Source organism: Tachysurus vachellii, chromosome 5 (assembly GCF_030014155.1).
Source record: "Tachysurus vachellii isolate PV-2020 chromosome 5, HZAU_Pvac_v1, whole genome shotgun sequence".
Classification (NCBI taxonomy): domain Eukaryota; kingdom Metazoa; phylum Chordata; class Actinopteri; order Siluriformes; family Bagridae; genus Tachysurus; species Tachysurus vachellii.
The window spans coordinates 27,063,222-27,206,792 of record NC_083464.1 but is presented as its reverse complement, the minus strand read 5'-3'; the positions used below and the strand labels follow the sequence as shown (position 1 = coordinate 27,206,792).

The 143,571-nt window shown below is 38.1% G+C and overlaps 11 protein-coding genes across 20 annotated transcripts; 1 reads left to right on the top strand and 10 right to left on the bottom strand.

Moving 5' to 3' along the window:
- Positions 1–15,611: 15,611 nt before the first annotated feature.
- tyrobp (transmembrane immune signaling adaptor TYROBP) lies at positions 15,612–19,585 on the bottom strand. Of its 3 annotated transcripts, none has more exons than XM_060870881.1 (6): positions 19,278–19,585; positions 19,048–19,068; positions 18,785–18,943; positions 18,632–18,699; positions 18,417–18,482; positions 15,612–15,834 (listed from the first exon to the last, which is right to left on the bottom strand). In XM_060870881.1, exons 1-5 carry the CDS (start codon positions 19,321–19,323, stop codon positions 18,426–18,428), a joined length of 351 nt encoding a protein of 116 aa, XP_060726864.1. In that variant the 5' UTR covers positions 19,324–19,585; the 3' UTR covers positions 15,612–15,834; positions 18,417–18,425. The 3 variants fall into 3 exon arrangements, with proteins under 3 accessions (XP_060726864.1, XP_060726865.1, XP_060726863.1); XM_060870882.1 differs by having other exon boundaries at positions 15,612–15,818; XM_060870880.1 differs by lacking the exon at positions 15,612–15,834 and having other exon boundaries at positions 18,094–18,482.
- A 3,007-nt stretch (positions 19,586–22,592) lies between these two features.
- hcst (hematopoietic cell signal transducer) lies at positions 22,593–25,464 on the bottom strand. The gene is made up of 5 exons (XM_060870883.1): positions 25,404–25,464; positions 24,832–24,902; positions 24,096–24,119; positions 23,841–23,972; positions 22,593–23,741 (listed from the first exon to the last, which is right to left on the bottom strand). Exons 2-5 carry the CDS (start codon positions 24,875–24,877, stop codon positions 23,698–23,700), a joined length of 246 nt encoding a protein of 81 aa, XP_060726866.1. The 5' UTR covers positions 24,878–24,902; positions 25,404–25,464; the 3' UTR covers positions 22,593–23,697.
- A 3,437-nt stretch (positions 25,465–28,901) lies between these two features.
- Positions 28,902–36,624, bottom strand: wu:fe05a04 (zinc finger and BTB domain-containing protein 17). The gene is made up of 3 exons (XM_060870879.1): positions 35,664–36,624; positions 32,770–33,740; positions 28,902–30,462 (listed from the first exon to the last, which is right to left on the bottom strand). Exons 1-3 carry the CDS (start codon positions 36,316–36,318, stop codon positions 29,398–29,400), a joined length of 2,691 nt encoding a protein of 896 aa, XP_060726862.1. The 5' UTR covers positions 36,319–36,624; the 3' UTR covers positions 28,902–29,397.
- Positions 36,625–37,472: 848 nt separating this feature from the next.
- On the bottom strand, positions 37,473–44,571 carry LOC132846249 (zinc finger protein 43-like). Of its 2 annotated transcripts, none has more exons than XM_060870876.1 (5): positions 44,436–44,571; positions 43,131–43,310; positions 42,116–42,231; positions 41,487–41,630; positions 37,473–39,507 (listed from the first exon to the last, which is right to left on the bottom strand). In XM_060870876.1, the coding sequence occupies exons 2-5, from the start codon at positions 43,276–43,278 to the stop codon at positions 38,695–38,697; spliced, it is 1,221 nt and encodes a 406-aa protein (XP_060726859.1). In that variant the 5' UTR covers positions 43,279–43,310; positions 44,436–44,571; the 3' UTR covers positions 37,473–38,694. The 2 variants fall into 2 exon arrangements, with proteins under 2 accessions (XP_060726859.1, XP_060726861.1); XM_060870878.1 differs by having other exon boundaries at positions 43,131–43,279.
- A 1,606-nt stretch (positions 44,572–46,177) lies between these two features.
- LOC132846248 (uncharacterized) lies at positions 46,178–59,953 on the bottom strand. Of its 3 annotated transcripts, none has more exons than XM_060870873.1 (10): positions 59,876–59,953; positions 58,659–59,247; positions 57,982–58,506; positions 52,014–55,639; positions 51,655–51,883; positions 51,349–51,531; positions 51,163–51,252; positions 49,581–49,782; positions 49,284–49,491; positions 46,178–47,756 (listed from the first exon to the last, which is right to left on the bottom strand). In XM_060870873.1, the coding sequence occupies exons 2-10, from the start codon at positions 59,218–59,220 to the stop codon at positions 46,554–46,556; spliced, it is 6,828 nt and encodes a 2,275-aa protein (XP_060726856.1). In that variant the 5' UTR covers positions 59,221–59,247; positions 59,876–59,953; the 3' UTR covers positions 46,178–46,553. The 3 variants fall into 3 exon arrangements, with proteins under 3 accessions (XP_060726856.1, XP_060726857.1, XP_060726858.1); XM_060870874.1 differs by having other exon boundaries at positions 59,872–59,892; XM_060870875.1 differs by lacking the exon at positions 59,876–59,953 and having other exon boundaries at positions 47,317–47,447; positions 47,606–47,756; positions 58,659–59,366.
- Positions 59,954–66,094: 6,141 nt separating this feature from the next.
- LOC132846245 (trypsin-like) lies at positions 66,095–69,181 on the bottom strand. Its single transcript, XM_060870872.1, has 5 exons — positions 69,037–69,181; positions 68,738–68,900; positions 68,385–68,644; positions 67,203–67,339; positions 66,095–66,322 (listed from the first exon to the last, which is right to left on the bottom strand). Exons 1-5 carry the CDS (start codon positions 69,107–69,109, stop codon positions 66,173–66,175), a joined length of 783 nt encoding a protein of 260 aa, XP_060726855.1. The 5' UTR covers positions 69,110–69,181; the 3' UTR covers positions 66,095–66,172.
- Positions 69,182–72,666: 3,485 nt separating this feature from the next.
- On the bottom strand, positions 72,667–80,712 carry si:ch211-261d7.6 (zinc finger protein 845). 3 transcript variants are annotated; one of them, XR_009648476.1, is made up of 4 exons: positions 80,249–80,712; positions 74,904–79,087; positions 73,993–74,035; positions 72,667–73,344 (listed from the first exon to the last, which is right to left on the bottom strand). XR_009648476.1 is itself a non-coding variant. In XM_060870871.1 (3 exons), the coding sequence occupies exons 1-2, from the start codon at positions 80,583–80,585 to the stop codon at positions 74,928–74,930; spliced, it is 4,497 nt and encodes a 1,498-aa protein (XP_060726854.1). In that variant the 5' UTR covers positions 80,586–80,712; the 3' UTR covers positions 72,667–73,344; positions 74,904–74,927. The 3 variants fall into 3 exon arrangements, 2 of the variants coding, with proteins under 2 accessions (XP_060726854.1, XP_060726853.1); XM_060870871.1 differs by lacking the exon at positions 73,993–74,035; XM_060870870.1 differs by lacking the exons at positions 72,667–73,344; positions 73,993–74,035 and having other exon boundaries at positions 74,547–79,087.
- A 4,926-nt stretch (positions 80,713–85,638) lies between these two features.
- zgc:66448 (uncharacterized protein LOC327401 homolog) lies at positions 85,639–96,438 on the bottom strand. Its single transcript, XM_060870869.1, has 2 exons — positions 96,025–96,438; positions 85,639–90,831 (listed from the first exon to the last, which is right to left on the bottom strand). Exons 1-2 carry the CDS (start codon positions 96,401–96,403, stop codon positions 87,176–87,178), a joined length of 4,035 nt encoding a protein of 1,344 aa, XP_060726852.1. The 5' UTR covers positions 96,404–96,438; the 3' UTR covers positions 85,639–87,175.
- Positions 96,439–99,775: 3,337 nt separating this feature from the next.
- Positions 99,776–110,744, bottom strand: si:ch211-261d7.3 (uncharacterized). Of its 3 annotated transcripts, XM_060870866.1 has the most exons (4): positions 110,602–110,744; positions 109,648–110,302; positions 104,180–104,602; positions 99,776–103,695 (listed from the first exon to the last, which is right to left on the bottom strand). In XM_060870866.1, exons 2-4 carry the CDS (start codon positions 109,886–109,888, stop codon positions 102,908–102,910), a joined length of 1,452 nt encoding a protein of 483 aa, XP_060726849.1. In that variant the 5' UTR covers positions 109,889–110,302; positions 110,602–110,744; the 3' UTR covers positions 99,776–102,907. The 3 variants fall into 3 exon arrangements, with proteins under 3 accessions (XP_060726849.1, XP_060726850.1, XP_060726847.1); XM_060870867.1 differs by having other exon boundaries at positions 99,776–103,689; positions 109,648–110,716; XM_060870864.1 differs by having other exon boundaries at positions 109,648–110,714.
- Positions 110,745–111,873: 1,129 nt separating this feature from the next.
- On the top strand, positions 111,874–113,877 carry prss1 (serine protease 1). The gene is made up of 5 exons (XM_060870868.1): positions 111,874–111,971; positions 112,143–112,302; positions 112,621–112,874; positions 113,089–113,225; positions 113,478–113,877. Exons 1-5 carry the CDS (start codon positions 111,932–111,934, stop codon positions 113,625–113,627), a joined length of 741 nt encoding a protein of 246 aa, XP_060726851.1. The 5' UTR covers positions 111,874–111,931; the 3' UTR covers positions 113,628–113,877.
- A 141-nt stretch (positions 113,878–114,018) lies between these two features.
- si:dkeyp-84f3.9 (zinc finger protein 184) lies at positions 114,019–121,077 on the bottom strand. The gene is made up of 2 exons (XM_060870863.1): positions 120,840–121,077; positions 114,019–117,550 (listed from the first exon to the last, which is right to left on the bottom strand). The coding sequence occupies exon 2, from the start codon at positions 117,310–117,312 to the stop codon at positions 114,565–114,567; it is 2,748 nt and encodes a 915-aa protein (XP_060726846.1). The 5' UTR covers positions 117,313–117,550; positions 120,840–121,077; the 3' UTR covers positions 114,019–114,564.
- Positions 121,078–143,571: the final 22,494 nt, after the last annotated feature.

The following is a 143,571-nucleotide window of genomic DNA, read 5'->3' as shown; positions in this document are numbered from 1 at the left end:
TTAGTTGTACATCAGCAATGTATTTCTGGTATGATAGAGATTTTACTGAATAATGTTGTAAGACACTGTTAATCCTAAACCCCTTGTACTCCAAAATAACATTCTGTTCCTGTAAACATTGTTATCAGGGGAGGTGTAGCTTCCAGGATTTCCTTGGCCGACAGAACTCCAACTGCAACACATCAGAGTTTTTTGACTCCTAACAAAATCATCGACAGTCTCTTTTAAACACTCTGCAGTAGTTTTCCTGCATTGCTGTATTATCGGAATAGACGATTTTGCCCACACAACCTACCTAAAACAGACTGAAGTTCTAATGACCTATAAAACACGACTCACAAAATGCTTGTTTATCATGTACAAAAACACTGACCTAACCTAAATTGAAACTGTAATTACAGCACTGTATAAAAAACCTTTGTAGAGGAACATGATGTTTACATTCCAGGATTGAGGAGCAATGTCTGCTTCCCTCATAATAAATGTTCCGTCTTTTAAGGGTTTAATGTGTGTAATAATATTCCACAGACAATCTCTTTATCATCAAGATAACGGTCATACTGGTCATAGAGAACCTGGAGCCTATCCATGCTCAAGGCAGGGTACACCCTGGACTGGACAATCACACACAACACATGCTACGGACAATTTAGAGATGCCAATCAGATTACAGCACATGATTTGGACTTGGGAGGAAACCAGAGTACTTAGGGGAATCCCCTGAGGCACAGGGAGAACATGCAAACTCCATACACACATGGCAGGTCGACTGGTTCCACCATCTCTCAGGGTAAGAGGCAAGTATACTACAAGACTCTTTTCTGTTCTGGCACTAAAGGTAGTGGAATGAACTTCCCCTAGGGGTCCAGACAGCTGAGTCACTGGCTATTTTCAAACAACGGTTGAAGACCTACGTATTCATGATGCACTTCCTTTCCTGTTTGTTGCATATATGTTGATAAAACCAAAAAACCAAAAAAAAAAAAAAAAAAAAAAAAAAAAACTTTGTACAATGTTTTAGATTCATGGTATCTTAAGTATGTGACCAACCAGAGTTAATGTATCCAATGACAGAGATTTAAGCACTTCTGTACGTTGCTTTGGATAAGGGCTTCTGCCAAATGCTGTAAATGTAAATGTAAATGGCAGAGGTGGGAATCAAGCCAACAACCCGGGAGGTGTAAAGGAAATGTGCTAACCACCATGTCTGATGGTCAGCTTAGCTAAAAACATTGGACTCATTCATAACTGAGCAATCACTGTATTTTATTTGATTGAGATAATCAAATAAAAATATATTTGCTCTGACAATATCAGCAAGATGAGATGTCATTTAAACATAGCCATCTGGAAGAAAACTCCTTAGCAAATCATTCTTCTGCCACCGAGGAAACCCAGTCTGCAGTACTGATCATTCACACTAGTGACTATTTGAAGATAGACCTACATAACCTTTACAAATGAAGCACATACCCTAAATTTCAGGAAGACATCTTTCTCATGTGAAAAACAGGTGAAGTGCTGGGATTTAAACTGACAACCTTATGATCCGTAGCGCAGCACCTTAACCACTAAGCCATCACTGCTTTGAACTGGTAGACATTGTTTTAGTATCCACTAAAGTCTTAGCAAAATGTAGCAGAGTCAATATCACACTTTCCTCACAAGCTCATACATAAGGCAACAGAAAATGAAACACAAAAAATACACATCAAACAACTACGTCTTCAATCCACCAGCATGTGGCATTTGGCATTTGGTATGTGTGCAGGGTTTACATCATACTGTGTCTTTAGGCGAAAAACATTGCTTGTGCCATCCACACTGTTCTCACGCATCGAAGGGACTCTTTTTAAATCCATCCTTCTTTTTTCTTTCCAAGACACATGTCTCATGCTTTTGTGTCAGACCCCAAACCTCCTCTAATCCTTTTTCACATCTCAGCACCCCGTGTTTCCCAACTGTCTAACTGCTACATAGATGCTGATGGCCTTTCATGATATGGCGCATTGAGCGATGCATATCAAGTACATACAGGTGTAATCTATATGGAAATAATACACATGCACTCCTTTTTGCACTGCTGGGCCCTAATATATTCATTCATTCATTCATTCATCTTCTACCGCTTATCCGAACTACCTCGAGTCACGGGGAGGTCATTGGGCATCAAGGCAGGATATACCCTGGACGGAGTGCCAACCCATCACAGGGCACACACACTCTCATTCACTCACACAATCACACACTACTGACAATTTTCCAGAGATGCCAATCAACCTACCATGCATGTCTTTGGACCGGGGGAGGAAACCGGAGTACCCGGAGGAAACCCCCGAGGCACGGGGAGAACATGCAAACTCCACACACACAAGGCGGAGGCAGGAATCGAACCCCCAACCCTGGAGGTGTGAGGTGAACATGCTAACCACTAGAGATGAGACGGATACTCGGCTGAAACAAGTATCCGGTACGGATAAAGCACTTCTGCCGAGTACGATTATTATACAAGTAATATGAGTCAATATCTGTGCTCGGATTGAATGAAAATCATCATTGGGTAGCTGATAGTGTCAGCGTTCTGTGATAGGCTAGTCACAGCGCCCCTCCCCTACACACATACAGATGTATTGTGTTGCTGTGTCTCGCTCTGCTCACTCACAGTCACACACAGAACAGCTCTCTGTCTCTCCCTCAGTCACTCGGGTTTGCGGGTCTTTTCCGTTAACGTTTAGGGTTTCTTCAGCTTTTTACTTCGGGTTGTAATGTTAATAATACGTACTTACTAACCAGTAGAGTTCTGGTAAACGTGGGTTCGTTCAGACGTGGTGCTTGCTTGGTAGAATGCGACTCGCATTGCGTCTCTGCCTGTCGGAGATTTTTTTTCTTTTTTAAACCTTCAGCTGTCTCTAACCAGTAACCAGACACTGAGTGTCTGACACGTTTTTGCTGTATTTCATAAAAACATAAAGGTAGTAAGCTAGTGTTATAAATATTACAAATTAATTATTACCAGTTAAATCCCCGCCCATTTCAAGACAAGTCCCGCCTACTTCCGGGTTAGGCCCCACCCACTCCGAGTACGGATACAGATAATTCATATGGTTAACAGATACGGATACAGATACAGATAATGCTGTACTCGCTCATCCATACTAACCACTAAGCCACCGTGCCCCCCCCCCCCAATATATTCAATTCAATTCAATTCAGTTTTATTTGTCTAGTGCTTTTAACAATGGACATTGTCTCAAAGTGGCTTTAAAGAACATAAGAAATATAGTATAAAAAGTGTGAAATTATAGAAAAGTTTAATTTTAGACTTACACTTTAATGTGTTTGTATTTATCTCTAATGAACAAGCCTAAGGCAAATGAGATGACTGTGGTGAGGAAAAACTCCCTTAGATGGAAGAGGAAGTAACCTTGAGAGGAACCAGACTCAAAAGGGAACCTCATCCTCATTTGGGTGACTCTGGAGGGGACTCTGGAGGGGTGACTATAAATTGTTATAAACATCAGAGAATGTTCTTTTTACAGTCAGATACAGTCTGACAGTTGTGTACTGATTAGCAGAGATGGGGGACTCTAGTCATATGACTTGACTCGAGTCAGACTTAAGGCGCAAATTTGAGACTTGAGACTTGCTTGACAAATATTAAAAAAGACTCAACTTGACTTTGAGTTGACATTCATGACTTGAGACTTACTTGAGACTTACTTGTGACTTGCACATGTGTGACTTACTCCCACCTCTGCTGATTAGAAGGTTGTTGTCCTCAAAGAACACATGAAGTTGACATCTCTTAGAATGTTTGGAATCTTCATGAGGCAGAATCCAGCTGGAGCTGGTACATCTGTACATTACATGCCTTAGGATCCTCACAGGATTGGCCTCTTCTCATTGAAGGTCCCAATCTTCATGAAGCGGAACACAGCTGGAGCTGGTACAATCGCTGGATGCCTCAGGATAGATAGAAAAGAGAAGCAAGTGGCGAGGAATTAGCGTAAATATATCTCTAATTAGTTTCTAGTTTAATTAGCGAAGTGTGCTATGACTGTAAACTGTGTACCTCGGGTCACAGGGAGCCTGTGCATATCTCAGGCGTCATCGGGCATCAAGGCAAGATACACCCTGGACGGAGTTTGATGAATATTAAATAAATAATATTTACAGCTGACGCACGATTTTGCATAGATACATTTTCCAAGTCATACCTTTGAATGTATTTATTTATTTTATGTTTAATTTTTGTATTTAAATGTAGTAGTTGAAAATGCTCATCTGAAAGAGCTTCATTGGTTTATTACCTTCATGAAATTAGTGCAAAATGACGTAGCACCTTAAGAAGAGACGATTAGCCTAGGAACTCAAACTGCGCACTGGGAGCTCGGAAGTGGCATATATAGCTTGACAGAGAGAGAGAGAGAGAGAGAGAGAGAGAGAGAGAGAGAGGGAGGAGAAAATTGTTAGGTATGATTTAGGGATGAGCGAGTACAGCATTATCTGTATCTGTATCCGTATCTGTTAACCATATGAATTATCTGTATCTGTATCCGTACTCGGAGTGGGTGGGGCCTAACCCGGAAGTAGGCGGGGTTTGTCTTGAAATGGGCGGGGATTTGACCGGTAATAATTAATTTGTAATATTTATAACACTAGCTTATTACCTTTATGTTTTTATGAAATACAGCAAAAATGTGTCAGACACTCAGTGTCTGGTTACTGGTTAGAGACAGCTGAAGGTTTAAAAAAGAAAAAAATCTCCGACAGGCAGAGACGCAATGCGAGTCGCATTCTACCAAGCAAGCACCACGTCTGAACGAACCCACGTTTACCAGAACTCTACTGGTTAGTAAGTACGTATTATTAACTTTACAACCCGAAGTAAAAAGTTGAAGAAACCCAAAACGTTAACGGAAAAGACCCGCGAACCCGAGTGAGTGAGGGAGAGACAGAGAGCTGTTCTGTGTGTGACTGTGAGTGAGCAGAGCGAGACACAGCAACACAATACATCTGTATGTGTGTAGGGGAGGGGCGCTGTGATTAGCCTATCACAGAACGCTGACACTATCAGCTACCCAATGATGATTTTCATTCAATTCGAGCACAGATATTGACTCGTATTACTCGTATAATACTCGTACTCGGCAGAAGTGCTTTATCCGTACTGGATACTCGTTTCAGCCGAGTATCCGGTTCATCTCTAGTATGATTGTAATCAGGTGATGGACAATGTAAATTATGTGCAAAGTGCAAACTGGCAAGACAGCATAACTAAAAGGCTAGAGCCAGAAGGTGAGACACACATGAGGGCTTCCTGGGATGTAAGGCGTCCCACCACTCCACAGTCTGCAAACCTGAGTGACTTGCGATGGTGGTAAGCCGACAACATCCAGACATCCCAGTTTACCAAACACTCTATGCTCATGAACTTTCCAGATCTGCTCCTTTACCTAAGAAATGCTTTTCATAAAAAGCTAAACAAATGTGTTTGTAGCCTGGACTTAAACACTAAGACTGTGTCTGAGTCCCGAACACTAATTAAAAGTCTGTTCCATAACTGTGGGGCTCTGTAAGAAAAAGCTCTGCCCCCTGGTGTAGCCTTGACTGGAAGCCAATGCAATGAGGATAAGATAAGGGTGATATGTTCATATCTTCTGGTTCTATTCAGAACTCTAGCTGCCTTGTTCTGGACTAACTGGAGCTTGTTTATGCTCCTACTGGAACCTCCAGACAGTAAAGCATTACAATAATCAAACCTAGAGGTAACAAATGCATGAACTAGTGTTTCTGCATAATGTAATGACATCATATTTCTTATCTTAGCAATGTTTTTGAGATCAAAGAAGGCTACCCTTGTGATATTATTTATGTGAGCTTCAAATGAGAGACCGGTATCAATAATCACACCAAAGTCTTTTACTGCTGCACATGATGTAATAAAAAGACCAACCAGAGTTACTCTGTAATCAGAAAGCTTACTTCTGCCTGTAGTAAAAGCTACCTAGTAAAAGCACTTATGTCTTGTCAGAGTTAAGCAGGAGGAAGTTAGTAAGCAGCCACTGTCTGATATCCTTCACACAATCTTCAATCTTATTAAGCTCGTGACTCACTTCTGACTTAGCTGAAACATATAGCTGTGTGTCTTCAGCATAACAGTGGAAGCCTTTGGATTATTTTTGTTATAATATTCTTTAATTAAGCTGGAGAAATACACCGGTCTAGCAGCACTAAGAGATTTTTTGTAGCTATGAAGGCTTTCCTTCCTCTATGCTAATCGAAATACTGATAATTTAGTATTATATATTTGCATTTTACTAAGTCCTTAGCCCTGTCTTTGTTTTATGTAGCACAATGATCCTGGAAAAACGTTGTCTCATTTCACTGTGTACTCACAATAAAAGCTTCTTGACTTGACTTGATTTCTTTCTCTTTGCTGCTGTAACAGAGAAATTTCCCCATTGTGGGATGAATAAAGGTATATCTTATCTTATCTTAGCATCAGGAACATTTGGAAATCTCACCCCAGGTTAGTTCCTGTTATCACTAACATTTTCCTCAGAAAAATACTTGGCATGATACACTGAGAAACTGCAAAGCATGAACTCCTATGAACTGAAAGATCATGTGGAAATACTGGATACTGGATTCTCCTTCCTTAAAAACTAAATAAACATCTCCTTACAGATGATGTGGAGTGTCTACTATACAGGTCCCTGTGAATGAGTCGATCTTGTGAAAATGCTAATGTACTGATTACTGTACTGTACTAAGCTGCTGTTATAGAGATTGAATTAAGACTCTTAATTAGTGTGTGGTGCAACATAAAATATAGGAAACAAACCGATTTGAAGATATTCACCAAAAAAGCTAAGAGAAATGACAGTGTTGATCTCCAGAGTAGATCTACAAGCTCTCAGTTCTACTAGATTCTGACAGGATAAGGAACCGCGTTACCGACTTCTGCTCAGCTCAGGATCATCGATGTGACACAGATTAGACTTGCTCCCTTTGATTGACCCTGTAGTACACTGTGTGTGTGTGTGTGTGTGTGTGTGTGTGTGTGTGTGTGTGTGTGTGTGTGTGTGAGTGTGTGTGTGTGAGTGTGTGTGTGTGTGTGTGTGTGTGTGTGAGTGTGTGTGTGTGAGAGTGTGTGTGTGTGTGTGTGTGTGTGCGTGTATACTTTCATGCCATTTCATAGACCTCCACAAAACTGACCCATAACTCCAGAACTCTTCTAATTTTTCTTTAATCGACTTGTATAATAATAAATTCTCTTGGGAGTTTCTCTTTTCATTAGCTTTGTTGTTTTTTGCTGTTTTTCACATCGTTCGCTGTGTCTAACCCTCCAAAAATGAACCTGAACAAAATCAGTAGTGAAATGTGTCAAGACAAAAGTGGGAAAGAAATCTAGGTGGTTGGAAAAATCTGTTGACATTTTTAAAGGAAAAGGAAACCAGGACAGTTTTTGGCCAGCAGTGGACTTCATTTCCGAACCTGGTCAGTAGAATGGACAGGTCAAAGTAATTGCTATGTGTAGAATCTAAAATGACAAAAACCTGCATTTATCTGTTGGCTCCATTGAGCTGAAATGTTGTTGGAAATATTTTCTCTGTGTTGATTAGGATGGGGTTTCCTTCAGTTCTAACATTTGGCTGGTTCTCATCAGAAAAGATGAATTTTATCAAGATTCTGTTTTGTTTGCTAGGGTTAAGGTAAGGTGGACTTAAACATCTAGGCTTTTATGTTTTTATAGGAATGATTATGTTAATTGTTTGCTTCTTTGTTTTTAGACATTTTTAGCCACAAGCCATAAACCTTCTTTTTTTTGCAAGCATTAACAACAAAATGACATCATAACCTCATGTGGATAGTTTGTGATGCTGCAAAATCATGCAGTAATACCACTGAATGTACAAGATACATAGCAATCTGGTACATCCCTCAAAGCGAGAACAGACATTTTGCATCAAAACTACAAAATACAGCTCAGATCCTGAACAAAGCCTTACCCCAAGCACAACAAACAATTGTAAACATGACAAATAAAACTAATGTTCCGTATAAACAGAGGTGTATTAATCCAGTTTAAGTTCAGATACTGATTTCATACATTTTATATATATATATATATATATATATATATACGTATACGTATACGTATGTATGTATATATATATATATATATATATATATATATATATATATATATATATATATATATATATATATATATATATACGTATACGTATGTATGTATATATATATATATATATATATATATATATATATATATATATATATACATACACAGATATAGCTTGGGAGCAGAGAGAGAGAGAGGAGAGAGAGAGAGGAGAGAGAGAGAGAGAGAGAGAGAGAGAGAGAGAGAGAGAGAGACTCATAGCACTCCACACTATTAGAGGGGTTTACTGTTCCTGCTTAACTCCAGCAATTATTAACTTGCTCTGCTTATCATACTCATACTCTTGTTCTAAAAAAATACCATGGACTCTGGACCTTTTTTGCAGTCCAGATTTCTAGATGCTTTGAAACTCCTTTCTTGCATTCTAGATTTCTACAAAGTATTGTTAATTATGCCACTTAGATATAAAACATAATCATTATCATTAACATAAATTAGTAAAGAAAGCTCTCCGTAATGCCTCTGTGTGTGTGTGTGTGTGTGTGTGTGTGTGTGTGTGCCATTTTCAGCATCAGAAAGTGGTTTAATATTTTTTATGGATGTTACGGATGTAAAGGAGGAAGCAGTTACACACAGGGGGAATAATTAAATTGTTTAGTCACTTGTTAACCAGTATCAGTTTCCTAAAACCATTAAAGGCCCTGGAATGTGATCTGCCTGAGGGCTCAAGCGGAAACAGGTAATTATGATGTTTTTCTCCCAATTAGTCATTATGACAATTAGGCCGAGTGTGTATGATGATAAAATAAAGCGTTTGATGTCTCGCCTCGATATAACCAACCAGCTGTAGTCCGAGACTTCATTTGACACAACCTGCTGTCCATTAAATATCACTGTAATCAGTGAATACATATCCAAATTATCCTGCTAGATGTAAAGAGTAAGTCTACATAAACACTGATATTACACGTCCATTAAAAAAAAAAAAGGTCTGTTCTTTATTCTGGTTGTTTTATTCTAAGAAGGCTTTTGCATAAATAGAGCAAGCAAGCCAACAAAAAAGCAAGTCCCTGAAATCCTCTTAGGACCAACCTGATGTAAGATTATTAAAAGATTAGCTTCACCTAGTTTTATCTCAGTACTCTGTTTGTACCTCAGTGTTGCAAACAAAGAGCCTTTAAACAACAAGTACTGAGAATTTATCCACTGACCCTGGCCCCAATATGTCATGCTTGTGAAGTTGGAAATGAAGTTAGAGTTAATCGGTTAAAACAGTATTGCTTTATCTTTCAATTATAATACACAAACACCAAATAGACACACAAACACCGAACACCAAATAGACATAGCATTAAAACCACTGACAGATGAAGTGAATAAAATGATTATCTGATTGCAGTGGCACCTGACAAGGGGTGGGATAGATTACACAGCAAGATATGACAAGTATAAGGATCCTGAGTTACTCTGACAAATTGTGATGGCTAGAAAACAGAGTCAGTGTATTTCCAAAACAGCAGGTCCAAGTATGGACAACTCACAGGGTCATGAGTTTATTGAGGTATAAGTGTAATAACGGCTAGGCAGTTTAGTCGGATGCCACTGAAGAGCTAGCTCAAATTGCTGATTAATGGTAGCTGTGACAGAAAGGGGTCTAGAAAATGTCTACAATCAGAACATCAGAGCATTAGAATTGGTTCATGGAGCTATTGAAGAAGATTGTCTGGTCTGATGAATCATATTTTCTTTTACATCATGGATGGCCTGGTGCATGCGCATTTTTATATGGGGAGGAGATGGGAAGAAACTATGGGAAGAAATCAAGCTGTGATGCTTTGGGCAGTGTTCTGTGGGGAACCTTGGGTCCTGACATTCATATGGATGTTACTTTGACACGTTTCATCTACCTAAACATTGCAGCAGACCAGGTACTCCCCTTCATGTTAACAGTATTTCCTAATTGCAGTGGCCTCATTCAGTAGGATATTCAGCTTCCTTAATCAGCTCCCTGCCATTCAAGGTGTTGACAAGGCTGCCAAATCCCCCAGATCTCAATCCAAATCACGCATCTGTAGGATGTGCTGGACAAACATGTCCTATCCACGGTGGCCTCATCTCTCATCTCGGTGCCAAATTCAGCAGCACACCTTCAGAGGTCTTATGGAGTCCATTCTTCGCTGGCTAAGAGTTGTTTTGGCTGCACAAAGGTGACCTACACAATGTTAGGCAGGAGGTTTTAATGTTATATGTCTATAAATGTGTATAGATTATGTTCAGATCTCGTATACTTTATATCGTATACACACAGTGACATCATATTTCTCTGCTTTTTGGGCTACAATATATCTGAAAACATGGGATATTTTAATATACAGAATTATGGATACGTTCAATAACAGAACAATTGCTATATAAAATAAACAGCAAAATTACTTTCATAAATCCACTCTGCAGGTCACTAGGGTGCTAAAAGGATTCACTGTGCTCTAAGCCACAGAAACATTACTTAAAAAATCAGCATGCTGTAATGGCCATCTTGTCTACAGGCTTAGATACAGTCATGATAAATCTCTCCAGATTAATTCCGCTCTCAACAGTTACTCATCTTGAAGCATTTTCTTAAATAATCACAGAAAATTATTATGTGACTAAAGGGGTTAAAGAATTGTGTGATGTAAATGCATGTAACATCACTAACTATGACTGAAAACTAATCTAACATTCAATTAAATGCAGCTCAATTCTATTATATTTTATTTAATAGTTTTTTGTAACATCTCTGGAAAATTGTCTGTAGTGTGTGATTGCATGAGTGAATGTTTGTGTGTGTATGTGCCCTGCGATGGGTTGTCACTCCGTCCAGGGTGTATCCTGCCTTGATGCCCGATGACGCCTGAGATGAGACCCCGTGACCGAAGGTAGTTCGGATAAGTGGCAGAAAATGAATGAGTGAGAGAGTTTTTTGTAACAATGGACAATGTCTTAAAGAAGCTTTAGAGAAATATTAAAATATAATGAAAAAGTTATTAATGCTTAATGTTCAGTGGCAGGAAAAAAACTCCTTGAGATGATATGAGCAAGAAACCTTGAGAGGAACCAGACTCAGAAGGAAACCAATCTTCATCTGGGTGACACCGGAGAGTGGAGTTGAGAGTGCAAACAAAAGTTCATGAAACTAAAAAACACAAAAAAGAGCTCAGGAGTAACTTGACTTGCTGGTAGTACCTCAAGTACAAAAGGCTACACCAGGGGGCAGAACTTTTTCTCACAGATCCCCACAGTTATGAAACAGCCTTCCAATTAGTGTGTTTAGTCTAGCTTTTTATGTATAGCTTTTCTTAGGTAAAAGAGCAGATCTGTAAGGTTTCATGAGCATAGAATGTTTGGTGAACAGGGATGTCTGGATGCTGTCGGCTTACCCCCCTCGCACCCTCCTTAGGTTTGCAGACTGTGGAGTGGTGGGACGCTTTACATCACAGGAAGCCCTCATGTGTGTCTCACCTTCTGGCTCTAGTCTTTCAGTTATGCTGTTATAGTTAGTCTTGCAGGAGTCCCTGTCTGCACTTTGCATATAATTTACATTGTACATAACCTGATTACAATCATACCTAACAATTCTCTCTCTCTCTCTCTCTCTCTCTCTCTCTCTCTCTCTCTGTCTCTCTGTCTCTCTCTCCCTCTCTCTCTCTCTCTCTCTCTCTCTCTCTCTGTCTCTCTCTCCCTCTCCCTCTCTCTCTCTCACTCTCTCTCTCTCTCTCTCTCTCTCTCTCTCTCTGCTCCCAAGCTATATATGCCCCCCCCAACCTCCCAGTTCTCCGAGTTCCTAGTCTGATCGTCTCCTCTTACGCAGCTACTTCATCAATCCTGATGTTTTACCCCTGGTTGGAGTCTCATCGCCCGGTAGTCTCATTGGGTTTGTTGTGGATGGATACCCGGAGACTGTCATTCCTTCTTTGATCCAATGTTATGTCAGTCAGCTGTATGGTTTGGTCTTCATCAGCAATCTTTTGAAGACTTTGACAGGAAGAAATTAGTGTTGAGTCTGTGCTGAACTTATTATTAATGGTGCTTGCAAAGCAACATTATTGCTATTGTGCTGGACAAAACTTCGGCGCATAACTTGTCCCGCAGCTTTTGTCCTAGACCCATGAATGACGTGTCAAATCGACTGGCTCATTGAGGAGAGGTGTGCTATGACTTTTATAAGCGATCCGAGTACCGGTACTTCTGGTACCGGGTCTCAAAGTGGCCTTTTTCCCCATAGACTCCCATTATAAACTTTGGAGGTTTATAACTCGGCAAGCTTTCGAACTATCTACACCAAACTCGACCAGCTCCTTTAGGGTGATACTCTGAACAAACTTTTAAATTGGTGTACCGACTGGCCTTCCGGTTGTGCCGCAGCCCCGCCCCCAATATATGCAAAATCAAAAAACTTTTTACAACATGGGCATGTGACATATCAAAACACTCAGAACAACGAGGGGAACCTCCTCACATGTATTTTGATGACGTCACGTGATGTCACGTGTAGCCCCGCCCCCAAAATAAGCGAAATCAAAAAGTTAGCACAACATGGACGTCATATATTAAAACACTCAGCACGATGAGGGGGACTTGCCACGTGCAAGAACCATTCACATTTTCTTCAGGAAATGTACATTCTAGTTATTATTATTATACATTTTTTTTACTTTCTTTCTTTCTTCTGTTTCTATACTTCTGTAAAGCTGCTTTGAAACAATGGGAATTGTTAAAAGCGCTATGCAAATAAATTGAATTTGAAAATTGAATTTGAAAAGTGGAAATTTCATACGGTTAAAAACATCAATGTTCAGCAGGGTTATAAACAGTAAAAGGCTATCTTATGCATTGCTTGCCTATGGAATCTGCTTTACCTTCTTTCGTTTGAATTTTCTCTTCTTTTCTTTCTGAATTAAGGTGGCTTTTAACTCAGCAGTGCTGCAGTGCTTGATTAAGCTCTTTGTAAGCACTGCATCATTTGGTGTATGTAAACAAGTGATTTTCCTTCAAAACATGTTAACATGGTTCAGTTCTTTTTTATTTTTTCACTTCTTCATTCTCAGGGAGGGAAACACACTTTGCTTTTAATGTACGGAATATAATATTTAACAGGATGAAATATACTTGTGTCATTAATATCCCTGGTGCACCATTCATGCTTTACCCATTAATGGAAAACATTGTAACTTACTAGGCATCATTTCTCTGAGCTGTGCACTGAGACAACTCAAAAGAGCAGCTATGGATCATCTATTTTTCCTACATCTTAGTCTCCTTGCTGGTGCAGCAGAAGCAGGGCAACAGAAAACTGCACAGAAAGTTTAAACTGAACAAGTCATTGTTACTTTCACAGCATTTGGGAGACACCATTATCCAGATGAACTTACATTTATCTTATTCATACAAGTGAGCATTTAAGGGTTAAGGGCCTTTCTCAAGGGCCCAGCAGTGGCAGCTTGGTGGTCCTGAGATTCAAACTTTATGAGCAGTGGTGGATCAATAGTTGTTGAATCATAGCTGTGCTTGCACTCCAACCCTAACCTCCTAAGTTATGATAGGAAAAGAATTCTGCTGTAATGTATATGTGGCAATAATAAAGGATTTTATGCCCCCAATTTCTATTTCATTTCAACTCACTTCCATTAGGTACCACTGCCCTGGTAATTTGCTCTATGCCATGAAACAACTACTAATGACAAAGTGCATGTTCTTTATAAGCAAAAAATACACTCTTAAGTATTCGGTTTCTTAAGGTGTAATTTTTGTCAATTATAAACCTTTCACACATTCTGTTTTTGTTCATGCCGTGTCATATTTACATTTGGTTAAATATTGTACAACATACTCAACAGTCTATGTATATACGTAATGCTGAAATAGTACAAACAATTCTTCCACTAGTTCCTTATGCATTGAGGAACAGACCTCATCTGGATGTTTAGAATCATACAGTATATATGACGAAATCTCAAATTCCCACGGCCTCCAACTGAACTCATAAACATAAAACCTTCTTCCTGACCTTCTAAACCTGCAGTGGTGTTACACTGAACTTCCTATTTTTGGAAGATCTCATATTGCACAAAGCAGTAACCAGATTAGTCAACTTTATTATTATTATTATTATTATTATTATTATTATTATTATTATTATTATTATTGTTTGTTTGTTTGTTATTCAATTTTAAATCTTGTATATTTAATGTGGTAAAATAATTAATTATTAAATTTAAATATTTGTATAATTGCATTTTCTTATCATACAGCTCATAAAATATGTTTTTATGTACAGAAATGTTTTGTAGTTAACAGCATAATGTTGATGTCTGGCTCTCAGTATCAGACAAGATATTAATTTAAAAAAAATGAATGAATAAATAAATAAATAAATAAATAACCAGGTTTCTATACTGGTAACAACTGTCCAAATATCCGAACAAATGCACTTTGCAGACTTTTTATGAGTGAACTGTATGTTATTTGTTAGATAATGAGAAATGTCCAAACATTTTATAACACAGAGAGCAGGGATTTTTAGGGAGCGCATCACTTGATAGTTTACCTGAGGTGCAACTTCCATCTGTCCCAGGACATTTCTTCAGGTTGTCAACTAATTCAGTTGTTGAGAATTGAACCGGATTTTTACAGATTTCCAAGACTCGTGTCTCCCTCATGTGGTGAAATCGCCTTGTACAGTAAGTCCTGAAGTGTTGGAATCCCTCAGTTCAAATGATTGAGGTTCTTTATTCTTACATTGCAACCAGAAAATCAAATGCAAGAAAACAGACTTTTGAGGACGTTTTTTTTTATACCATATATGATACAATCAGCTACATTAATGAGAATAATGAAAACTAAGTAATGATAAATAATCAAAATATAATGAAGAAATGTTTGGTCCATATCACCTGCTAATGTGGGAGTCAAGGGTGTCAAGTCCTGTCCTAATGACTGTATACAAACAGACCATATAAACCAACCAATTTTTTGCTGTATTAATTTGTTACGTTTAAAAATGTAGCTTTCGAATCATAATTCAATTTTAAAATACTGCTCTCAAGTGATTTACATTTACATTTATGGCATTTGGCAGACACGCTTATCCAGAGCGACTTACATTTGTCTCATGTATACAGCTGAGCAATTGAGGCTTAACACAGCATGTAACACTGCTCAGTTTGACCCATCATCCCTCAGCACTCTGCTTTGTCCTGGTACCCAGCGGGTAAAACGAACGTCCCTGGCTGTCTGAATAGCTTTAGACATAGCCTGTCGTCAACTGAAGCCTGAAGACCTACCTCTTCACTAAACAAACAAAAAACAGCTACTGTTAAATAAATCCTAAACATAACAAAACAATTTATAAAGAATCGATGTGTTTTCTTACATAAATAAAACAAATAATGAAACAGTTCCTAAGCTTAGGTTACTGTTTGTGTGAAGCATCTGTTCTTCGTTTCCTCAGGGTTCTCTGGTTTCCTCCCAACTCTCAGAAACATTCTAGTAGGTTGACTGCTTTTAAACTGCACCTTGGTGTGTGAAAATATGTGTTCATTGTATGCAGCAATGAACTGGTGTCCCATTCCGAGTGTTTCTCCTCCTTGTGCCCAACATTCCTTTGATACGTTCCAGATCCACCATAACCCTGGATAGAGTAGTGACTGAAAATGAATGATTCAATGAATTTGGTGTTTTTAAACTCTGAGCTATTTAGCATGAGGATGAAGATATGTTTTGATTGAGAATATAAAGCACTTCTCAAAGAAAGGACATTATTATGTTGGCTTTGTAGAAGCCAACATTCTGTTTTCCCATTTAAGCTTAGACAAAAATTTATCAAGAGTAACTCCTCCTAGGGCTTTCGAGTCACATGCACCAAATTCGGATATGTTGTAGATGCTGGTCTGAAGTTTGTTGCTATTACTTTTATAAGCGATCTGAGTACCAGTACTTCTGGTACCGGGTCTCAAAATGGCCTTTTTCCCCATAGACTCCCATTATAATGGAGGTTTATTTGGAGGTACATTTGGAGGTTTATAACTCAGCAGGCTTTTGAACTATCTACACCAAACTCAGCCAGCTCCTTTAGGGTGATACTCTGAACAAAGTTTTATATTGGTGTACCGACTGGCCTTTCGGTTGTGCCGCAGCCCCGCCCAAAATATATGCAAAATCAAAAAACTTTTTACAACATGGACATGTGACATATCAAAACACTCAGAACAATGAGGGGAACTTCCTCACATGTATTCTGATGACGTCACGTGATGTCACGTGAAAATTAAAAATTAGCACAACATGGACTTGTGACATATCAAAACACTCAGCCCAATGTGGGGAACTTCCTCAAGAGTATTTGGATGACGTCACATGCTCGTCTCCACTACCGAGCTTTCTGTCAACTTGCTTCCAAAAGTAACACTGTCCCTTATGTCCACTCGCCTCCAAAAAGCACCAGCCTTTGGGAATACTTCCATCGTCAAAGCCAACATCAAAGTTTGTCACGACGAACTTTACAAATCTAGTTTACATTTACATTACTTCCTGTCCAGTGTCACCCAAATGAGGCTGAGGCTCCTTTCTGGGTCTATTTCATCTCAAGGTTTCTTTCTCATATCATCTATGGGACTTTTCTTTGTCACCGTCACCTCAGGCTTGTCATTAGGGATAAATAGTAACTTAATGTTTCTGTGCTAAAGCTGCTTTGAGACCATGTTTACTATTAAATTTACATTACATTTACAACATTTAACAGACACCCTTATCCAGAGTGACTTTTTTTTTATCTCATTTTATACAACTGAGCAATTGAGGGTTAAGGGCCTTGCTCAGGGGCCCAGCAGTGGCAGCTAGGTGGACGTAGGAATCGAACTCACAACCTTCTGATTGGCAGCCCAACACCTTAAACACTAGGCTACCACATCTCTAACGTGCTGTACAAATAAATCAAATTGAATTGAACTCTCAAACACACACCGAATAAGTAAATCTGCTAAACATAAACGTATTCTAAATATAAACGTAAATGTATAATGTAAAAAAACAACCCAGCAGTCGAATAGTAGCCAGACTCTTACTCGCTACGTTTCATTTCTGCTTCATGTCAATTCATTAAAAGTGAAAGAGAAAAATAGAGAAGCAACCCAACATTCTGATATATTTTTATCACCACAGCTGAGTGATACTCCAAATACTTGACATATTGTGATATAGTTTTCGATTGAGTTTCTCAATGTTTTTCTTAAAAATGTGTGCTTAGTTCAGACTAATCATTCATTTCATTTGTAAAGCTGTTTCAACAACTGATGTTCTCTCAAAACAGATTTACAGAAGTATAGAAACAGAATAAAAATGTTAAAGTTTAAAATTAAGTTGTTATTCATCCCAAACATCTATCCCTAATGATCAGGCCTGAGGTGACGGTGGCAAGGAAAAACTCCCTGAGATGATATGAGGAAGAAACCTTGAGAGGAACCAGACACAGAAGTGAACCTCATCCTCATTTAAATGACACTAGACAGGAAATAATGTCAATGTAAATAATGTCCTTTCCAAAGCAGTTTGTAGTCGAGTGAAAATGTAATAGAGTGGAATTGGGCTTAATATTTTTTGCGCTGTCACTTTTGTTTAAATTTTCTAATTTCCCTTCGCAGTTAATTTTCTTTCCTTTTTCAGGTGGCGAGCACTTTAATATTCAAGTCAAAAAAGGTACATAATCATTGAGTATAGCAAAGATACTTTGTACGGTGTGTGTAAGTGGCCGGACGTTTAGTAGTTTAGAACCTTGACTCATAAGCATGTGCAATTTTGTGTACTGTGACAAAATTGTTCTTGTTAGGGAAGTACAAGTTTAGCTCTGTGTATGATTTATCACGCTGTTTCTTTTAGAAAAATTCACACTTTGTTTTTCTTCATCTTTTGCATAGATAATTTATACAAACATTGATACACAGGTCTATACATGCGATACATATTTGGTGTTATAACACATAAAGGTTATTATTAGATGAACATAAGCATTATTAATATTAAAAAAAAAAAAAGAAAAGAAAAGCCTATAGAAGGCATCTTTAGGATGGATATCCAGGCTTTCTTGCCCAATTACACAATAGTCTCAGGGACACAGAGACAAAACATTTTCCTGTCATGGAAAGTCAAAGTTACAGACAAATTGAAAGACCAGTAATGGTCTTGTGAGTTTATAAAATGTCGTTGTTACTGTAGGTGAGAGAGATCTTTTCACCTGTAGAAATTATTTCCGATACTGGTGAAGATCACTGTATATATCTGACTGTACTCCATATAGTTCCTGTTCCAAAACAAACAAAACAAAGACATATGTTTTACATAAATGTGTATGGGATTTCATTACAAGTTTACAGTTTCCTTCTACTTACTGTAATTATTGTCATTTATCTGACTTGATTTTTATTCAATCTTTGCGTGTAGACATTTTACCTGATAGGGTGACTCTGTAATTTCCACCTCCTTTGGTCTGCTCGATGACTGCCGAAATTTGCCTTTCTCTTGCAACGAGAAGAAGCATCAAATTCGTTTAAGTTTACATCTGATTCTTTTTCTCTTAGACAAACACAAGAAACAAACACTTACCTGTCTCAATGGATTTCTTCCGTGTATGCAAGCTGTTCTTCTTTTTTTCCCATGATGCAAAACAATAGACTGAGATTACAATAAGAACTGTGAGAATTATATCACAAACAATGATACCAATAACAATCTCCATGTTTAGCTGATAGCATGTGCCACAGTCTGGAAGAGAAAAAGAGAGACAGCTCAATTTTTGTACAAAATTACGATCAGAAATAAATTACATTAGCAGGTTTCCAGCAAGCTCAATATTTATCGACTTTTACCTTGAGTTGCTGCCACATAACCTGAGAAAATAGAAACATTAGAGATCAGAAACTTGATTTTAATTAAAAAATTTCACATGCTATTTATATCCAACTGTTTATATATTTCATCACACATGAGTTTGATTATCAATCAACACTATTAGACATCCTACAAACACTTAAAGGTAAAACCCTGAAGCTATTAATAACCTGTTTTAAAAGATAAAAAAAATGACAAACAAACTCACCAATGAGTCCACTGAGAAGAGCCATGAAGTGCAGAATCCAGCCCATGATGACTACACACAAATATTTAGCCTCTGTTTAAACCGGACTTTTGTGTACAGAAGCCCACAAGGTTCTTGTAGTTAACTGAAACCTAAAGAAGGACAGTGTGGTGAGGGACTGAGTGAAGACTTGTCATCGTGATACTAGGAGGAGTCATGAGTTGTTGTTTTTTTTTGTTTTTTTTAACATGGACACTAACACATTCCTCTTTAGCCTTTCATTACAATGCAGTGCTAATCAGAAGAGAAAAAAAGTACAGGCTATAAACTCAAACACTAACTAAAAGAATTCATCGTGAGTAAGAATGAGAACATTTTTGCCAGTGTTTGACTGTATAAATTGTCAAGATTTCAATTAAAGCCTTTGTCCAAGGTGAAATCAATGGCATCTTCCCTCAAAATGAATGAAGAATGAATATTTCGAACCTATTTATAAGCTTTTCAGATGTGACTTGGCATTAAGGTGTTGTAGAAAAAGTGTTCCGTGTTTGTAGTCACCTCATTTCCGTACTCAGACCAGGCCAGATCTTTTTTCTTTCAGCCTGTGGTTTAGTTTAAGAGTTGTGGCTCTACACTTTCATATGTCAGCTATGTCTATACTGATAGGTGGTGTGGTTTATCAGTAAAAACATGCACATCCTGACATATCAGGCATTCTCACAGCCTTCGCTAACAGAGGATGCGCTTCCAAACATGATTATATTACTGTTCATGTTGCAGAAACATCAACACTACATCAGGTATTCTGTTTGAGTGAAACTGGTTATGTGGTTTTTTTCATGAAAATTAAAATTTAGTTCGGTGTAGTCAGTAAATAAAACCACAGTGAAAGAGGAAATTACAGAGGAGGTTTTAAAAAAAGGAGGTTTTCACTTTAAATTAGACACAATTTGTATGGAAGAAGAGCCACAAGATATAAAATAGATATGAAACTTTTTGAAATGTAACACAGTCCCAGTTACACAAACACAACAAATCTTTGGAGATATGATATTAATCAATTCTCTGTAACTAACACACACACACACACACACACACACACACACGCACACACGCACACACGCATACACACGCTTTTTTGATCTGTGGGGTTTTCCACCGTCAGTAGTAAAACTTGATAATTCTATACTTTTTTATTTAGATGAGAATTTCATCACAGGAATATTTGATGCTTACAAATGACCTTAAGTGAACATAGAGATAAATCCTGTGAACCTGGGCAGGCCCTCCTTTTTTAACCTGAGGGCTGACAATCCACCAAAATGACACATCTATTTACATTTTATCTATTTGAGTAGCGTCAGTGATCCACAGTCTTTACTGGCTGCTTTCTTACTTCCTACCTCACACTTCAACTTTCCACCAAATCATCTTCTCACATATTCTGCCACCGCATGCAGCTGTGATCATGTTGACCCTTTGGCATATTTTATCACAACTCATTTCTGAACATTCTCTGGCTTCTCTTTCTTTGTAAGTGTTTTTTTTTTTCTTCAGTGAGACACATGGTGTAGCTTATGCTTATCCATGTTTTTTAATCCATGTAACTAGCCCCAGTAAAACAGGGCATGGCATTGGTTACAAATTCAGACCCAAACTCCAATATTATTCCCAACATGTTCTCACCACCGTGGCCCGGGTTCGTTTCCCGGGCAGGGAACCGACCCAGCCACTGACGATTTAACTCTCAGTGACGGTCCTAAGTTGGATAAAATGGAAGGATGGTGTCAGGACCAACATCCAGCGTAAAACCTGCGAAGACTTAAACGTGGACGTGGTTTGCTGTTGCGAGCCCAAACAGGGAGCAGCTAAAGGACAACAACAATGAAAACTTTCCCAACTTTATTTCAGATTCTATAGCATTCCATTCATACATTCTTTTCAAACAGCATAATCATTTTTAAAGCACTTAATATATATGATTGATAAGGGCCCAATAGTGGCCAAGGCCCCTGTAATTCAAGTCAGTATTCTGTCTCTTTAACACAATTACATCTCAGGTACATAGAAAACAAACAATATGTCCTTTCCATCTCCAGCGCTTTTTTTAAGGTCACCCTTTAAAATCATATACATACTTTCTTGTAAAACAGAAACTAATGAGAAATTATTTCTAATAATATCACTGAACACTGACGTCTGTGGGGAATGTCGTTTCTATGATTATAATGCTCACATCCTCGCAGCTATAAATAAAATAGCTGTAGCAACTTCCACTCCATCCTTGACAAACCATGTCTTTGGGAAGTTTGCTTTGTGCACAAGGATCAATGTCACGCTGGAACAGGTTTAATCCTGAGTACCAGTGAAGTCAAATTATAATACTAAAGCATACAAAGATAGTGCACATAATTTATACTGCTTTGTTAAGCTGATATCTCGTCTAATCTGAATTACACTGCCGACTTTGCTAAATACACAGGATTTGTTAAAACAAGTGTTGTTCTGTGGTTAGTTATCAGGATGAAAGATAAAGTGACCTCTTAGCTTTAGACGGTCACCGGATGCACAGAGGCATGAACACATTTTACTAAGAACCAAAAAAAATCACAAAATTAAGCAAGTACTGATAGGATGAGAGATTAGTGAGAAGTCTCACAGTGTTATAATCAGATTAGCTTTATTTTGTTTTATCAGGGAAATAATGTACAAGATCAGTTCAACCTGCACAATATAATTTGCTTCTGTATGTACATGTTGATTGTGTGCTTTAAGATGAGTAACGAAATAAAATATAGCTATAAGCAGTTAATCCCCAACCTGTTTTAAACAGTAATTTACATTTTTCATTCAATCATCTTCTACCACTTATCCAAACTACCTCGGGTCACGGGGAGCCTGTGCCTATCTCAGGTGTCATCGGGCATCAAGGCAGGATACACTCTGGACGGAGTGCCAACCCATCGCAGGTCACACACACACTCATTCACACTCTACAGACAATTTTCCAGAGATGCCAATCAACCTACCATGCACATCTTTGGACCGGGGGAGGAAACGGGAGTACCCAGAGGAAACCCCCGAGGCTCGGGGAGAAAATGCAAACTACACACACAAGGCAGAGGCAGGAATCAAACCCCGACCCTGGAGGTGGGAGGCGAACGTGCTAACCACTAAGCCACCGTGCCCCCTCAATTTACATTTTACAAAATGTAATTCTTGCATTGTTGTTGTAATGTTACATACTTTAAACAGATACAGTGAATTTTTTGGTAAAAGATGACATTGGCTTATCACACCGTACTACGGATAAAAAAAACAGTCCAACAAACAAAATGTGATTGAAATACATTTATTCATGAGCGTAAAATGATTCACATGATGCAAATGTACAGAAGCTTTAAGTTATTTAAACTGTGTTGTTTTAAGTGATTAACACCCTGTATGAGGTGTACATAATTATCAGGTGGCATCTTTACACCAGGAAAATAGACAGGCAAACTTTGTATACTTATGTACAAAAACTTGTGGAGTAGAAAGGGTGCAAGTTGACTGCAAAAGACTGTACATTGAATAAAAAGAATCTGATAGTCTCTCCGACACCACCATATTTCAGACCTACAAGCTTCCAGGAGTGTCCAGAAGTTCAAGGTGTCAAGAGTGAAACTTGACCACCTATACATGAAGTCTGATTTCTTAAAGGTTTTACTGACAGATAAAATGAGAGAGAATTAAGATAGACCAGGTGTTTGGGCCACAGCTAGTTGGACTTTTTGATTGCCAGGTTCTAAAAAACACTTTCTTCAGCAACCTTTAAGAAAGGCCATGATCTTTATGCTTTATCACTGCTTTATCACATCTAGCACCACTGAGAGAGGACAATTAAGCTCTGGGAAAAGAGCATTTACAAAGCCGTGGTGGTTCCGTAGTTAAATAAACGTTCGTAAACAGATCAAGATTCATAAGGTTCATGACGGTTATTGAAGAGTTTTGTATAGTTTTGTATGATGCAAACTATTGTTGTTAATAAACAAACTGAAAACAAATTAGATAAATAAGATTGAAGAATAAGTGAGAATTTTTAAAAAAAAAAAAATTTTAGTTGCCTAAGAGATTCCGCTGAAATCTCTTTTCTTTCTTTATTAAACATGAGGTGTGCATTAAACATTTAGCTTAACACAGACCAATAGAATTGAATAAAATTAAGATAAAAATTCCTTTTAACTAATAATTGGGACTGAGAATCACTCAAAGCATTGGGTAACATTTAATACATATAAATAACACAAAGGCATCTAGATACTATAATTGTAGAACATTTTGCTAAACAGATTCATACAGCCCAAATAAATATCTTACGGTGTAAAAAGTAAAAGAGTGTGAACACACAAGCTGTTTTATGGCAGAGTTGATTTCAGTTCTTCATCCTCTTCAATTCCTTTTAGTTCTTGCAGTTGGCTCTGACATTCATGTAGACTTTATCAGCTGTGTAAGCATGTGTATACATGTTAACGTCACTAGAAATAGACAACATACAGAACTGGGAATACAGAACAAAATGAGAAGCAGCATGTGAGGATTTACCCTTTTCCTTTTTGATTCTGCGCTTACTAGCACAGTAATATGTAGCAGAGACAATCAGTATTGTAAGTGTGATGTCACCAATCACCACACCAGCGAGCGCTCCAGTAGCTATCCGGTAGCATGAACCCCTTTCTAGGGAAAAAAAAAGTATTAAAACATCACCTTATCTAATAAAATAAAGTGTTCAAAATGAACACTTTGCCATCGATGCTGTTGTTGGACGTTTAGTAACTTTAGTTACAAGCTAATGCTTACCTGTTTCTTCCGCACTGATCATGGCTTAAGACAGAAAGGATGGAAAGATTGTGGTTGGGAGACACAAACAAATTATGAGGTTCAGATGTAAACAGATAAAGAAAGAAAAAGGTTTCTTAATAGTCAATACAGTCAATTCTTGAGATTCAGTCCTAGGATTAGTTATTAGTGATTAGTTACTTATTAATCAATACTGGGATTACTTTTTTAGAGATCAGTGTCAGGGTTCGATTCTTAGTACAGGATAGATTTCTGAGGCTCAGGAATCAACATTTCCCCCACACACATATAGAGCTACACATGTTTATATGTATTCATATTGTCAAGGCTTTAAGTATCCAGGGTTACACACACACACACACACATGCACACACACACTGCAAACACAGTAAAATAGGTTAGTGAACTGCTTTTAAGATGAAAAGTTAGTGACATTTAACAGGAAACCCTGGATGACAAAAGAAATAAGTTTGTTTTTACTACAGCATTGTTTGTACTGTATGACTCGAGACAAATATCTATTAATGCACACAAATATACATGGTTTTAAACAACCACAATGTGACATTAATAACCTCTCTGTGCGTTATGTGGAACAAGTAACTCGGCTCATAAAGTGGAAAGAGAACGTGATGGCGCAGGAAATCAGTAGACCACACAAACACATCTCTGGTGGTCTCATTTCATATGCGAGCACAAGTACAGGCTGAGGTGTGAAGAAAAGCAATGCACTTACCTAAGAAAGAAAGGAATAGATACAAAAGAAAGGCTTGATGTGTCATTTCCTGTACTGGGTTTTTTTTTCACCTGCAAAGCAAACAACAGCTTATAAAACTTTGAAACACAACAGCCTAACGCTTATATGTCTTATATGAGTCAAACATCTTTAAACTAACAACATTACCACAATATCTTTGTGATGTTTTGATCTGATGTCATTTCTGGGATCCAGATTTGAATTCTCATGATCTAGGACATTTCAAATCACCTAAAGACACTGGTGTGTGTTTGACCCAATCTTGGTTCATGTTAGATTCAATTTCATTCAAAATATTAGTCATTCATGTGCTAGTCAATAAAAATCAGATAATTTGCTGCTATTTGTACTAAACCAGCTCGTCTTATCACTCGATCCTTCATACCCGTGTATCTACAATTCCTTAAAACCCCAGACAAAATGACGTTTGCTCCCATGATATGTTCTGTTAAGACATTTAACATTTCTCTGATAAGAAAGCTATATTTGGCTAATACTGTATAACCCTAACCTATCGCGCGGCTGCCAGTGACAAAATAAATAACGCTTACCGAAAAGAGGAACTCTTTGTTTAAAGATCAGTCAGCACGATGAGAAGCAGCAGTTCTGCAAGATACTGTTGGAGGAGGGTGTTAATATATGGAACAACCCTGCGAAACATTTTCATTACTGATCATCTTAAGTTCAAAGGAAATTCCCCTAATTTCAGATGCAGTTATTATTGTGCAGTCAGTTATTATGAAACAATTTGATTAAATAAAATAATCACAGGCACATGATGGTGAGCGGTTCATGCAAATTTGTCTAGTTTCTTTAAAGTAAATGAAAGTAAATGAAATAAAATGATATGATTCATTTCAGTACATTATTCCTGCTGCTTTACCTTACTTTATCTCTCACTCCCTGTTTTCAGTTCTCTGACTTTTTCTATTCTCTTTTCTTGCCTTATGAGAAATTAAGACGAATTAACGAAGGATTTTTACCGTTGTATATTAAATCACATCCAAAAGCACATACAACGTTAAACAAAAGGTTATATAGTGATGTACATTTGCTGTCAATATAGACGTGTCGATATATTCGGTAAAGTGGTTAAGTTAATAATCTACTGAAAATATCTAGAATAATCTATTAAATAAAATATTTTTTTTTAGATTAAAAGAGTATTTTCAATATGCAAGTACAAAGTATGCAAGTACAAAGTAAATCAGGGCAGATCCACAATCTCTGTCTTGTAAACTCAATATACATATTTTGTTACATCCTTAAACTGTGATCATATATATATATACATATATATATAAATAAAATTATAATAAAATCACAAAACACCTTCATTTGTAGTAAAACATGGAGCCGATTATCAAAGGATGTTAAATAAAAACAAGAAGAAGATCTAAAATATCTTTTAACACTAGAAACTTTTGTTTTTTTTTTTAACTTTTTTTTATCATCACTATGCTAATAATATAAAAAATAATTCGAAAAGTCTAGTTTGTACTTTCACATAGTAAGTTATTAGTGTTTATTCACATTGGTTATTAATGTCACAGCTTAAAACCATTTTCCTTGCTAAAGGTTTCAGCAGAAAGTCTGTCATAGTTCTTTTCCATTGTAATTTAAATGTTCTGAACTATTCAGATGTTCCATTCGACCGCCGCGAGCAAGTTTTGCAGAGCATGCATGCAGAATATATGGTTATGAATGAGTAGGGATTTTTCCATCACTACATATTTCAGAATAAACCATAGAAAAACAGTTTAGACGTTGAGAAGTGTGCTCACTAAACATACTAACTTTTTTACAACGACATAGATTTAATGAATATTCTTATCGAGCAGTTACGCCAAAAATAAAAAATAACCGCTCACCTCTCTTTTGTGTGTCCAGTAGACCATCTGTTCTCCTTTTTTAGATCTGATCTCACAAAACTAGACAGAAACTAGTCTTTCTTCTGAAGTAGAAAGTACATTGAGTACAAACTGAAAGTTGTTCTGAAACATTAGCCCCCAAGAGTTTATCCCACTCAGACAGAGACGTTTGGAAGCAGAACCAGGATTTGAGGGAAGCCTAACCCCTGTGATATTGTCATCAGAAATCACTGCTCTGATCAAGTCGCTGCCCCATGAGCAATGTTGCAGGCTCCACAGGACTCTTTAGTGTTTAGAGTACAACTTCTAAGAACCCAAGCTCATGACCATCCATTCAGTTCTTGCACAAGACCTATTTAGTTTCCGAGTCAATGATCCAGGCTGGAAGTATTTAAAGGTACTACACAGGCTGGACTTTTGAGCACATACAGTAACCTAGGTAGGTTCCTCAGGGTTGAGCTACACATCAGATCGATGATAGAATGGTGGTTGGTCTCCTACTAGGATGTTTATTCGCCAACACCAAAGAAAGGTCAATAGCTGCAGGGCTCTTCTAACTTGGACCGTAGTCAATATTACTTATTACTTCTATTGCTCAAAGCCTCACATGAGGTCTGACATTTACAACAGTACATAACCATATCTACAATATACGGCCACTTGTCTCAAAATTGTCTTTTCTGCTAGACGCACACTATCCAATTTATTAGAGACTTATCTTTTATCAATGAATTATCCAAGCAGCCAATCACGCAGCAGCAGCACAAGGCATATGAACAAGCTGATACAGATCAAGAGCTCTGGTAAACGTTCACATTAAACATCAGTACGTTATCTCTGTGACATTCCCATGGCATGGTTGCTGCTGACAGATAAGCTGAGTCAAGTATTTCAGAAACTCCTGGAAGTTTCACAAACAGCTGTGAATGTCTTTAGAGTTTACGATGAACAGAAAGAAAATCAAAACATCCAGTGAGCCGCAACGCTGTGGTCGGAAATGCCTCGTTGACGGATTGAGTGAAACTCGATTTGAAAAACATTGACAGACATCATCACACTCACAGCTTGTGTTATGCACTGGTTTGTCACGAACCTGGACAACATAGTAGCAACTTACTGGTTCATAATAAGATTTCATACATTTGGAAATGGCCAAAAGTTTGAGAACAGCCAAACAGAGCAGTCAGTTTGGCTCTCTAGGCTCCCAGCCATTGTTAGCTGTAGAATCGTCAAGCTGGGGATCTCAGGAAAACAGGGTGAAAAGATTTCTGTTGTCTGGAAAACTCTGAGTCTCGTATAAACAGACATACGTCCAAATACCAACTCAAGATAGTCCCCCTTTGTTGCTATAATAACCTCCACTCTTGGAGGTGGAGAATGACTGTGGTGATTTGTGATTCTACATGAGCTTTAGTGAGATCAGACACTGATGTTGGGGTGAAGTCAGTGTTCCAGTTCATCCCAAAGGTGTTACAGTGAAGAGAAATCGTAACGCAAAAGACACTCTATACAACTCTGTGTGAAGAGTTTATCGTAAGGACACACATGGGTAAGAATTTTATGTCTCCACATGAATTTGGCCATATATATATATATATATATATATATATATATATATATATATATATATATATATATATGTATATATATACACACAGTACTGTGCAAAAGTTTTAGGCAGGTGTGAAAAAATGCTGTAAACAAAGAATGTGTTCAATGGAAGTGTTAAACATTTATTTTCATAAATGAACAAAAGAGAAATCTAAATCAAATCAAATCAAGGAACTCAAGTCAAGGATGTAGGCTTTCTCACATCCTTCTGTCTCTTCATGTAATCCCAGACACACTCGATGATGTTGAGATCAGGGCTCTGTGGGGGTCGTGCCATCACTTCATGCTGGTTTGAAGGCAAAAGGTAGTGACACCAAATATTGATTTGATTTAGATATTTCTTTTGTTTGTTCACTTTGCAAATTTTGTAAATTGACAGAAATAAACACTCATTATTTATATTTCTGAAAGCATTCTTTGTTTACAGCATTTTTTCACACCTGCCTAAAACTTTTGCACAGTACTGTGTGTGTTTATATATATTATATACACACACACACACACCACTACAGAAAAAAAAAGAGGGCAAAACTAGAATATTTGACTGCATTTTTATTTCTGCTCCCAAACAGAAGATCCAAATCATAACTGAAACCATAAACCTCTAATCATAAACTCCACCCTTGCTTGTGTTGATATACTGAAAAAAACCCCCCAAAAGGTTAAAAGAAAATTAAACAGAAAATCAGTTCATTTTGGTTTGAATCTGCAGATAATTATCTATTTAATGGAAGATAGATGACTTATTGAATACAATGTCCTGATCTTCGTACCCAGCAACATTAAGGAAAATAGTTTTATTTGTGCAAATCACCTGCATAGTCAGTAAACAGTTCTATAATATTCAGTGTTTGATTCATTTGAATATGAATACACACAGCCTATTATTGTTTTCTCCAGAAATAGTGGATTTAATAGAAAGGTTTCCTGTGTTTTAAATTAAAAGGAAGGCAGAATGGAAGGAAGGAAGATTCTGAAAGCTTTTCAGTGTCATCTACGTTTATAAAAAATGTTACAGTAAAATGAACTCGTACCATTTAATAATGTTTACAAAATCCAGGGCTTAGGATGTGGTGAGAACATTGGAGACTGAATGCTTCATGGTGTGTTGGACCAAGTCTTTTTCTAAAATCAGCTTCCCACAAGTTTCACACTGTACGACATCTGATTCGTCACCTAACTCCATGGCTGCGATGTCCAGGTCCGAGTTTTCCTCGTCAGAGTTATTGTCTGTATTTTGTACACAGTTTTCTGATGATAACTCGGTCGACGCTTTTGGGATTTGATCCTCTTCAGGCTGCCTTTTTAGGGGTAAACTCTCACACATATCTGCTGAAGAATCAAAGTCAGGACACTGAGGCTCGGTGTTTACGGCACCGAGAATCTCTCTCCCTGTTTTTGTTGTTAATTCGCAATCGCTGCTCTGTTCAAGTGAAGTGTTCCTGGTTTCCAGACTCGACCTTTTCTGCGTTCCGTCATCTGCCGCCATCCCGGCGCTCTCTGAGCTTGATAGAGTTTCTTTTTTCTGATCACCAGTTTTCTTCAGGATGTTTAAGATTTGTAGGATCTCCAAGTTTGACAAAACTCTCTTTTTCTGCATGGAGACGGAGTCGGCGGCAGTCGCTTGTTTACTTTCCTCTCTCACTACGTATATTTTAGTGACTGGTCCAGATGCGCTTGGACCCTGTAATAGCGTCCATCCTGTTTTTGTGTTCTTCATGGATATCAGAATGTTTGAAGCAGGCTTAAGGCTAGTCAGGTCTTTCACCACTGCTGTTTTCACAGACTCTTTATGTACAGAGCTGTTATTAGATTGTAATGGAATATGAATGACCGGTGGAGCTGAAACACATTTCTTTGAGACATCTGATGTAAGCTTTGCAGGATTGGGGATGCTGTTGGATGCGGATGTGGAGGGAACGGGCAAAAGCATAAACAGGGGTAAAGAAGAAAGAGGCTTTTTATTCACACTGACTGTGGTCAGACTGTCAGCAGGATTTGTTTGGCTGCTTACTACCGTGGGTGGATGTGATGGCGCATGCTTCGGCAGAATTTGAACTTCTTTGCTTTTTGCACTGGTGACAACATCCTTCTTCGTTGAATTTGGCTTCTGTTTCTTTACGGCAATCTGTAAACACAGTGTTATAAAGGTGTGTTTAGTTGTAGAGTGCATTTTGTCAATGATTACACATGACATCTGGGATCAGAAATAAAATTTGTGTTACATTTACAGCATTTGGCAGACACTCTTATGCATGCTTCCATATCTGCTCATATATTGATAGCTCCTCATATTATTTTCATGAAGTGAAACCAGCACGTTGCTTCTATCTGTAACATTTATACAGCTATTGGGTATGAAAGCGGTTGGTTGACGGCTGTTTGGCATTTTTCTTTTTTTTGATCTTTTTATACATATTAAACATGGGGTCTGGTTGTCAGGCTGCTGTTTCTTGGTGGTTGTAACTAATCAAAAGCTAATTTTTGATACTGCTGACAAAACCAGTGTACTTTTGATGGGGAAAGTACTCTTGAAGGCCTTCCTCATCAAAGATATTTATAGTACAAAAGCAGAACACAAAAAAATCTTTCACAACTTTAATCAACGTATCAGTGTAATATAGATGAGCTCAAACGTCACCCGAATCCACTGCTTCAAATAAATTTAAAGTAACCGTAATTTTGTCTAAATAAGATCTCCTCACCCGATCGTCACATTACAGTCATACTAATTCTTAGTTTTCAGCATGATGATGTGGTCAATGGATGGTTCTTTAACAGCACATTCAGTAAAGTTAGAGTGATCTGCACCAGACATAATACACTGGACGGATGCTGCATTTAAATGTTAGTTAATTGATTAATTAATGAAATCAAAAGGTTCTTCTTTGGCCAGATTAAGCTAGATTTTATTAATAGCATAAACACAGGTTTTACTCCCTTTCAGACTTTCTATCAACGTTTAGAACCTTCGTTTCCTATATTTATGCTTCTTCTCTATTATTACTATGCACCAACACACCAAGACAACTTCCTGTACATGTAAACCCTGCAATACCTGTAATAAACCTGATTCTGAACTTCCCGAACAGGCGAGTTATTTTTCCCAATAACTTGTTGCTTATAGGCTACAGAACACACCATATATTTACAGCCCTACGACAAAAACGGTTTCAATTTAGCCTAAACGGCAACTATGTTAATGGCCTTGTCTTATTTGGCGGAAACAGAATAGCATCGACTGTGTCGGGATTCCGTCGTGTCTCTAAATCACGGCCTGCTGCTCTAAAGGCGCGTTCGCTCGCACGGCTTGTTGCAGGAATGCACAAGATTCTCCTAGCAAGCCGCTGCAGGTGTGGGAATCGATCTTGTCTCTTCCGGAAAGAAAGCAACTTTTCTGCTGATCTTTAGAGTACGTAGTAGATGAGTCATTACTGACTCATCAATAATTTTTTATTCGCAGTGCCAGTGAGTATAACTACTCATTTGATCAGAATGACTACAATCGTGTGCAGAGTCGACATGTAACATGTAAATGTGACACACGTCAACTTTATCAGCTCATCGTTCAGACAAGATGGACCATAACAATCTGACCTGAACACTGGACACCTCATTAACTCTAAAACATGGCAGATTATCATTTCTTGTTAATTTACTATCTACAAAAAGTAAATCTAATATGGATGAACATTTGGATCATCTGCATTTCAAATGAAATCTTATAACCTGAGGTTGCCTTACAAGACAACCTTTACACTAATGAGTAGTGGATACTAGACCATTTCCGATGATTGTTTATTTAGCAATATGCATATTAACCATGCAGATGAGGCTGGCATTAGGTCCCAGGTGAATCACGCCTACTCCCTAAATCCTGCTTACTCAGGAAAATAAACAGGAGAGCCGTCGATGTCTATCAATCTGCAGAGTTTTTACAAAAAAACAGGAGGGAAGGAAATAACATTGTGAAGGATTATTAGTGTTGTGGGCAGCAGGAACTGTTCTGTAAAGGAAATAATCTATCTGTAAAGATGTTTGCATGTTAACTGGGAATTGAGTCCGAATCGTTTCGCTCGTCATCCGAGCGGCTTCTTGTCTGCTTCTGCTGAAATGTTTGGAGCTAACAGAAAGCAGTCCAGTTGATTTGTCTCGTCTCCCAGATTAGCGCACCAGGAAGACTCTTGATATTGTGTTTCTGCCACATGAGCAGTAGATTAAGAAATATACCGCTTTACTTTAAATTATACAAATGTAACAGACACATTTCAATTAGATTTAGAAATGAAACTGCTGAAATACGCTAAATAAAATAATGACGATAAATATGATAGATCAAGATTATACTAATGTAAAATCAATTATTTAAACATTCCAATAAAATAAAATGTGCAATATATATACACACACATTAATATTGTAGAAATGTAATTACCTCTGCTGCATTCACAAGGCCACAGGTTTTAAGGTGACTGTCATAAGCCTGTTGATGACAGAAGCCCAGGCCGCACTCTTTACAGAGACATGGCCGCTGAGCCACATGGCCGCCCATGTGCGACATGAGCATGATGGAGGAGCGGAAACCCATCCCGCACTCTGAGCACCTCATGACCCTCTGATGTGTCCCGGCGTGCTTCTTTAGTTCCTCTGAACTGTCGAAGACTTGCCCGCACTCCATACAGCGGATGTCTTGATTTGTCTTGGTGCTGAGAGCCGTTTGATGACCCCAGCAACCTGTGTCCTTCTTGTGCTTCAGGAAGTCCTCTTGACTCTGAAAGGTGACGAGACATGCGACGCATTGCAAGTGCTCCGGTTTGCACTCGTGCTTCAAGTACAGAGATGCCAAACGGAAGTGCCGCTTGCATCGTATGCACGTGTAGGGCAAAAGGCCCAGGTGATGAAAGCTGTGGCGCAGGAGGACGCCTTTTGTCGAGAAGGCCAGGCCGCAGTCGGTACAGAGGAATACACCTTTATTGTGTCGCTTGAGATGGTACAGCATGGAGCTGTGATGGCGGAAGCTGTGTTCGCACTTTGGGCACGGGAAACGTTTCGCGCGCTGCTGGTGTGTGTGCACGTGCCTCTTGCACTCTGCCATGCTGGTGAAAATGCGCTTGCAGAGATCACACTGATAGAACTTTTCTTCAAAATGGTTTGTGTCCAGATGCTGCTGCAGGTCGTCCTGTGTCGCAAACTGGGCTGTGCAAATGACACACTGGATAACGGACGCTTGCGCGTGCGAGCGCAGGTGCTTACGATAGTTGACTAAATGGCAGAACTGCTTGCCACATTCAGCACAGCGGTAGAGACGCACACCGTTATGCACGTGCATATGCTCGTGTAGGAGGAAAGATGTGGGAAATGTGAGACTGCACACTTGGCAGAGATGCTCTTCTGAACTATTTGCATCTGCGGAGAAATAACAGCGAGCGTTTTTATGTTTCGGTTTCGTACAATGTGCTGCGTAACAACATTAGTAAACAATCAGACAGTAATATTACCCAAATAAGAGACTATGTGACGTGTGTATCGTTTGAGTTGTTTAGCTCAGGCTGTACATTGCAGACAGCTGGTCCAATCCAAAAAAATGGTAAAGCCAGCGTAAAAACAGCTTAGCCTAAGCATTTTTTAATCACTTCTGTTTCTTTATGTATTTTAATAGATTTGGTACAGGAGGGAGTTTGCTTTATTTATTTATTTATTTTTGTTTGTTTATTTATTTTTTAACTTTTTTAGTAACAGTGGATTTGCATGTCAGTCATATAAATATTGAGAATAATAATAATAATAATAATAATAATAATAATAATAATAATAATACGTACATTTAAAAATCACCCCACGTTACAAATGCAGGCCATAAAATGGCTGTATACGTCTGCGCACACATTTACTAATACAATATATTAAGCACATTAATACAGCCATCAGAATTTTTGGGTCAGAATCTACCAACTTGGAAATGTTATTCCATTCTTCCTGGCTAAAGTATTACAGACCTGTGGAACAGTTAGGGATGTCCTACAGTCATTCCCCAGGTTGTTTAGGTAGGGTTTAGATCTGAGCTCTGACTGGGCCACACCACAACACTGATCCCTTAATCCTGAACAGTGTGGGTTTGGTGTTGTTTGTGTGATAAACAACGCCCTACAACGTTCTACCTTGGTCTCATCATCTCATCTATCATTTCCATGTGGAAATGCAAGCAGAGAGACATTTGTAAGTGGTATAAAAGCGGTTGCTAAATGAATAAATTTAAAATGATCTTTCCACCATATTCCACGGCCCAGAAATGAAGAATATTAGAGATTGTCGTGACATGCAGGGAGAGACCGCTACTTAGACCAGACACACATTCCTGCACCTCCTTTAGTTTTGTTATAGATCTTTTTTTTTTTTTTACGAGATCAATCTTGTTCTTGTTAATGTCACTGTGATGCTCCATTTTCTCTCTCATGTTTTTGATGGCCTTCACATTGTTCCTCTCTATACAAGTAATGCTTAGGAAATTCTTTGCACCCCTGTCCTGACTGATACGTCTGCAGAAAGGGATCCTCTTCATAAGCTGTAAGCTCTTTCCAAAAACGTTTGGCTTATAGAAATCTGGATGTAACCAGGACAATAAAAAGAATCCTACAGAAACTTTATTTGGGATTAATCAGAATTACTTCAATCATTGATGTCAACCAGATAATCGTTACTTCTGGGCATGAGTGTGAATATGACCGGGCAATTACTAAAATATTTCTAATTGGTTTTCACTTGAATGCTGTTGGTTACTGTAAAGCATAAAAGGTAGAAAAAGGTCTAACGAGAATTATCTTGGTTTTCGTTTTGTTTGCGTCACAAAAACCCTGCAGTTTTATTGGGGGTCTGTAGACCTTCTGTAGGTAACGTAGGTAATGTAAACAACGCGATGTGTGATCACAGATTGGTCTGACGCAGTGTACCAGAGCATTCAACCTCAACAAGCATCTAAACAAAGCCACATTTCAGCTACTGTCATGGACCTGCTAGTATTATTATTATTCTAATCATTATTATTAATATCAAGTTAATACATTTACTCAGTCCTACTTAAACAGGACACATTTCTGCCATTTTTTAAAATACCTTTTTTTTAATGTTTTATATCTTACATATTAAATTATTCACAGATTTGACCTTATGATCAAATTCGGTTGCCGAATTCCCTGTTAGTTCAAATTAGGGCTGTCAGTAAACGCAGCTAATGAGTTTAAAAGTATTTCACAATGTAATATATTGTGTGTCTATGTACAGATCATCTACACTGTACGTTCAAACGCTGTCTATTATAACACACCCACGTACCTGAAGACAAATCATCATCGCATTCCTCCTCATCCGTCAAGTTGTTCTCGTCATCGTCTTCTTCGTCAGCATCATCTTCGTCATCCTCCTCCTCCTCCTCTTCATTTTCTTCTTCTTCTACTTCTTCTTCTCCGGAAACATCAGAAACACTCTCAAGCATCCTCTGAGCTCCTCTTTTCTCATTTTTCCTTTGGTGTGTGTGCGTTTTTTTCTTTTTATCCTCCTTAACTTGCTCGTCTGTGTTTTCGTCGTACCACGAACGCTTTCTTCGTTTCTCTCTTTTTTCACAAACAGTTTTGCTGCTTTCGCCTGTTCTGGTTTCTGTGGAATCGACATGAACTAAACTGGCATCATGTTTGGGGATATGAGGAACAGACTGGGAAGAGACACCAGGAGCAGGATGAGCCTCATCTGGCTCTTCATCCGGTTCCTCATCAGGTTCCTCAGCCGGTTCCTCATCCACAAGGATTTCCACTGGCATTGGACACGCCGTTGCTGGTGGTGGTGCTGTTAAGGATGAAGATGATGAAGATGATGATGAAGCATATTCCAGGTCTGAAGTCTGGTGCGTGTCTTTCTGTTTTAAAACCTGAAAATCCCAGCTAGAGAAGCCCAGCTCTGTTAGCTGGATGTCAATAGTAAACTCTGAAGACATGTCTGGAGAAATACAAAAGGAACACACTGACTTTTTTTTTTTTTTAAAGATGATTAGTAACTGTGGGATTTATCGAGTTACCAAAACAAAGCAGTTTTAGCATTTCTGCTACACCTGCACGCGCATCTCACTTCTCTGCTTTCACCGTCACAAACGACCCGTTCAGTAGAAGTCCGACATTTCATTTAACCAAGGTGAAGAACTATTTACAAGTAAATAAAATAAAACCCAGAAAACCCTTAAATAAAAGATAAAAGGTGATGTATCTGTGTGTGCTCGAGATCCTTCCTCCTCCCTTCTTCTATTTCTTCCTTGACGTCTTTGGAGGTTAGTAGACCAGACTAAGGTGTAGCAGCGCCACCTACTGGACTGGAGTAAGGAGCCCATTAAAAATACAACCAAACACACAAAACTCAATATTCTAAAATATCATATATATATATTATTTAATTTGGAACTGGTGTGTATTTTCACATTAATACCTAACTATGTTCGACTGGAACATATCCGTTAGCTATTCAGAGCGGTGGAATATACGACTGAATTATTGGTCTAATTGTGCTGGCTTAGTCTCGCTGAGAGAAGGCATCACGTCACCGGCCTCAGCTGGGGTTCAGGAGTATGTTCTCAGGTCCATCTGTAGTCACAGGTTGAAAATAAGCGTTTAGCAACAACATGCATCATCAGATGTATAAAGCTGACTGGGGAATAACGATGATCGTAGCAGTTCGGCAGTACTACACCTTTTTCTGCAATAATTCCGAGAGTATGAAGAATTTCGTTAGACTTATTTTTTTTTTGTTGTTGACAGTAAAAATTTTATTTAGATTTCATTTTTTTGTCCCAACGTACACTGCAATATTGTATAATCAACCCATTTGGAATGACAAAAAAACAACAACATATTAGTCATTGATTGTCATGACACCACTAAATGATCAAAGACAGAAAATATTAGCATTGTCCAAAATGTCAAACGTAACGCCTTGATCTGAGCTGTCTGTTTCCACCACGTGCCTGTAAGAACACCTGGGTTTCTAAACTTTAAATGACTTCTGAACAAGTGAATCAGATTTACAATAAAAAAAAAAAAAAAGGAAGTAAAAGAAAAGAGAATGAAGAAATTACTGGACCATGAAACATTTGCACACTGATTCCATAGCAGCTCCTTAAGATAGCGTTCTTTAATTTGAAACCGTTACGACAACATGGGGAAAATTACACTGAAGACACAGCAGGATACATTTTTACCCTCCCAGAGGGCTACAGTGGTCAAAGTTTATGCATTACTATAGTTTTAAAAAATAACAATAATAAATCAAAACATTTGAGCCACTGTGCATGTACTCATTCATCTTGAGAGGACAGATGAATTTGTACTTGCTTCTTAACACACATACTTCATAATTCAACTTAGAACAATATTGCAGCTGTGAACCAACCGTACTGCTGTATTTAAGAGTGTGAACATGTATCTGCATTACTATGATAAAAAGAGAGGTATAAAAAGTTCACATTGAACAATCCTCATCAAGTAATCACAGTAATATAATTGCTGGTTAAAGTTTTAATGACATACAGAGAACATGTGCACCGTTAAAAAGTTAGCCGATACAAATCTTCTCAAAACAAGTAGCTGAAAAGAGACGGAATTCACTTCTACAGAGCAACGGGTTCTGTACATTTTGTTTTGCTGTGTCGTGATTAGGAACCACAGATTAGACAAATACAATTAGAAATTTCTCTTTTTTTTTAAAAAACTTGGATAACATGGGTAATCATCTTTTATTACAATTCAGAATTTTTAGTCACAGGTAACAAATTTAAAAGTAACCTTGTGGTGCAACAGGAAATTAAATAATCTGCTAATTCTCTAGTTGATGCTCACCATCAGAACAAACTAATTTCATTTAAAGATACCTTTCTTCCCAAACTACTAAAAAAAATAATGTAAAAACAATTCACTCATGTTTATAAAAAAAAAAAAAAAAAAAAAAAATCACATTAAAATATTTGAATAAAAGCCAAATGCAAAGCCTTTCACTACGAGTGGACATTTTTTGTTTTAATCATCAGGTTGATGCCCCTACAATCCTGGCATAAGTGAGACATGGGGTCGATGCTATACATTTTAAAATGTGGCCCAAACCTTATACTATGCCACAGCTATAAAAACATTTGAAAATGAAATGAGGAAGTCATACGGGACTTGTGGGTTTCCAGTTTCCACATAAAACTGAACAGTTTCAGGAGCCTGTCTCCAACCTACAAACCAAAAACATGTTTTTCTTGTCTTCTCCCACTACAGTCCGCTTTAAACCTGCTTAAAACCCTAACCCCTTGTTGTCAAAGCCTCATTCCTCTCTCATGCTCAGCTTATCTCTTGCCGCACACAGCAGACTTCTCATCCTCCTGCCCATGGCTCTGCTGGTGGGCTTTAAGATTGCTCTCTCGGCCAAAGCTTTTGCCACATGTTGAGCAGGAGTAACGGCCAGCCTTGTGTGCACGAGCCATGTGGGCCTCCAGCTGCTCGGCACGGTTAAAGCTCTCCTCGCATTCTTGGCATGGATGTGCCTTGCGCTGTGTGTGCTTCTCTTTCTTGTGAGCTCGGAGCTGAGCTGGTGCAGAGAAAACGAGGTCACACTCTGGGCACGGGATCTGGCGAGCTGTCGGAGAAACCGCCTTTGTTTTCTTTCTGTTGGATTTGTTATCTTCAGCTTTGGGTTCCTGCGATGCAGATTTTGGTGGCCGTCCTCGCCTTCCCCCTGTTTTGGGTTTTGCCTCAGCCGCTGCTTCCACTGCAGCCTCTGCTGCTGCTGCCGGAGGCGTGTCTTCTGACTTCTCTGCCGTTTCATTTTCGCTCAGTTTTTGTTTCTTCTCTACAGTTGCTGAGCTTGTTTCAGCTTTAGGAGGCCGGCCACGCCTCTTGACAGGGCCGCTGCCATTGCAGTGCTCGCTTGCAGCATGGTTCTCTTGATGATGCAGCAGCTCAGATTCTTCTTCAAATCCCCTGCCACACTTACCACAGCGGTGGGTTTTGCTGGGATTATCAGAGTCATCTCCATCGGGGCGAGCAGGGTGCTGGGCCAGACGGTGGGCACGGAGAAGTGTTGATCTCCGGAACGTCTCGTTACATCCTTTACATACAAACTGCCTTTCCGGACACACCTGCCTCCGGTGTGTGGTCAACTAGGGACATGAGAAGACAAAAACTTACCAATTAAACAGTGCTGATAATCACATGAGCTTTTAGGTTATACTTGTAAACATCAGCCTTAAATAGGGTGTCCCCAGGTCGATAGCAGACACATTAAATCATCTTATGTTGGTGCTGGATTGGGAATCATCACATTTGTGTAGTGATATTAAAACACCCTGTCCACCTTTATATTTTAACCCGGCATTAATTAGCGTTATCACGGTCTTCCATGCGAGGACATCAGCTTCTTCCACATCAGTCTCACTTCCTAAACATCACTCGCAATGTTTAACACAAACCTGGCTATCGTGCCTCGTTTGACTGACCGTTGTTCCCCGTTACAATTGTGTGAAGATAACATTTGATCAGTTGTGGCATCAGTTAAAACTCATTTTCATAAACGGTCATTTAAACATTTGAAAAAAATCTAAATAAACAAAGCGTAAACATTACTATTGGCTTTGTTGGAGCAGGTGCAGGTGCTTCAAGAACAATGTGAAGATTGAGCTTTGATTACTGTTGTTTAGGCATTTATCTATTTTACTCAGTGTTGTAATGTAACGAAGTAAAAATACTTCGTTACTGTACTTAAGTAGAAATTTCACGTATCTGTACTTTACTTCGCTATTTAAATTTGTCAACTTTCACTTTTACTCCACTACATTTTCTAGATAAAATGTATACTTTTACTCTGCTATATTTCCAATAAGCATCTTCATTACTCGTTACTACAAAATAAAATTAAAAAAATAAAATAAATAAAAAAATATAATAAAATTGCGACTGCAATAAGGGAGGTTTGGCGAATCACTGCTCCTAGATTGCATTACGCAGCTCTGCACGCTCCATTTCAGCGTAATGTTGCCAAAAGGAGGCAGAAGCACAACTGAACCTGAGCCACAACAGAGCCACATTTTTTACTGTGTTACCACAAAGAGCCACATTATACACATGGGCACACATGATCATCACCTTTTTTAGCTGCCATTTTGAGAGCGAACTTGACACAAATTGTTTACTCAAATGATCTTGCTCCCACTGGGAAACTTTGAGGTATTTTCATCCCACTCACATGCGCGTTTGACGAAAATACCGTATTTAACTCAAGCGAAGCCGAACACGCACAATAAAAAGACACACAAACTTCGATATGAACGTAAGAACCGCATGAAACTGGGCAAAGAGCCGCATGCGGCCCGGGAGCCGCGGTTTAGCCACCTCTGTCGTAGACGACCACCCCGACGATAGTGGTGAACAGGGTGCAAGAAGATAACGTTATACACCCGAGGCCGTATTTGCAAGAAATGTTTCTGTAAATTGGAATGAAAGATTCTTCCTACCGGATGAAGTGTCTCTTATGCCTACAGAAAATCACTGAAATTTTACTTACTTTTACTTCAAATACTTAAGTACATTAAATATCAGAAAATGAATTTTGATACTCAAGTACAGTAAATATCAGATACTTTAAGACTTTTACTTGAGTAATATTCTAAAAGGTGACTTTCACTTATACCAAAGTCTTTTTCTAGTACGATACTTGTACTTTTACTCAAGTATTGCTTTCTAGTACTTTATACAACACTGATTTTACTGCAGTAGATATGATATTCAATGTGTGAGGCAATTGCAGGCTTTTTCTTTTAGACTGATTGTTTTTACCACTGTGTTAATATTAGACTTGCTCCCTATTTAAAAAACAAACAAACAAAAAAACTGGGTATACTGTCATCACCACTGGATCTATCTAAACTAGGCAAGTAAACCTAAAGCAAATTACATCTTTTTTTTGTGCCATTTCACCAAAATTAAGCCATATTAACATGCAACAGGCTCCTGCAGACTGCTGCACATTCGTGAGGTCTGAATGTCACAAAACGACAAGCTGCTGGAGTGAAAGATCTTTCGCTTCAAAGACAACAGACATGAATGAAAAATAATTAATAAAAGCATCGTAATCTCCCTTCACCTCTGAGAAGGTACGGAAGCTCTCTCTGCAATGGGCACACTTGAAGGGCTTGTCTTCCTTGTTGTGAGTAGACTGATGCCGTGTTAGCTCCTCAGAAGATGGAAATGTGCGATCACACATATAACAAGTGAAGAGTGTGTCACACTATAAAAAACAAAGCAAACAAAATGTTCTCCATCATTTTAGAACTCAGACAAAAGGGCATTTTAACCAGACACAAAGCAAAAGGTTTTAGGTCACTGTACTATACTTAAAGAGAAAAAAGAAAAGAAACTCAAAGAAATCAATACTAAGACTAATTATGTGTGGCTTTTCATTTTTTTCTTGTTTTGTCTGCAGTCAGTGACCAAAAAAAATAAACATTGTAGTATCTCTTCCTGATATTTGCACAGATCAATTTGTTTTCTTTGCTGTCTTTAACAAATAAGTGATCTGGGTGATTTTCTTGATTATTGTTTGTTCACTGCAATGGCAATGATGACAGAATCCAGGGGAACATCTGAAGTTTTAGATATTAAATGAGTAGATAAACAGGGTGACAGACTAATACTGGTATTGGTATTAATACATCCTCAAAAAGGAAACTTTTTTTTTTGAAAAGGTATTAAGAGCCCTAATTCAAATATTACCTGCTGCAGCTGCTGTTTGTATTCTTCACGATGACTCTTCTTCATATGCCTTTCCTTGGCTTTAGAGTTACAGAAGGTTATAAAACACTGGAAACACTGCAAGCTCTCATGCTGGTCTGTAAATTAAGCCAAAAGCAAAATTTTAAACACATACAATATGAATGTCTAATGCCCCTTTTCCACCAAGGCAGTTTGAGTGAGCCGGAGCCAAATTTAGAACCAGTTCTTTCTTATTCGAACCAGGAAAAGTGGTTCTTAAGTAGCACCAAAACGTTGCTGGTCTAAACTTAAGAACCGCTTGTGTCAGGGGCTGTGAGCGGGGCTACTGTTAGCGCACATTTAATACACTTTTACTTTACCACAATATGATCAATTATCAGCACACATGATAGTAGGTTGCTACATGCGAAGGCTACCTTTTTTCTGTGTTAATGATAAAATAACGTTATGTACTTTCTCGATTACAACATCCGTTTATACAGATTACATGGAGCTGCACAAGCACAAACACTGCACAAATTTGCCGTGTTTGGATGCCAATGTAGGTTCACAAAGCCATTAACCGTAAAGCAACACCCACCATTGTTGTTGTGTTTGCCGCTGCTGCGCTAACGTTGCTGGGAAACGTGACATGTATACAGTGACTTCAGACTCAGCTCTGTGATGCTCTCTAACCGATGGGAAGGCAAACCGGTTCTTAGAAGGTTCGCCAGTGGAACCAACTTTGAACCAGCACCAGCACTAGCTCTGAACCAGCACCCGGTTCTTTTTGGTGGAAAAGGGGCATAAATGGCCAAGATTGTAGAAATAATTTCTGATTATTACAGTAACACAAATAAAAAAAAAACTTTTTATCACAAATACAATTCTGATTTTTGTATGAACGGGAAAGGTTATACCTTTTAAGTAGGATTATTTATTACGGCTAAATCTGTGTTTTACCGTTTGTATTCTATGTGTAAATTATGATTAATAATATCTTAAGCCTCTTGTGGGCAAACAGAAGCGTTCTTACAAGCCTGAATGACGGGTGGCGGAGAAGGATCCTGGATGATGACCGTGGTGTACGGCTTCCCGGTCTCCTCAGTGTTCACATCAGCAGAATGAATGGTCTCCCCTCCACCCATCACAATTTCCTCTATCTTCAGTATATCAGAATCCATTCTGAAGAGTGGGAATATATGTAGATGCACCACTGAAAAGTAAAACGTGCATATTTACAAACCTACATGAATATATGTAACCATAAAGACCATAATGCTAATAATAAACTCTCACATCAATATGCATATTCGATATGTCAAAAAAAAAAAATGAGTCATCAAGTTTTCTAGTGACACCCAGAAGAGGATGTGATCCTTTTGAAGTTTGTGGGGTTTTTTTTTTGCAGTCAACCACCTCTGGCTTTATCATTAAGTGTCAGAATAAACACACACAGCTGAATTTTTACAAAATATGTAAGAAGCTTTATGATGATAATATATAGTTAAATATAGCGCCCTATAAATAAAACTGAATTAATTCTACATTTAAAATGAGAGACGTAAAGACTAATTCACTGAACGAACACACACAGGAAGTAAAATACGGGGTGCTTCAGAATTAATAGTAGATGGTAAAAGTTAAGAGCTGCACATAAAATGACCGATCAAACCTTTTTCCTAATTCCCTGACTGCTTATAGCAAACTTTCTCAGCACCATCGAGCTCCACTTCAGTGTTGTTTCAGGCTTCTTCAATCCCCTTACATGTAAATTCTGCCTTGAGTTAAACTGTCTGCACGGCTAGCTAACGAATTAGCCAGTTAGCTTCCAAAGCTAACGAGTCAAATGTAAATGATTGATTTTCCTGAACGCGTGGAAAGTTACATTTCCTTTTTGTTTTTTTTTTCACCTGAAGAATCAAATAAAGCACAACTTTCCACGTCTTAGAAAGTTGGTAATAAACTACACAACAGTTAAACGTTAGCTTACCGAGCTAACAAACCAGGGCCTAACTGACACGGCCTTGTTCCTGCCGCATGAAAACAGCCCCCAGGTCAAGACAGCTGGCTCTGGGATCAGCAAGAAACCGCGACGAAGTAGTGTGATACCGATCAAGTTATTACTTGGTACCTGAGAAAGCTAACTTTATAAGTGCAAACCTGTCCAAACAAACCGTCGTATATGAGCAGCTAATCTGTTAGCGAGCTAAGCTACAACACACTCAGAATTTAAACTAGCCTGTGCTAGTTAGCCACTTAGCTGCTAAACAACCAGTTCGTGTACAAAGTACAAATATAATACAAAGTAAGCTGCAAATAAAGAAAGCAACATGCTTACCTTGTATAGCTGCACCTTTTTAATGGAGGGAAAACACCAGCACGAACTACTCATGCAAACGATGTAAAGGGGGCGCAAGTGCGTCGAAGATGTTATTGTAGCCCGGTTAGCTGCAGGCGCGAGATAATGGGCCGATAGCTGGGAAACTGCGCATGCGCGGACAATGATTCAGTATTAGTATCCGATTCTTTTTAGTGAGTCAAATCACGTGGTTTAAGGCAACACATAAGATCCGACTCTTTCGACCACCAAACGGCTCACTGGCGTTTTTCTACTAGGACAAAAGCTTGGAAAATGGTTGTTTTTACACTGTTTTTTTTTTTTAATAAACAAATTAGCCTTATTTTGCATTTCAGTTCACAAAGTATATTTAAACAATTACAACCGATCGCCTCATTTAATACAAAATAGTGCATAATAATAATAGTGATAATAGTAATAATAACTGTGTAAATGCAATAAACATGCATTTATATAATATAAATAATGTATTGTTATACTCTCTCTTCTCTCTCTCTCTCTCTCACACACACACAGCATTTCACATTAAAAAAAGTTCTGTAAAATGTGATATAACCAAGTCAGTTCACGTTACCCTTTTTTAACCATAAGACACATTGCATCCAGCCACAGCACACTTATTATACTTACTCAACTATACTAAATTTTCCTTATCAACAGGTTTAACCCTTTAATTTGTGTGTTTATTTTTCAAGAATATCTGCAGTATAATACTTAACATAATATGTAATGTTTATTGCAGTTTTTGAAACATAAGACTAACAGCTATATTACTAATTCATGTAACTTAATAATAGAATTAGCAAACAATAAATGATTTGTATAAATGAAATGTTTGCAATTTCTTACAGCAAATTTGGGTAGCATTTGGGTAACTGCATGTGCTTCACCTTTAAATTATCCTTCAACAATATATATTTAGTTCATGCTACTTAACCTATTTAAATAGCAATGGTATAGTTTATGGTTAATAGTTTATTTTTAAAATACACAGTCGTTTCTATAATTTCTGTTGAAGACATTGGACAAATTAATTGTTTATATTGCACATACTATCACATTTGCAGGAAATAATACATGAACATAATACTACAGTCCCATAAACAATAAACAAAAAACACATTTATTTAGCAATTAATTACAAAAATAAAATAGACAGAACATACATAATTTAAATAAATTTACATTAAAAGCCAAAATTAACACATTCTTTACTAACATCTACCATATATTAAAAAAAAAAAAAAACATCTTGAATCTGGAACTTCATTCCGTACAATCGTCTATGAAATTATTACATATTATGGACCCGTGTATATACTCTTACCTGGAGTTTTCGAAACCATTATACACATGGTTTAAATAAACAAAAACAGTTGTCTCAATTAATTTACTAAACGTTATACATAAAATTAAATAAACCAAAAATCTAACAGCAATGAGTTTGCCTTCATTAAGCCAACATAAATAAGGTCTCCAAAGTAAAATCTAAAAAATATATTTTCAAAAACATAAATTATTACATTATTTCAATAAATCAACTCTGGGGTAAACATTTGATGATCTAGAACATATGGTTCTTATAGCCAGGAAGGTGCTGTGAAAATTATTTCGAAACAATATTTTAAAATCTGTTTAAATTATCACTAGAAGAAATGTACTAGCAACCCTCCTCCCCCCAACACAAAGATCTTTAGTTCAAATACAGGAGGGAAAAAAAAAAATGGCGGAAGATTATTAGATACATGGTGGCAATAATAATTCATAAATCCACTCGTTCATGCTAAATACTTACATGTACCAAGGATAGGCTACAACTGTTAAAGCAGAGGGATGGATGTGCTTAGTAACACTTGTGCCAGTCCCCTTCGCAGAAGTAGAAACTTCAGTTATATTCAACCAAGTCTTGGAATAAAGTATTACAATTCTACTGCAAACAAGATGAGCAAATGGAAGTTTTTTTTTGTAAACAATCATAAAGCAAACTATTACTTACACCAGATAAACTGTCCTACACCAGTTAACACTAAATAACAAATCTTGGTGATAAATATGAATAAAACTCGTTGGTTTAATATGGCCGTAAAAAGAGCAGATTCATGTAGTTCCTTGACTGTGAAACTTAATGAAGCAGTTGTGATGACGAGAAATACAAAGAAAAACACAGCATTTGAGACACCTTACTCTAGACATTTGCTGGCAACCTCCAAATCTACACCTAGACTCTTCACCCTCAGAAAGTTGTTCTGGCCAGTGGCCCAAACCATCATATCGAGTGGCTGCATCAGGTAAAGGGGTCTCAATGACATCTGAATGTCCCGTGGATGCATTTGATCCAGGCCGTACTGGTGGTGGAAGATAAGGGGGTGAGGAGTCTTGCACAGCAATATTGCTGGATCTAATTAAAGCTTTGGAAACTTCCAATCGGAATGCCATAAGTGATAATGGCTCTGATTGATGGGTTTGTTCTTGCTTGTACTGTAGCCAAGAATTAACTAATGTCAGATCAATAAGGTCCCAAAGTACAGACTGAGGCCAGGCACTGGGTGATGAGCTTGTGCATGGTGTACGATAAAGGCTTCTCAAATCTCTGTTCAGGTTCGCTGCTTTGATTGCCCTCTCAAAACCACTGACGAGCGATGTCGAGCGAGACCTTTCCTTTGTTACTGCTGAGAGGATAAAGCCATGATGGCATCTGAACAGTTTTAGTTTCCCATCAGAAGTGACAAACTCGTCACCTATTTGTCCCCTAGCACCACCAACCTTGCCAGCACTGCGCACTCCAGCCTCTAGGAGATGCTCCAACATGGAAGGTGTCGATAGCTCTGGCTTGCAAAGAAAAACCACTCCTTGATTATCACTTTTATCCCGAGAAACCATTTTCTCAACGATTTCCTCTGTGTTACAGTCACCGACACGCAAATTAAAGTCCATGACCAATCCAGCAGCATTTATCATGACTGTGTGATGTAATGAGTGTGTTGGGTTTCTCTGAAAAGGAAGGAGATACTGATCAACTCCATAATTTCCGTTCCGTTTAAGTGCTTGACACCCTTCTCGAACTCTGTTCACTATTGCCTGAACCTTCCAAAGGGGATCTTTCTTTGATACCAAAATATCTGTGCAATTATGTGCATTTTGATCCTTACATGCATCCTGTCCGTTCCAGTTTGGCCTGTCCCCTCTAAGACTGGCCAATCTTAGATTAGATGCAAGTTCAGAAAACATGGCTGCAGACATGGCATCAGCAATCAATGGCACTCGGGTGAAATCATCCCAGTACAGCTTCATACATGGAAACTGAGGGTTAATTAGAAAGAAAGAAAAAGATGTAGATCAGCTTATTCACCACAAACATTCAAAAAAATAAAAAATAAAATAAAAACTAAAAATTTAAATTAAATCAATTTATATTACACATTTTGACACCAATTTCATACTATTATGTAGCAGCAGCTACAGAATTATTGGCACGTTTGGTTAAGATGAATTAGTTTAATTAATTTGATTGTGACCCTGCATTTAATACTTTGTAAAATCTCCCATACCAATAACAGCACTGATTTTACCACAGATTTACAATTGGACATTTATCTTAAAACTTGAGTCTGTAGCCATTTTCATGGATTTAGACATGTTTTGGATCCTTGTCCAGTTAGAAGATCCAACTATGACATAGTAGCCCAAATTTCATTTAAAGGTGGGGTCTCCGTTGTTTAAGAAATACTTTAGAAAATTGCGTTGGGCCGCCAAACAAAACAAATACAAAACTAATGTGTAGCCAATGAGCAGAAAGGGGCGTGTCTTGTCAATATGGGCGGAGAGAGTGTTCAGTGCGCATGTGTGACATTAGCAGAAAGCGGTTTTAACATTGACATGGAGGATAAAAACAAAGAAAGAAAGCGAAGAAAGGCTTACGATAAGGTAAGAAGTAGGACGTGTTAATATAGGATCAGCTTTCCAGTGCTGGAGAGAACTGAAGGAGCGGGAAGGCCTGCGATGGGACGCCGAGGTTGCTTTTTTCATTCTCGATAGGTAAGTAACGTTGGTTTTGCTTTGTTACACAGAACTAATATATGCCGTCCTTTGAATGATTATGCTTGTGTGTCATTTTGGCTTGTTTGTTTATCTGCAATCGTATTGTTCTTCCATTCTGCTATGATAAAGACATTTCTTTCCATTAGTTGCCTGGGTTATGCATGTATGTGTGGGCGGAGCTATCAATAGAGAGGTGGGACCCATTTGGGTTAGGGGTGTGTTTGTTTTGGTGATTTTATATGTCAACATTGGCTTTCAAACAACAGAGACCATACCTTTAATATCTTGTATTAATTCTAGGAGGCCATACCAATTACTCCAGCAAAGGTCCCAGGCTCTTTATAGGGCCACACCACCACCTCCACCATCCAGATACTCTATCATTATAAACATAAAGTAAACTAACCTGGAGTATTTCTTGCCAAGAATCTGTATGTTTGTTTCATTTGATCAAATAACCCAATTCCAGTTGTGTCTAGTGAACTCTAGCAATCATTACCATTTACACCAATAATTCTGGAAATGGTTGTACACACACATTCACTTATGGAAATAATCCTTGGAGAAACTCCTAAAAACAGCTTAAGGAAAGGGATTGTCAAAGGATGATCACAGAACAATAAAGAGATCATTTATTTATCCGTCTTCAGTAACCACTTTATTCTTATCAGGTTCATATCAGGGTGTATCAGTAGCCCAACCCAGGGAACACCGGGCATGAAAGAATACACTGTGGATGGTTCATACACAATCACACACTCATGCACACATAGGGGCGTTTTTACTCACCTTTAGGGTTCCCATTGCAATGTGGATTCCTACAAATTGAGCCACCTCCTTTTCAGTAACAGGCTTTGGCGATTTTGACACTTGCTGCGTGCAAGCTGCAATATCTTTCCATAGACTCCAACTAAAATACTGAACGAAGTAGTCTATGGGTTCACAACGTCCTTTACAGCCTGTCGGTTGGTCGTTTGCTTCAGGACAACCTGCATTTCTATTGAAAAAAGACAATAGATGGTACACACAAGACAAATTTAGGGCACTTTTCAAAAAAATGTAATTATTTATGGCACCAAATCTTACTTAGGCATTTTTGCATGCTGCTCCAGGCTTGCCGTTTCACACTGTAGCACTATTCCTTTGGAATAGACACCATGGTAACAAGACAAGATATGAGTTTCAGCTTCTGGCTCAGAATTGACACTATCGGTGTCCTCCATATCTGACGTGTGGGAAAGGAATTCTAGAACGTCTTCTGTACTCTGTTGCTCAGCTCCAACACTGCCTGCACAGGACACAGTTGTGCAGTCTTAGAACACAAAGTATAAATAAACTAAACGTGCAAAATATAAGGATTTAATGGTCTTTGCATGATATTACACTGCCACGATATCCAGAAATCTAATCATATCACCAAACCTGCTAACCTTTAATCATTTTGCATAGAGGTTCTGCAATCCCACAGCGGAGTACAGTAATACCCCTTTTCCACCGAGGCAGTTTGAGTGCTGGTTCGGAGCCAGAGCCTAATTTAGAACCAGTTCTTTCTTTTCCGACAGCCAAAGCACCGGCTCTGAACCAGGAAAAGTGGTTCTTAAGTAGCACCAAAACGTTGCTGATCTAGACTTAAGAACCGCTTGTGTCAGGAGCTGTGGGCGGGGCTACTGTTAGTGCATTTGATAATGTACCTTAAGTATACTAATGTTTAATACACTTTTACTTTACCGCAATATGATCAATTATCAGCACACATGATAGTAGGTAGCTACATGCTAAGGCTAACTTTTTTCTGTGTAATGATAAAATAATGTTATGTACTTTCTCGATTACAACCTCCATTTATACAGATTACATGGAGCTGCACGTACACGTTGGATTCGTCGTGTTTGGATGCCAATGTAGGTTCACAAAGCCATGAGCATTAACAGTAAAGCAACATCCACCATTGTTGTCGTGTTTGCCGCTGCTGCGCTAAACGTGGGAAACGTGACACGTATACAGTGACATCAGACTCGGCTCTGTGATGGCTCTCTAACTGATGGAAAGGCAAACCGGTTCTTAGAAGGTTCGCCAGTGGAACCAGCACCTGGTTCTTTTTGGTGGAAAAGGGCTATAATAGGAGCCATTATATGCCATAACACAACAGAATTTCAGCAATATTCCCAACTCCATCAAGGCAAAAAATAACACATGAATCAGGATCAAATAAAATGAATACGAATGATCAATATGAACAATATGTATATGCATAAGAATTGTACAACATAAAATCTCTCCACATACATTTGACTTAGATAACACTAGACAACTGTATAACAAATAGTTAAATATATTAAGGAGGGCACTAAACATTAAAAAAGGGCTAATTTTTTTTCTTAAATAAATGTCAAATCTAGCATTTACATTTGATGGTAAAAGTGAATATATTAGTCTTGTGTGCCAGCACTCAGGAATGTTTATACACTTTGACGTTCATTAGCCATGTGAACATCACTCATTTTGTAAAATGGTTATTGTGAAAATTAGAGTTTATCTATTGTCTTATGTTCTACTGTTTACCGCCTCACAGTAAAAAAAATGCCCCAGCCAGTTTTTTCCTAAAAATCCTTTAGTTAGAACAAAACATTTTAATGAAATATACAGCTATAACTATACTGTTACTCACTCTCTTCAGTACTGGAGAATAAATTATGGTGCATTTCCATTTGTGCGCATCCTATCCTGATCTCAGACTCTTCTAATCCAGGTGCACCCCCTACATATAGGTAAAAAGGACACATTAGTAAGATGTTGTACAGAAAGTCACTTCCAAACTCTTGTTTACCCCAAAATTTTTTTTTATTGCTCTTACATGGTCCTGTCCTATCTTCCAACACTTCTGAACCTGAGGTCCCTTGGTTATTAACTTGAGGCTCCACCAACATCTCCCTCTCTTCCTCCTTTACAGGGTAGAAAATACAGTGCTTGGCAGTAGACTGAGAGACTGTAGGAGAACCAGAAGAAATTCCAAATGTGGAACGGTCCGGGTGTTTTTCTGTAGTGTGTGATGAGAAAAGGTATTCAAAAAATAAACAACAGCTTAAAAAAAAAAAAAAAAAGCCAAAGAAATTGCAAACCAAGTAGATTTGTTTATTTTAAATAAAAATTCAATGCTTACCTAGACATGCATTGAGATGAATTTGCATAGCTTCATCTTCCTGTAAAATCTGGGGATCGTTTGAAATTTGCTGATCCTCTGCTTTGACCAAAATCATCTGGACTCCTTGTAAAAGATCTACATCATTAGCCTGGACATCATGAGGTGTGAGAACAGATGGACTGGCTTCTATTTTCACAACAGTTGAGGTGCCAGCAGAAGATAATCCATTATCTGACTGTAGATTGCCCTTCAAAGATATACAAAACAAAATTAATCTCAAAATATTTTCATATAGAGAAAATGTTCTGCCTGAAATCCAAACTATTCTTATTAAATCTAATTTAAAAGTCTATATTAGATGTTCATTAGAAACATACCTGTCCGCTCATTCCACCCACAGAGATTCTCTCCTTCCTTAAGCTACTTGAGCTACTGTTCTTGTCATGTTCTTCAGACGTTTGCGTTAGGGAACCATTTTCTGATGTCATCAGCTCCGAATCGTTTGCAGTTACCGGTTGTGGTAACATGTATACGTCCGGAACTTGTGAAGAGTCCTTCGTGACTGGGAGTACGGAAGCTGCGGTGGCATTAACGGCTTTTCTGTTTTTGAGTATTTCTTCTTTCTTTTCCTCATTGCTATCTGTGAGTGAATAAAGCTCAAAGACAACCTGACAGTCTTCTTCATTGGCTGCCGTCTCTTCTGTATGTCTGTTTTCAGCAGAACGCCTTTTTCCGAATTGTCTCTTTCCCCTACCTTTGCTTCCTCGTCCTCTTTTACCTTTTGTCATTGAAGTGTTCGTTTGGCTTGCTACTGTCTGAACAACTATCTCATCTGCCTCTTGCTTAATATCGGTCTGTTTTCTTTCGGAAGCTCCAGCAGTGTAAGTGGATGCTGGATTCACAGGTTTTGTAGGCAGCTGGTTCTGAACACATGATGGACTGGGACTGAGTGTGTTGTGGCTTGTTTCCCCTTCGTGTGGATCAGAGACATTGTGGGAGCTACATGACTTTGTGGGTAATTGGGAACTTTCTCCATTTTGCTCCTCAATCCTGACTAAATTCACAGCTGAGGGCAATGCCTCTTTCTCTTCCATGATTTTCTTCGGTTCAGACAACGAGACTGGTGGAAAGGAGTGTACATCCTGTTCTGTGACCTTCGATTCAGTTGTTTCTACATGACAGGCAGAATTTTTACCAACTGCCTTTTTATGTCCAAGCAAAGAATCTTGACCTAGAATGTCAACCTGTTTACCCCCTTCTTCAACAAAAGTTGTTGTCGTTGGAAAAGAAGGGGAAGGATTGAGGGCTGGGAATGAAAGCCTGTGCTCATTCCCGTGTTTATCCCCCAAACCAATCTCTCTCATTTCCGACTCCACATCCCAGTCTGTTGGTACATTTATTTCAAAGCCACTTGAGTGGACTGCATTTGTCAGCATTATTTCATTCGGTCTTAGGCGAACTGTTGGCATTTCAACATCGCAGGGTACAACAGCCCGGTGGGCTCCGTTTTCAGAATGCATCGATGCCATGTGCTCTTGTAAAGCTGACACCTCAGAATAGCTCTTTCCACAATCGTGACATCCGATTATGATCCGAGAAAACGGAGGGCTCAATGCAATTTCTTGATCTATTTTTGCAGAAGCTTTACGCTTTCTCGCAACTTTTTGTTTTACACCAGATGGGATGTCACCTTTAATAGATGTTTGCAACGGAGAAGATTGCTTTGAACCTAATTTGGATTTCTTTCCCAGTGTTTTTTCTTTTTTTTTTCTTTGACTAGGTGCTTGCAGTGGTTCATTTTGTATCTCCACCTTTGCTTGATCCACTGTAGTCTCATGACCATGGATTTCTTTGGTTTGACATTTATGTATTAGTTGGTGGTCTAATCCTGTGGTCTTAGCATCTAGTTTGTGCACCTTAAGCTGTGGCTGCTTATGACCTTTCAGCAAAAGCAAGGCCTGTTGCTTTATTTGATCTATGACCGGGGTGTCGGACACATTTTTCTCGTTCTCCCTTTGTTTTGCTAACTTCTTGTGGCTTTTCTTATTTACTTTATTCACTATGATGTTATCCTTTGCTTTTTTTGGGGAAGTTGCTCCAGTAATTTTGCCTGGCTTTTTCTTTTTTGGCACAGAAGTCTCCTCTTGCTGGGTCTCCTGAGTACACTTTCCTTTCTTTACCAAATCTCTTTGGTTTTCAAACTTTCTTTTCTGAGGTTTCCCTCGATCTGCTTGTTGTGACACTTTCATTTTATTTTCACCGGGGAGTTTAAGGGCCTGGATGATTCCAGGAGACTTTTCAGCTTTCCTTCCTTTTTTACATTTCTGCTTCAACTTTTCAATGTTATTGTGGGACACAATTTCTGGATCAGTGTCTTGTTGATCATTATATAGACTGGCTTTGGATATATTTAACAGTTTTTTCTTTGAATATTTTTTCTTATTTTGTTTAGATCCAAAACGCTTCTTTGTCTTCTCTTGTTTTTTTGGTGTCTTTGATCCAGTTCTGATTTTTTTATTAGGTGTTATGGGCAACGCACTTTTTGCAACTTCATCCTGATTTTCTAAGTACTGGGATTTAGGTTTCACCTGTTTTTTGGAACTTTTTTTCTTTATTGGCAGTTTTTTCTGAATGTACAGGAAGTCTTCTCCCAAATCAGTCTGGCCTTGGGGATCCACTCTGCTCTGCTGTACACTGGATTCACTATAGGGTCCATGCTCCGAGTGAGAAATGTCTTGATCATGCTGTCCATTGCAAAGAGATGGTTTACTCGCCTTTATTACTTGATCTTCTGATGACAGAATTTCACTCAAATGCCGTTGCTCTATCTGAGCTTCAATCTCTCGAGCATTATCAAGATAAGGATTTTGCTCGTTTTTTGGTTGAGGTTCTAATACTGAATCGGTTGCCTCCATTTCCTTTTGACATTGGGACTCTGCATCGTCACTGGTCTTCACTGGCTGATCAAACTGATCTAAATTCTCCTTCCCAGTTTGTGGCTCAGGTTCTACTGATGAACATAGTCCCTCAGATGCCTTTAGAGTCAGAGGATCTGCACTGGTGTTGGTCATATCAGGCCTAACTACATTCCCCTGAACAGTTTGGGTCTCAGGTTCTATTAATGAATCTACACCCTCGGAGGCCATTTGACTTGGCTCTGAATTTGTGGTGACATTCTCGAACACTGTGATATCTGTTGCCTTCTTACTTGTTACTCTACTTTCAAAATCAGCTATCAAAGTCAAACAGGAATCATTCCCCGTTTCAGGAGTTTTTACATCTATTGCTTGTTGACACTGTTGCTCCTCTGTTGTATGACTGGCCTCCAACTGAGGACGTAAAATGTCCTGTCCAGTTAGTTCTGGCAGAGGTTCATACTGAACATCGTTTTCCTGTTCTCCTGTACGGTTTGATTCAACAACTGTCACCTGTTTCTCTGGACACTCTGCAGAAACAGTTGGCTCACCCTGGACCTCAGTTTTATTTTGTTCAACAGCAACGTCAACCTCTAATGATTTCAATAATGTTTCTTGCTCATTTATAGCTGATGTTGTTCCTTCATGTCCTGTCCTGTCAAATACTGGCTGTAGTACAGTTTGTTGAACTGTTGGCTGTGTGAAGTCAAAATGCAACGGTTGCATGAGTCCTTGTGGTGGTTGTATTCCAGCATTTTGTGACTGTAAAGATAACTGATCGAGACCAAGAATGACCAGCTGATTTACTTTTTGGACGTTTCCCATTTTTTCTATCAGTCTTTTAATCTGTTCAACTTCAAGTGTGCTTATTTGCTGTGCTGCTTGTCCATTGGTGCCCAAATGTGGTAAAGGGAGTTGAACTACTTCAGTCAGAGTGGCAACACATGGGCTTCCTGCTGCCACAGCACTGTTGGATGGTGTAACGGACAAGCACTGTGAGTGCTTTGTCTTATTGTGGTGCACCATTGATTTGGCAGTCTTGAAATATTCACTGCATTGTAGACATGCATATTTCCTAGTGGATGAACCTGGAACAGTAAATAGTAAAACGTGCATTTAAATATCACATAAATCATGACAAACATGATACATTCCCAATGAATGTATTTTGCATGCAGAAAGTTTCCACCATGCCTTTGGATAGGCTGTAAAATATATTCAATCACTGAATATTTTACAATTAATTTATGTAACCTTAGCAGTCCAATAACATACAAAAAAAAGCATGTGAAGTATATAGAACAACAGTGAGATAAACCCAGAAAAAAAATGCTTATTATATATTAATACACATCACCGCTAGTTTTGATGTGTATTAAAAGGTCATGCATTTGCTAGAAAGATTATGTTAATTAGTAAGCGTAGCCAGAGATTAACTATTTTAACAGACAGAGACAAATCAGTTGACATGATTTTATGAACCACAGATAACTGTCATGACAGAGTATAACACCTGGATACCTCCTTGTAAAGTATGACAAAATTTGCACTAAATACTGCAGTTATTCAGCAAACACTACCTATAACTCACCTGTGTACATCAACAATTTAAACAATTAATAGCTCTAAAGGTCTACTTTTGGTTTGCATCAACGTATTGAAATTAAAAAAGGAGCCATAATCTCAAATAAGAGATATGCAAATTAAGATTTTTCAATATACACTATACCCCCAAAGGTTTTGGGACTCCTCTTAACCGTCCAAGAACAGTTTGGTGAGGAACAATGCCTTTTCCAGCATGATGGAGCACCTTATCATAAGGCAAAAGTGATAACTAAGTGTCTCAGGAAAAAAACAGCAAAATTGGGTCCATGGCCAAGAAACTCCCCAGACCTTAAACCTATTGATAACTTCTAGTCAATCCTCAAGAGGCAGGTGGACAAGCAAAAACCCACAAATTCTGACAAACTCCAAGCACTGATTATGTAAGAATGGGCTGCAATCAGTCAGGATGCCAAAATAAATTGTAGAGGTCTTGAAAAAGAAGGATATTAAATAAAAGTAAAGTAAATATTAAAGATCAAATATTGACACTCTGTACCAAACAGTGCAGGGGATGGTTATTAACTTGTGTATCATTTGGAGCATTTATTGCTTACTGCTGAACATTTACATTTACAGCATTTGGCAGACGCCCTTATCCAGAGCGACGTACATAAATGCTTAAATCTCTAACAGTGAATACATTAATGCTGGCTCATTAAGTTACATACTTAAGATACCATGAGTTTAAAACATTTGTTCAAAGTTACAATGAAAAAGTGTCAAAAGGTGTTTTTGGTTTTTTTTTTGGAACATGGCCCCATATGGACAGCCTGGAGATACATGGTACAATACACCCCAAAACCATAAAGATGGCAATAGCCATAAACAGTTTTGAACTCAAGACTCCATCAGTGAATAGCTGATAACTTCAACAAGATAAACTTCACTGATGGATTGCAATTTTGACCATATAGTACACAATTATAAAAGAGATATTAAACACAATATCTGGTGTCTTCCCTTTTGGGGCTGGTTCCTTTCAAGAATTCTTCCTAATATCTTCTCAGCAAGTTTTTTCTTACCAGCCATCTCTTGACAACAATGCCTTTTGTTAAAAGCACTATACAAATAGCATTGCATATTTATTGCAAATACTACAGTGCACATCAAAATATGATACTATATGCACACAAGGAGGTATCCAGGTGTAACACACTGCCTCTGGTGATTAGTAGGGGTAAAACAGAACCAACCATTTATACTTACTGTCAACACACAGGTCAGCACTGGTTTACTTACTATTTTTTTTTTTTACAAAACATATGAAGGATTATCTTTTTTCAGAAGTTGTATCATAGCAAATCAATGCAAAGAAGTACATTTACATTAAATGCAAACATGCAATTAGATAAAACCTGGGTAAAACAGCTTAGGATGGGACTAGGACTACAATGGCTGCTAATAACGGCTCAATTGTGAAAACAAAGACTTTTGAGACTCAAAAAGACTCAAAAAATGCTGTTGGTTATCTGCTTAAAAGATGGAAAGATCATTTTTTTGAATTCTATAATTCGTTATTATGATCTACAGAGTAATAATTTTCTCCATTAACTACCAAAGTGGATTTTTGACATGGATGTATAAAAAGAAGGTTTAGCTATTTATGATCAACTTTGTCACAAAAAGAGACAGATTACATGTGAAAGCATTCTGATATACTAGCAGTAGACCAATATACAAATTTCACCCAACGTAAAACAGTACTATGATTCAATTTCATGTCAGCAAATGCTATGTCCATGGAAGGCTCCTGCAGTACGAAAACAATGTGCCATGCTAAATAACTGACCATAACAGTTATACTGACAGACATAGTAATACTTACCCATACTCCTCTTTATTCTTGTTTTGCATTTAGCAGTAGTCAGGTTTTCTACACCTTCAAGCTCCTCCTTTTCATGTGCTTCCAGGTGCTTCTGGAGAGATTTGGGCATAGTAAATCTCTTTCCACACTCTTTATGTAGGCAAACGTATGGCCTTTCTCCAGTATGTACACGTTGGTGGTACTTAAGCAAAGTAAGGGTTTTGAAGTGCTTGCCGCAGTCCGAGCAGGTATAACCCTGTTTATTATAGTGTACCTTCTTATGGCTTGTAAGCTCAGATGATCGGCTGAAGGCTTCTCCACAAATGGGGCACTTAAAGGGCTGCTTCTCCGTGTGAGCACGCTGATGTGCCAGGAGCTCCGTTGAGCAGGTAAAATGTCGATCACACACATAGCATGCAAACAATGCATCTCCAAGCATGCACTGCTCATACTCAGTTGGGTGGTTCATTTTGAGGTGACGTCGTTTACTCTTGTCGTCGCTGAAGATGATGTGACACTCCAGACATTGAAGTGAGAACTGAGATGCTGTAAGTGGATCATAAACATTTAACTTCTCAACATACTACAAGTTCAAGTCAGTTTCAATACAGGTAGAGAAAAACAGACAAAGACAACATGACAATACTTAACAGCTATGCCTTTCATACATATTCAACGTAAAGGTCAGGTAAACTTACAGGTGAGCGGGATCACTGTAGGCTTCGACATATCCATTTTTAGTGGGTCCATTCTGTCCTTCTTGGGTGGGATAAATTTTCTGACACTTGTATATTTTTTAGAGATTCCTGTCTCTCCAGGAGCTGTAGGGGCAGATGTCAGGTCTCCAAGGGACAGGTCACATGATGGAGAAATAGCTATCCTGGCTGCTGAATCCTCTGTTGCTTCACTAGGATTTGAGTCTGATATTGAACTGCTGACTAACTCATTTGGCAGAACTGGATCCGATGAAACGTTTGACTGATAAGGATGATTAGTCATTGAATTTTCTGTCGACTCGTATGTTGAAATTACAAGTGCACTTTCTTCTGGTATTATCTCTGCTGGGGATATTGGTTCAATTATCGCTTCTGATGGGACATAAAGGTCCAGTTTCTCCTCTCCAAGACCAATGATCTGTTCTGTGATGTCCTGTACCGTGTGATCTAATGCTGTTTCTGCAGGAGCCACATGCTCCAAAGTTAGAGACAAATCTCCTTTAGAAACAAACAGATCGTTGACCGACTGACCGTCAAGCTCCATGATCCTCAGCTTCGGAATGAATCCAATCTAAAAAGATTTAGTTTTTAGATTTAACATCCTGAAAACGCAAACAATACATTCGAAACAAATAAAAACAAAACGATTTAGACAGAAGCATTTAACAAGATGTAAATACTTCAAATCACACCGTTTAAGGACAGCGGTATACGGATGGAAACAAACAATAGAGAACAGATCTAGCTGAAGGACTGGATGTTTTCCAACTGGAAAAACTGAAATTTTTTTTACCCAAAATACCCAGAATGACCAAACCCTACACAAATGACCAGTAGTGCTCATTACCCAGTGATGAACAGTGGCTACAGTCAGTCAGAATGTGCACCATTACAAATTTTATAGCACAAACATGAGGCGAATATTTAAAAATATATATTCATATATATATTATAACATATATATTATATGTATACATATATAATTCGCTAATACTAGCTGCTTAACAGTAGCAAACCCGACGTTTCATCGAGCTAGCTGAGGCTGAAGCTGAGGCTGAGGTAGAAGCTAACTATGAAAGCTTAAGCTAAGCTACTTCTGCCTTATTTAATCTTCTGGCTCTAACTCGGTCCTATTGATACACGTCATCAAAAAAAAAACCCACACACGCTACGATACGACGATATAATATGTTACCTACGTTAATGCACGAAAGGTTACCAAAGCGTTGTTATGTTGTCGCGTTCAGTCCAACCTGCATTGTTTCTTCTTTGCAAGCATCACTAGCTACCACTTCAATATGAAAGCAGGGTGTGTGACGTCACAAAGCGACATCTGGTGCTCTTGGACGTTGTAGTCTTGGACAAGTTTTGTGTCAACAATAAAATTAAGGAGGTGATTTACAAAATTCTACATAGAATTTATCCTGTTAAACATGTTTTGGAAAGATTTAAGCTTAATATTTCATATGTTTGCGAATTTTGTGGTCAGGAAAAAGAAACAATTTTGCATCTGTTTTATCATCGTATCTACTCAAGACTTTTTTTTGGAAAGATGTGGAAAATTATATTAGTAGAAATTGGTGTATTTGATGTATTTTTTTATTTTGAGAGAGATCATTTGGAAAGAAATGAACAATATATTATACAGCTATTTATTGTATTAGGAAAGTGCCATATACACAAAACAAAGTGGGCTCTTTGTAAACCAAATCTCTCACTCATTCTCTCATCTTCTTCCGCTTATCCGAACTACCTCGGGTCACGGGGAGCCTGTGCCTATCTCAGGCGTCAACGGGCATCAAGGCAGGATACACCCTGGACGGAGTGCCAACCCATCGCAGGGCACACACACACTCTCATTCACTCACACAATCACACACTACGGGCAATTTTCCAGAGATGCCAATCAACCTACCATGCATGTCTTTGGACCGGGGGAGGAAACCGGAGTACCCAGAGGAAACTCCCGAGGCACGGGGAGAACCAAATCTGTCCCATTTTATAAATGATTTCAAGTTATACAGTACTCCTTTGGAAAAAGTAAAAAACAAAAAAGCTCAGAAAACATGTAATATTTTAAAAGAATTAATTTTTTTGTCATTTTTTTCTTCTTCTCTGGTAACCTATGTGACTGATACCTCTTGTTCATGTGGCATTGAAAAAAATGTGTATTGTGTGTTTGATGTCGTTATACAAAAAAAAAAGACGTTCTAGTCCTTTAGACCAATCAGCAGTTTTCCTGTTTATTTCTGTTCAGTGCGTCTGAAAGAGTATTAAAAATGTTCATTTCAACAAAATTCATTTTGTTTTTTCATTTTTTTTTTTTTTGCGTCTCCCCTGGAGTTCTTAGTCGAGCCTGACACTTTATCAGCCAATCAAAAAAAAAAGAGGCTACACAATAGCCAAACAGAAAATAGCACTATTGTATATGGGTAGGATTTAATGCAACAACCAATGAAAAAAAAAAGCGTATCCTGGAATTGTTCAGCATCATCCTCGTTCACCCACAGAGAAAACCACTGGAGCTGCAAGCATCACTTTGAGCACAGAGTAAGTCATGATCTCCTGTTGTAATGTTACAACAAATTCACAACTTTTTTGTTTTAAAAGTTTTACAGCCGGTTCACTGACAACACCTGCTCAGAACAAGTAGTCTAGGCCAATGGCTCTCAAACTGGGGACCCTGAGATGGTGCCAGGGGACCCCCGGTTCACTGACAACACTTGCTCAGAGCAAGTAGTCTAGTGCCAGTGGTTCTCAAACTGGGGGCCCTGAGATGGTGCCAGGGGGCCCCGGTTCACTGAAAACACCTGCTCAGAACAAGCAGCCTTGGTTTTAGTGCTTCCACATTGTAATGCTGATGCTGAGAGGGTATTTTCGATGGTCGGTTTGAACAAAACCTCAACACGAAACAGCTTGTCTCTGGACTGCACATTGTCCTCAATCAGGACACTAAAAATGGCTGGCCTTGAGCAGAATTGTTTTAAATGGGAGCAACATTACAAATGATAAAGGAGTCCAAAAAGGCAACAAACACTTACAATAAACAACACCAGTCATAATCTCTCTCTCTCTCTCTCTCTCTCTCTCTCTCACACACACACACACACACACACACACCTACAGTACACACACACACACACACGGTGGAGATGTCACTCTTGCCTGTCTTCAAAACTTGAGAGCCCTGTCAACACCACATGAAAAAAAGGTTGTCATGATTCAGGCTTTAATTTGTTTGGGGTAAAAGGCTAGAGCCAGTCTTGTTATTAAATCAACACACTGGTAGAGTGAGCCCTCCTGGTGCATGACAATGTGTGTAGGCAGTTTCTGGATGACAAATGCCAACAATGGCTTTCACGTTCTCTCAAGCGAGAACTTCAGGGAGGTTATGTACTGTATCAGTGCAGCCAAAGCCACCAAGTAGCACCACAGACTGTCCAAGAGCTCACTGATGCTCTGATAAAGGTCTGGAAGCATATCCCCAGGACACCATCCTCCATCTCATCAGGGGCATGGCCAGACATTTTCACTGGGAGTGAATACAGGCACATAGGAGCCATACACACTATTGACTTAAATTATGAGTTGCCTTCATTAAATTCATGCAAGTAACATCAGCATGTAATTGAAAATTTTTACTTTGGTTTTCAATGTGATTTTGTATCCAGCCCCCAGATGATTTTGGTTTCCACTGACCATTGTCACATTAGTTTGCTCTCAACAATTTACAAAATGTATATACAAATTTTCAACTTGAATATAGTTCATCAAAATCCAATGTGTGATTTATGTGTTAGTTTTTTTGATCGGTGAATATTAATTATTATAAACGAATAACAATCTATTACTAATTGCATGTATATAAAACAATTTACAAAAGGAAAACTTGGCAGATACACTATCAATTTATTTATGTAACATTGTCTAAAGTCAGAATAATTGTCAGAATAATAAAATTTTTTTTGAACTTGTTGTTTTTAATTAGATAAGCAGTGCGAAATCAGATGGTTGATGAGTGTACCATTTACAGGTTGGTTAATCTGGTAATTGTCCTGACGTAGCAATAATGATCTAATTAAACATGGCTTAATGATAATTGTGTATTAATTGAAACTCAACACTAAACACAAAACTTCCCCTAACACTAAAACCCCAGAAGTCCTCTTGTGTGCATCTAATTCTGTTGCATCTTGGCTGTCATACAGTCTAACATGATGACACCAGAGACCCTACAGTGTGACATCGGGATCATGTTCGAACAGTCACACAGTGTAAGCCTGGCTTAACACGCTCAAATCTGTTTCACTTCTAGCCAAACAAACAAACAAACAAACAAACACTCACTCACTCACTCAATCATTTTCTACCACTTATCCGAACTACCTCGGGTCACAGGGAGCCTGTGCCTATCACAAGCAAACAAACTAATAAATAAATTATTTTATTTCTGTAGAAGGTCACTTTGATGTTACATTTTGTTGTTGAAGTTAAACAAGAAGTTATCACTGAATCTTCTATACTGCGGCTTGCAGTTTTTATAAACGTATTATGTATTTTATTCTGTAAATGGTAAGAAAGCTTAAAGTTCAAAAGTGCCACAATATCTCTAATTTCACAGTATTAGCAACTGATTAAGTAATTAGCAATTCATTTAACATTGTTTGAAATGCGTAACTGTCTAAAATGTATTACTCAAAAATGCAAATATTATTATAATTTTTTGCATAGCTGATAGTAACAAAATTAAGTTTTTAGAAATGTCCTTATTATGGCAGCACAAAACTAGGCACTTATAAACACTTTTTTTCCCTTTGCATAATTACTTCTGTAAATTTGTGATTTGCAGCATGTGACTATTTAGTCCCTTGGGAACCAACACCACCACCACCAACCAAAAGGGGACTTTAATTTATGATGAATTATAGCCTACACCATCTCTTGTTTATATTTAGCTAATAATGGGGGGGAGGGGGCACGGTGGCTTAGTGGTTAGTACGTTCGCCTCACACCTCCAGGGTTGGGGGTTCGATTCCCACCTCCGCCTTGTGTGTGTGGAGTTTGCATTTTCTCCCCGAGCCTCGAGGGTTTCCTCCGGGTACTCCGGTTTCCTCACCCGGTCCAAAGACATGCATGGTAGGTTGATTGGCATCTCTGAAAATTGTCCGTAGTGAGTGAATGAGAGTGTGTGTGTGCCCTGAGATGGGTTGGCACTCCGTCTAGGGTGCATCCTGCCTTGATGACCGATGACGCCTGAGATAGGCACAGGCTCCCCGTGTCCCGAGGTAGTTCGGATAAGCGGTAGAAAATGAATGAATGAATAATTGTAATAATAACAATAATAAGCCCTGAAAGTTTGAACAGCAATAGACTGTTAAAACTGAACATGATTCAAGTGGATTTGCTAGAATAAATCTGAGAATTTGAGCTATATATGTCGTGGACAATCCATTATTGCATCATCTTGTAACCTTCTGATCGAGGTTGAGGACAAGTATTGACACATTAGCATCTCACACGCATATATCTAGAACAGTTATTTTAACTGTCTTTGCAGAAGTAGAAGAAATCGAGCAGATTGAAAAATAAGTGGCAGGTTGAACAAGTGGCAGGTTGAACAATAAGCTGCGATTAACTGGTGATTTCAGGTGATCCCTTTTTCGCTAGAGACAGAAAAAAATATTTATTTATTTGTAAAAAGGAAAATGTTAAAATGTATTCAATGTGTCCACAGTATATCCTACTAATATTGGGCATGAGACAGGAATACAACCTGGATGTAATGGCTGTTCATCTTGTTGTACACAAACATTTTTAAATGTACCTTTATGGCAAATTACTAGCATGAAATATACTGTATACTGTTGGTGTTAACACAGTGTTCCAAACAGTAGAATAAAAAAAAATTAATAAAAATAAAAACATAAAAATACAAAAAAACAAAAAAAACAAAACAAAACAAAAAAAGAATATTGGTATGGAGAAATGGGGTGTGAGGTTCTTTTAGTAACATAATCAAATCGAAAGCAAACAGAAGTTGATATCTGTTGACATGGGGCTTAACCTTCAAATATTTACATGTATGAATAGAGTATGTAAATGTTGTATTGATATATCTTTAGATTGAAGGCAGCTCTGAAATACAAGCCAAAATTCCAGTAGAAAAAAGTTCACCCTGTTTCACTGTCTTCAAGAAGCTACAAGAATTGCTCATTTTATTAAAATTTGTTGATCGGAAGGATGTGAGTAAGGTGTTGATTGGAATCCCAGGTCCAAAAAGCTGTCCCTGAGCAAGAGCCTTAACACTCAATTACTGTACATAGTTGTATAAAATAAGATGAAATGTAAGTAGCAAGAATTATAATTTTTAACGTTAGGAAGGATAAATATTGCATTCTTATGTTCTTTGCGTCTTCTCAAATGTATTAATATATTTTCCTTTTAGTTGATTAGGGGTATTTTTGTGGGTGTAAGACAACTTATTATGCCCCTTTTCCACCGAGGCAATTTGAGTGCTGGTTCGGAGCCGGAGCCTAATTTAAAATCAGTTCCTTCTTTTTCGACACCCAAAGCACTGGCTCTAAACCAGGAAAAGTGGTTCTAAAGTAGCACCAAAACGTTGCTAGTCTAGACTTAAGAACCGCTTGCATCAGGGGCTGGGGACGGGGTTACTGTTACCAACAAGACAAAATAGAATGTGGTTAGCGCAATTTTTAAATCATTTTAAATCAGGATTTGCCACGTTTGGATGCCAATGTAGGTTCACAAAGCCATGAGCATTAACATTAAAGCAACATCCGCCATTGTTGATGTTGTGTTTGTGTTTGCCGCTGCTGTGCTAAAGTTGCAGTATAACATTGTATACAGTGACATAAGACTTGGCTCTGTGATGGCTCTCTAGCCCATGGAAAGGCAAACTGGTTCTTAGAAGGCTTGCCAGTGGAACCTCGAACCAGCACCAGCACTAGCTCTGAACTGGCACCCGGTTCTTTCTGGTGGAAAGGGGGCATTAGTGAGCTGCTTGCTACATAAGTTTATACCTTCATTACAGAGTGGTCTCATTTCCCATAAAGTGTTAGAGTACTGGAATTACCTTTTCATACTCTTTTCATACTACTGCTGTATTTTGTAATTGGACACTGAATTTATAACAAAATATAAATATATCATAAAACTACATTTTAATCAATCAAAAAAACAATCAAAAGGGTTGCAGATATTTGAATAGTTATGCAGTGAAAATGCAAAAATATAGATTGTTCTCTATGAGCATATTAATTATTAATCATAATGGGCTTGAACAAACCTCACTGTGTACAGTACTTTACCTGACCAGATTTCTATATGTAGAGATGTTATTTACGCACTTTTGCTGATATTATTTTGTCAGTGCATGAATAAGGGCGTAAAACAATGTGTAACATGAATGAATGTCATTTATTGAGTGTAATCAGATTTATTACATAGAACAAAGTATCATAACAGAATTTTCTCTCTTAGTTGGTTGCCATGATGGTATTGACCCAGTCAATGTAGCGACAGACTTCAGCATAAACACCAGGTAAGCCAGGGAGAGCACATCCATCGCCCCAGGATACAACTCCCTTCAGCTCTCCACTGCATACAACCGGACCACCAGAGTCACCCTGGAACAAGAGACCAGATAAATAAATAAGTGGAATGCATTACATGAATCTTTAGATGAATGTTTAAGTGCAGTGAATGTATTTTTTGCGATGACACAAAAGAGCTTGGAAGCAACTCTTTCAAAATTAAACTTTTGGCCTCCCAAATGGCACAACAGAAAGAACTGTGAGAATTTTGAGTATAAATGCCAAACACTCATAGCGGGAGGGATGACATAACAGCATGACTCTCTCTCCTGACAATCACAGTGACACTAGACAATTGTGGGTGTGTAAACTCATGTATGAGTAAGATGGCAGAAGCACTATGTCTGAAAGATGTGGTATCCAGCTTCAAGTGCTAAAGCCTCTCTGGTTGGTACATGTTACTTGTCCTAGTGGGTGGGAATTAGCAAATGAATACATTTTGGGGGAAAATCAAGTAAAAGAGATAATTAACTGAACAATGTGAATATGGTGCATGAATGAATGAACTTGTTAATTGATTAATAAGTTAATTTTTATTCATCTATTCATTCATCTTCTGTAAAGTAATCTAAAGATGCAATCTCTCACTAGAGAACACAGGCAATTAGACTTTTTAGACTCAAAACCACAGTTCTAACAACAGGACAAATGCTTTTCTGTTGTCATTCGTGTGCCCAATAATTAATAAATTAAAAAATTACTTTCTAAAATGAAATGACTAATTCAGATGGTAATTTATTATGTTTTAATCTAAAATAAATTGTTTTATCCCCTAAATCAATAGGTATCATGGGTCAAGATCCATTTGCAATTAGCAAACTGAATAAATAACAAAACAGAACACCTTAAAGAGGATTAAAACAAAATAAATTATTTTAAAATGCAGGAATTCCTCTATCTATTGTGATTTCACCTGACATGAATCTTTGCCTCCTTCCAAGTACCCAGCACAGAACATGTTATTAGTGATTCTTGAACCATAAGCCCCCACGCATTTTGAGTGTGAGAGTACAGGCACGTTCAGGCACTGCAGTACAGATGCATAAATCACTGGAAAAGATTAGAAAAGATATCATTTCATTTTCATTCATTCATTCAGTTTTTGTCTATGTACCAGAAACAGTTTTTAATGAGTGAAAACTGAAATGAACAAACTAGTAGTTTTCTAGTAAGGACTGAGTTCCTCTCACATTTTTATACATTTCTCCACAGTTAGTGTTAGTGACACTAAATTGATATTCTGCTTGAAACGCCATTTAATGAGTTGATCTACAGTATAGGGATAAATACATACACATTGTGAACTAAATCTATCTAATATTAATCTTGAATTTTGTATTATATGAATCTTTATATTTTTCTTTATATTAACCTTTGTTCTATGTTTATGTTCTGTAAAGCTGCTTTGAGACAATGTCAACTGTAAAAAGCGATATACAAATAAACTTGAATTGAATTGAATTGAATATAGCAAAAGAACATAAATTCATTCATTCATTCATTCATTTTCTACCGCTTATCTGAACTACCTCGGGTCACGGGGAGCCTGTGCCTATCTCAGGCGTCATCGGGCATCAAGGCAGGATACACCCCGGACGGAGTGCCAACCCATCGCAGGGCAAGAACATAAATTCGATTCATTCATTCATTCATTCATCTTCTACCGCTTATCCGAACTACCTCGGGTCACGGGGAGCCTGTGCCTATCTCAGGCGTCATCGGGCATCAAGGCAGGATACACCCTGGACGGAGTGCCAACCCATCGCAGGGCAAGCACATAAATACGATTCAATTCAATTTATTTGTAGAGCACTTTTATCAATTCATATTGTCTCAAAGCAGCTTTAAATAAGTATAGAAACAGAATAAAAATTTTAAAGTATAAAATTAAGTTATTATTTATTTAAAATGTCTGTTACTAACGAGCAAGCTGCAGGCAACGGTGCCAAAGAAAAACTCCCTGAGATGATATGAGGAAAAAAACTTGAAAGGTACCAGACTCAACCTCAACCTCATTTGCGTGATAATGCTTTTGATTACTAAGGTTATCACAATCTGAAAGCTCCACGTCTATTTTGTATAATTGTTGCCTTACCTCCAGTGTTGATCTGATTTCCCCATCCAGACACCAGGCACTCCTCCCCTGCCACCGCACAAGAGGACGCCAGAGGTATAGGGTTCACATACTGGTTAAAAACTGCAGGCTGGCTCAGTTTGATTAGCATGAAGTCATTGTCATATGTTCTGTCATTATAGTCGGGATGTGGTATGGCCTTCTCAGCCCAAATTCTCTGTTCTGTGCCTTCGTCAGTGAACACATTGTGTTCTCCCAGGTGAAGAGCAAGACGATGAGCCCTTTGGTGGAATTTTTCGAATATAGTAAATGCTTTTTAAAATGATTGTGTTGCATTATTTGGGAAAATAGAAAATGTGCTGTGAGCTACTTACGGAAGGTAACAGTGAGCAGCAGACACAGCCCATCTGTTGTTTATTAAGGATGCACCGCACCAGCGCTCTCCATCATCATAGGTTAGATAAATTTGCCAGGGCTGGGAGTGAGGAGTACATTCATAACCCCCGATGATCTTATCATCATCGGCTTTACTGTGTTCTAATTCACAAACATTTTAACAGACATTAACGGAATATAATTGTTTCAAATCATTCCTCTAGGACCTGACAAACTAATCTAGATATAATTTCAGATGAGTTTCTTCAGTAAGAAATAAAAAAAATCTTCCACTTACGCATAAACACCAACAGCAAAACAATTACAGTGTTCCTCATTGCCACTGGTACAATTATAAACAAAATGTGCATGGCAGACGATTGTGTGTGTGTTTATATATGTGTGTGTGTTAATATTTACATGTGATGTCATGGAGCATTGCCCTTAAAACCTCACGTAAAATATAGCAAAATATACTTGATCTGAAAGCTACCAACTGTTCAAACTGTCTTATCAAGTGAACCTGTCAAAACACTTGACTACTTTAAGGTTACACACACAGAGCCTGCTTAATATAGCCTACTCAAATAAACTGCATACACAAACCTTGGAAAACCATGGAAAATATTTATTTCTATACAAATCAAGCAGGAAAATAAATCAACTCACTCACTCACTCTCTACTGCTTATCCGAACTATTCTCAGGTCACGGGGAGCCTGTGCCTATATCAAGGCAGGATACACCCTGGACGGAGTGCCAACCCATCACAGGGCACACACACTCTCATTCACTCACGCAATCAAAAAATACGGACAATTTTCCAGAGATGCCAATCAACCTACCATGCATGTCTTTGGACCGGGTGAGGAAACCGGAAACTCAACAAATGTCAATTAAGTAATTACTTTTTTAAAAATAAGTTACTCTTGGGTATCTTTTGGAAGGCAACTACAATTGCTTCACTTGTTCCACATATTTTTGAGAGGTGGAAGGAAACCCATTTGGATATGTAGAGTGCATGTCAACACAGACTGAGTGGATCTGTTTAGGTCAATTTTGTCATTTTGCATAATGGCATTAATGCATTTTCTACATCATGTAAATACTGAAATAGTTAATAATCCAATTTGTAATGTCAATCCATGCACAACTGAATTTTGAATACGAAAACTGGAATCATGTGGCACTGCTAAGTCTTAGGTACCTATGCTGACTTACATTTTGACTGCAAGAGCAGCAACAAATCAAAACTATAAATAAAATAGATTAGACCATTAGAGTATAAAAAGTATAGACCATACTTTTTATATGTTTATAAATAATTTATCAAGCAAATAATAATTCATCTCAATATTAACTTTAAGAGATCTTATTAGAAACCAGTTATTCTCAATATTCTAATCCTAAATCCAAGGTTTACTTGATTATTATGGTTCTCTGTGTTCTATTAGTACATCCTCTTCATCACTATTGGAATGTTTGATGTGATGTGACCAGATTTATAATATTTGCTCCAAAGGGCTATAGGAAAACTTATATTTATATACAGTAAAGACAGTTGTAGTTCTTTAATTAGCATACCAGAAGTGAAAATGGCAAGAAAAATGCAAAATGACTGGTATCCAACCCATTTATTAAGGTGCTGGTTTCCTTTCTTGCAGCATATCTCGTAGTCTCAGAGCAGTCCTTGTTAATCAGTAACAATCCAGAGCCAAGTCCAGGGAGCAGACAAACAGGTTAAGCTTACATCCTGCTTTCTGCAATGAATTGTCACTCAGGTTCCACAACATTGAGACTGTGCTAAACAAATACTGAATCTAGGTCTGTTAAATAGGATAGATATATAGTATTTACAATTTTAAGTTAATCTTTTTTTAAAATTAATATTAAACTTTAAGTGTATATATTCATTTATTTTATACTTATTTTTTCTTCTTCTTGTTATTATTATATATTTATTTCTTTTTCTCTCTCTTCTGTTTCCATATTTCTGTAAAGCTGCTTTGAGACAATGGGACATGTTAAAATGTGTAAATGTGGATTAAAACAAATGAAAATGTAGCATTAAATTAAGCCAGTCCTCCTGGATACAGTTATATACATCATCTTTTTCTAACTGGCAGAGGAGGAGATGTCACGTTTTTTTATAATGATATTTTATATATCTTCTTCTTCTTCTTCTTCTACTACTTTCTAGGGTACTTTTTGTGTGGAAATGAAAACTTTTCATCTTTTCAGAAAAATCGAAAGATTCATCATTAAAATGTGTCTGAATCATTTCACTAGCAGGCAAAACAGTATCTTTCTAAAATTAATACAAATAACTAACAAGTACCAGTAAGCTGCAAGTTTATTGCAGTAGTAACAAACTCTATTCAGATGGATAATGAAAGAAATATTATGATGACTATGTAACATTTAGAAATTGCACTTTTCTTGGTGCACCTTTGGCACCAGGAGTGATTATGCTTGTGCGTGTGCTCCATAAATAACAGGAATGAGTCTTCACATGTATCACACTGGTAACTTCTTACCTTCTCACGATTGGCTGATCTGAGAGATTTCATAAGGTTAATCAGACATCTGGATGAGAATGCACTTTTAAAGTGATTTGTGTGAAATTTGCTCTAGTTTTTATTTGGTTACTGAAAGACTTATTGACGGTTGGACTAGAACTTTCCAGAGATGGATATACTTGGTTGGATTTCCCTTACACTAGCCAACATACATTATAAGTATAAGTAAGCTTAGGTACTCATGTCAGGCTATAGGGCTTGGTGTGCAGTAGGCATTCCAATTCATTTTGAAGATGTTCAGTGAATTTGAGGTCAGGTTTCTGTGCAGGCCACTGAAGTTCTTCCATACCAACCTTGGTACATGATGTCGTTGTGAACCTCGCATTATGCACAAGGGCACTATCATGCTGGAACAGGTTTAACTGCAGTGAATAAAATATTTTTTAATAGAAAGTATAAAAAAGTATAAAAGTTTTAATATAAAAATCACAATTGTGAGCTTTTTTGGGGAAGACCCACATATGGGTGTTATGATCATGTGTCCAGATACTTTTGGTCTCTGTGTATGATTTTCTTTGTGGACATTGAATAAGTCACAGTGTGTAAACTACTGTCTGCAGTACTGGTATTACATGCTGATCAGTACTGGAGGGGAGAAGAGGAATTGAGGAGATACAGTTATTTAAACAAATTAGTAAACTACATTGAAGTGAATTATTTTTTCCATTAACATATATTATCCATCTATCTGACTGGGTTGCAGGAAACCTGGAGTCTATCCCAGGGGACTCGGGGCACAAGGCAGGGTACACCCTGGACAGGCTGCCAGTCCATCACAGGACACAATCTCTCACACACAAAATCTCACACACACACACAATCTCTCTCTCTCACACACACAAACAATCTCTCACACACACACAAACACAATATCTCACACACACAATATCTCTCACACACACACACACACAATATCTCTCTCACACACACACAATATCTCACACACACACAATATCTCTCTCACACACACACACACACACAATATCTCTCTCTCACACACACACACACAATATCTCACACACACACACACAATATCTCACACACACACAATATCTCTCACACACACAATATCTCTCACACACACACACACACACACACACACACACACACACAATATCTCACACACACACACACACACACACACAATATCTCTCTCACACACACACACACACAATATCTCACACACACACACAATTTAGAGATCCCCACACACACTCAAATGCAGCAGAATCAAACGCTCAATCCCCATTTCAATATTCAGTTGTAGTAAACATGAAACATTTTAAAATGTCATTCATACTATAACCTAATGTTTGCTTTCATGTGAAAGTGTGTGCCATAAAACAAGTAGACTATTCACAGATTTATTCACTCATTTCCATACAATCATTTCATGTTTTTAAATACACTACAATAGAATTCCTTTCCAACAAAGACAACTTGCACATCATTTGTGTCTCTGTAAGAGATGGCTATTCTAATGTCATTCAACATTGTGAAAGGCAGGGGGGAAAAAGGCAGTGTGAAAGGCAGGGGGGAAACATTGTGAAAGGCAGGGGGGAAAAACAGGTCTAAATACATACAGGTAATCACTTTATGAAAAGATACTATATGTGAATTGCAGTCATATCTACATTCATTTTAATGCTAATTCACAGAATCCAATGTATAAAAATGACTATGCAATGAATAATTTAAAAGCATTTTGAAACAAATAAAGTTCAAGCTTTAAGGCATAATCAGTAAACACATGACTTGGGTATGTACTCAGATTTTTACCCCAGAGTAGGAAAGGTCATGAAACATAGCTATTGGAAAATAACTGTCTGTGAGAAGGAACACTGTGAGCATATGCTACTACACAGAACAAATGCAAACTGTTTACAGCATCTGGGAGAGAAAAAAAAGCTACAAAAGCTTAAAAAAAAAAAAAAGTTGTTGCTCCAAATTTATGGTTCACCTGGTAAATTCCCATGAGCAGTCCCCTTGATACACGAAACCTGAAAGTTCTGCCAAATTTTCTATTTCCTAAAAAGGGGTCAAAACATGATGAATTATATATATATCCACTGAACGTTAAATTAAAATAAATCATATCAAAATTTTGAGTAATCTTGTGGAGGAAGATCAAAACATAAAAGCTGGCAAAACCAAAGTATTATATACATTAAGCGACAAGACCACCAGTGCATGCACATGGCCAAAAAAGTATATATACTCAATGTGGGACCCAAAGATTTCAGGGATTTGAATGTGGTATGTGTGTACTCAACATAAATACAAGTTTTGCTGGAGTGTCAGTCTCCTTTGTGGCACCAGATCCTGTGGATGAATGGGGTATTTGTGTAATTTATGTGTGTGAGAAAGTTTTCTTCAATCCCCATGGCACACATTTTTTTTTGCCTGATAAACATTTCTACATGAATGGACTTGAGTACTGGAAAGCATCAGGAAAAACATCCAGAACAGTGGTGCAGCTACACCTCAAAGCAGTTCAGTGTAAAATTACTGGTTAACAGTCTGCCCAAAGAGAACAAATTGTCTGTTAAGTCAGTCGATGTCAAAAAACATGATCTGTGGGTACGATTTTATGTTCCTCTGACATGCATTTCTTGGTTCTCAGCTTCAGGAAGTTGTATTAAATTTCACAAAAATCTTTTGTTCTTTAACATTTACCTTGGTGATTGAAATCCAAAACAGCCAAATTGATATGCACAACCTTAAGAAAAAAAAAATAGTTAAAAAAAAATATATAATTATATATCTATATATATCTATATCTATATATATCTATATATATATATATCTATATATATATATATATATATATATATATATCTCTATATATATATATATATATATATCTCTATATATATATCTATATATATCTATCTATCTATATCTCTCTCTCTCATATATATATATATAGAGAGAGAGAGAGAGAGAGAGAGAGAGAGAGAGAGAGAGAGAGAGAGAGAGAGACACACACATATATATATAGATATATAGATAGAGAGAGAGAGAGAGAGAGAGAGAGAGAGAGAGAGAGAGAGAGAGAGAGAGAGAGAGAGAGAGAGACACACACACAAGGTAGGACACCACTAGGGAGACAGACTCACCAGACTAAAGAAATGCACATTCCATATGTTAATTCCAAGCATTGCCGTTAACACCTTAATTTCAGTTAAAATGCCACAAGCTTTACAAAAAGAAATCATCATAGACTAGACTTTGGATGTATAATGTCTCTATTTTTTATTTAATATCACAATTGCTGAATAACTAACGTAAGCAACAGCATTTGAACATTTACAAGACAGGCTTCATCTGTATAACAGGCTTCTTTTACTTTCAAATTTAACATTAAATGATCACCGATGCTTGATTACAACTATTATTCTTCACTTCTTTGCTGAAATCTGAACATCTGTAAAAATTCAGCAGCGAGTCGACTATTGTTTTAAGTGCAGCAAAAACAGGCTAGAATATAATGGTAGAGTTTAATGGAGCCACTTCATTTGCACACGCTAGAACTACAGTAGTTAAACATATCGAAGCGGAATAAAGGAAATTTGTAATCCGACTACCTCGGGCGTATTGACGCGCAGCTTTCAGAACTCTCCACGTGCGTGATCAATGTAATGCTGGTGCAAGTCTGTTTCTTGATTGAAAGAAATCCCACACTCGATGCATGTCAGGCTCTCTGTATCTTGAGAAGCAGCTGGTAAAGCTGGGGCTGTTATTTCTTTATCACCCAAACACTCTTGGTGATGATCAATGAGATCTTTGATCTCAGTAAATGTCTTTGGACAAAGAGAACACCGATAAGGCTCCACACCCTTGTGGAGAGTCTGGTGCACCTCGAGTGCATGTGGGGAAAGAAACATTTTGTTGCACTGGTGACATTTGTAATTTCTGCCCACATTCAAATTTGTTTCAGTTGAAGGTTGTTTTGCTGCGGATACACAGTTTGTGCTTGGGACCTGAAGACCTTTAGTTGAAGATCCCGACACTACGGAGTTGTTAAGCCTGTAACGAAGTTCGGTCGGGAGACGTTGCCGTACTTCGTCGTGCCAAATGAGATGCTGCTGTAGCTGAGATTCAGTCCAATAGCCTCGACAACACAGAGCACAGCAGTGAGGGCGTGTCTTTGCTGCCTCTTTATGAGCATCCAGTTGTTTCTCGCTGGGAAACGCTTTACCACATTTATGACATTTGAAGAGACACTTCGACTCTAAAGGCTTATGCTGTAATGGTTGCTCTTCTTCTACGTCTGGTTGGTGTGGCTGTTTCAGACTTCCGTTGTTTGCGTTGCAGGAGCGCTGATGGTTCTGTAGGGCTCCGTGAGATCCATAGCGCTTCTCACAATGTGAGCAAGGAAAGGGTTTAAACTCTTCATTCATGCTCGCGGGTGGTCGTCCTCTGGTCCTCCTGTGTTTTTGCCATTTGTGCGCTCGAAGACCTCTAGCATTTACAAATTTCTTGTTACACTGGACGCAGTGGTATTTTATTTTCGGCTTGTCTCCTCCGCCAGCCGACGTTATAGCTTTGGGTGGATTTGCGAGGAGTATGACAGGTTGAGCTGACACCTGTTGCTTAGTTTCAGCATCAGGTGGCTTGGCATGATGGAAGGCAAAGTGGGCTGCTAAGAGAGATCCACTAAAGAAAGATGCATCACAGTCAGGGCAATCTAACCTGCTCTTTTTAGAAGCACTGCTGAGATGATTTTGCTCGGGGTCAGCCCGGGCCACTATCGGTGGATGATATTTCTGATGCCGACGGAGAACGCATAGATAGAAGAATCCCTTTCCACACAAGTTACACAAAAACGGACCGTTCTCCATATTCTTCCTTGACATTTTACTACTCTTTAATATAAACCTGGCCAATTTCTTGTCTTTATGCCATCTCCGGTGTGTTCCGAGGGCAGAATTTGTAGAAAATTTCCTTCCGCATTCTGTACAATAAAACGGAGCCCTGGTTGTTGATTCTTCAGGTTTGCTAGGGGAAGCATTTACACATTCAAACTGAGACTCCATGGAACTGGGAGCTTTACGGTGAATTTTTTTATGAAAATTAAGTGCACCTACAGCCGAAAAGCTTTTGTCACAGTCATCGCATGCATATTTCACTTTTTCAGACGTGTCTTTGGGGAGGCCGAGCTTGTCCAATTCCACTTCTTGACACGTTTCTTTACTTTCGCCTTTTGCTTTTAAGCAGCGTTTTTGATGAATTTCTAACGACGACTCGCAATTGAAAACAGCGTGGCAGATCGGGCACTGGGGTCCGTCGGACTTGTTGGACTGATTCGTTTCCACCGGAAGGCCTGTTTCATAGCCATGGCTTCTCATGTGGAACTGAAGTGCCATGGCACGGGAGAAGTTTTTCCCACAGTCAGGACAGCTATACATGTTCTTTTGCAACTGTTTAACCTGATCGTCAAATGATTTTACTGCAGCTTGGTTTTGGTGGATCAGCTTATGTTTAAGAAAACAGCCTATAACACGATACGATTTATCGCAAACGTCACATTTATACAACCTCGATTTGACGCGATCGGGCATTACGCAAGGTTTACGATTGTGACTGTTCATCATAATTCTCTTACGACCCCGTCTCTTGCGTCTTACGTGTCCGTTTTCAGATTTGAGTTTGGCTTCTGAGCTGCTAGTGTTAATATCTCCACATTGTGGATGATACTGTTTATGATGATAGAAGGCTCCCATAGACCAGAATCCTTTCCCACATTTTTTACAATGATGAACTTTGGGCCCCAATAGTGTCTTACTTGGATTAAACTGCTCCTTCTTATTGTCTTTATCGCTGGAAGAATTGGCGGTAAGGGCTTCCTTACCGCTGCAAACTTTCTGATGGCTGTAAAGAGTACTGAGGTTGGAATAGCTTTTGTCACACTGTGAGCATTCATATGGTTTTTTCCTTTTGTTGTGATGCTGCTGATGAGACTGCAGAGCAGAGAGGCGAGAAAAATGCATGTTACATATGTCACACTTGAAGCTGTTTTTCTGCAGATTTGCAAGCTGATACATTATGGACTTGTAGGGTTTTCTGTCTTCGTGTTTTCCCAGATGAACGTAGTGAGAAGCCTTGGTGAAACTTTCATGGCCACAAGTCTCACATGTAATCGAAGCTTTCCTGATTGGATTTGCTATGTGCATTTTTCTACGGTAGCGTGACTTTTTCCCCATTCCTCCACTGTGCCATAGCATGTGACAGCGCAAGGAAACGGCCTTATCAAACGTCCGGTTACATTCCAAACATTCATACTTCTTAGCCTCTTGTGAAGAGCTTTGGTCCATTTCTGGTTCTCCTAATCCCTCGCCGAAATTCACATTGTCTATCTGTACTACGTTTACATCCATCTCCGGATCTGAGCTCGGAGAAGACAGTACAGTTTCTTTGGATAAGTTCAAGCTAAAGTCTTTTTCTTCTTGGTCTGATTCACAGACCAGCTCAAGATCCGAGTTTTGCTGAGAGCCATGGTCACGCCTAAGACTATCAGAGGCTTCTATGATGACGGGTTTAAAATTGTTGTCTGCTTTATAAACTTTTGTGCTAAATGTTCCATCATGTCTTAATTCTTTCACCAAAACGTCGTTTTCCGAATACGCTGAAGCTTCGGCAAACGGAGACACCTCGTCCTCGTATGACTCGACTTTTGGTTCCGTAGAAGACTTTTGAGAACTTCCCTCCATGATGTCACCAAAAACATCGGTGTGACAGAGCTGATGTGACTGCAGTGCAGAAGCGCGAGAAAATCGCCGACCACATTCCTGACATTCGAAAGCTTTCTTCTGGAGCTGAAAGACTTGGTGAAGGAAACTCTTGGCTGGCGTTTCTTGACTATGAGCCAATCTCTGGTGTTTATTGTAGAATGTTAAGGAAGTAAAAACCTTGCCACATTCCTTGCACTGAAACGGTTGCTCGTTACCGTGTAGCTGCTCTCGTCTTTTATGCCAACGCTGATGACATGCCATTGCCATGGGACGGTGAAAAGTCTTCCCACATTCGGTGCAGTCGAACGAACGCTTTACACGCACCTTAACTGTAGTGCTTGAACAGTTGACAGAGAATCTCTGGTGTGTCCCGAGGCCACACATAGTGCGAAACGATTTCCCGCAGTCCAAGCACTCAAAAAGTTTTTTCTGAGACTCTTCTAACTGTTCAGAACTTGTGTCAGCAGCGTCCTCTGTTTTAACTGAAACCTCATCAGCGACGTATTTCTCCCCTTCACTGTTTTTTGACTTAAACAGCTTCTCCTCATGGCAACGACGATGTGCATCAAGAGCTGACGCGCGAGAGTAAGAGCGGCCACAGGTGGGACACTGGAAAGACTTTTTCTTCAAATGGGCTAACTGATGAAAAACCGATTTTGAGGCCTGTTTGTGTGAACGCTGATGATTAAGGCATTGGCCAATTGATGAATATGTCTTACCACAGTCATTGCACTCAAAGACTTTCTGTTTTGATAAACCCTCCCCAGTCTCTAAAATGGATTCCTGTTTAATGATATCATTACGGTGTTTCAGCTGGTGAGTAAAAAACTCTCTTGAGTTTGAAAATTTGCAACCGCACAGTGCACAGCACAAGGTTTGATGACCTCCGTCAGTGGAGACAAGCAGGTTGTCCCACTGGGAGTCAGTGTCCAGACAGACTATGGGGCCGTCGTGAGTGTGCTCCCGTCGATGCTCTGTGTATCCCTCCTTGTTTCCAGATGCAGTGCTCTTTTCTTCACAGCAAAATGGCCAATCTCCTAAAAACAGAAAAATATAAAAAAATAAAAATGGCAGTTCAGAAAGCGTCCTGTTTCATGAAGAAAGGGAAAAGAATCAAACCCCTTGCTGAAAACACTATTTTTAAGTGCTACCGATTTGTTTAATGATATGTAAATAAATAACCTAACAACAAACTAAGTGATAATAAAAGTATGTCAAATGTAAGGGATAACACTATTGTCAGTGTTACAACACTTATTCCACGGCGATTTGCCATCAATCACGATGCTGAATTTGTTAGAGAAAGTTTATTGTTAGATTTAACGAGAAGTTAGTTCCTGTTCTCGTTTACATTACAGCTGCAATAAATAGTCATTCTATAGTCACACCTTCAGAGCAGACGTCCAACACCTTGACCACTAAGCCACCACATCCACAAAGCAAAGCACTTACAAAAATAAAAGAAAAAATCTCTCTTAACAAACGTCAACATAACAATTATATGTTTCTATTAAGCATGATTTCAATCTATTTATTATAAGTCTTATATTATGTGGAAGCATCTGGAAGTCCCTGTGCTTTTATTGTTGCTATGGAAACAGTAACGAATTGGAGTAAAGACAGCATTAACACACACACACCTTTGCATTTAACTTTTTTTTTTAACTACCTCTGTTGAGTCAACTTGCCTAGAGGCAAACGTACCCTCTTACACAGTGCGTGCGCGCGCCACCCGTCCGGGCTACATAAAACTACACTTCCCATACTGCACTGCGGTACACTTAACCCACGTGACCATCACATTCGGTTAAACGCCAGATAGCCGACACGAAACGTGAACGCAAACCGGTGACGCGTCTTGTCTGTGTTTAATTCTTAAAAATAAATAAATAAATAAATAAATAAATAAATAAAGAGAGAAAGAAAGCTAAATGTACCTACATGTGTTTTAAACCAGACTTTATTTGAGAATTTATTTTTTTATTTTATAACCGACCGTCGATCTTTCCACGTGACCTCCGGTTTAATCATTCGTTATAAGTCAGTAAGGTTCGGTATATTTAGATGAAACGTACACATTAAACTACACTGTGTTTAACGCACAAAGCTCGAGGCAGGTCACAGACAGAGGCGCTCGTGCGCCGTGCTGTGTTCACTGGCCCTCTGCTTTGTTGGTATTCATAAGACAAGCCACTTACCATCAGTACATTCACCTCTGCCCGAGTAATCTGCTTCTCTTCCGGGCTGCTCCCAGTTTCCCACCCCGACATCGTCCACACGGACGGTCATGTAGTCAGGTTCTTCGACAGGTTCTTCTTTTATCCTGATCTGAGGAACTGCAGCGTTCAATGCCGCAACTTGTACATGATCTCGGGCCTCCTCCGGTGCAGGACTGCTGCTTTTTACACTTATGTCTCCATCACAGCTCGCTAAATCTGCTCTGTTCTCCGGAGACGAGCCTTTAACATGTTCCAACGACACGTTCGTAACGTTTCTTCGTAACCTGGTCTGTTTCTCCGAGTAAACAGCAGCCATGTTGCTCCAGGAGCTTTCGATCACACCTTGCTCTCGCTCTCGCTCTCGCTCTCACACGGAAACGCTCAGCTCATTTCGCGGGAAAGGACTATTATTACAGCCAGGAAGAGGAATCCTACACCAAATAACCCTCACTGTTGCTTTTTTTTTTTTTTTTTTTTACACCACCGCTATTCCAACTAATCCCTCCTTCTGCAGAACGATTGGTTAAGCTGGAAGACGCAATCACACGACCACCCACTAGATGGCGCTGGCGAGACAACACAAAACGAGAAATTTCTTACTATAAAATGTAAAAAAAAATAATTGTTGGCATTAAAAAATAAAAATTAAAAATAAATCGGTGTAGTGTTTGGTAGACATGCAAAACAGACATTTATTAACAGCATCTACAATTTCTCAACGCGTTTAATAAAGTACCACACCTAGGAGAGGTTTTTTTTTGTACTGATTTTTAATTATCTGGAAGTTATGGTTTAATTTACACAAGCTGCCTATTGGAGATTTTCATGTAAAAAAAAAAAAATTTCATCAGAAACCGAAACTGTGGGCTACACTTGGAATAACACAGCAAGCGAAAACACACCTGGGGACTAATATAGTATGGATGATGGTAAAAAAAAGTGACATTTTTATTTAACATTTAAATTCTAACCCACATCTGCCACGTTAAAGACATTTGATTGTGAGTTAAATATCAAATCACCAGCATTACACATTTGGGACACAGATTTACAGTCAATCAGAAAGTGAAATGATGCTGAAAGATACTTTTTTTATTGCTTTATTTCTAGCCAACAGTGAAAAACTAATGTTTTGCAGTTTCCAAGTTACTTGTAAGTATTTCAACTAAGCAGAAAATACATCCTAGCACCTCGATAAGTTTATTATAGTCTTTTATCGTCCAATCAGAGCGCTGCTTGTATGACCTATTAACCAATCCAAACGCATGTGCCAGAAAACGGGTGGAAAATAATAAAAAAAAAAGCACTAAACAACTTCCGGTCAGGTTCAGAAACATCATCCGTTATAAAAAAAAAAAGGTCGTGTGACGATGATAATGACATTGATATACGAGCCTTTAATATAAATGTCATTATACTTGAACAAGCCTGTAAAAAAGTTTCTGACTTCTGTAAACAAACAGCATGTAAACATGTTATTGTGACATATTATTGTATTTTACTGCACATTATCCAAAGAAATCATATTTGTACGTATTTCTAAAACGATAAAAAAAACAAAACTTGTAAACATACATAATACATTGTCTTAACGTTATGGTCATAAAACACTAATAATAGGATAATAGGAACACTAATAATAAATAGGACACCGCGTTGCATTATGGGATTGATCCGCCATATTTAATGCGCCTATTAGATTTAAATTGTGGTTTGAATAGAACAGAATTACAAGAATATGACAGACTCAAGGAGAATTTCAGAAGAAACTTTCTTATTCTAGGGTTTTTTTTTTCCAGGTCTAATTTTTTATGTTATTTAAATCTTGGGATACTGAAAAAAGAGCATAGTGATGAAACTCAATGACTACCACATACACCTCATGTGTTTACTTGATTTTTCCTCCCAGTTTAAGTTGTTTGTGCTCCTTTTCTTGAAAAAATCAAATGATATTCCTGTGTAACTTGTTTAATTAGCTGTCATTATAACACAAGCAACCTCTTTGACAGTGATTTCTTAGCTGATCACGAATGAATCTAGACATGCTGTAATATTAGACCACAATCAAAGCCACCTGCAAAATCCAAAAACTCACTTTTTCCCCACTAAATATTTCTATTAAATTATGGACAGATTATTGTATTTATAAGGACGTCGCCAGCCCGCGAGACGGATCTGTAGATTTTTTTTTAGATCTCTCCATCTTTATTTAAAGAATATACAACACACATTATATAATTAAATGCTGCATAAACTATAATATATAATAATTATTATCATTTGTGAATGATTTCCAGTTAATCTTTGGGGAAGAGTGATAGATAGTGCTCGATTAAGTTGAGGTTGTGAGACAATCCTAAAGATATCCAAGCTCTAGGCATTCTCCTGTTTGAGCACAAGTATGGCCTCATTCTCTCTGTTTGCCTTCATGGAGCTGAAGTGCTTCCCTAAACACAGCACAGAGAAGAGTCCGTTGTTTGGATGGTTGAGGTCATTTGCTATCTTCCTGGTCTTGGTCCAGCACTGCTTCAGCTCAGTTGTGCTGAGCTGATCGCAGCACCCTGTGGAGAGCTCACCTGTCCTGCGCGGTGCTTTTCCCAAACAAGGCTGTGATGATTCTTGTCAGGCTGCCATCAATGGTGAACGTGTAAAAGGTCCTTAATTTAAACTCCTAAAAGCTTCTGAGATGATAAAGGTACTGCCGGGCCTCCTTCACCAGACTATGATTCGGGTATGACGTCCAGGCATATGTCACATCTATGCTGCTTAAAATTCCAGCACCCCAATGTAAAATCCCACGTTCCTGCTTCTTGTAGAAACGCTCTTATTCACTGAATTGTCACTTTAAAGCATCACAGGTGAATACAAATAATGATATGTATAAACTGTGTAACTGACCTGCCTACACAGAACAATTTGACAGTGATAACACACTGAATTAACCACAACACCACTGTTGCATGTGTTGTACATATACAACACAGACTTAACTATTATTAGGGTAGAATTCAAAGATAGCTATACTTTTATTCCCCTCCGCAGTATGCAGCACTATATAAATATATATAAAGCACTAAAAAAAAAAGCAGGTTGTAATGGAGTCACACTCACATGCTGCTTACAAACATATGTTAGATTTATGCTGTAAGATTCATTTGTTGCACTTTAATCACAGTTGCACTGGATGTGAGTAAAAGCTTAACTGATTCATAAAAACAAAAACCAATAATTCTTCGGCAATTCTTGGCTCTTTACACATGCAAGTTGGTTCCTGTAGGTCATCTAACAGTAAAACACCTTCATTAGTAAAAACTTGTATATACTCAGAGTTTTTACCCAAAAAAAAGAGTAGATGTCCTTTAAAAGTTAAGGGTTTCTAAACCATTTTCTTCTAAGAATGTGAATATCACACAAGAAAGAGTATTGAATACTCGCATGGCTGTAATTCAGCATATATTTAGTCTAACCACAGGGTTATAAGTAAAATATTTCTTTTATAAAACACCTTTAAATACAAGAAATTTACAGAGTATGAGACACTTCAGACAATTCTTCTAACATTCAGTTGTTTATCTTAAAAAGTTTACATATTTTTAGTGAAATATAAATATATGTATATTCTTGAAAAATTCCCACTGATTATATCGCTAATGGTTTCAAACTTGAAACTGCAATTATGTGAGAAACAAGGGGAGTGATAACCACAGTAAAATATCCCAGTGCATTTATACCAAATATAAGCACTCAATCAAATAAGTGTTGTATAAAATGAAAATTATTTGAAATGTTGACACCTTCACAGACCCCAGGGTCGATGGGGTGTGCAGAATTTCTTCCAGGCAGCATGCCACATCTGAAAACGTGTCAGTAGATTGAATCATTTTTAAAGTGCCCCAGGTGTGAATGTGGATCCTGAAGGACAGGGTGTCATTGTCTTGTTCCCCAGCTCCATATCCACCGCAATTCCAACTGGGCAACAAAAGAGTGATGGAGAACATGGAGGTAAACCGTGTCTGTTACACCTGTGTGCAGTTACTAAAAACTGTTTATACTCAATATTACAGTGAGAGCAAGAGTGAGAGTAAAAGAGAGGTTGGTTAATAAGAACTGATTGAACCATTTGACTTGAGGCTTCAAAGATAGTTGAAAGTGAACCATGAAATATTAAGAAATACTACGTGTGTAATTTGAACAATTCTTGTAATCATAGTATTGGGGTAAAAAAAAAAGGATTGTCAAGATCAGAACCACCAGTTGTACAGCATGTAAAAATAAATTAATTTTAAAAGTTAATAATAATTAAAAAAAACTTGAACGGTAACTGGTTAGATTTTTACTTGACTATAATATTTGAATATAAAATATTTATATATATATATATATATATTTATATAGTTAAATATTTGAGTCTTAATTGTTTAATATTGGTTGCAATACTGTAAGTGCGGTTTGACTATTAAACAATGAAAGATATGAATTTGTTTCTAAAAACTGAATAATGTAGTGTGAAGGTGAAGTGTAGTGTGAAGGTCTAGAACAAGTTGCATTTCATGAATTGACGTCAGGCATTTAGGAATAAAAGCTTGCATATGCTTTTCAGTGTCTTATTTATTTTGCATTGAAAATGTTCAAAAACAAATAAAGGCTATATAAATTAAAAAAATTAGGTGTTTTATTAGGATGGTTGTAAGCTAGGGCAAGTAGGCTAGTACAACCCTTGGAATGCCTGAACTTCTCTTGAATTTTTATCTTATATATTTTTATATATAGATTTTATATAACAGGAGCCTAATGAGAACTCTCTCACTGAGTGGTTTACTAAGAATTAGCAATTCTCTCTCTCTCTCTCTCTCTGTCTCTCTCTCTCTGTCTCTCTCTCTCTGTCTCTCTCTCTCTGTCTCTCTCTCTCTGTCTGTCTCTCTCTGTCTGTCTCTCTCTCTCACACACACACACACACACACACACACACACACACACACACACACAAATCCTCTATTGTATTCTTTAATAGTAAGATATAATTGTAATTACTTATTCTTTAATTAATTCTGTCAATTATGTAATCTGTAATTATGTGTTTATTCACTTCATCACTTCAAAAATTTAAGTAAAAATTTCTGTTTTTCAAATGTTTTTAGATACTTCTATTACAAATCTCAAATTCAGTTTAAATTTTGTCCAATAAAAAATATTTAAATACAAATTCATAACAGCATGATTCCAAATCTATAAGGCAGGTATGTATTTAACAAAGACTTACATAAAGCAAACACATTTTGAACAATATGAGCAGCATATTAGTTTAATGATTTCTTTCTTAGGGTGTGATGGATTTTGGTGTATTACAATTATAGACACTAAAGCATCCATATGATCAATTCCAGATCCAAATTTATTGAATTTATAACTACAAGAATCAGACGGAGGTAGACAGATAACTTTCAGTGATCTTACATGAAGGTCCTATTGATGTTTTCCTATTTAAAGTTCCAAATACAGGCCTTGAACAATAAAAGCAATTCAGTGTTTCAGAAATTTGACACAAAATGCTGTACAAATGAAGAACAAACAAAAGAAACTGATTTGAACATACGAGTACACATAATGGCCCTTATTCATTAAAGTTGCGTGAGGTTGAGATCTGCTCGTAAAACATAAGCAAATTTCACGATTGATAAAATTCATGTGTGGTCAGTATTTGTAAATAGAGAACAATATTTTTAACAACCTAAAACAGTTGAGTTGCAGTTAAATAATCAAATGCAATGACAATCAGTGACATTAAAATATATAGGACAACAAGTATGTTCAAGAGGCACCGTAAAGTTCTGTTCTGTCTGGGATATTCAAAAAACATGTCTGTTTACTGAGTTTATTAAAAAAAAACTTCATATTAAGCCATAACGCATCAGGAATGACTTCTTAGTGTTAGATTCATCTTTTAGTGCTTTTTATGAATTAAAGATCTTTACTTAAAGACCTAAATGTTCTTTATATGTTCAGGGAGAATACTCGGCTGATCTCATTATTATTTTTATTATTAATTATTATTATTATTATTATTATTATTATTATTATTATTATTACTACTATTATAAATAAAGCTAATTAAATCTAACTTGAGCCCCACATGCCATATTAAGAAAGTACAAAAATACTCTGCCATAAAGAATAAAAACACTCTGCTACTGTCAGCCATTGAGGTTGGAAAACAGTTTGGTTTTATACCTGAATTTGACCTTAAACTTCTTTAACACTTTATTTAAAGCAACTTCAGACAAAAGCACCTCAATGAATTCTTAACTGCTTTTCTTAGACATTGCTCGTATCTTAACCTGAAAAATCATTTTCTTTTTTCTGGTTCACTGTCACACTACCTCCCTAAACTGAGCTTTTCTGATTATACAAAACACGACTCCTTGGAATGTAGTATGACAGTTTCATGAATCAGATGCAGATTTGTGCATATGACAATTTGTGCGCTCAAATCTGCAAACTGTTTCTATGCAACTTTGATGAATAAGTGCAATGTGTAGTTACAGAACATTAGCCTGGGTTTGTATAAAAACTTGCTTCAGAGGGGGAAATGCATTATCCAACATTATAATTGAAAATTGTAAAATAAAAAATAAACCTACTTAAATATAAGCAATAGTTTAACATGGGTGATAAATTGCTTGCAAAGTGAAATAAACTCGGGGAAATATTTGAACCTGTACATGTCGCAAATGTCATTTTCATTAACTGACTAATTAACGATGGTCACTTCACATCTCACACAGTCAGAATACAATGAGAAATTTAGGATTGAGGAAATGAGACAACAAGCATGATCTACTACAGTCCTTTTGGCACTTTAACAGCCAGAAACCTTAACGGTGTAGAGGGATGTTAAATTTATACAAATCAGACCTCACCTTGTACATGTTGCATATAGTGCACCTGTAATTCTAGTTCTCCTGGTAACGTGCATCCACAGATCATGCAATGAAAACGGTGATCTGCGGTAAAGGAAACTTGACTGATAAGTTTGTTTGGTTCACTTCGTTGACCTACAGGAGTTGAGGGCAAAGCCTGTGGTATTACTGGTCTCTCATTCACTATGCCTGGTGAAGAAAAGAAGATGTTCTGAGTTGCTGGACCTGGAAGTTGACCGGCTATAGAATGGATTGGACGAGGACCTGGCAAAGCAAGAGGAGATGCCAAAGGGAGTGGTGAGGTAATAAAGGGAGATGCCTGATTTAAGAGGATTTGAGAGGCAGAAACTATAGGTGCTTGCTTCTGTGTCCCCTGCTGTACTGGTCCATTTAACAGAGCTTGGGAAACAACTGGAGTGGTCTGGAAGCCCAACACTGTGCTTCCATTCCCATGAGGAAAAGGAGCTGCTCCAAACTGAACACTGACTGATCCTAATGGGTTTGTTTGGGATTGTTGAAACTGCTGCTGTTGCTGCTGCTGAGGAAGCTTTAATTGTTCAGGTTGCATCTGCTGGACTGTCTGCTGTAGAAGCTGAATTTGCTGTGGTGGTTGCAAGACCAACTGCAATTGCTGATGTTGCTGTTGTGAAGATGGTGGCATTATATGGAGCTGTGGATGCTGAGCCCCCGTTTCATTCGTAGGCTTTTCTTGCGAGTTTACACTCTTGGACATTTCAAGAGGAGTTACGATATTCAAAGGCTTACTATTGTTTTTAACAGTAGCACTGTCATCTACTGCATCTGCACTTTGCCTTGTTTGTGTTGGTATCGATGCACCGGCTAGAGTAGACGACTGTTGTAATTGTGGCTGCTCAGATTGATCAGATGATGTGTTAACCTGCTGTGTGCCTGCTGGTGTTTTTAAGCTAAAAGTAATTAGATTTTCTTTTCCTGATGAGCCTAGACCAATGTTTGCATTTTGGGCTAAATCAGAGACTGGCCACTGAGATAATTGTTGGCCTTGAATATTTAACCCATGCTTTGGGGAATTCTGAGGGTTTGACGCCACTGGACGTATCTTTGCATCCAGTGATAAAGAACCATCTGCAGTGCCTGGAGACGGAGAAGGTTGTTGTTGCATCTTTGCTTCACTCATGGATGCGCCATCAGTACAGCCCCTAGTAGGGGATGATGTGCTAGTTGAAGCAGTGTCACAGTTAACTGGTGCTGTACAGTTCTCTGGAAGCTGTTTGCGAGCTTGACATAATGCAATCTTTGGGAGAACATCTGGTTTTGGCAAAATGGGTTTGAGATGTGTTGCTGATTGCCACTGGTGCCTGAAATTATTCGATTGTCCTTCAGGTAACCATTTAGAGTGCTGTTGAAGCTGTGAGTGAATCTGAATTTGCCACTGCTGTTGCAACTGAACAGGCATAAGCTGAGTTTGCTCATTCATATCTGAATCAAAAACATTAGCTTCTTGCCCCAACAAGGTCGGAAAGGAACCCTGCAAAATCTGATCCGTAAGAGCTTGTTGCATTGGCATTGCGCTGTCCACATTTCCTCCCATTCTTGGCCAACTTGAAACCCATCTACCACTTCTCCTGCCCCTTCCAACCGCACTTGTCCTCCCTCTTTGTGAACCAACGGTTGAAGGGTAGGACTGACTTATTCCTTGACGTTTACGTGCGTGTATTTTTTGATGAACAAGGAGACTGCTGAGCCAGGGGAATGATTTGTGGCATTCTTGGCAACGATGAGGCCTCTCCCCTGTGTGGGTATTGAGATGGTCACGAAGTAGGTATGCTAAACCAAAACTCTTGTTGCAGATGTGACATTTGTGAGGTTTGTCTCCGGAGTGACAAAGCATGTGACGCTGTAATTGACTCTCATCACTATATCCCTTGCGACACTGTGTGCAGCGAAAAGGTTTCTGCTGATGCAATCTCTGGTGAGTCTTCATGTTCTGAAGAAACGCAAAGTCCTTTCCACAGTCAGGGCACTTATATGGCTTCTTGCCGGAATGGATAATCAAATGCTGCTGTAAGTAACTGCTGAATCGGAATGACTTTTTACAAACATGGCACTGGTAACCTCTGTTGTGTATACGCATGTGAAGCTCTAAAACGGAACGATAACGAAAGCTTTTGCCACAGTCTCTGCATTTCAAAGGTTTCTTTTCTGTTTGCTCTCCCCATTCTGCATCTGCTGAAATGTTATCAGTGCTAGCTGAGCTTGCTACACTGAGAACCTCCCTCTTCAATGGAGTTGTTATAACCTGATGGGTCAATACATGTGACTGTAAAGTAGATTCATCCAAGAACTGAAGAGGACAATTGGGACAGGCATACACCTTTAGATTTTTTCCCCCATTACTCAATTTTTCATATTCTGCCTCGTGTGTCAATATATGGGCCCGTAGATCAGCTGCTTTGTAAAAGATCTGAGGACACAGTGGACAGTTGCGCTGGTGTTCCATGTTTGTATTGGTGTTTTCTTTTCCTATAGATCCTAAACCTGTTCCATTGGACATTTCATTACTTTCTGTAATAGCTGCCTCAAAACCAGGACTTGTGAGTTTCTTGTGTTGGCGACAGTGGGCACGCATATTTTGTGCAAACGCAAATCTCTTTCCACATTCTGTGCACCGGTATGGCTTCTGGCCAGTGTGAAGGTATTGATGCTGTTGCAAAAGGCTGCTGTATTTGAAGTTTTTGCCACATATTGTGCACCGGTGTGGCCTTTCTTCAGTGTGCTTGCGGCGATGGTCCTCCATGAAAGAGCGGTGCCTGAAAACCATACCACAATCAGGGCATTCGTAAGGTTTGAGGGCAGCATGGGACCGTTGATGTATGTGCAATGTCACAGCACACTGAAAGCCCTTATTGCACTCGAGGCACCTGTAAGGACACTCTAATGAATGGCTCTGCATGTGAGCATTGATGGATACTCTGTACTGGAACTCTTTGCGGCACAGGGGGCAGCGGTAAGGCTTCTCGAGGCTCTGCTGACAGGCATGAAGCTTAAATCGGATCAGGGATGAAAAACAATCACCACAGTGGTCACATTCAAATATCTTTTCTTCCCTGAACTCCCTTACCTGAGACCGCTTATATGAGACCAACGCTGAATCTGGCAAACCATTTTGTTTATGTTCGCTGCGATGCTTGATGAGGCTGCTGCGATGCTGAAAGGTGAGGCCACATTCTTTGCAGGTGAGAGAAGCCTGTTCATCTTGATGTATGTGGAAGTGGCGATGCAGGTCATATGTCTCTCGTCGAGTGAAGCTTTTGCCGCACTCGCGACAGTTCAGACGTTTTTTCCGCTGCTTATCCACAACATCAGTCTCATGGCACTCTTCATAGTCACCTGGCCCCCTATCCTCTGGTTCTTCAGGTTCTTTTCTTTGCACTTCACCTTTGGATTCTCCTTCTTCCTCTTCTGAAATGTCCTCTCTCCTTTCCTCCTCTCCCTCGTTAGAGTCACTTTCACATTCCATGTCTACACTCAGATCTGTCAGTTCTTCCTCCTCGTCTTGTGCTAATGCATCTTCATGTCTTATGGTACTTCCAGTATCCTGAGTTCTATCCACTAAGCCGAGGTCTTCTGTTGTCTGGTCCTCTGGTGTCTCTTGACGTTCATGCCCTATGCAAAAATAAAATACTATTTATTATATAATACTATATACACATATTTCTTGTTCTTTTGTGAAGCATATATGCCTAGTAATAATTGTTAATAACAATCATTTATCTACTGTAGGTAAATACAGGTCTCACCTACATGTGCAGACACCAGAAAAAAAAAACAATAGATAAATAGGTACATATATGTGAATATATGTGCATTTAACATTTATACTGTATTTGCCAACCAGACAGGCAACCATTGCAGTTTTATGGATCATCATCTTGACCAAAGTATAAAATCTGAAAGTGTTTCTTTTCCCCTCACATTTACAGTCACCTCTAAAAGCATTGGGATGTTAAAGGCAATTCTTATTTTCTTTTTGCTGTACACAGAATACATTTGGGCTTGAGGTGACCAGAATTTCAGGTTGCATATACAAGGTGACAAGCTTGCAACCCACTGACTTCGCCAAAATGTTGCGTTATTGTTTGTGATGCTTTTCCGGGCTTTTCCGGGACATCAGGAGCTAAAATTCTTCCATTTTCCCCTGACACAGTCAGCTGGCAGTGTGCTTTGGGTCATTGTCCTGTTGCATGATGAAGTTTCTCCCAATTACATTACAATTAATTCTGCTGCTAGCATTATAAAGATTACATCATCAATAAAGATTAGCTAGTCCATACCAGTGACCAGTGAGTTCCTCTGGTTCTCTGTTAGTTTATAACTTTTTAAGGTAAAACCCAGGGCTCAAACCAACAGCAGACAAAGCAAAGCTAATAAGGGTCCCTTTTTACACCTGGTCACTTCATGCGTTTTCTGTGATCAGATAGCTATCCGATGGTAAAAAGACCAGGTCTAAATGCCCTCCGAAACGGTTTCGAGACGGATATAAATCCGATGGTACAAACCACTTCAGGAGGTGGTCTGGGACGCATTTCAGATGAAACTGGACAGGTGTAAATGAATGTGGTTGTTCAAGCCACAAACGTCAGCGCTATACTCCTCCCAAACTGAAGTACGTCACTCACAGGTGATCTTTCACCCAGGTGTCTCGTTGGGTCTTAAAATGCACTGCTGCTGCCAGCGAAAATGCAGCAAACAGCAAATGCTGTTTTTTGTAGCACAACCATCATTTTTTGTCTTCTTTTTGATTGCATTCTGAAAACCGCAGACACCAAAGCGTGTTCCGTTTCAATTACCCCTGAAATGAGGTAAAATATATTTGCATATTGGGCTGGAGTAGAAAGATCGGATCGATATCCGATTCACCAAGACGTATTTATGTGGCCTAATGTAAATGGAACAGATTTAACAAATCAGATAGCTATCAGATCAGAGAAAACACATGAAGTGACCCTAAATGTTCAAACATTTTATCTAAAAAGACACACCTGTCAGTTACATGTTCAAATATTTTTGGACAGTATTCCTACAAATCATGTTTAAATTCATATGAACTCATATTAATCCTTTAATCTCCTACTCAATTGTCTTCAGTAACCCAAAAGAAGATTGACCATTAATTCATTTGAACATCTGTACATCTGCTTAATCAGCCATTCATGTGTCAACACAGCAAAAATAATCATGCAGATACGGGTTAAGAACTTCAGTTGATGCTCACATCAAAAGTCAGATTGTGGGAAAATGAGATCTTTTTGACCTTGGCTTATATCTTGATGCCATTAGAACTGATTTTATGAATTTAAAAACTGCTGATCTTGAAATTTAACACAAAACAGGCTCACAAAATGGTGCTTAATAGAAAGACACAGAGTGAGCTACATTTCTGTGGGTGGAAAAGCCATGCTAATAAAAAAGGTGGGAAGAAAATAGCCAGATTGGTTTGAGCTACTGGGAAATATATATATTTACTTATGTAATCACTCTTTACAACTTTGGTGAGTAGAACAGCATTTCTGAACATAGAACACGCCAAAACTTGAGGTGGAGGGTCTACGACAATAGAGGACCACATCAGGTTCCACTCCTGTAAGCCAGGATGAAGAATGTAAGCCTTTCGTGGGCAGAGACTGAAAAAAAAAGACCAGGTTATATATATTATTATATTATATATTTATTCTAATCTTCAACAATCCAGTGTATAGGACAATCCCTGGAGATTTCAGATTTTTAGAAATCTGACACCAAAAACCATGGGAAGGTTAAAGTAACAGATCACATCTTTCCCCTATTCTGATGACAGATGTTAAGATTACATGAAACCTTTGACCTGTATATCACAGAAGGCACACAAGGCTCGCTGATGCATGCACAGAGTGCAGACTAGCCTGTTTGATCCCACAGAAGAACTACGGTAGCACTAATGCTTTGTGATGGCACCAGGATGAACTATAGGAAGACGGTAAACTGACAGAGACAGTGTCTTACTCTGGACAATGTTCCTGGTAATGGCATTCCCTAGAAGCCTCTTTCAGCAGGATAATGTTCCTTGCCACACTGCAAAAAATATTCAGAGCATTTCGAATATTGGTGGAATGTGCTGGAAAAAAGGATTCCAATCCAAGGACGATTCACCTCACAACTTACAAGACTTAAAGGATCTGATGGTAATTTTACTTGGTGATCTTACTTCCACATACCACAACACACCAACTGCAGGCTGTGAAGGAGCACAGCATTGGTTGGACGCATTGAACAAACACCCCCTTATTTTGATTTTGAACAAACCGGTGATTGCCTTTTGTGAATGAACAAGGATCTGCTGACTCACTAATGTTCATTCAGTTCACCTGACGAAACAGAGAGTAGAACAGTGCATTTGAAAAGAATTTAACACGTAGACAAACCACATGTTTTATTTTTTGAAGCATAATCCACTATAGATGTGTGTGTAAAAATGACTCACGATAACTTTTTAATTATTATTGCAATGAAATGACTCTATGCACAACTTTAAATTATTATTTTTTTAAATTACATTCATATTCCCAATTGTGAGTACACTGTAAAAAAAATATTCTGCACTGGCTAAAATGTCTTCAATAAACCTTCTCTTTGACCGAACATGCTAATGTTAACAAACCTTAATTATTCTCTTGAAAACTAGTTCGAAAGTTTCAAGTCACAAAGATGAATTGAATTTACCACATCTAATTTGTCATGTTCCTCAAACTATTCCTGAACAGATTTTGCAGTGTGTTAGGGCATTAGGGCTGCCCGATGATGGAAAAAAAAAAATCATAATCACGTTTATTTTACACGATTACTCACTGACTTTGGAAATATCTTGAATTTACTGAATAATATAATATAAAATGCAAATAACAGATAAAAAATAAATTAGAAATAAGCATAAAGTTTGCTCACATATGTGCCATAACAAACTGAAAAAGTTCTAAACTAGTTTTCCAGTTATGAGTAAACAGATTTGTAGTGGTACCGAGCCATGCAGACAACACCATGTAGCAAATCTTGAACATAATTTGCTTTCGATCCATGTCCGCTTCTTTGAATTCAAACTGTTCCCAAACAAAACTGCTTTTACCTTTTTTGTTGACCAAATGCTTTGGTGCCATCTCTTTTTTTGTCATCTTCACTCATGCTGATTTTTAAATGCCACCAGAAACCACACACATGTTCTAGGCCGAGAGAGAATCAGCTTCGGGAGGGGTGAAAGTGCGCATGCGCGTCATTCAGAACAGAACACAGGCCAAAACTTGCGAAAGGTAACGTTACTAAATAATTATAAATATAAACGATACATAGTTTTTGTGATCGTTGGGAGCTGAAATCAAAATCGAAAAATACATTTGATTAATTGCACAGCCCTACAGCTATGTAGTAAAGAATGCATACAGGGAACATCCCAACAGACCAGTTGTTTTGGAGATGCTCTGACCAGTTATCTAAGCATCATAATTTGCCCGTCAAAGAAATTCAGATCGTTACACTTGCATCCATGCATCCCTGTATTACTAAGGCTTAAATGTAGATTTTAACTTTACTGAACTAGTACTGTAAGTGGGAAGTGATGATAACCAGCAGGTACCAACTGATAACCCATAGAATAATTGCTACAGTACCTAACTACTTAATGTACTAATCATTAATTTTACACAGTCCCTTGTACCCAGATAGCAAAAATAACTGTGCAGTCTGAATACCACAAGAGGATCCAGGAGACAGTTAAACAGATTTGAGTTTCTCATTCACAAGCAGACTTGCAAATAGTGTCAGGTGTTGTTACCTGACATCCGCTTAGCTAAGTAGCTAGTCTCAGCAACAGAAGCTCTGAGCTCTGAGGTGTTTTATGGAGCACCATGGTCCGGAAGAAAAGACGTTTCATTTCACTATGTACTGTGTCAGCTGTATATGGTTGAAATAACAATAAAAGCCTCTTGACTATTGACTCGACTCATAGTGTTAACTGAGGGTTGAATAGATATTGTATTCCCCTAAAATATTTTTAAATGCAGTACATAACAACAGGATAGATTAAGGAATCATAATGATCCTGGGGATGTGGTAGCCTAGTGTTTAAGGTGTTGGGCTACCAATCGGAAGGTCGTGAGTTCAATTCCTACGTCCACCAAGCTGCCACTGCTGGGCCCCTGAGCAAGGCCCTTAACCCTCAATTGCTCAGTTGTATAAAAATGAGATAAAATGCAAGTCGCTCTGGATAAGGGTGTCTGCTAAATGCTGTAAATGTAAATGTAATCCTAAAGATGTACAGAAACAAATAAACACATATATAAAATATCAAAGAATAATAAAGAATATTAAAATAAATAATAAAAAAATTAGGTGGCCCAAGATGTATTTTATCTTGTCTCTTTCACTGGTTAAATGAAGAATGCAGAAACAGCAAAATGTGCTTATCATTCAACTAGCAATACCTTCACAAGCATCTCGAAAGAGATTAGGAATTGATGTTATTATTAATATTTATATTATTATTATTATTATTATTATTATTATTAATATATACTGTCATGTATCCCAACCTCATGAACTTAATCCGCAGCCTTTATTAGTGCTGTCCAAAGTGTCTATGGTGCTGAAAGAAAAAGTCAAGTCCATTTCTGATTGGACAAAAATCGGCCCAACTGCAAGAAGCTATTTATGTCTGAATGCATAATAATAACAATAATAATAATAGTGCAGCAATATTCAGCTACAGTATTACAATATACAATTATCTAACGTGATGAATCTAACAGGCTGGTACTGTATGTAGCTACTCACCTGTGCCTTCTTTATCCGAGATGCTACATGTTCTTGAATCCAACTCTTCTTCAGACTCGGACCAAACAAGCCCAAGATCTTCATCCTGGGAAACATCATCATCATCATCATCTTGTGCTTTAGGCACTAATGAGTCAGATTCAGGGCATAGATTTGATTCTCCATTTCGTACACAGCTACCCAGAACGGATGAATTGTTCTTTGCATCTGTGGACTCCTTCGTTTCTTGTGCGTCTGCGTTAAATAATTTGTCTTGTGACTCAGGAGCTTCATCTGCCGCGCCCTCGGGTTCAATTGCTTTGCGTTCATCTCCTAAGAAATCACTGTTATTGCACTGGTTGTCCAGGCTTTTATCGGGTTCAGGCCTTAAAGCGGACATATTTTACTGAATGTTCCCCGTCTCCCTAACCCTTGACGTCATGGGCACTTTTTTTTTCTCAGTAGGTATTATGGCTGTGTCCATGACCGCCCCCTGTTGTGCTGGAGGATATGGGAATTAGAGTGAAATAAGTACATTAGAGTGTATGTTTGACCACAGTTATTCATGTTAGTAAAGTAAATATATTAGGGATACCATCGAAACTTTCTGCCAAAAGCGATGCAAAACGTGACCAATTCACCCAAATGACTTGCTGGGGAGTTTATGTTAGGGAAAAAAAGGGGGTAAAAAAAAAAAACACTTCCAGAAAAAAATGCAGCTTGTCTGTGTTATTTAAGATGAAAAAAAGGTTTGCATATAAATATCCTTTTTTTTTTTTTTTTTTTTTTAACTATACTTGGATGTTATGCACAGTAATGTTTACAAGTAAACTTTTCTAAGGTTGTGCCTAAATCTTATTGTCAGTGTTTTCACCAAGTGCATGGTGGTTACCGTAAAAGCCAAAATGACTAACCGCATGCCTAAGATAATATTACCCAAATCATCCAAAAATAAAAAAAATTAAAAAATGAAGATTTAAAGTGCCAGCCTATGTATGAGTAACACCAAAAGGAAACCTCACTGTTGTCAGTGATGCACCAGGCTGAGTTGAAATGGGGTAGATTTCTTTTAAATATCTTTCTTATAGGCCACTGAAGTTGCTGGACATTTCATTCAGCTAGTCACAAATTTTTGTACATGTTCTACAATTACAGTGAAGCCTGTATGTAAGATTCAGTCAAAGGTGGAGTTGGGCTCCAACCAGTGGTGAGGTACATTATATGGCCAAAAGTATGTAGACACCTGACCATGACCACCATGTGTGAGCTCTCCCCAGACGTTTGCAACAAAGTCGGAAGAATATGATTGTCAAGAATGTCAATGTAAGCAGTTCAATGTAAGTCAATGTCACAATTGTCAATGTAAGCAGTTAAATTTCCCATCAATGTCCCTGTGCAGGGGGGCATGGTGGCTTAGTGGTTAGCACGTTCGCCTCACACCTCCAGGGTTGGGGGTTCGATTCCTACCTCTGCCGTGTGTGTGGAGTTTGCATGTTCTCCCCGTGCCTCGGGGGTTTCCTCCGGGTACTCCGGTTTCCTCCCCCGGTCCAAAGTCATGCATGGTAGGTTGATTGGCATCTCTGGAAAATTGTCTGTAGTGTGTGATTGCGTGAGTGAATGAGAGTGTGTGTGTGCCCTGTGATGGGTTGGCACTCCGTCCAGGGTGTATCCTGCCTTGATGCCCGATGCACAGGCTCCCCGTGAACCGAGGTAGCTCGGGTTAAGCGGTAGAAAATGAGTGAGTGAGTGCTCCTGTGCATGAAAATGTTAAGTCCATATTAATGCCATTTGTGTCTATTCATGAGTCCACATACTTTTTATTTTCAGAATCTTACTTGGAGCATCTTAAGTATTTGAATTTAGTCTCCAAAAGGCTTTAACTTCTCTCTGAAAGTTGTGCTTTCTTTCTGCAACTTTGTGATATTTAAGTTGTTCTTTATTTCAACTTCATGTCCTCTACTTACCAAAGATCATGTGTCCTACAGTCGTTGAGTATGTGCTTCAAATATGTGTGACTGTTCATATGAAATGGTTTATATGTGCACAGCAGAGGTTAAAAGAATAATGAAGACTTATGCTTAGCACACATACATATATCAATTAAGCTGTGACATATATACACACATATATATATACATATATACACACACACATATATATCATACATACACACAGTTGTGCTCCAAAGTTTGCATACATTGGTAGAATTTGCAAGATGTACATTTTTTTAAAGGAAACATGAGTAAGAAAGCAAAACAAATGTATTTTATTTCTTATACTACTCAAGTTAAGGCATAACAGAATGGCGCAATCATGAAAAAAAAACATAAAGAAAATAATCCCTGTTCAAAATTTTGCATACCTTTAGTTCTTAATATTGTGTATTGCCCCCTGTAGTAGCAATGATGGCATGCAGTCTTTTGTAATAATTGTGCATGAGGCAATTAAATCTCTCAGGTAGTAGAGCTGCCCATTCTTCTTAACAAAATGCTTCCAGTTTCTGTAAATTATTTGGTTGTCTCTGTTTGAGATCTCCAAAAAGTGGCTCAATGACAGTGAGTTCAGGAGAATGTGATGGCCTCCAGAAACTTCACCTTCCTCTTCTATATCCATTGGATTGTCTACCTTGCCTTGTGCTTTGGATCATTGTCATCTTGGAACATCGAAGAGCGTCCAATGCACAGCTTTCGTCCTGTAGAATGCCAATTGTCTGCTAGTATATTCTGATAACATGCTGCAGTCATCTTGCCATCAAACAAAAAAATAAAAGATGCTCCACCATACTTTACAGTGGGTATGGTGATTTTCACCGTAGGCCTTGTTGACTCCTCTCCAAACATAGGTGTGAGGCCTGTCTAGGTGCAGCCTGGCATACTGAAGGTGTGTACAGTACCTCCTTATTGTGCTCCTTGAAACACCACCATCACTTTTTTCCAGAGCAGCCTATATTTCTCTGGAAGTTGTTTGTGGGTTTTTCTTTGTGTCCCGAACGATTCTTCTGGCAGTAGCGGGGGGAATATTTCTGGTTCCACCTGACCACTTAGGATCAACAGAAACTCTTATTTTTCACCTCTTTATCAGAGTTTCAACAGACTGACTGGCATTTTCAATTTTTGAGATATCTTTTTATATCATTTTTCTGCGTTATAATATTCAACTACCTTATTACGCAGGTCCATACGTCTTCTCTATGGAGCAGTATCCAGCCAAATCAGTGCATCAGCTCATGAACTGAGAAACTATTTATGCACAAACACTAATTACAATGAGTCACAGGTGTGGAAACTTCCCTTTAATAGCCACTTAAACCTCTGTGTGATAACCTGTGTGTTTATAACGTGACCAAACATTCAAGAATATGTAAACTTTACATATCAGGGTTGTTTAGGTGATTTCAGTTAGCATTAGGTTTAAAAAAGGAGTCAAACAAATGTGATAATTAATGAACTCGTGTCATTGAGCACAACTGTATATATATATATATATATATATATATATATATATATATATATATATATATATATATATATGAAAAATCCCGCTGCATGTCCTAACTACTCACCTTCCAGCTCCACCCTCCCTTCACAAACAGGCACTCAACATTGTCCCCTGCCTCTACACATTGGAACTACACTCCCTTGGAAATAATCACAAATAATCCAATAATAAAAAGAAAAAGTTCAATATCATATTAATCATATTTGATAGTGATGTACATATTTAATGCATTTAAGCAGTTGAAGTCTATAAATAAGTTACACACTGAAACATGTTTATGCCAGATGACTTGTAAGGTATTTAATATAGCTGATAACAGTGTCTTTTAATATATATGTTCCTCTTAAACATTATTTCAATGTTTAAAATACAGTATATTGCTCTAAGGGACAATCGCTTTAATCCATGTTTATATCAAGACATGACTTGCTGGTAAAGTTCTTTCTTTTTTTACACAATAGGGCTATAAATATACAAAATATATTCACCAATCTATTGAATCTACATTGCACTGCATGCAGAGAATATAGTAGAGCATGAAGTGGTTATTTATTTCATTTAAAATATTTCCTTTAAACCTAATGGTGCACTCTGTATAGAGCATGTACAGTATCAATCATCATACAGTACAAATATCCTTCAACACCAGATATTCACATCTCTTCTGTGAAAAAGGCTACTTACTGGGTTTGCCCAAACACAACCAATAAAAGTCGTTTAACGGGTCAATTATTAAGTAAACACAATGTTGAACGAATAAAGGCAAAAAGTGCAGAATGATAATTAACTAATGTGCTACCTATGAATATGTTTAGAATATGTCAGTGAAGATGTGACAGCATCGGGGTTATTCCATGTCAAATAACCTGCAGAAAAGAGGTTTGGGTATAAATCTCATAATCACATTATATAGGGATATAAAGCGTTATAATAGTTTAGTATAAACTGTTTTTCAGTGAAAATGTAACTCTGATGGAAAGAATCTTCAAGGGTCGCCATCTACTTATTTAAATTGAGCCAAAACAAAAAGCAATAAACCTTTCAAGGAAAAGTTATATCAAAGTCTGTTTCCCCAAAGACATGTTTTGCCCCTTGCTATACCTGAATACACCAACATTAGCTATAAAGAGCCTTACAGAGGCAACACAAATGCCCGACAGCAGAAAGGGGTGACAAAATCTGCAAGGAGACATTTACAGTGAAGACATTTACAATGTCTGAATCTAATCAGTCAATCATTTGACAGCATTGCAATGCAAAAAAAAAAAAAAAAAATCCTGTACACGAGTTTTTCAGAAACTGCTAATTTCCTTGGATGTTTACACACAACAGTCTCTTCACACAGAATGGTGTGGAAAAAAAAGCATTGACTGTGCAACAGTTCTGAGAGCGGAAATAACTTGTTGAAAAGAGAGGTCAGAAAATCGGATTGGTTAGAGCTGCCTGAAAGGATTTAGTAACTCAAATAATACATTTTTACAACTGTGCTGAACAGAAAACCGCTTATCATGTATAACACATCAAATCTTGAGATGGACAGGCTACAAAAGCAGACCACATCAGGTTCCTCTTCGGTCAGCCAAACACAGAAATCTTAGGGCCTTTTTACACCTGGTCACTTCATGCGTTTTCTCTGATCTGATAGCTATCTGATTTGTTAAAACTGTTCCATTTACATTAGGCCACATAAATGCGTCTTGGCGAATAAGATATCAATACGATCTTTCTATTCCTGCCCAAAAGGCAAATATATTTTACCTCATTTCCGGGGTAATTGAAATGGAACACACTTTGGTGTGCGGTTGCTACAAAAAACAGCATTTACTGTTTACTGCATTTTTGCTGGCGGCAGCAGTGCATTTTAAGACCCAACGAGACACCTGGGTGAAAGATCGGAGCCAGCACTGATTGGGAAAACATGTTTCTTTCTGACGCGATACACGACCTGCGAGTGACGTACTTCCGTTTGGGAGGAGTATAGCGCTGACGTATGTGGCTTGAACAACCACCTGTCCAGCTGCATCTGAAATGCGTCCACCTCCTGAAGTGGTTTGAACCATCGGATTTATATCCGTCTCGAAACCGTTTTGGAGGGCATTTAGACCTCGTCTTTTTACCATCGGATAGCTATCGGATCACAGAAAACGCATGAAGTGACCAGGTGTAAAAACCCCCTTAGGCTATCATTGGCACAGGCTCACCCAAAGTGGGCAATTGAAGATTAGCTATAGTGATTAAAAAAAATCACTTTGTTGTGTATATCTGTGTCCATGATAGTCTCTGATGATTATACTTGACTGGCAGAAGTGAAAATTGACGTTCTCTTTTGTTTTTGTTGCTCTTCTACCTCAAACAGCTTCTTGTTTGATGCGTTTTGTGTTCAGAGACACTTTTCTGATCACCATGCTTGTAAACAGTGCTTTTTTTTTTTTTTTCTTTTTTTTTATTATAGAGGTCTTGTCTAAAACTCTCATCTCTCATCAACAAGATGCTTCAGCCTCCTGACCCTCCACTTACAGGAGGTTTTTATTTCCCCCCCCAAACACTGTGTGAACTCTAAAGACTGTTATGTGTGAAAATTCCAAGAGATTAGCAATTGAGCAAAAAACACTTAAGCATGCTTACTCTGGTACAAACGTCTATTCCACAGTTCAACTTAAAAGCTTAAAAATGTTACAAGATCACACTTTTCCCCATTCTGATGTTTTTTTGTGTAAACCTTAAATGAATCTGTTGACCTTTATCTACCTGCTTTTATATATTGTGATGCTGCCACATGACGGCTGATTAGATAACTGTATGAATGTTCAAGTGTTCCTAATAAAATGGATGGTGAGTGTATATAACTTTAGACCATCCTTTAAAAGTATAGAACCTAAAAAAAGTTAATCAGGCTTTAAAGGTCAGTTCTGTAATGGTAACTTTCTGGTGAATAGGTGAATATCTTCCAGCACACAAGTTGGCATTCCCGGCTCGGGAATCGGTGCTTGTCCTGCTCTTTACACACGACTCAGTAAGAGGTGCATATTAGCTGATTAGTGAGCAGAAAAACCATAAAATGTGCAAAACAAGAGTCCACGACCGGGTTTGGGAATGTGTGTTCCATCATGCAGATTTTTATATGGAAACAGTTAATTTAATTCCTAGGCAACTTCATACCTGTCACCCAAATGGAATTTTCTTCTAGTAAATCAATATCCCATGCTGTGTTGTGTAAACTAATTCTATTAAATTCCACAGCCATTTAACACAGAATAACCCATTCAATTCAATTTTATAATCTTTTTACGTAGAACTTAATAGTATATTTTTTCAACAGGCACATGGCATAACATGTTCTAACTAAACTGCACATCTTAATATAAAACCTTTGTAGAAATCAACAGTATCAGGACAATTTACATATCTAATGCCTACGCTTCCGTCTGTGGTCTCCTGGTCTACCCCGACATGGTCTCTGGACATTCGTCTTGGTTGTTGATTCAGGCTGAGAAGTGCCATCTAAAATATCTGGGGGTAGGGGTACAGAAGTAGCAGCTGTTGATATTTGTTCACTTGCATTTTGAGGAAGTTGTTGTTCAAGCTCTGGGGTTAAAATCTGCTGTGGCAGATCTTCTTGCTGTTGTTGATGCTGCAAATGTTCTTGAGATAATCGTTGTGGAAGCTGATGATGTGGAATTTGGTGCTGAGGAGGCTGCGTTTGCTGCTGCTGCATTTCAAGAAGGCCCAACAGTCTCTGCAAGAGCACATTATTTTGCTGTAAGCTGATTGTCAGAGCCTCTTGTGAGGCCACAAGTGTCCGCATGTCGTGCCTGAAACCTTCGCCAAACTCCCTTAAGTTCTGCTCAAGGCGATCTCCAAGCTGCACAGCTGCTTCCCCGAGTCCTCGAAGTTCATCCTCCAGCCAGGAAGTGCGTGAAGGAGGAGGCTCAATGGGGCCCTGATGAGCTCCAAGGGATGGTTCTGGACTTGGCTGAGGAGTTCCATTCAAGAAGGGGGCACTATAGAGTGGTGAAGGAGGAAGCCAGCGCTCAGATGTTGGAGCCGGGACTATTCCTAACCCAAGGCCTAACCCCAGTTTGTCCTCCATGCTGTTATCTACACCTTCATAACTGGCTCCTTCTTCACCATCATGCTCATGAGACTCATCCTCCTTTTCAAAGCCATCTCTTTCTGAACCATCCCCTCCTGTAACTAAAACAGAATGAAACCAATTAACTCGCCTATTTTTAGCCTTGCGACATGACAATGCACTTGAACCGAGACACCGGTAGAGAACAGTTTTTAATCAGATATGCAGAAGTGGGTTTTAAGTTGTCCAATTTAAATTATTATTATTATTTTTTTTTAATTGACTGGTTATTTAATTAAAAAAATTAAAAGTATGTGGTGCAGCAGGTAGCATTTCTCTGCAACTGAAGATCAATAAATGAATTAATTCACTTACAAAAAGTGCATCGAGTGACCAATTGTTAGTCTCTTAAAACATAGTCCCTACATTTATTTATATAACAGCCAACATATATGGAATTGTACAAATATTGGGAAACATTTATGTTCGTGTTTTTAAACCAGCTAAAGACACCTGCAAACATACAAAATATTGTACTGGAAAAGAAAAGGCAACAAAATGATCAAAGCAAAGCTCATTTTCATGCAAGAGGTTAACGTTTCTCACCTGGATCAGTGTCAGACAAACAGGTGAAACTGGCCTTTCCCCTTGTACTCATTTTTTGTCTGGCTTGGTGAAACCTGGGGCTCAACTGGCTAGGACCTCCCAAAACTGCACTCCCTCTACTGGATGGAAGCCAAGAGCGGAACCTCGCATCTGCCAGCTTTCCACCGTTGCGTCTCTTCAGGTCGTCCCAACGTTTCTTTACTTCCCGAAGGGTGCGCGGGACACGGGACACGGCATTCACACGCTCCAAGATTCCAGCCCATATCCGCTCTCTCTCACGCCGCCTGAGTCTGCCAGCCGGGCCGAACAATTCCCCTTCGCACCGGGTTACTTCTGAGACCAGCACCTCCAACTCAGCACCACTAAACCTACTCTTCCTTTTACCTGCACCCCCTGAAGCCAGTGCTGCTGAAATACCTCTGTCTGATGGTAAAAGGCAAATGTATTAAACATGTTGGTGTATACCGTGAGTATTTCTACATAAGACTACATCTAGAAACAGGAGTAATCTGTTTATAGGAATAAACAGTTTATCAATGTGAAAAATATTAAACTGACTGTTTACATGTTAAGATGGACTTAATTAATGTTGTTATTTTATACTAATAACCAGATTGGCAATGGTGACATGTCAGCTAATAAAGCACATTTGGTCTAATATTTACTATATAACTAAATAACTTATGGAAAGAAATAATGACCAACTAGTGTAGAAAATAAACCAAGATCACAAGAAAAAAATGTGTAAACAAAGTGGACATCTACGTAAAGACAAGCAACACATTTTTTTGTATGAAAATACAACTTTTGATACAAAAGTAAGAATTATAACGAATAACAAATCTGTTTAGTAATTTGCTCTGGGACATAAAACAAAAATGCACACCTTTAAAGACCACTGCAACTAAACCTAGTGGTACCTCTGGTAACTCATCTGACCCCCAATCTTTAAAGCTGCCAGTAGAGTCTTTGTCCATCGGGGTAAATAAAAATCTGGAGATATCTCACAGTGACTTTGTGAAAACGTTCCCCACAACCAAGTAATGATATTTTAGAAAATAACTAGGTCATGGGATCGCAGGATCTGAAATTCAAGTTCCAAATGACCATCAGCACTACATGCTTTAAGTGTTTACCTGCTCCATTACAAGCACATCACCTCATAAAGGATTGGTGAATAGAGGAAAAGACAAAACACTACATTGCTGAAGTCCAGCATCTCAGACTGATCTGATCAATCTGATGATAATATTAAAATATGACTAAATTATGATTAAATCCCTGCATTATAAGATCATTCTCAGTCAAGAATCTAAGTGCATTGGTGAATAATTCATTTACAGACAAATGGGTGACAAATTAACAGTCTGACGGACGGACGGACTGACTGACTATGAGCAACTAATCAAATAGAACTGGTATATTTTATGTAGGATTATATGTATGTATGTCATGGCGTTATTCAAGTATTTTCAAAACAGAGATTTATTCCTCTATTTTTCAGCATATAAGTGGAGTCAATAAGTTTATTGAGTCCATTTTGGGTTAACCTGGACTTAGTGGATATTTCCAGCCATTCAGGTCATGCAGCGGTAAACTTGGCTAGATTGGGTGTGAACATGAGTCTTTTTCCAATTAAACACACACAAGAATTTTATAAAATAACACAAAATAGCAACGATTATTAACTATTATTATATTTACATATTTAATGTCTACCGTATATCAGGCTGCACTTACGTTCAAACAAATATGAATGAATGATTTTACAGAATGGTCTCAAAAGACTCAAGTCACTAGAAGGACTTCAGTTGTACTGCACTTTCCCCAATTCAACAGGTGTTTAGAGAGAATTTAGACTGCACCCAAAACTACATAATAGCAGTATATCCACAGTATTAAAAAGCATTATGATAAAATAAAATATTGCGTACATCTACATGAGTACAATGTAGAAAATAAAAACCTAAAGGTTACTGGCTTGTAGGCTTGTGTCTACAATGGCACTGTGCAGGGATGCTCCGATCGAACGGCCACAACTCATTTAATGTCTTGATCGGTAGTCATTAAATTTGGCCAATCTTATGAACCGATCGCAAGTTGATACATGTAATGACATAATGTAATATGTAATACATAAGGACATAATAGCAAACTTTAGTGCCACAGTCATGTCATCACCAGTGTGGCATTACTATGACGTCTCGAGAAACAAAGAGATACAAAAACATATCAAATGGAGGAACACTGGCAAGGATTTAATACAACAAACCTGATTCGGCATAAGAACGAGCCGCCACGAGATGTATAGCGAACACAAAAAACTGGCACATGTAATACAACCCACGGCTACTTGTTGTGCGACTCTCATTCAGCTGTGCTGAAAAAACCCACAATAAAACCCCTACACACCAGACAGCAAGGATGCTAAAACTAAAACCACAAAGATAATGAAATTTATCAGAACTGATAACCAGCTGCGGTCACTCACAGAAGACATTGAATTCAAACACCTTATTGCACATCTTGATCCATGATATTACATGCCAGGGCACAAACACTTCACTGGTATAGCTCTACTGAAGTTATTTCCAAACCTCTACAACCAGATATAAACAGCCTACTTCAGGACAATGTAGCAGCACTAAGTTATAAGTTATTAACAACTGATATCTGGAGCTCTAGTGTGTCCCCAATGAAATCGTTCAAGAGAGGCAAGTGATTCTCCACTCACAACCATCTACTCCAGTTTCTTCATTCAGGAGTTGAAATGTTATGTTTATTTCATTGTCCTCAGGCACATATTCGACAATGTTTAATTTACTTTATGGGTTACAATGTGTTTGTCATGAAGTCCTGTTACATTAAGTATTCTAATGTAGATAGTGTTTTAAGCCAGGTGTGAAAAGGCATATTAAATGATTCATTGTAAATTCAGCATTTGTTTCAAATGTGCTTACTTGATTCTAATTTATTATAACAATAATAGTATAATAATAATACTGGAAGTAATATAACTGATACAACCAACATCTGTGGCATTACTTTTTTCTGGGGAACAAAAGATTCAGTGTGACAGTCAACTGAGAGCTTACATATCAGTTATATAAAGCTTAAACTTCGGGATCGGGAGATAACAACAACAACAACAACAACAAAAAAACAGTAGTCGGGATTGGCTGGAAAATTCCTGATCGGAGCATCCGTAATCTCCAGCACCAATTAACCCATTGCCTCTAGCTAGCAACAAGCCAAAAGTTAATGGACAAGTAACCATCACACCCATATGCAGTCCTCATGTTGCCACCAAGCTCAGTGAACACAATTGTATAAGATGTAGCATTTCAATTTGTTGGAACTAAGAGGCCCAAAAAGGTTCCAGCATGGCGACGTCCATGTGCACAAAGTTGTTGTGGAAAAGCTTATATGGAATACACAGAGCCCTGACCTCAACCCTTCTGAACATCTAGACTGCACACCCACTTTTCTCATCCACCAGTAGTGAGTGACCTTTCATGCTTTTGTGGCTGAATGGGAAATTCCCACAGTCTTGTTCTAATAGATAATGAAAAATCTTCACAGAACAATGGAATTTATTATAAAAACAAGAGGGGACCAACTTAGAAATGGGATGTTTAACAAGCACATTTGGTGTGATGGTTGGTGTCCACAACATTTGGCTATACAGTTTGTCTACGACAACACAGCATAGACAACTAAAGTGTGTGTATTTTTTTTTTTATCTACTATTTGTTCTCCAGCCTGTCAAAAATGTTTATCTGAACAGGCATGAGTGGAACAGTGGTAGAATGTTAGCTAAAACACAGAATAATCATTATACACACCAAGACAAGCAGATGCCCCAGATCACTCACGTTTGCCCAATACACCTGAGTCTGAAATACTAAAATAGAGAAACACAAACACTGCATGTTAGTCACTAGCCAGCGATCATTAATTCTCTTGCTAAACAATTTTTACGGCTGTGCAATGATACAAATTCCACAATGAGAAAAAAAATATCATCCCTAGCTTCCCACCAAAATACACAACAAATATCTGTTTTAAAAAAAAAAAATCATAATTACTGACTCTCATTTGATTTGTTTAATCTCTCATGCCCTGTCTCTCATTTCTGGACCAAAGCTGGACATCTTTCGAGTATGAAGTTGGAGTCTGTATGTATCGATATATCTAAGCTGGCATCATGATAGGATGATGGTGAACAGTCAGAGTAACTCTGTAAACTCTGTGTACAAGTGGACCAAATCATGTCAGCACACTGACTCCCATAACACTACACAAGAAAACATAACAAACATGTTTTTTTTTTTACCTTTAATTTGTCACCCATCTGTAATCTAGTAATATCACTTTCTAAAAGATAAATAGCAGAAGTTAAATAGCTTTCCAAAAGTGCTATATTTTGCATAACATACTGGGAAAATTTTACTGTTTGTATCACAGTCTGTTTTGTCTGTTTTTAATGCCTAAATTTCCAGTAGTTCATTACACTGAAACTGTTACTACACTTACTCTGGGCTTGCAGTCAGACTGTCTGTCTGGACTCCTCTCTATCCATCTGTGACTACTTTGGGAACTATTTTGTCATATTGTGTCTGAAATGTCAGTTTCTCAATATCAATGTCTTGTTCATAGAACCGTTGTATAAATGCATCAGAATCCCAGCAGCACTGATATTCAGTAGAACAGCAGTATTGTTTGGCAACATTGCTTAATTATTTAGTTTATCGTTTGCACTTTTTATGATTTGAAGATGATTGCTTGTCAAGCGTTTAAGACAATCCCAGTTAAAGCTTGAATAAATTCTATAATAAACTTTTAATAAAGTTTTCTCCAAGTCATCATATACTGTTAGAAAGGTTTTAAAAGGCAAAGAAGAGTTTGGAGCTGTTTATGCCTGGGTGCAACATGGTTTGTCCATTCTACAGAGTGAAGCTGATGTAATAAGTATGTTATTCTGTCCATTAGCTTTTCAGCTCACTGGATGAACAGCCATGCTATCGATTAATATGAGTAAGTCGTTTAAATGATTTTTTTGTCTTACATTACGACTTTAACCTCCAAATCGTCCTATACCATTCCTCTATTGGCAGTGTAACACTGAGCAGCATATCAAATTATGTGCTGTAATATTAATCATTTGATTACGTTTTTTTTTTTTTTTTTAATCGTGACGGGTTCAACTGAGAGTTAAAGCAAACATTTAGTGAATGTTTGTGCTAGCCTGTAAACATATCACACGGTTTATTGTAACAGCCTTGTTGAATAGCTTTAAACAATTAGTACTTTTTTCTACTATCCATTAAACATTTTGTGATCGAACCATTGTAAACAACCAGTATTTGAATTTGAAACATTTGCATGCCTTCATTTGGTCATCTATCTGATGAAAAAGACTACTGGCAGCTTCAAGGAGCTTAAAGTATTGGATAGTCGCAGCTTACTTTGTTGAATGGGCATCAGTTCATCAGAAGCCACTCCAGGAGCAACAATGTTGGGATGTACGACCACGACGTTGAAAGGCAGGCCAGCGTGATCGCAGCTACCTTCGGAGTCGTCGTCTTCACGGGGGAAGCCGTCCTCTGACACGCGACCACCAAAGGCACCTTCAGGTGACTCCACTTTAATGTGCATGGGAGGCGAGCGCTCATACAGCAACCCGCCCTCTTCATAATATTCACTCATGGGTCACAGCCAATGCAGCCACATTCAGAAAAGTGGCATCACACTCAGCCATGATTTGTGTTCACTGATGGTTCATAATACATGGTTTACCTCCATTAAAGTCATACACCAGCTCCAGTAATAACTTGCTATGGATGTGCAGCTGAAGGGGAAACAACAAATGTCTTGATGCAGAGGAAACAGACTGTCTGTCAGCATTAGTGACTGAGGAGGAATATATAATATTTACTGTGTGATCAAAAAAAATAAATAAATAAATCATCCATACTTTTAAATGTTCAAAAACAGCCAAAACATCCAAAAAAAGTTCTGTTTAAAAACTGACATATAAAAGTAATTGATATAAAACCGGTGTTATGCAGCAGGAGGCAGCGCCAATACTGAGCAATCGAGCTCATCTCACGGAAGTCGGATCTGTAAACAAGGGGAAAAATCTGAGCTGATAAAACCGAATATATGAAAACAGATTAAAACCAATAACCAAGACAATTTACTTGATGAGAAACAAATTAAACCATGGCCTGAATTTTACGTGTCGCATCAGTACTCCTTTATTCTGCACCACATCCGCAATGGATGAGCATCCGGCATAAATTAGCTAAGCTAACTGCTAGCTAGCAACCGTTAGCCTGAGCTTGTAATACTGCTGACTGACCAAAACCGTGCTCACCATAACTACCAGTGTTGTCTGAATAAAAGAGGTCGTTTCTCACCTTTGTGTCGATGGTTTATAAATCGCGGATAAATAAAAAAAAAATGTACCGTAAAAACGTAAAGTTAAGTGTTGAGAATCTTTTCTGGCTACATAGTGTACACAGTCTGAAAGCTGTCGCAGAGATGTGACGTCACGTCTGTTCATAACGATAAAGCTGTATTCATTTGTTAAGAGTCGACTAAAGAACAGTTTATATATTGTCATTAATTCAGTTATTATTATGGAAAAATATTTCATTCACATATTAATCTATTCTAGTAATTCTAGTCCTGTATTAAAGGTTTTTTTTTTAACTGAAAACAAGCAACAGACTATGCTCAAACATCTAGAAATAAGAAAAGCATTAATTTCATCTAATCTTTATTCATCTTTTTTTCTTTTTCAGTGCTAGGTTATTTTTTTTTCATCTCATCATGAATTTCTATAATGAATGCTTTTATGTCGGATGTTCTTATTTTTTTTGCATATAAAAAAGTCTTAAAAAAGTATAAATGTTAGAGAACTAGAAATAAATGTTTTTAACTTATTTAAATCATGGGTACATTTTTTAAAAGAAGGGATATGTAGAAGGGATAACAAAACATAATATATTTATATATATATATATAGTTGTTCCTTTCTGGCAGATGTTGGTTCCCACACTTGCCAAGTTCCGGAGGTCTTTTTAGTATGTGAATGTGATAAGCGTTATTTTTTCCATTAGAGCTTTGACCTTGTAACTAAACAGTACACGCATAATGAAATCTAAAATAAAAATTATTTACTGTCCTTAAATCTTGAAATTGTGTCTCTTTTTTCAGACACAACTATCCAGTTCCCTTCCTCAAAAGGTACATTAACTCTTAATCTAATGTTTTTAGGCTAATTCATATAAATGATATTTGAATCAGGTATAACTTGCCCTAACATACCCAATTTATCTCATCAGTGGGCATTTTAGTGTCTTATCAACAGTTTTAGTTAAGTTGTGTAGTGGAAAATACTAAATGCTAATTCCGTGTAGTTTGAATAGAAAGCCACAGTTTTTGTAGTAATGTATGATAATATATAATACAACAAGTGCAAAACAATCAAATACATTGCATTTGTTGTATTGGATTATGCTTCATGAAAAATAAAAGATGAATAATTAAAAAGAATATCATGAAATTGTTGATATAATCTAAATACAGCTGTAGATTTATCATCTTCATGGCAATAGTTGCCCACCTGGGCATTCTCAAGCAGGCTAATCATTAATTTTTGAATTTAAATCATTCAGAGATAAGAGAAAATATAAAAGGTATCTTTTCCCCAGAACTTTCTGCTGAACATCACTGACTCAAATTATGAAGTGGATCATTGTACTCTCTCTGTTTGGAGTGGCATGTAAGTTCCCATCTTTGTTTCACATATTAAAAGAGTTTTTTTTGAGATGTATGTTTTTTTCATATTCTGGTGTATATATACAAGTTCAAGGTATATTTGTGTATGTTGTTGTGATGTTTGTGACAAATACATTGCGATAATTTTTTTTATTCTATCTTCTCTTTACTGAAGTCACTGCCCCTTTTGATGATGAGGATAAGATTGTTGGTGGGTATGAGTGTAGAAAGAATGGTGTGCCCTATCAAGTGTCTCTGAATGCTGGATACCACTTCTGTGGAGGCTCTCTGATTAGTAATCAGTGGGTCCTGTCAGCTGCTCATTGTTATAAGTCGTGAGTAAAGACATTTTCCTTTTCTCTTCCATTCTTTTGTTAACTCTGTAACCTGGTCAAGGCTGCAGTGGATCCTGAATCTTTCCCATGAGCTGTTTCTCATGCTCTTCTATCCTGCTGATGTCAGATTGTTTTGTGTATGTACATAAGAACAAATAACAGACGAACAGGAAAAATAGGCCTATTTTTTAAATATATTTACACCATCAGTAAAATATATAATGCAAACTGAGGGTTAATGCTGTTTCCACTGAAGAATAAAGTGTTTTCATATTTTTCCAATGGAGATTACTAAGACTCTTGTCTTCTTATAATAAGGCGTATTGAGGTGCGTTTGGGCGAGCACAACATTGATGCCAGCGAAGGAACTGAGCAGTTCATTAGCTCTGCACAGGTCATCAGACACCCCAGTTACAGCAGCAACACACTCAACAATGATATCATGCTCATCAAGCTTAGCAAGGCTGCCACCCTGAATAGCTATGTGAAAACTGTAGCTTTGCCCTCTGGCTGCGCTTCTGCTGGTACGATGTGTCTCATTTCTGGATGGGGAAACACCCTCAGCAGTGGCAGTAAGTGCTCACTTATACTTCCCTAAGGATGTACTTTTCACACGAGCACATTTTCCTGTTCTTACTACATAAGCTTAAGAAGGAAAAAAAAGATAAGAATAATAATTCTCAACAGCTTACCAATAACACTCATTATGAACAGTGAATATTAAGCACAAAGCAATGTAATTGTGGATACTGTTACTACAATAGGCTATCGTGTTTCTTTTCAAAGCAAACTACCCTTCCCGTCTGATGTGCTTGGATGCTCCAATCCTGAGTGACACTACTTGCAAAAATTGTTACCCTGGACAGATCACTTCCAACATGTTCTGTGCTGGCTACGTTGAGGGAGGCAAAGATTCTTGCCAGGTAATGGGATCATGGCTGGAACAAGTCTATCATTGAGAGTAATTTTCATGTAAAATAATAAAGATAAAAATGAATAGAAATTAGACTTAAATATACAAGAAAGCATATATGTTAAATTCAAATCTACAAAAAAATTAGCATCCACACATTTAAACCCACGGATAGAAGATTTGTGCTACTTCTTTTATTCTCTCTTGAATCGCTAATCCTTTCCCTTCCTGCCCTCTGCCTCCTCTTTTTTTTTTTTTTTAGGGAGATTCGGGTGGCCCAGTTGTGTGTAACGGTCAGCTGCAGGGTATCGTGTCCTGGGGTTCTGGCTGTGCTCTCAGGAATAAGCCTGGTGTCTACACCAAAGTCTGCAACTACAATGCCTGGATAAGGGACACCATGAGCCGCTATTAGCTCATTCAGATGTTACGTTTTATGACATTATTATATAGATGCTCATTAAAACAACAGCAAATGTAACTGGACAAATAAACTAAATAACATTTACCTCCGCAAAGAGAAATAAACATGGGTGATTTATTTTAATCTCAGGCAAGTGCTCCATGGGAGTGCAAGAGAAAATAAGTAAACAACACATTTCACAGAAGAGGTTCAATTAAGCTTAGTCCACACAAACACAAGTGAATTAAAAACTTATATATCAGTGGTGTGTTTTCTGATGTTTTACCATAAGGTACATGGTATATTACTGTCTATACCTCTTAAATTGCACAGTCATATCCTACTTATCTCCTTCATCTTTCACAAAGCTTTATTGGATTATTTTAAAACATGCACTACAGAGAAAATACATTTTAGGTATAAAAAGTACAGATATATAAAATAAAAATCTATACACATTGTGATACACAAAATAAAAAAAACTGAAACACTTTTGAGTATGGAGAACGCTCAATACAACCATGTTATAATAGACATCATCTGTTTTTACAAACCAATTTTAATCACAAAAAAGTACAGCTGTTTTGAACAGCTATCTAAACTATAATTTAAACTGGGATGTTTTGTATGTTCCAGACCATTATCATTTTAAAACATTTTTCTTAACTACACCAGTAGTTAATTACTATACATAAAGCTTTAATAGATCTAAAATAACTGATTTCGTTGTTAATATCCAATTGCAGGCAATACTTTCTACGATTATTCGATATAAAGATGTCTGCCTTTTTAAAAAGAGCACGCAACTCTCATTAAATCCATCATAAATTGTGCACTTCTACATGTAAAAGAAACTGTTTGCAGTAGTAAATGACAAATATCCCATGAGTGCTCATGGGCAATGTCCTCTAAAAGGTATGATGAGCATTCTTTCATAAAGACATCTTATTTATATCTCTCCTCTGGCATGTTTCAAGTAATGTTCATGCAAAGCTGGAAGTAATGCAAAACAAGCACCGCAGTCTGTGCACACTAGATGCCCAGCTTTGTGCACTGATTTGGACTCTAGAATAGTCCCACTGAGCAATTCCTTAGTTTTTACAGAGCTCATGTAAGTACACATAGAGCTTTTTATTTCTTGTTTTTCTAAAAGTATAGGTTTAGAATCTGATGCAACAAGTGGAAATGTCATCATATTTTCTACATTACAGATATCCATTCCCTCCTGGGTTTGCGTTTGAACTGAACCTGGAGGGATGGAAGTGAAATGATGACTATGATTGAGATCTTGACAAGGTTCTATATTATTTTGATGAGATGTAGAAATGCTAAAGTGTAGAGTGTTTGAACCAGGCGGAGAGTGTTGCCCCTTCTTCAGGTTTTCATGCCCGTTATTGTTTAGATACACTGGGCCTTTAGGTGAATGGCAAAGCTGATGACTAAAAAGTAAATCCAAGGTTTTAAAACTGGCAGAACACTTACCACATTCGTAAGGTTTTATCATAGGCTGGACATCAACCACATAAGGCATATCCACCTGCGAGTTTTTAAAACAATGTGTTACTCGGTGACGCTTTAGGACAATGGAAGTCAAAAAACCTTTCCCACAGATGTCACATAAATGAGGCATGCTTGACTGATGCCATTCCTGTTGGTGGTTCTTTAAACTTGTGGCATTGGAAAAGGTGTGAGGACAGATGGGGCAAAAATATGCATTAAGTTCTGGATGTTGTTGCAGGTGCTCCATATAAATACTGGCAAAGCGAAAACCCCGACCACATTTTGGACAAAAGAAGCGGCCTCGTCTTTGTTTGTGCACGCGCTGATGACGCCAAAAGTTGCTCCAGTTCTCAGAGATTTTCCCACAGTGTCCACAGATGAAGCTCTTATCCCGAGCATGACTTAGCATATGAGCTCTCAATCTTCCTACATGCCTGAAGAGCCGTCCGCAGCGTGGACACAAATACTTCCTTGGGTCAGATTTTTGGTCCAGACCGTTTAACAGAGCTACGATGTAACTGGCTTTAAAAGGTTGACAATGACTGAGGTTGTTTTGAGGCTCGTAAGCAGAGGTGGCCATCACCTTTGAGGGGCAGGCCAGCAGAGAAGGGTATTTCTTACGTTTCTGAGACTGGAATAACTCAGACTGTGGTGTTTTACACTGCTTACTCTGGTTTTCCTGTTTACAAGATTCAACCAAGCTGGGTCTCTGCACCTTTATAGGGGAGTCTTGATCTGTTTTAGACTCAGTGGTTTTGTTTTCTACTTTGACTGACGAATGACCATGTGGCTTTGTCTTTGCAAGCCACATTGAAAAACAATGTCTTACGTGAGTGTCAAGCTCAGAGCGAAGACTGTACTTCTGACCACACCGATCACAGCTATAACGGTAACTATCTGTGTGTGCTTGTACATGAATGTCATACTCATCTCTTGTGCTAAAGCACTTTTTGCAAAGATGACATCTGAAGGTTACAACACCAGCTATTTCCATTTCTTTTAAAGTAGCATGGGTCTGCTTTTTCCCTTCACAGGTATGACCTTTCAGTGTCCCAATCTGTGAAAATCCTTTCCCACATTTAGAACATAGAAATGGTTTGACAGACCAGTGTACCCTTTCATGGACACGGACAGTGCATGCCTGTGTAAATGCTTTGCCACACACCCTGCAAGAGTAGGGTTTTTCTCCACTGTGAGTCCGAAGATGTATTTTAAGCACTGATTTGTAGGGAAAGACCTTTCCACAGATAGGACAAGCTACAGGTTTTCTGCTTCTATTGAGAGGCTCATCGCTTTTGTCTGAGCAGTCATTACTAAAAATTGGAGTCATGCTCACTTGGGTCTCCCTCGGTGGTGTTACGCTCTTAGGAACAACGGCTTTGGTTTGATGTATACTAGAATTTTGCAAGGTTAAACTTTTCGGGGCATTATGGATCTTAGTGTGTGATCTAAGGTTGGAGAGTTGAGCAAAGGCTTTACCGCAAACCTGGCAACTGAAAGGCTTCTCACCCGTGTGGACACGCCTGTGGATTATGTAAGCTGATGCATGATTGAACGGACGTCCACAGAACTCACATTTAATAACTCGCTTTTCCTTACGTGGACGGCCACGATAAGAGGAGCCGTCTCTTTCAAGTGGATTATCAGTATTCACTGCCTCGCTTTTTCCAGAAAGATGTTCGTCCACAGGCGAAAGTTTCTGATCAAGCTGCTGAGCAATGTGCTTCTGCTCACCCTCTGGAAGTGGTACACGTATTGGAGATAAGCTGTTTGATGCATTAGTCGCCTCACTTGTCTCCTCTAAACTGTCATATTTGTGATTGGCTTTCCCGTCTGAATCATCCTTTTTTGAACTGTGCATCAATAAAGACATTTCATCAGAGGAAATACCAGACAGAGGTTTGTCAATAAGTGCTTGCGATTCTGTAGGGCCATGTGTGGATTTTGTTGGAGCAATGCATTGATCTTCATGATTATCAGAAGAGTCCTTGTCATAAATGTCCACTGGATTATCATGCTGACTGTTGTCTTTTATGGGAGAACTATTAGGCATACATGTGTCCTCGCTGAATGTGCAGGGCTTCGTCGTGGGTTTTTGGTCTAGTTCATCCATTGTGTCCTCGTGTGATTTGTTCATTAGTTCGGCACCTGACATTTTCCTCTCTAGTGTTGGAAGAGAATCAAATTCCATGAGCATTTATACTAGCAGCACAATATGAGCTGCTTTTGAGGGGAAGGATTGTAAAGCTGCTCAAAAAGCCATTGTTCCTTTAACACTGTTTGTTCAGAAGCAAAGTTATGGCAACAAAAATGGAAGGGTTTCATAGTGTTTTTTTTTTAAATCTGTATTCTGTTAGTGGCCAAGTTCTCCGATCCCAAATTCCATTGCATGCTGTCCTGTTTTGTCGTTCCATACATGCAGCACCACCAGGAATCTGAAGATTAGAAATAAGATTGTACGTTAACACATCAACTGACACAACACACAACTTTCACTCACACAGCAAAGAGAGACAGCCAATTGCTCATTCTTAGTAAACCACTCAGAGTTTATTAGAGAGGAGAATGAAAAGGGGAATGTGTATGACTTTGGTTTAACAAATACTGTACTGCAAATTCTATTAAGATATACTTACAAACAAAGTTAACGGGAGCTTAAAGATGGTGGAATTCTAAAATTAATCACAGCTAAGGAATGTAAAATTATAATAAATAGAAACAATATTGAAATGTCTCTTAAATGTGCCAGAAAAAAGACATCTGACAAAAGAAGACTACTTTACAGATAGAACAATAATGCAACCCAGAGGTACTTGGGTAAGAAGGGTAACCAGATTGACTGGGTAATTAGAGACATGTGGGTTAATGGTTCATTTGTTGTGCATACAGATTTCTACATACGGATTTCAAACAATCTATGTTTCATTTTTCAAGCATTATTTTATATTATTGCTTGCACTATTTTGTCCAGCAAGGAAGAGCAAAGAGGAATGTAGTTATTAACATACATACAGTATAAACAAGCAACATAAAAGAAAATCATGTATGTGTTTATATACTTATAGGCTGACTAATCTTGTGTGAATAAGAAATATTGTTGTTCTAATATGGCCTGTTGTTGCTTAGAAACACTTCTATTAGCTAATGCAATCATACCCGGCTATGATTATCTTTCATCTCCACCAATGAAAATAACTATTTCCAAAGGCGCAGACGAAGGATTATAACAGCCCTGCTGTTTCCCAGCGAAACACTGATTCTCACATATCGGTTAAATACCTGCAGATATTTTGTGGCAGAATCATCACTTTATATATCACAATATATTAACGGTTAAGTTTCATACGTGTATATATCTTTATAGCATTTACACTTGGTACCTTAAGGCACTGTGTGTTTCAAAAAAGAGATTAGGGAATGTTGCAAAGCACGTCTCGGCCAATTTTATTTCAATGGATTTCCTAATGATTGAGAGTTCACTAAAGGTAATTGTGGGTTTTTGGTTCTCATACCGAAATGTAATAACAACCCTGTTATTAGTTGTAATTACATTCATTATAAAACGGAAATAAAATTACACACGTTCAAAATTGACACACAGACGTGCACTGTGTTGATCAGCTGCAGAGAAACTTATTGAATTTATTTATAATGAAGTAACCCTGATAAACAACACGTTACTTCATTTCAAGTTTTGCAAGCAAAGACATTCAATGCATTATCCAGTTGGATGCACATACAAGGGAAGACAGGGTTATTAGCGGTATTAAGGGTCATATAATACTAGAAAACTAGAAAGTAAATGTATATTTCAAGATCAAGTTGCAGACAGTACATTTTCTTGGACGTTTTCTTGTCTCGTGAGTCTGTCATGTTTCTTGTATCGTGACTGAAAGATCGGGGTTCACACCCCAGCACTTTAAAGCTGCCACTGTTGGGCCCTTCAGCAAAGCCTCACAACCCTCACTGCTTCAGGGGCACTGTATCATGGCTTACCCCTTGCTCCCAAACCTCCAACCTCCAAAGTTGAGATATGAGAAGGAAGAATTTCAACGTGCTGTAATGTATGTGACAAAAAAAAAAAAAAAAGCTTTTATTCTATTCTTTTCTTTTTTGGACCACCGACTATACCACAGTCAAAGTAACTGAAATCACATTTCCCCCATTTTGATGTTGATGTTGAAAGAGAAAATGAACTGAATCTCTCAACATGTGCGCATGATTTATGCATTGAGCTGCTGCCATATGATTGGCTGATTGGATAAATGCACGAATGTACAGGTGTTCTCCTAAAAAGGGAATCTATGTGTATTTTAACTCTCAGTATCACAGAAAAACATTAACAAATTTGCTACGAAGAACAATAAAAGGCCCTGTAACCATTTGTTTTAAACGGTTTTTGTTTTTAAACTGTTTGTAAACTTAAAACGTTTTAAATGGACAGATTACACACTCAAATCAATAACACTATTTACACAATAACACTATGTTTGTTGTGATAAAACACTTTCTAAAGTCCCAAAACCCAAAATAAAGAACTTTTAGGTTTTCACAGTATTCGGGATATTGCGTTTGTGAGTGTGGCCTAATTATTATTGTTGTTATTATCATCATCATCATCACAGACTGTGATTCTACAAATTAAGAGTCATAATTAGCCTCCTGATGGATGTAAAAAAAAATTCCTAATGCACATGTTTCAGGTTGGATGTCAAATCAAACTTCAGTTGATGTAACTGAAACACCCAGCGAAACAATGATTCTCACATGATATCGGTTAAATAACTGCAGATATTTTGCGGCAGAATCATTACTTTATATATCAATATATTAATAGTTAAGTTTCATACATACGTCTATATATCTTTATAGCATTTACACCTGCTACGTTAAGGCACTGTGTGTTTCAAAGAGATTATGGAATGTTGCATTTTTATTTCCATTGAAATAAAATTGCAGAGATTTATAGATTGATTTTATCTATATATCATCATCATCATCATCATCATCACAGACTGTGAGTCTACAAATTAAGAGTCATAATTAGCCTCCTGGATGGATGTAATTTTTTTTTTCATAATGCACTTGTTAATGTTACTGTTGGTAGTGGTGTTGTTTTTATCTATACTTTACATATTTGTTTTTTTCTTAGCTGTACAAATCCTACCGACAGCCTCAGAATCATTTCTCATAATATATAATCACTCTAACTGGTTTACTGTAATAAAAACCCTGGACCTACTACAACTTGAGCCCGTTATAACCTACACCGATATTCACCCCATTCATTTCACATATTAATCACTAATTCATGAGATTTTCAGGGAGCAATTTGTCAATACGCGTGAAGACAAACCTACAAGTTTGATTGTTGATTTATGTGTCATTCAAACGAGCCAAATAAAACTTTCTGAAAACATTTTTCTGCTTCATCGAGTCAGTTTCAGGTTGGATGTCCAATCAAACTGTAAACAAGTCGCTTGTAAACATGCAGAAGGAGACAATGAAGTCATAACTGTTTAATAACGTGTTGCTTTGGGACGTTTACACTGTCTATAAATCTGTGTAAAGAAAAGCTGCATGTCAATAGTTTAATAAACAGTGTTTCTCACCAGTTCATCTATCATCACCCGCATGCACACTCGGTTCACATACACTCACTATTAGTGTGATAAAGTGGTGAAAATACTTATTGTTGACTTGACATGACAAACTGGGACTTACTGCATCCGGCACGTCGCACAATCGGCGAGGTTCCTCGGGGACCATTTAATAACCACACACTAAAGTCCCCGACTGCTGTACTCCCTTTGGAATAATCTGTTTTAACGCATATACACACTCTCACTTATTCTTCTACAATGCACAAGTCACTAACGTTGCATTTTCAACGTATGGTCAATTTCCAAGTGTGCTGTTAGACCTGCGAAGACAACACTCGCTAGTTTAACACGACGGCCGCCGGAAGTCACTTTTTTTAGAATAAAAGACTCGGGTAACGGGGTAACAATAAATTTACATATCATTTGGTTTTGTTGTAAGATCATTTCTGTGTATAGACATTTGTACCATGGTGAATTTGTCAGCACCACACTGCCCTAACCACTAGTTTAACGTGACCACCTATAATTATTCATATCCCAGCAAAGGCACTGACATGATAGTAGCCTTGGTCTTGGCATGTGTATAACATGCACAGCTAGCTGTACTGGGACTTTATTGCATCAGTGCTGGTTCCTGAAGTCATATACTCAAGTATACACTAAACTAAACCACATACTCAAGTATACACAGGACCTGGGGGTCGTCACTACTGCACAGTTCCTGATTACAGGTCCTGTGGGCTGCAGTCCTACAGAGATTTGTGTTTTCACACTTCTAAACAAACTGAATTCAACCCTTGGTAATTGGTTCATCAGTTGAATCAGGTTAAAGGGGTTAATAAGGGGATGTGGTAGCCTAGTGTTTAAGGTGTTGGACTACCAATTGGAAGGTTGTGAGTTTGATTCCTACGTCCACCAAGCTGCCACTGCTGGGTCCCTGAGCAAGGCCCTTAACCCTCAATTGCTCAGTTGTATAAAAATGTAAGTCTCTTTACATGCTGTAAATGTAAGGGGAAAAGTATAAACTATGTAGTACTGTTTTATACTACATTTTACTTATTTATAGTTAAATAAATTAGTTATAGTCTCATATAAGGTGTGGCAACAAGTTAATTGTGTTAAATCACGTGGCTAATAAATGTAAAGCACAATACCTGATAGACCCATACCAGTGAACCGCCACCCAACCACACACACATACTCACACACACATTATCATGATGCTGTTATGTAAGTGTCATCGCTGTGCTGAGAATAGGCTACCATCCAAAAGATATATCTGCTCAGTGGTAGTAATTTGTTGTCCCAATACACTGTATGATGCTAAAAAGGCAATAATTGTATAAATACAATGTAAATCTATATAATGAGTGTATCCGAATAAATGTCAGCTATAGGTGTATCTAATAAACTGTGCAATCAGTATTATCTTTTGGGAAGGATGCAAATGTATTAGTCAAGTCAAGTCAAGAAGTCAAGAAGCTTTTATTGTCATTTCAAACATATATAGCTGTTGCAGTACTGTACATAGCGAAATGAGACGTTTCTCCAGGATCATGGTGCTACATAAAACAAAGACAGGGCTAAGGACTTGTAAGTAGTCTTAGCCACATAAAGTGCAACTGTGCAACCTGGTGCAAACAGTGCAGGACAAGACAAACAAGACAGACCAGACAGTGCAGGACAAAAGACAGTGCAGACAAAAAGTTACAAGACAATACAAAAAGTACAAAAAAATACAATACACAAAAGACAATAAACAGCAAACAGAAACAGCGCCGACCGACCAGTGTAAATACTGTATGTGAATACTGACTGTTCAAACAATATTTTGTGCAGTAACATCAGAATCAGACTTTCATCAGAATTTCTTAGCAGCAGGTCCTTGAGATAATATATAGAATTGTGCAAAAGACAGCAAATGACTGAAATATTGTATAGTATGTGAAAAACGGCTGAAATGTTGGACAGTTTGTGCAAAACAGCAAAAAAGTGTGCAAAACAGCATGTAAACAGTTTGATGGATTGTAAGCAGCATGTAAACAGTTTGATGTGTCAATGTGTGTGTATCCTGATATCCTAGGTTATTTCACATGTGCTGATATTATGAACATGACCTAAATTAGCAAGGTTAAGAGTTTTAAATAATTAGGTAAATATACATTTAGGAAAAAACACAAACATATGTACTTAAAGATACAACCAAACACAATATGATGTAGTAGTCAGTTTTCCTTTGTGCTATCTTGTGAACTACAAATGAGAGAACATGTATAAAGAATGATGTATGTATGATTAACATGTATGAAGAGTTCACTGCATCTAATTTTTTTGAGAGTCTTTGCTAGTTCAGAGTAATGTAATTCAGAGCTTATATTTAATTTTCATTTACATTTAATTAACTGCTCCAGTTGTCTACATTTGTGGGCTATGTCTAGCTCAGCTGTGTGTTTGTGTGTCTGTCTGTGTGTGTGTATGTGTGTGTGTATGCATGCATGGCTTACTCTTTCTTTTCTTTTTGTTCTTTTTCTTGTTTGTTTCTGCAGCCCGGCTCTAAAAGTTAGGAGTTTGTGCACCTCAACAATTCTAGGGGATATAATTAGTAAAGAGCAATTAACACTTAAAATATTTGTTATTTATCTTTTTTATCCTAGTCTTAATTAGTATAATTAGCACTTATTTGACTTTTATTTTGGAATAAAACGGAAGTTATAATAAAACACTTTCGGTCATAATTGACGTTGAATAGGAAAAGATGGAACCTTCTGTAATTTTTTTTTCTTTTGTGCCTTCTGATTCGTTTAAATGAAGAAAAAATAAATAAACTTATTAAAGCGATTAACACACAGCGTCGAAAAGGTGGTGACGTCAGGAGACTGACAGGCTGTTCAGCCAATAAGGTTACATTCCGCCTCCAAAAGTTAAAAGTCTCTGTGTCCAGACCACAAATTAAAATTACACAATTATATGTTTTAACAGTCGTAAAGTGATTGACAGGTAAAAAAAAAAATACACGCTTACCTTGTGCACGTCGTACAATGGTGTAAAACGCTTTTAAAAGAAACAATAAACAGCCTGATTAATCATGTTTTAAGGGGAAAAAATAAATAAATCGAGTCACACAATTTGCATTTGAAGTAAACAATAAATAAATAATAAATAAATAATTATTGAATAAATATATTTATAAAGAAATAATAATAATAATAATAATAATAATAATAATAATAATAATAATAATAAATAAATATTTAATAAAGAAAGAAAGAAAGAAAGAAAGAAAGAAAGAAAGAAAGAAAGAAAGACTCTTTTCTGTGAATCAGATCAGTTGATTCGGCTTAGCAACGAGATCCGATTCTTTTGGCTCTTTTCTTTACTAAACATGTCAAATGAAGCACTTCAATTACTGCTCTTAGCAGGTGGATTAATCATCTGTTAATGAATCTTAATTTACCTTCAAATGAAGAATGATTATTTATTATATTTATTTAAGTGGTACATTTGAAAGACAATGCAAATGTCCATTTACATATATAGTGTGCATTCCTGCATTAACGCCATTATAATGGTCCTGTGTCTGTGCTTCAGAAGATTAATATACAGTAATATATGATAGCCTCCTCTAATTTAGACCCTCTACTTTTTCTAAATGCTGCACTAACTGTTTTGCACACCAACATACTGTTAATCTTTATGTCTGTGTTTAGTTTTTCCCCCTCTGGTCTTCCATATATACTGTATATCAGGAATCAGGGAACGACTGGACAGTGGACGATAAAAGCCTTTTGACTTGACTAGGATAAAATAGGTTGTTTATTCTCTTTATACGCCATCCCAGTAGATGGCGGCAATGCAGCAAATAAACCCCAAGAAAAAGATGATGAAGATGATGAAGGGGAAAAAGGAATCAAACATCATTACCACAGTATAGATTCGTATCAGCGTTATAGTTTATAAAGCCGTTTTTTTTTTTAATGAAACAGCTACAGTGTTTCATAGTAGTCCTGTATTGTGCATATGTAAACGCTGATTATGTCTAATACGGATTTGTCCAGCGGACCTAGCCGGCACATGTCGGATAAATCCAGGTAAAAACATGAAAACAGGTGGAAAAATAGCCTAAGGCTGTGTGGCTATATTATCACCATGGGCGTAAATTTCATTTAACAGTAGGGGGGGACAATAAATATAAAATTTCTCATGAGCAATTTTTAAAGGGGACGCAAATAATACAGTCAAATCAGTTGCGGTTCTAGACCTTTTTAGGGTGGCTTCATCCCCCTGTCTGTGATCTCAGCCACCCTAAAACTATAAGTATACTTTTTTCTTTCAAAAAGAAAAGACAAAAATTACGTTAAAATGCAGAACATGTCGTCGATGGGAAAGAAAATTATTTATCAGTTTGATCCAAAAGCGATTTTTTTTACTTTGCTTTTACGCGCGTGCGTTGTCTTTTAAAAGTGCGTCATCAACTGTCTGCTTTATCAGACCGGAGAAGCACAGGCACGCGCAGCGCATCTATAACGTTAATCGGCGGAAAGCCGCAAAGACGGCAACCAAAAGCAGTGAAATTTCACTATTCTTATTACCAGAGTTTATAGCACAAACAAAATATTAATACAAACAATCCATTCAATACTAAATAAAAATAACATTTTTTGATTTGGTCTTTGTCTTGTGAATATTTTTATTAATGACTGCATTCATTGGACACACTGTTTGTAGAGAATGCAACTGATTTGATTCAAGACTGGCATCATTACATCATGCATAAAATTTTGGTGTCCACTTTTGCCATTTTAAATAATACCATAACTTTTGACTTACTATGTAGTCATATAGTAATATAAAACTCTTGTTTTAAATTCTCACTGAGGGCTAAAACCCCCTAAAGATGAAATCCTAGAACCGCCCCTGAGTCAAATTGTACTATTATATTATCATATTGTAGTTTTACTGTAGCACATTTCATACACAATAGTAATTCAAAGTGCTTTACATAAAGAAAGTAAAACTATCATTTAAAAAAATCACATCAATAAAAACAAGGCATTAAAAAGGTTTAAAATTTTATTTAAAATGAATTAAGACACTTAAGAACAGAATAGAAATTGAAATTGAATAGAAATTGATTATACAAAAAAAATACAGTGGGGTCAGTTCGGACGCAGCACAGTGCTCATTTAGTAAATGCACAGCTAAACAATATGCTAATTGTGGCCGGTAATGTTAAGTTACCATTATGCCAAGTCGTCCCAAATAAAACAATGCACGGGAAACGGCTTTGGCGTGTTAGTTGCAGTGCACTATGCAACAAGCTATTGTAAACAAGCTAACGTTAACTAGAGAAGTCATATTTTAATCACTAATATAGCAGATTCATGGAAAATTACATCGGTAATCAGCATTTTTGCCGCAACCAATTTATGAATGAGTTTGCATCAACTACATTAAAGAGAATCGCTTTATTTAAAGTGAATAAAATCCCCTACTTAATGGAGTTCAACATTAACTGAGCCGCAGCCACACACCTGACTCGTGTTTGTAGAGTAGGTGATGAACTGGGAAAGCAGGCAGTGGGTCAAACTGTGAGGAAGGGGAGGGGGAACTCAACTCATTTTTTGCGTTTGTTTTTTTTTCTACTTACACAATTATTTAGGTATACATACATATATTTTTCATAATAGAGAGTGCGATATTTTTTAAATAAATTTTTTTTTGGGGGGACAACCCTCGGATGGGGGGTGGGGGGGGGGGGGGCATGTCCCCTCCGTTCCCCCCGGGATTTACGCCCATGATTATCACTAATTAGGAACAGTGACACTAATAATGTAAACAGGCTTTTTAGTAAGCTTAAGTATCTTTACACGTTTTCTAGGTATATATCAATATTTGCTTTTAGGACGTTTTCTTAAGATAATGGTTCAACAGTGTAATCCGTGTGCTTGATTTCGCTTATAGACAGGGATCACTGTAAAATAAATCCCACAGTCTCAGTCAGATTTATTATTATTATTATGACATTAAGTGGAATAGCTACATTACATTGCCCATACAATATGAAACAATTGGTACAGCAAGGCTAATTTATTTGTTATATGCTCATTTGTGCTGTACACTTAAGACATTTGGGCTTGAAATTAAAATGAATATTAGAAGAGTTTAGGGTTTCAGGATTTATTTGCTGGTATTTACATCTAGAAGTGTTAAACAGCAAACAATATTACAGGAACAGATCTTTCTTGTAATAAATTAAAGTTATTTCTTTGTTAATTGCTCCTCTTAAATTCTTTTTGTTGGCAGTGTGTTTTGGATCATTGTTATGCTGATTGATAAAGTTCTTCTTGAAAACTTTGGATGCATTTCTCTGTTAATTATTCTTGTACACTACTGCATTTATGTTGCTGCTACTGTCATGAATTATTTCATCAATAAAGATGAATGATTTTGTTCCAGAAGCAGTTGACACTACTGCCACAATGTTTCACAGATGAGGATCATTAGCAGATCTTTTTTTACATTTGGCCTTTCCAGTACTTTGGTTAATCATGGCTCCACAATGTTTTTTGTGGCTCATCTCTGTAATTCTTTGTGAACTCCAATCTGGCCTTCTGATTATTACTGCTGATGAGTGCTTTGAATCTTGTATATTCAATAGTCTCTATATCTCTGCCTTTGAAGTCTTCTTCAAACAGCTAGTGATCTTCATAGATCTCACTAGGTTTCTGTCATCAGCTGTTTTCCTTGGCTAACAGGCTTGTTCTCTGTTAGATGACAACATCTTCATGTTAGAAAATGATAAAGGTTGACATTATTAATAATAATAATAAACATTATTTCAATATTATTTGAACTTTTTGTAACTTGTTAAAGAGCTATTAAATAAAATGTATAAAATAGTTACAATAGTTGAAAATAGTTACTTTTTACGTAATATTTAAAATAGTTAATATTTTAAATATTACGTAAAAAGTTATTTTCTAATGCCAAAAGGTCATGGGAATACAATTTATAAAAGACTTTAAAAGATGTTTTCCAGTCACAATCCATGAATACAGTCTTTTAATATATTTGTACTAAATGTATGTAACCCAAACTGCACACATTTGTAAACATGTACCATTTGAGAATCATAAAAATTTGAGAAAACCAAATGTTGGTGTTCTTTAGTATCAGTTTCAAGCTCTTAACTTTTCTTGCCAGGTCCTCAGCAGTTATAGTTGAACAGTTGAAAAAATACAAACCTTTTTGGGGTCTTGTTTATATAACTGTTCAAAATGTAAAATCAACAAAACTTTGAAAAAATTGTATGCACACCCAAAATCAATATAAAACCTGTATAAAAAGGTCCAGTACAAACAATATGAAAATCATTGTGCATTCATGGGCCTTTCAACCTGCCTTACCTCTACTCAGCAAGTCGCCTATTTTGAACTGTGCAGTTAAGGAAATTCCTCTCTTTCTTGACTTTTTTTTTTTTTTTATTACATTTTTATTTGTCTGTTTTTTCCTTGTCCAAAGAGGGATGCCCATATTAACCAAGAATCATTAGGCTCTTGACGTATATTGTAAGTTCCTCAAATGGAATTAACATAGACACCTGAGACACCGCTCTTTGATGGAAGGTACCTGAGGGGATGGCCAAAGTAATAATATGCACTTCTTCGCCAGGTAAACCAGAATTAGGAAATTAGAAAAAGTCTCCATGCCATTGTTCAGTGGAACAAATTCTAAGGACAAACCAAATTGCAATTTAGGAAATTCTGTAGCTGTAGTAGAATCTTTGTCCAGAATGACATTTATCACAATACTAAAAACAGTGGTGAAATGTGCTCTTGTATTTCTTACATTTGAAGCAAAGTCCAGAAGAATTTCTGTGCAGCTTTATCAATGCTTTATCAAAGTCCTTTTCCCAAACATTCTTCGAACTCTCTAAAGAGGAAGCATATGTATCTGACAAGATTAATATGATTAATATTCACATTTATGGTATATGGCAGATGCCCTTATCCAGAGCAACTTTCATTTTATCTTAATTTATACAACTGAGCAGTTGAGGACTTTGCTAATGGGATTTGAGCTTGTAACCTTCCGAGCAGTAGTCCAATAACTAGGATACTAGTATACCACATAATTGTGGATTTCAGCTATCAGTTATTAAATTGGCTTATCAATATCTGTTCTCTTCCAGTCGATCAGTTCTCAGTTTGCTCTTGTCCGAAAGGGATTTTATAAAATAATCCATATAAAAGGTTTTGGGGAAAAATTGGGATATATCTGTATTTTATACTGATTCAATATGTGCCAAAATTATTTTACAGTATTTCCTAAAAAAAACAAAACATGATATTTGAAAAATCCCTATTTTTGACCAGGTCGAGAAATCAATATTTTGCAGAGCAGCTGGAAAATTGGGATTAAAAGCAATAGGAGATAAAGAATGACAAACTGGTATTCTGAGGTACTATTTTACATCTCTCCATACCAATTGAGTGAATAAGATGAAGTTTGCTGAAATACAATTTTACACTTATAAAGGGCAAATATTTTTTGGAAGGGGAGCACAAGCTGCTGCTTCAGTGTTGAGCCACGTAGAATTTGTCGTGTCATTACACCAACTCGCTATATGCGTTACTTGTGCTGACCAATAATATAGTTGACAGCAGACCATTTTTGTCCTTTGTATCTTTCTTTTTCCCATTAGCCAACTGCATATCTTCCCTCACCACATCCTCCTCTTTGGCTGTTGCCAAGTAGGTCTATCTTCAGATTTTTTCTTCCAATATACCCAATATCCCTCCTCCACACATGCACAAACTATCCCAATCTTGGCTCTTTTATCATCCTAACCTGCAGCACATCATTCCCTGCTTGGTTTCTCTGTCTAGCCAATTGGTAGAAGTCCTTTTCTATTTCTTTAATATCCAACTTCTCATACAGCTTGCCATACATCTTTTCCTTAGCTTTTGCCAAGTCTTGCTTGCGCTTGCACCACATCTTCTTGTACTCCTGTCTACTTTCTTTTGTTCTTCTGCCAGACTCTTCCTTCTTATATTTTGCTGTATTTCCTCATTCCATGACCACGTCTCCATTTTGTCTTCTTTCCTCTGTTCAGATATCATGCCAAGTACATTTCTAGCTGTCTCCCTCATTGCTTCAGCAGCAGTTGCCCGATTGTTCAGCATCTCATCATCTCCCAGCACCTGTTCTATTCTCTCTCTGAATTTCATACACCAGTCTTCAGCTTTCACCATCTGATCCTTGATTTAGTCATCTCTCTCCTCCCCTTCTTCAAAGATAAACCACCATCTGATGCTATCTGGCTACACTCACCCATCCAACCACTTTAAAGTCTTCAATCTCCTTCAGGTTGCATCACCTGTTCCTCCTCCTTCTTAATATTTGAATTTACCACTGCCATTTACATCCTTTTTGCTAAATCTACCACCATCTGTCCTTCCACATTCCTCTCTTTCACACTGTACTGGAAGAAAATAAAACAAATAGGGTGAAGCTCATAATGAAGTTTATTCCAGACAAAATAGATGAAGTACGTTGGGTTCTTCTGACTCAAGAAGACTGCAGGCCCTGCTCAAATATTTTATACATTTTAATAAGGGATTTTCTTTCAATGCGTGTAAAAACTCCCAAATGGCTGGGTGATACTATTGTCTAGCTGAATGTCTTTAAATGGAAATCATGGTCACATAGACATTAGCTTGGTATAGTTACAGGTCTTATCACCCAAAAAGTTTTTTTAAATGGTAATCACGGTCACGTATACTATTGTTTAGTGACAGTCCTACATGCCCTACTGCTGCCTTTATAGTAACAATTGATCAATCTTAGTAATTTGGAGTTCTAAACTTATTGTCTTATGATATTTAAGCCTTTTTCAGAATGAGCCTTTCTCACGTGTATCTTAGAGTGGAATCTGTGTGCATATAATTTCTTACAGTACCTACCCATGACCTCATCATCACCTCTGTTCTGTAAGAAATTACAGATAAATGCACCCAGATTCCACTCCAAGATACACATTGAAAGAGGTCATTCCTAAAAAGGCTTACTTATCATAAGGTAATACGTTTAGAATGAATAAACTTGATTAAATCGTTACTATGGAAGCGGCAGAAGGACATCAAGGATCGCCACTAACAAAGGGTCTACGTGACTGCGATTACCATTTAAAGTGACCACTTGGTTGATAACAATTGTAACAATACCAAACCAAGGTTTACGTGCCCATGCTTAACATTTGAAGACATCCAGCTAGACAACAAGGTGTATCCCAGCCATTTCGGAGACCCTCAGTTCTTACGCTCAATACACATTCAAATCGGAAACCTCATTTAAACTACATAAAGGGAAAACAGTATAAAATGCTTGAGCATGATTTGTCCTGTGTTCTTACTGACTCTGATGAACCCAAAGTACATAACCCAAAGTAAATTTCCTGTTCTTCATTAAGATCTTCACCCTCATTTTATTACCCTCATTTTATTTTCTTACAGTTCCCTTCACCAACATGCCCATTAAAGTCTTTCAATTTTCAGCTTCACAATAATACATGCTTAATATACTCTTCCTTCAGGATTAAACCTACACAATTTCTCTTTCCATCTTCACCAGGGTAGAACAGTTTGAACCCATGTCCTGGCTTTACTCCACTTCCTCTTGGTCTCTTGTACACAAAACATGTCTACTTTTCTTTGAGCCATCATATCAGCCAGCTCTCTTCCTTTACTAGTCATGGTGCCAACATTCAGGGTTTCGACTCTCACCTCCACACTCAAGTGAAGTCAAGTAAAGAAGCTTTTATTCTAATTTCAGGCATATATAGCTGACGCAATACACATAAAACACCTTTCTCCAGGACAATGGTGCTAAATAAGACAACAAAGAGCGAAGAACCTAAGTAATAGCCACACCACATTTGCAACCTTGTGCAACAGTGCCAGACAAAAGACAAGTTGTAAACATATACAAACTTAGCACAGTTTGAAGAGCATTGAAATGTGGTGGGAAAAACAGCAATGTAGTGTGCAAAACAGCATTTGAGTGTGATTTGATTTGCATAGTCTCGTGCAGTTCACATAGGTGTGTGTTTGGTATTGTTCAGTTCTGATTGATGAGGAGTCTGATGGATTTTGGGAATAAACTGTTGCACAGTCTGATTGTGAGACCCCAAATACTACAGTACCTTTTCTGAGATGGCAGAGGGGTGAAGTGTGTGTAAGCAGTCATCCACAATGCTGTTGGCTTTGAGGATGCAGTGTGTGGTGTGAATGTCCATGATAGAGGAAAGAGAAACTTCGATCATCATCTGAGCTGTCCTGTCGGCTGCAGTGGTCTTGCGATTCAAGGTGGTGCATTTCCCAAACCAGTCAGTGATGTAGCTGCTTAAGATGCTTTCCATGGCCCTTCACTAAATTTGTGGTCAGAATGGGTGACGAGAGATTTGCTTTCCTCAGCATTTGTAGGAAGTAAAGGCACTGCTGGGCACTAGGCAATTAACTGTTTCACCTCCTCTCTGTATGCTGACTCATCGTTCTTGCTGATGAGATCCGCAGTGCATTGTACAATGTACAGTTGAGCTGTGCATTGCTACACAGTTGTGAGTCAGCAGTGAGAACAGCAGTGGACTGAGAATACAGACCTTAGGAGCCCCAGTGCTCAGTGTGGTGGTGCTGGAGATGCTGATCCCAATCCTGACTGAAGAGTTCCAGGATCCAGTTGCAGAGGGAGGTGTTTAGGCCCAGCAGGCTTGGCTTCTCAGTCAGATGCTGAGGGATGTTTGTGTTGAATGATGAACTGAAGTCTATGAACAGCTGTCGTACATATGTGTCTTTACTGTCTAGGTGTTTGAGGGCCAGATTGTGCCAATGGAATCGGCCATGGAGTGGCTTGGAAGATACGCAAACTGCAGGGTGTCCAGTGAATTGATAACTGTGAAAAGTAACTATTGTGTCTTGATATGCATCATGACAAGCCTCACGAAGGATTTCATCACGATAAGCATGAGTGTGAAGGGCAATAGTCATTGCAGCAGGACACTATAGACTTCTTTGGCACAGGGACAACATTCGTTGTCTTACAGTAAGACATGTAGGAACAATGGCACTACTCAGGGAAATGTTGAAGATGTCAGTGAAGACATCTGCTTGTCTACCAGGAATGTTGTCTGGTCTAGCAGACTTCTGTGAGTTAACTCTGAGTTCTCCTCATGTCCAAAGTGCATAGAGTTCTCCTCACATCGACTGTGGTTAGACAGATTAACTGGTTGTTGGGGGAAGGGGATGGTCTTCCTTGCTGCATTGTTGTTCTCAAGAGAAGAATAAGAACCTCAAACTGAGCATAGAAGTTGTTAAGTGCATCTGGGATGGAGTCGTCACTGTCACAGGCAGGTGAAGTCCTGTAGTCCTTGATTGACTGGATGCCCTGCCATATGTGGTGGATTCGCTGGGGGTGTGCTCTCTGGTGGCTCGGGACAGATTGACCCTTGCTGTTCTTAAGGCCATCTTGTCCCCTTCTCTGAAGGCAGGGTCGCTAGATTTCAGCAGTGCACACACCTTTGCAGTCATCCATGGCTTCTGGTTGGAGCATGCAGTGATGGTCTTGGAGATGGTCGTCAAGGCACTTGCCGATGTAGCTGGTCACTGATGTGTCAGTCAGCTGTATACAGTAGTCTGGTCTTTATCAGCAATCATTTCTGTGCTGAACTCAGAGTTTACGATGACCCATTAGTTCCTCAGGAGCTCTCAATTTACATTATTTACTGTCCAGTGTCACCCAAATGAGGATGGGTTCCTTTCTGAACCTGGTTCCTCTCAAGATGTCTTCCATATATCATCTCAGGGAGTTTTTCCTTGCCACTGTCTCCTCCGGCTTGCTCATTAGGGATATGAATAGATATATAGTATTTTAAATTTTAAGTTAATAGCTACTGCCAAGCTGCCATCTTGGATTCACCTATTATAAGGTGGATTCACCTTATTTCCTAGTGCATCTACTTAAACCAAATGCTTAAATACTCTTGTTTGTTCCAGCTTGATCTGGGGCAGCTTATAGTATGTTGGGGTTCCGGAGGATCACCCTGTTTCCATGTGGAAAACCTCATTACATCGTCAAGTGACAATCAGTGGCAAGGGACCCATTCCACCATCCTTTCTGGTAGTCGTTTAACAAACTGCTCCAGTACTATGCAGTTTATCACTTCTATGGCACTGAGTTCCTGAGCTCGCACTCATCTTCGACAGGTCATTGATCTTCTAGATGAGCGCAAATGATCAACTAAGCTTGCACTGGGTTTGTGAATAGAAGGGCTGATAGTGCTGTTCAGGGGTGCAATTGCAAAATTGCAAGTACTCCAGCATGTTGGCTTTTATTACAGCTCTTGGAACGCTTTGAAGGCTTCCTGCTGTTCCATTTTTAAAAGATTGATGTGGGACGTGGAAACAGCAGTATCTGGGCCTGTGGCTGAAATACTTGAATGGAGCATCTACCATTTCTGAGTGCCTCTGACCCATACCTGATTCAACTGCATCTGACTCAACTTCTGCTTGGTAGTTCCTACATCTGGCAGTTCTTCTCCACAAGGGCTTCTTGCACAGTGAAAAATGTGCTGCATCTATGCTCAGTCAAGCTTTTTTGGGGGAGATTGTAGAGAAGTAAGTGCAAATTGGTAACCAAAAACAGTGAAAAAGTGAAGGACAGTGGACAGTAAGCAAAAAACATTGACTACAAGCAAATTTACAGTGCATAGGATGACAGAATTGCACAACAAAAGCTTTAAACAATTAAAGCAAACAAACAGAAATCTGAAGGGCGCATAAATATTCACCCCAAAATACGATACTTTGTAGTGCCACCTTTTGCTGTAATTTCAGAAAGGGGTATGGCTCTATTAACTTGGCACATATAGACACCTTGACACATTTTTTCCTTCAGTCCTGACCTGTTGTTTGGCATTTTGATCATCCCCAGAAAATCAGGTAGTTGTCAAGGTGATGTGAAGTGTTGGAGTGTCACACATGGCATTTTCCACATCTGACCAGAAAACCTTCTTCCATGTGCCTGGGGAGTCATTCGCATGCTATTTGGTAAACTCTAAACATGTTTTCTCATGTGTATCTGCAGTGACTCATTTTCTGGGCATTCTTCCACTGGTTTTATGGACAGATACCCGCTGTGGATCTTTGTAGCTCCTTCAGTTTTATCCCTGGGTTTTTTGTTGCATCACTGATTAATGCTCTTCTTGCTTGTTCAAACAGTTCTCTAATAAAAGGGTATTTCATGCTATTCTGTATCACATGTAGTGTTACAGAATACCTGGAGGTGTGAGGTTGAACGTGCTAACCACTAAGCCACCGTGCCCCCCAAAAATCAACAAACAAATACAATTAGAAAATATATAAATATTTAAAGCATAAACATTAAATTAACATTAACATGGAGCCCTGAGAGGTGTAAGTTTTTTCTAATGCAAGTTTTAATGAAAAGTACCTTAAATAAGATCATTAAATGCACACACAAAATCACCACAAGTAAAGCAATGTGCTTGTAACAACAATACACTCATATGTAAGCAAATCAATTGAACAATAATGATTGTATGTCTCTTCTCTCCTTCATCAAGAAAAACGTGTAGCTGACCTAACATCATGCATATTATATGCATCTTTGTTCACTTGAAATTGAAATGCAAAAATGTGAGCATATTTACTTCGTCTGGTTTAAGTAGTGTTCTTGGAGGGGAGACAATATGTTTGTCGGCACTGAACAGTCTCTCTGAAGACACGCTGGTTGCCGGGATGCACAGAAACTTCCTGGCAACCCTGGCAAAATGAGGCAGATCTGATGCATGGCCCCTTCACCACACCAGAGGATCCACCTCTGCTCGAATTGGGGGCAGAGACAGATACAATGATTTCTTCTTTCACATTGTCTTCTAGAGAGGTCAGAATCTGAACCTCTTTACCTCTTTGTTGCCTTGTTGTTGAAGTAATCATTCTCAGCAACCCTGCTAGGCCTTTCCCCTCCAATGCTGCTGTGGGAGTACTGGTGGTGGTGGAGGTTGAGGTGCTTCTGCTGGTAGGGGCTTTGTAGTTCTTCCCTGACTTGAGCAGCCAGCTTCACAGCCTTCTGGACACAGTGAATGTCAATTTATGAAGCCTCAGACTCCTTTTGAAGCGGGGGTCAATGAAACAAGCCATGATCATGACTCTCTTTGCTTTCTGTGTATATATATTTTTGAGGTCTTCTCTCATTAACTTTTTATTTTCTTTGGTCAGAGATTTATCTGTATCCTTTTCTACCAGAACATCACAATTGATGTAGTCCAGGACAGGCTTGACAGTGTTACTCATGTTTCTGAGGGAAGTGCGTCTGTTAACTCAGAAGTTAGAGCATGATAGTTGTTCTGGTATTGTTAGGCATCAGATGCCATTCTCCTCTTTCTCCAGCCAGTGTGGCACAGATTGGTTGCTGTTGTCTAAGGAAACGCTCAACCATCATTTATATACTGCTCTATCAAGTCACCACATCATGTATCAGAGCCTTCTGTAGCATGTATGTAGCATTTATAGGACAGCTTGATTTTCCCTCATTTCTTGCATTCTCTTCCAGCTCTGTGAGAAGCCCTGGACCATATGACAGCAGGCCTTGTCTGCTGTTTCAACTCTCTGAATTTTCAAAGCCTTTGAGTTTGCCAGCTTGAAAATATGGCCAAAGGACCAAAGCCACACATCTGAGAACCCTTCAAAAGCCTTTGTGTGTTGTGTTGTCTGTGGTTATGCAGACCAGGGGTCTCATTTATAAAACTGTGCGTAGGATCCCTACTAAAAGTTTACGTACGCCAAAAAATATTCAGATTTATAAAACCGTGTGTACGCACTCCTCTAAGCAATGTTCCCTTTATAAATCACAGATCACCTGCAGATGTGCGTACGTGAACCAGCCTCAAATCTCGCCCTGTACATGCCCATTTTTAACCATAAATAGTCAATGCAAATCACTGCGCGGGCACGAGAGTGGACCTCGTTATAATGAGTTTCCTCTGCGCTCTGCGTGTTTAAAAATGGGGTGAGGAGCCAGCGTCTCAGGGGGTAGCCACTGTCGCCTGCAGGTTATAATTATATTAAAAGCAACATTGTTATAATTATATTAAAAACAAAATTACAGTTTCTACTTTTTAATATTGTTAAACTCACCAAGAAGCCAGCCATCACGTACTGCGCCTGCATTTAGTCTGTTCCCTACACTGCTTTGTGTCAAGATAAAGGAATCATGTGTTGAACCAGGCCAGCGTGCCACAATGTTTGTGAGGGTCATGTTGGAGTCACACATGATTTGCACATTAATAGAATGCACATGCTTTCTATTAACATAAGCAAATTCATTTTCAGATGGTGCCCTTATAGCAACATGAGCGCAGTCAATTGCGCCGATTACATTTGGGAAACCAGACATTGCTGCAAATTGCATTTTAATTTCGGCCTGTTCTCGCACAGTGTAGGGGAACCTGATGTATCGACTACCCATATTAAGTATACCATTCAAAACAACAGATATTATGGCACTCAGAGACGGCTGTGATATACCAGACCTACAGTATAGGGTGAGATGATAGATTCCAATAGAATTATTTCATATACAAAAATGTCTTAGAGACAAAGTTGAGGATTACTTATAGTTTTTTTATATAAATAATTTACCTGTCTGCCAATTCCCGCTTTAAACAGCTGGTTGCCAAGAACCCCAGAGTGGTGAGGACTTGTATTTGGACTGGGATGGCATGGTTCCGGCATGTTGCCTTCTCTAATACTGGACCCAATTCAGCACATAGATCTAAGAGCACAGCTCTAGGGAATCTAAATCGGCTTATTAGCCAGTCATCATCATGGTCCCTGAAATCTCGTTCTCTCCTTATTCTGCCATTGGCATAATCCTCCAACAGTGCCATCATGAAGCATTACATACCCGGGTCACCGGAGGATTTATATGTCTCTAGCAATTAGACTGATCGTTAACACCTAAAAATCACAGATTTAATTTGTGGGAGAAAATTTAAGACGAAAATGTTATAGTGAACTCACTTCTTCATGACGGTTTTGTAATGAACACCGTAATAGTTAGGACCGATGATGAGTAGCGATTGTGCTTCATGACTGTATTTGCAGACTTTGACATTTTATGATATATGTACATTAAGGAAAATATTTCGTTTTTACACTGTGTTCTGCAGTTCTCTAATAAAAGGGTATTTCATGCTATTCTGTATCACATGTAGTGTTACAGAATACCTGGAGGTGTGAGGTCGAACGTGCTAACCACTAAGCCACCGTGCCCCCCCAAAAATCAACAAACAAATACAATTAGAAAATATATAAATATTTAAAGCATAAACATTAAATTAACATTAACATGGAGCCCTGAGAGGTGTAAGATTTTTCTAATGCAGGTTTTAATTAAAAGTACCTTAAATAAGATCATCAAATTCACACACAAAATCACCACAATTAAAGCAATGTGCATGCAACAACAATACACTCATATGTAAACAAATCAAATGAACAACAATGATTGTATGTCTCTTCTCTCCTTCATGAAGAAAAACGTGTAGCTGACCTAACATCATGCATATTATATGCATCTTTGTTCACTTGAAATTGAAATGCAAAAATGTCAGCATATTTACTTCGTCTGGTTTAAGTAGTGTTCTTGGAGGGGAGACAATATGTTTGTCAGCACTGAACAGTCTCTCTGAAGGCACGCTGGTTGCCGGGATGCACAGAAGCTTCCTGGCAAAATGAGGCAGATCTGATGCATGGGCCCTTCCAGTCAAGACATGGTGACCTTCCAGTCAAGGCATCTTCAACATCAAGACCTTTGATCATGCAAAGCTTTTAGAAATAAAAAGTGAACCAATAGAAGTTAAGCTTAACCAAGCTTAAAATGAAAACTTTTCCCCACACTCTGTAAAATTGCAGCCTGAATTGGAGAATAATGATTACGTAGTTAAAATAATTTATCCACAATTTTACCCAAAGTTCTGAAATCTAAGGGGTTATTGAGATAGGCTATGTTAGTATAAAATAAGTAATTAAAATATTAGACTCATTCTTTTAGTTTGTTAGTTGTCCTATTGTTTGACATCTATTTATTTTCTAATAAAATGCTTTCATTAGTCTGTTCTTGTGTTCCGAGCTTCCTACTAAGAAATGGGAGGAGGACTCTGCAGCTGAGTGTAAAGAACTTAATTTAGAATGCATATAAGCATCCCAGGTCAAGAAACCAGACAAAAACAAGGTAATATGAGCACACAAGATATGTTCTTTCTGTGCAAGGTCAACACTTCATAAAGGCTAAGAAGCACAACAGACAGAAAATTTCTTTTCTTATATTGCACTCTGGAGAGAGGCTAAAAGCTTTATGACTCACTCCTTAATTCCAGTTTTGTATGTAACTCTGGTTGCATGAACTCTAGAGGTGCACAAACTATAAGAATTATAAATTCAGTGACCATAACTGTGTATTCAATATAAATACCATAGTCACATTCTCTGTGTTCCTGTCAGGACAGTTATTGTTCAGAATCGCAAGAAACCTTAATGGGTATTTGGTGTATATAAAACCAGTTATATGCTCAGCAAATGTTCACATGGCAAATGCGGCAAGTTTCTGAGCTAGTAGAGAGACACCATCCAGAAACATCTCTTGGACTGCCGTGCACCTTCACCTGTTCTAAAGTCTAAGGGGCCAAACCTACTGATACAGGTGAACTGGCCAAGTGTGCTAAAAGTCATTCCATCCACAAATGAAAGCAACATTGGAAAGATGGGTACAATGTCTTAGTCTCTCATAACTAGCAAAAAAAATTGATGGCTAAATAAGGCGAGAGTGGGGCTCCTCATGGATCTTGTGCCACTGTGGGAGCACACTGCCACTGCCTGGTCAGTAAGTCTCTTTCAGATGTGGCACTGGTGAGTTAGGAATTGGGCAGCATCTTAGTTTGTGGTATTTGTCAGAAGTGGGTTACCAGACATTTCATTCATTTCCATTATGGGGACTCTTGTGCTGAATGGCCAATCTCCGTAGCATGAGTGACCTCAGCAAATGCAACCTGCTTGAATTTGATTGACTACCATGGTGATGTCTGCTATCAATTAAGGTGTTAATGTGGCTAGCATTCTCAATTAAACAAACTTCACTCAAAATGTAATGCTTATTCCTTTTACAATATATGTGAGGAAGGGTGATATATCCTACATGGCCTAAACGTAGTTGAAGCCACAAACGAAGCAGTACTCCAAATACTGCTCTGTTCTTATGACTGTCCATCAGTGTTGTCCAGGCCACATACATTGATTCTAAGAACCCCTGAGGTGCTAGAGAGGCTGAAAGGTAGGATATTAAATTGTAATTCCTGTTGGAAGACAAATGTCAAAATCATCTGTTTTCTGGAGCGATAGGAATATAAAAATATGCATTGTGTATATTTACCATTGTCTTGTGAGTGAGCAGAATGATTGACATCTATATGTACAGATAGCCTTAATGTACAGAAGGTAAGAGCTCCTAAGAACTAATCGGGCCCTTGTATTTTTAGAACCAAACACTCCACTATCATTCTTATGAAATTGAAAAACTTAGTAGAAACTTAGTAGAAACACTTGTTCTGAACTTCTACTCTGAGCAAATGACAACACTGGTTGAAGAATGCAGAACTAACAATGGAACTGGTGTTTGTCCTTAGCTTCCAGGATGTTTAGACATCAAAGCTGGGTATAGTGGAAATATAAGTGAAAGTAAAATGTTAGAATGTGTCACATGCCAATTAGTATTCAGCATTGAGGAATGAGAAAGCTGAGGAATTCATGAATTAACAACTTCATGAATTATTTCAATGGAAACATTTATAACATTAGGCATAAAATTCAGACCATTATACCAAACTAATTGATAGATAATGCCATAGATAATACTTCTGTTTTTGATCAGTATTTAGACCATTTTAATACCATTCATGAGACTTATTTTCACTGATTTCTTCTTCAAAATTATCAACCTGCATACTGGATTCTTTACCCACATGTTTTTATACACAGATACTACCAGTAGCAATCCAACCCATTCTAAAGATAATAAATTCTTCCCTTAGCACTGGCTATGCACTGGCTTTTAAGCTAGCAGTTATCAAACCTTTGATTAAAAAACCTGACCTTGACCCAAGCCAGCTGTCCAACTATAGGCCAATATCAAACCCCCCTTTATCTCCAAGATCCTAGAAAAGGTGTAGCACAGCAGTTATGCTCATACCTACATAATATTCATGAAATGTATCAGTCAGGATTTAGGCCTCATCATAGCACAGAGACTGGTTAAAGATGTAAATGACCTGTTACTGGCCTCTGATCAGGGTTGTGTCTCTTTGCTAGCATTACTTGATTTAATGCAGCTTTTGGTACCATTGACCATGCTATTCTACTTGATAGGCTAGAACATGTTGTTGGTGTTTAAGGGACAGCCCTGTCCTGGATCGGGTCTTATTTGACAGATCGATATTAGTTTATAGATCTAAACAACATTAAGGTAATGCTAGGTGTTCTGCAAGGTTCTGCTTTAGGCCCATTTCTTTTCTCCCTATATATGCCACCCCTTGGTGCAATGTAAACATGGTATTGGCTTCCACTGTTATGCTGATGACACGCAGCTGTATGTTTCAGCTAAGTCAGATGTGAGTCACCAGCTTAATAAGCTTGAAGATTGTGTGAAGGATATTAGACAGTGGATGCTTACTAACTTCCTCCTGCTTAACTCTGACAAGACATTTTACTAGGTCCACAGGCAGGCAGAAGTAAGCTCTCTGATTACAGAGTAAGTCTGGATGGTCTTACTATTACAGCATGTGCAGCATTAAAAGACCTTGGTGTGATTATTGAGACCGGTCACTCATTTGAAGCCCACAGTAATACCACAAGGGTAGCCTCCTTTCATCTCAGAAATATTGCTAAGATAAGAAATATGATGTCATTACATGATGCAGAAACACTAGTTCATACATTTGTTACCTCTAGGTTGGATTATTGTAATGCTTCACTGTCTGGATGTTTCAGTAGGAGCATAAACAAGCTCCAGTTAGTCCAGAAGACTAGCAGCAGATAGAGTCCTAACTAGAACTAGAAGATATGAACACATCACCCTTATCTTATCCTCATTGCATTAGCTTCCAGTCAAGTTTCGTATTGATTATAAAATACTATTATTAACCTATAAATGGTCCTGTGCCACAGTACCTGAGAGATCTTTTGGTTTTTTTATGATCCGTCATGCCTACTTCGATCAAAACATGCAGACTATTTGGTAGTACCTCAAGTACAAATAGCTATTTGGGATTGTTGTGTATGAAGCCGCCCGGAGAATGTCATACCTTCTTTTGAACCAATGTTGTGTAATTGAGAATGTTGTGTCAGTTGTACATTTTTTATTTCTTATACTACCATTAGTATATCAAGATAAACTTTAGTGACGTGACATACGGCTAAGTATGGTGACCCGTGCTCAGAATTCATTCTCTGCATTTAGCCCATCCAAAGTGCACACACACAGCAGTGAACACACACACTGTGAACACACACCCGGAGCAGTGGGCATTTATGCTGCGGCAGTTGGGGGGGTTCGGTGCCTTGCTCAAGGGCACCTCAGTCGTGGCCGGCCCGAGACTCGAACCCACAACCTTCGGGTTACGAGTCAGACTCTCTAACCATTAGGCCACAACTGCCCCCAAATATTACATATTTACAAATAAATTCAAGCGTATATGTGCAATGGGCTTGAATATTCATTCATTCATTCATTTTCTACCGCTTATCCAAACTATCTCGGGTCACAGGTCTCCTCTCTCTCTCTCTCTCTCTCTCTCTCTCTCTCTCTCTCTCTCTTTCTCTCTCTGTCGAGCTATATATGCCACTCCCAAGCTCCCAGTGTTCAGAGTTTTACGTAGCTACTTCGTCAATTCTGATGTTCTACCCCTGGTTGGAGCCTCGTTGCCCGGTGGTCACCCTGCCAGGGATTGATCTGCATGGTCAGCCAATGACGCATGTGATTGTTGTGGTTGGAGCTGCAAAGAGACTGTCATGCCTTCTTTGACCCAATGTTGTGTCAGTCAGCTGTATGGTCTGGCCTTTATCAGCAATCAGGTCTGCGCTGAACTCAGAGTTTATAATGACGCATTAGTTCCTCAGGAGCTCTCGGTTGCACTATTATAAACTGTTGTAGAAAGGACATTATTTACATTTACATTATTTACTGTAGAGTGTCACCCAAATGAGGATGGGTTCCTTCTGAGTCTGGTTCCTCTCAAGGTTTCTTCCTCATATCATCTCAGGGAGTTTTTCCTTGCCGCCGTCGCCTCCGGCTTGCTCATTAGGGATAGGGATAGATATATATTATCATAAATTTTAAGTTAATCTTTTAAAATTAATTTTAAACTTTAATTGTATATATTCCTTTATTTATTTTTTTCATACTTATAATTTCATATAGTTTTCATACTTCTGTAAAGCTGCTTTGAGACAATGGGAACTTGTTAAAAGCGCTATACAAATAAATTGAATTGAATCGAATTAAAGCTTAGGCTTAAAAACAATCTAAAAAGTTATTACATTTTTAGTAACCTAAGGTGCTACTACACAAATCTTTGAATTGCACTGTGACAAGGCCAGACCAGATATGTCTGCCATGTTTGTTTTAATTTGTTTTGTCTCCTCCCATGTGGTTGTCTCCCAAGTGTTTCTTGATAATTCTTGCATGTTTCCAGTTTTCCCCTTGAGTTGATTGTGTATTTAAACCAT

Bases quoted from the DNA above. Each gene is read 5' to 3' on its own strand.
- si:dkeyp-84f3.9 (XM_060870863.1), bottom strand. From the start codon at position 117,312: ATGCTCATGGAATTTGATTCTCTTCCAACACTAGAGAGGAAAATGTCA.
- wu:fe05a04 (XM_060870879.1), bottom strand. From the start codon at position 36,318: ATGTCTTCAGAGTTTACTATTGACATCCAGCTAACAGAGCTGGGCTTC. The intron at 33,741-35,663 runs GTACGTGGGTGT...ATTTCTCCGCAG, and splicing joins CGATGATGATTTGTCTTCAG to ATGCAAATAGTTCAGAAGAG. The intron at 30,463-32,769 runs GTAATTACATTT...CTGTGTTTACAG, and splicing joins GCCTTGTGAATGCAGCAGAG to ATTGCCGTAAAGAAACAGAA.
- LOC132846249 (XM_060870876.1), bottom strand. From the start codon at position 43,278: ATGGATTCTGATATACTGAAGATAGAGGAAATTGTGATGGGTGGAGGG. The intron at 42,232-43,130 runs GTAAGAACGCTT...CTTAATTTACAG, and splicing joins GCCACCCGTCATTCAGGCTT to ACCAGCATGAGAGCTTGCAG. The intron at 41,631-42,115 runs GTAATATTTGAA...TGTTTTTTATAG, and splicing joins ACAAACAGCAGCTGCAGCAG to TGTGACACACTCTTCACTTG.
- LOC132846248 (XM_060870873.1), bottom strand. From the start codon at position 59,220: ATGGAGCTTGACGGTCAGTCGGTCAACGATCTGTTTGTTTCTAAAGGA. The intron at 58,507-58,658 runs GTAAGTTTACCT...ATCCACTTACAG, and splicing joins TACAGTGATCCCGCTCACCT to CATCTCAGTTCTCACTTCAA. The intron at 51,532-51,654 runs GTAAGCATTGAA...CACACACTACAG, and splicing joins TCATCTCAATGCATGTCTAG to AAAAACACCCGGACCGTTCC.
- si:ch211-261d7.3 (XM_060870866.1), bottom strand. From the start codon at position 109,888: ATGAGTGAATATTATGAAGAGGGCGGGTTGCTGTATGAGCGCTCGCCT. The intron at 104,603-109,647 runs GTAAGCTGCGAC...TTTTACCATCAG, and splicing joins ACTGATGCCCATTCAACAAA to ACAGAGGTATTTCAGCAGCA. The intron at 103,696-104,179 runs GTGAGAAACGTT...ATTCTGTTTTAG, and splicing joins TTTGTCTGACACTGATCCAG to TTACAGGAGGGGATGGTTCA.
- hcst (XM_060870883.1), bottom strand. From the start codon at position 24,877: ATGACACATCAAGCCTTTCTTTTGTATCTATTCCTTTCTTTCTTAG. The intron at 24,120-24,831 runs GTAAGTGCATTG...TTCTGTCTTAAG, and splicing joins TCTATTCCTTTCTTTCTTAG to CCATGATCAGTGCGGAAGAA. The intron at 23,973-24,095 runs GTAAGCATTAGC...TTTTTTCCCTAG, and splicing joins GATCAGTGCGGAAGAAACAG to AAAGGGGTTCATGCTACCGG.
- LOC132846245 (XM_060870872.1), bottom strand. From the start codon at position 69,109: ATGCACATTTTGTTTATAATTGTACCAGTGGCAATGAGGAACACTGTA. The intron at 67,340-68,384 runs GTAAGGCAACAA...AATCTTTTCCAG, and splicing joins AAATCAGATCAACACTGGAG to TGATTTATGCATCTGTACTG. The intron at 66,323-67,202 runs GTGAAATCACAA...CTCTTGTTCCAG, and splicing joins GAGGCAAAGATTCATGTCAG to GGTGACTCTGGTGGTCCGGT.
- prss1 (XM_060870868.1), top strand. From the start codon at position 111,932: ATGAAGTGGATCATTGTACTCTCTCTGTTTGGAGTGGCAT. The intron at 112,303-112,620 runs GTGAGTAAAGAC...TCTTATAATAAG, and splicing joins GCTGCTCATTGTTATAAGTC to GCGTATTGAGGTGCGTTTGG. The intron at 112,875-113,088 runs GTAAGTGCTCAC...TTCTTTTCAAAG, and splicing joins AAACACCCTCAGCAGTGGCA to CAAACTACCCTTCCCGTCTG.
- zgc:66448 (XM_060870869.1), bottom strand. From the start codon at position 96,403: ATGTCCGCTTTAAGGCCTGAACCCGATAAAAGCCTGGACAACCAGTGC. The intron at 90,832-96,024 runs GTGAGTAGCTAC...ATTTTTGCATAG, and splicing joins CTCGGATAAAGAAGGCACAG to GGCATGAACGTCAAGAGACA.
- si:ch211-261d7.6 (XM_060870871.1), bottom strand. From the start codon at position 80,585: ATGGCTGCTGTTTACTCGGAGAAACAGACCAGGTTACGAAGAAACGTT. The intron at 79,088-80,248 runs GTAAGTGGCTTG...TTCTGTTTTTAG, and splicing joins CAGAGGTGAATGTACTGATG to GAGATTGGCCATTTTGCTGT.
- tyrobp (XM_060870881.1), bottom strand. From the start codon at position 19,323: ATGGGCTGGATTCTGCACTTCATGGCTCTTCTCAGTGGACTCATTG. The intron at 19,069-19,277 runs GTGAGTTTGTTT...CTATTTTCTCAG, and splicing joins TCTTCTCAGTGGACTCATTG to GTTATGTGGCAGCAACTCAA. The intron at 18,944-19,047 runs GTAAAAGTCGAT...TTTCTCTTCCAG, and splicing joins TTATGTGGCAGCAACTCAAG to ACTGTGGCACATGCTATCAG.